The sequence below is a fragment of the Pseudophryne corroboree genome, unplaced genomic scaffold (assembly GCF_028390025.1).
Source record: "Pseudophryne corroboree isolate aPseCor3 unplaced genomic scaffold, aPseCor3.hap2 scaffold_775, whole genome shotgun sequence".
Taxonomy (NCBI): domain Eukaryota; kingdom Metazoa; phylum Chordata; class Amphibia; order Anura; family Myobatrachidae; genus Pseudophryne; species Pseudophryne corroboree.
In genome coordinates this window covers 123,588-267,766 of record NW_026970354.1, presented here as the reverse complement: position 1 = coordinate 267,766, position 144,179 = coordinate 123,588, and the positions used below count along the sequence as shown (strand labels likewise).

The 144,179-nt window shown below is 41.9% G+C and overlaps 10 non-coding genes across 10 annotated transcripts; 3 read left to right on the top strand and 7 right to left on the bottom strand.

Annotated features, from left to right (window-relative positions):
• Positions 1-48,054: 48,054 nt before the first annotated feature.
• On the bottom strand, positions 48,055-48,128 carry TRNAN-AUU (transfer RNA asparagine (anticodon AUU)). The gene has a single exon. It is a non-coding gene; the product is annotated as a tRNA-Asn (tRNA).
• A 3,434-nt stretch (positions 48,129-51,562) lies between these two features.
• TRNAN-AUU (transfer RNA asparagine (anticodon AUU)) lies at positions 51,563-51,636 on the bottom strand. Its single transcript has one exon. It is a non-coding gene; the product is annotated as a tRNA-Asn (tRNA).
• Positions 51,637-57,405: 5,769 nt separating this feature from the next.
• Positions 57,406-57,479, bottom strand: TRNAN-AUU (transfer RNA asparagine (anticodon AUU)). Its single transcript has one exon. It is a non-coding gene; the product is annotated as a tRNA-Asn (tRNA).
• A 2,265-nt stretch (positions 57,480-59,744) lies between these two features.
• Positions 59,745-59,818, bottom strand: TRNAN-AUU (transfer RNA asparagine (anticodon AUU)). The gene has a single exon. It is a non-coding gene; the product is annotated as a tRNA-Asn (tRNA).
• A 5,771-nt stretch (positions 59,819-65,589) lies between these two features.
• Positions 65,590-65,663, bottom strand: TRNAN-AUU (transfer RNA asparagine (anticodon AUU)). The gene has a single exon. It is a non-coding gene; the product is annotated as a tRNA-Asn (tRNA).
• An 8,109-nt stretch (positions 65,664-73,772) lies between these two features.
• Positions 73,773-73,846, bottom strand: TRNAN-AUU (transfer RNA asparagine (anticodon AUU)). The gene has a single exon. It is a non-coding gene; the product is annotated as a tRNA-Asn (tRNA).
• A 26,857-nt stretch (positions 73,847-100,703) lies between these two features.
• Positions 100,704-100,777, top strand: TRNAN-AUU (transfer RNA asparagine (anticodon AUU)). The gene has a single exon. It is a non-coding gene; the product is annotated as a tRNA-Asn (tRNA).
• A 3,425-nt stretch (positions 100,778-104,202) lies between these two features.
• TRNAN-AUU (transfer RNA asparagine (anticodon AUU)) lies at positions 104,203-104,276 on the top strand. The gene has a single exon. It is a non-coding gene; the product is annotated as a tRNA-Asn (tRNA).
• A 2,264-nt stretch (positions 104,277-106,540) lies between these two features.
• TRNAN-GUU (transfer RNA asparagine (anticodon GUU)) lies at positions 106,541-106,614 on the top strand. Its single transcript has one exon. It is a non-coding gene; the product is annotated as a tRNA-Asn (tRNA).
• A 28,496-nt stretch (positions 106,615-135,110) lies between these two features.
• On the bottom strand, positions 135,111-135,184 carry TRNAN-AUU (transfer RNA asparagine (anticodon AUU)). The gene has a single exon. It is a non-coding gene; the product is annotated as a tRNA-Asn (tRNA).
• Between the last annotated feature and the right edge of the window lie 8,995 nt (positions 135,185-144,179).

Sequence of the window (144,179 nt, the reverse complement as noted above, 5' to 3'; positions counted from 1 at the left end):
ATACATTCCCAACCTATCACCTTAATTAACAATATAATATTATACCAGCTCAGCTACAATAACTTGATTAAGATCTAGGCTAAATGATGTATGGTTATTTATGCATGACTCTACCCTAATATGGTGTTACTGTCTTGAATGGGCGGACAGCCCCCCCCCCCCCCTCCCTGACCTTTCATCCTCCCCCCCCACCCCCCTAACTGTATTTCCATATTCTCATACAGCATATTGTCGTTTGACTTGATATTCTTGTAATGTTCCATTTTTCAAGCGATCCTTTTGTTCTAGGGATTGTCACATTATGCTTAAGATGTTGATGTTTTATTGTCAAACGACTGTTTCATATAATTGGAAAACCTCAATAAAAATCAGTTTGATAAAAAAAAAAAAAAATCCCAGGAAATCTGCAATCTTCACGCTCTTTGATAGCCATGCTACATTGCTGTTTACTTGGATGGAGCAGAGAGCACAACATCAGGACATAGGAAATATTACAATGCATGATAAGAAAGGTGTGAGCTCTACAGCAAGGCCTCTAACCCTTTGCCAGTGCCAAATACATAGGGCTTAACTCAGATCTGATCACAGCAGCAAATTGATTAGCTAAAACCATGTACACTGCAGGGGGGGGGGTGTATAATATGTGCAGAGAGAGTTAGATTTTGGTGCGGTGTGTTCAAACTGAAATCTAAATTGCAGTGTAAAAACAAAACAGCCAGTATTTACCCTGCACACAAACAATATAACCCACCTAAATCTCTCTGCAAATGTTATATCTGCCCCCCCCCCCCCCCCCATCCCTGCAGTGCACATGGTTTTGCCCACTAGCTAACAAATTTGCTGCATCTGGGAATTACAGCAGCTTAATATTTCTTTTTACAGAAGGTTCAGCAAATTAAATTATTTAGTGAAATACTGTAATCATAACAGTTACAGGGATATTGTAGGTAGATTTATTGTCAGTGGATAAATGTAAAAATTAAACCCTTAGGCATAGTTCCAAAATGCTGTCATTGCAATCCAGATTTTAAGGATATCATGCTTGAGCACAGGTGACTTAATTAGAACTTCTGTCAATGTGAATTAACCATTGGACTCAACCATGGTTATCCTTAAAACCCAGGGGTCTATTTAAGATCGATCTTAATCGATGTTGGGCTTCCAGGTTGAAAAAAACACACACATTTACTAACATTTTAAAATTTATATAAAAAAAATAATCTGTTCGTAAATGCAGTGCACATGGTTTTGCCCAACTGCTAACAAAAATCCTGCTGCGATCAACTCAGAATTACCCCCCATGGCCCTCATTCCGAGTTGTTCGCTCGCAAGCTGCTTTTAGCAGCATTGCACACGCTAAGCTGCCGCCTACTGGGAGTGAATCTTAGCATCTTAAAATTGCGAACGAAAGATTTGCAATATTGCGATAAGACATCTCTGTGCAGTTTCTGAGTAGCTCGAGACTTACTCTGCCAGTGCGATCAGTTCAGTGCTTGTCGTTCCTGGTTTGACGTCACAAACACACCCAGCGTTCACCCAGACACTCCTCCGTTTCTCCAGCCACTCCCGCGTTTTTCCCAGAAACGGTAGCATTTTTTCCCACACGCCCCTAAAGCGGCCTGTTTCCGCCCAGAAACACCCACTTCCTGTCAATCACATTACGATCACCAGAACGATGAAAAAACCGTGAGTAATATTCCTAACTGCATAGCAAATTTACTTGGCGCAGTCGCAGTGTGAACATTGCGCATGCGCATTAAGCGGAAAATCGCTGCGATGCGAAGAAAATTACCGAGCGAACAACTCGGAATGACCACCTATGTGCACTGCAGGGAAGGCAGATTTAACATGTGCAGAGAGAGTTAGATTTGGGTGTGGTGTGTTCAATCTGCAATCTAATTTGCAGTGTAAAAATAAAGCAGTCAGTATTTACCCTGCACAGAAACAAAATAACTCACCCAAATCTAACTCTTTCTGCACATGTTATATCTGCCTCCCCTGCAGTACACATGGTTTTGCCCAACTGCTAACAAAATTCCTGCTGCGATCATCTTGGAATTACCCCCATCGATTGATGTTTTCACACTGCTCGTGTATATAAGACATATAGGGCCTAATTCAGTTTGGATCGTAATACGCGTTCCAACCGCAAAAACTATGAAGAGGATGGGGGCATATACGCAGGGTCCATCCTGTGCGTGTGCCTACATTTTCTCCGGGTGCCCTGCAGAAAATGCGAATGCCTCTGCCTGTCAATCAGTAGAGGGCGTACCTTCGCAGGTATATCGCGATCATGAGCCATGTCTCCCATTTTTGTCATTATAGGTGCTCTGTGAGCTGCTGGCCATGCCCCAGCCCCTCTGTCTCCCGTGAATAGACATTGAGGCTTATTCAGACCAGATCGCTTCAATTTATTTTCACCCAGCGGGCAATCTGGTCTGCACTGCACATGCGTATGCGCCACAATGCGTAAGTGCGACGGTCCGGAGATCACAAGAAGATTGACAAGAAGAGGGTGTTTGTGTGGGTGGCAACTGAATGTTTCTAGCGAGTGTCCGGAAAAACACTGGAGGGACCCGGCGTTTTGTGGGAGGATTTGTGACGTCACCTCAATGGCTGAGTAAGTGCTGAGCTGTGCAGCTCTTGTGCACATGTGATCACACACCTGCACAGCAAATTTTCCCTTCCGCTGTAGGCGGCAACTACCTGATTACAGGGATGCAAAAAACACACCCTAGCGATCAGGTCTGAATTACCCACAATGTGCATATTTGCAGAGCAACAAGCTACAGGGAGCCTTCCACCCTCCCCCCCCCCCTTCCCCATGGGAAGGGGGGGGGGGGGGTTGTTTGGGTTAGCTGGACATTTCCCAAAAAAGTGACTGTCCTGCAAAAATTGGGATAGTTGGGAGGTATGTTCAAATACATTTATTGTTTTGCATGCAGGGTAAATACTGGCTTCTTTGACATTTAGCCACAAATGCTGCACAGCTGAATTACAGTATTACACTGCAATTAACAGTTATGCTAGGACATTCCCCCTCCCAAATCTACCTCTCTCTGCATGTTACATCTGTCCCACAGTGGCGTGCGGTGAGGTCAGTGGCTAGTGAGGCACTACAGCCATAATGTCCGCCGAATCCTGCCGATGACCCTTAGCCAATGCCCGCTACTGCCTCTGAGCCGATACCCGCTGCCACCGCCAATGGCTTACAAACTCGCCCACAATCAACTGACCCAGCCCTCCACCACTAATTTCTATCTCAGTCCGATGCCGCCAATGCCCGCTGCCTGCCTGCTCATTGTTCTCGTTATATATTATAAATTTTTAAAGAAAAAAAAAATGAGTGTTTGGGACTGGGAAGGGTGAGGGAGGAGGACATGAATGCAATTTTGTTGTCCAGGGCTTCCATTAACTTAAAGGAGAAGGGTCTGAATGGGTTAAAAAAAATGCGTGAGGTCCCCCCTCCTTAGTATAAAAGAGGTCCCCCCTCCTTAGTATAACCAGCCTCGGGCTCTTTGAGCCGGTCCTGGTTATTTAAATACTGGGGGAAAAATTGGACAGGGGTTCCCCGTATTTAGACAACTAGCACCGGGCTCTTAGACCGGTCCAGGTTCCAAAAATACGTGGGACAATAGATGTAGGGGTCCCCCATATTTTTAAAACCAGCACCGGGCTCCACTAGCCAGAGAGATAATGCCACAGCCGGGGGACACTTTTATGTAGGTCCCTGCGGCCCTGGCATTACCCCTCCAACTAGTCACCCCTGGCCGGGGTTCCCTGGAGGAGTGGGGACCCCTTAAATCAAGAGGTTCCTCCCCTCGAGGCACCCAAGGGCCAGGGGTGAAGCCCGAGGCTGTCCCCAGCACCCCTGGGTGGTGGGTGCCGGGCTGATAGCCATGTGTGTAAAAAAAGAATATTGTTTTTTCGTTGTGGAACTACAAGGCCCAGCAAGCCTCCCCCGCTTGCTGGTACTTGGAGAACCTCAAGTACCAGCAGGCGGGGAAATAACGGGCTTGCTGGTACCTGTAGTTCTACAACAACAAAAAATACCCAAATAAAAACACAAACACACACAGCGTGACAGTAAAATTATTGAGACAGGCTGTAGCATGTGGGTGCATGTAACCCTATAAAAGTGATGGATTGGGTGACTATTACAATACCCACTGTTGCTGTCTGAAAAATGATGGATTTATAGATTGCTCTGCCGAGACATGTTTTTTTCTAAAATGCACCACAGGTATGGATGGATAGTATACTTGACGACACAGAGGTAGGTAGAGCAGTGGCCTACTGTACCGTAATGCTATATATTATATTATTTATTATTATTATTATTATCCTTTATTTATATGGCGCCACAAGGGTTCCGCAGTGCCCAATTACAGAGTACATAAACAAATAATCAAACAGGAAAACAGCAACTTACAGTTGACGACAATATAGGACAAGTACAGGGTAAATAAACATAGCTACATCAGCAGATGACACTGGAATAAGTATCAGGTGGCAGAAGACTGCTGGATTTGGTGCAGCGGAAGATTATTAAAGTAAGAAAAGAGTAAGCACATGAGGGAAGAGGGCCCTGCTCGTGAGAGCTTACATTCTAAAAGGGAGGGGTAGACAGACAGGGGTGAGACAGATGGGGTACATAGAGAGCATGGAACAGAGGTTTAGGATGAGATTTGGCTGGGTTTGGTGAAGAAGTGGGTCTTGAGAGCCCGTTTGAAGTTTTGTAGAGAGGTGGAGAGTCTGAGGGGGAGAGGTAGGGAATTCCAGAGAAGTGGTGCAGCACGTGAAAAATCTTGGAGGTAGGAGTGGGAGGAAGTAATCCGTAGGCAGGAGAGTCGGTGTGCATTAGCAGAGCGAAGAGGACGGGTGGGAGTGTAAAGCGAGGTAAGATCAGAGATGTAGATGGGAGAGGAGTGGGTGAGGGCTTTGTAAGCAAGTGTGAGAAGCTTGAAATGGATTCTGAAAGGGAAGGGGAGCCAGTGAAGGACTAGTAAGAGAGGAGAGGTGGACGTAGTGCGTTTGGTGAGGAAAATGAGCCGGGCAGCAGCATTGAGGATAGATTGGAGTGGAGAGAGGTATTTTTTCAGGAATGCCAGTCAGGAAGAGATTACAGCAGTCCAGTCTGGAGATGACCAGTGAGTGGATAAGAGTCTTAGTAGCATCCTGGGTCAGAAAAAGTCTGATCCTGGAAATATTTTTTAGATGAAAACGGCAGGTTTGTGAGAGGTGCTGAATGTGTGGTTTGAAGGAGAGGGAGGAGTCAAGGATTACTCCAAGACAGCGCGCTTGGGGGGTAGAGGAGATAGTAGTGCCATCAATAGATAATGAGATTGTAGGAGGTGAGATTATGCGGGAGGGAGGGAAGATGATCAGCTCGGTCTTAGACATGTTAAGTTTAAGAAAGCGCTGGGACATCCAGGAAGAGATAGCAGAGAGACAGTTGGAGATACGAGTGAGGAGAGTAGGGGAGAGGTCTGGAGAGGAAAGATAGATTTGAGTGTCATCAGCATAGAGATGATATTGGAAACCAAAAGAACTAATGAGCTTACCTAGTGAGGACGTATAGAGAGAGAAGAGAAGAGGACCAAGGACAGAACCTTGGGGTACCCCTACAGTTAGTGGAAGTGAGGGGGAGGTGGAGTCATGAGAGGAGACAGAGAATGAACGGTCAGAAAGGTAGGACGACAACCAAGAGAGGGCAGTGTTACGCAGACCAATGGAGTGAAGGATTTGCAGTAGGAGAGGATGGTCCACAGTGTCAAAAGCAGCAGAGAGATCAAGTAGAATAAGTAGAGAGTAGTGTCCCTTAGATTTAGCAGCATGGAGGTCATTGCATACTTTTGTAAGGGCAGTTTCAGTGGAGTGGAGAGGACGGAAGCCAGACTGGAATGGGTCAAGCAGTGAGTGTGAGGAAAGAAAGGAAGTAAGGCGGTTGTAGACAATACGCTCAAGGAGTTTGGAGGCAAAAGGGAGGAGAGAGATGGGTCGGTAGTTGGAGAGAGTGTTTGGATCAAGGGTAGGTTTTTTAAGAATAGGAGAGATGAGAGCGTGCTTGAAGGCAGAGGGGACAGTGCCTGATGAGAGGGAGAGATTGAGAAGGTGGGAAAGATGGGAACAAGCAGAAGAAGAGAGGTGGCAAAGGAGGCGGGAGGGGATAGGGTCAAGTGGGGAGGTGGTGAGGGGACAGGAACGAATGAGGGCCATGACTTCCTCTCCAGATGCATGGGAGAAAGATGACAGAGTTGGTGCGAGGGATGGGGAGGGTTGGTAAGGGATGGGAGAAGGCTGGTTACTGATAGTCTGGTGTGATGTGATGTCCTGACGTATGGAGTCAATTTTGGATGTGAAGTAAGTGGCAAAGTCAAGAGCAGAGAGTGAGGAAGGGAGACGAGGTGGAGGTGGGCAGAGGAGTGAGTTGAGAGTGGCAAAGAGGCGCCGGGGGTTGGAAGACTGGGAGGAGATGAGGTTCTTGAAGTATGACTGTTTAGCAAGAGAAAGGGCAGCACTGAAGGATGAGAGCATAAGTTTGAAATGGAGGAAGTCTGCCTTAGAGCGTGATTTCCTCCAGTGTCGCTCAGCAGTACATGAGCATTTTTGCAGATATCTGGTGCATTTGGTGTGCCAGGGTTGAGGTGTTAATTTGCAAGGGTGAATAGTGGTTGGTGGAGCAACAGAGTCAAGAGCAGAAGTAAGGGAAGCATTGTATGTGGAAGTGGCTTGTTCAGGGCATGAGAGAGAGAGAATAGGAGAGAGAAGTGAGTCAAACAGGGAGGAAAGGAATGTGGTGTCAATAGCTTCAATGTTACGCTTAGTGATGGTAGCCTTAGGAGGTAGAGATGGGGAAGTCGAGAGAGATAGGTTGAAGGAGAGCAGGTGGTGGTCAGAGAGGGGAAATGGGGAGTTGGAAAAATCAGAAATATCACAGCGGTGAGTGAAGACCAGATCCAGTGAGCTCCCATTCACATGGGAGGGTGAGGAGGTCCACTGGGAGAGACCAAGTGAAGAGGTGAGGTTAAGGAGTTTAGAGGCAGGGGATTGTGTGGGGATGTCAATAGGGATGTTGAAATCGCCTAGGATAATGGTGGGAATGTCAGAAGAGAGGAAGTGAGGAAGCCAGGAAGCAAAGTTGTCGATGAATTTGGAAGCAGTGCCAGGGGGGGCGGTAAATGACAGCTACTCTAAGATGGACTGGTTGGAAGAGGCATATGGCGTGGACCTCAAATGTAGAGAATATAAGGGATGGTTCTGGTGGTATGAGTTGGTAGGAGTAACTAGAAGGTAAAAGGACCCCAACACCACCCCCATGGCGACCCCCAGGTCGGGGTGTGTGTGTGAATGTAAGGCCCCCAGCAGAGAGAGCAGCAGCAGTAGTAGTGTCAGAGGGCGTAATCCAAGTTTCAGTAATGGCTAGTAGGTGTAGGGAGTTGGAAATGAAAAGGTCATGAGTGGGGACCAGTTTGTTACAAACAGATCTGGCATTCCAGAGGGCACAGGATAGGGGGTATGAGTTTGTGGGAGAGATGTGAATTAGATTTTCAGGGTTGCTGTAGCGATGAGGTGGGATTAACTTTGAGGGCAGGGATGATGAGAGAGTAGTGATGGTACGGGTGCCTGAGCTAGGAGGGGAAACTGCAGGAGGTGGGCAGGGAGGGAGGTCAGTGTGATGTGGATGGGGGTGTGGGGAGGTGACAGGGAAGGGAGAGAGGGAGCAGGGCTGAGTTGTGGGGTAGCAAGACCATGGGGCAGAGGTGAATGAAAGTGGGGTAACAGGAAAGGTGGGGGAAGGAAACAGAGGGATGGAGGGGAGACAGAGGAGGGGAGAGAGGAGGAGGTGGAGGAGACTAGAGGGGGAAGGATAAAGATACATTATTAGGTAGACACTGAGTGATGTGGGGAGTATAAGAAAACCTTGACATAGTGTTAAGTAGGTAAATAGGTTGAAGTAGTGGAAGTACTGTAGGAGAGGAGACTGTAAGGCAATCCGAGCAGAAGAATTGCAGAAATGCAGGTGAGAAAAGCAGTGTAGGCTTAAGGGGTGTAGATTTAGTATGAAATGAGTCAAAAGCGTAGATAAAGTGGGTGCAGAAATGTATTTGGAGTGTAAGAAATGAAAGGATTGTGAGAGGTTTAAGAAGCAATGGTAATTATGTTAGATGTTTTAAGTGTTTGCAGGTAAAATTGCATTGGTGCAGCTGTGCTTAAAAAACAAAATTACAATAATACAGATACAGGCATTTGTAGGTGAAATGGATGGTTTATGAAATGTCCAAGTAAGGTAGTTCTGTGATATGTAATCAGATGCAACAATCAGGAGGTGAGTGATCTGAGGAGTAAGTGACTCACATTTGTTATTAGTTCTTCAGTTTTCTTTGTTTTGTTAGATTGGTGTGCTTCTGTTTTCCTTCTTTTTCACTTCGATTGAACGCTGATTGAACACTGCTGTTATGTGTCAATTTTATCACGCTTTAATAAAAATGCACGCTTAGATCAATAAATGCACAGCCAAATGGCTTTGCACAGCCTACACCATTGGACTTAAGTAGAAGACTATTACAAGTGAAACCAATAATTGAAATCTGTAACCACACCCCACCCCCTCAAATGCCAGGCAATAAATTACCTTAAAAACAACAACCAGGCATTCCACAAAGATTAAACTGGGTCTATATCATTCAAAACTTTAAAAAAGTACTTCAAAATCGCATACTATGCAATAATGTTTCAATTTGCATTACCCAGCAGAATTAGCTTTGCATATATAGATATAGTGCAGCAGAATATATTGGTGGTTGTAGTCAATTGTAATTACCTGGAGGTGACAAGAAGAGAAGAAACGTCAATTCACAATCGATATCAGCTGAAGATAAATTAATGCTGATTGAACACTGCTGTTATGTGTCAATTTTATCACGCTTTGATAAAAATGCATGCTTAGATCAATAAATGCACAGCCAAACGGCTTTGCACAGCCTACACCATTGGACTTAAGTAGAAGACTATTACAAGTGAAACCAATAATTGAAATCTGTAACCACACCCCACCCCCTCAAATGCCAGGCAATAAATTACCTTAAAAACAACAACCAGGCATTCCACAAAGATTAAACTGGGTCTATATCATTCAAAACTTTAAAAAAGTACTTCAAAATCACATACTATGCAATAATGTTTCAATTTGCATTACCCAGCAGAATTAGCTTTGCATATATAGATATAGTGCAGCAGAATATATTGGTGGTTGCGTGAAAAATGATTTTAACACGCACGCACGCACACTGTCCCACACACACAAATAACACACACGCACACTGTCCCACACACAATTAACAAACACGCACTTTCCCACACACACACAATTAACACACTCACCCTGTCCCACACACACACACAATTAACACACACACACTGTCACACACACACACAATTAACAAACACGCACTGTCCCACACACACAATTAACACACTCACACTGTCACACACACACACAATTAACACACGCACACTGTCCCACACACACACACACGCAGTCACACACACACAATTTACACACACTCAAACTGTCCCACGCACACAATTAACACTCACACTGTCCCACACACAATGTCCCACACACAACACACACGCACACTGTCCGACACACACACACTTAACACACACACACACACAAAAAAATGTCCCGCACCCCCTTCCCGCTCACCTGCACGCCACTCACTGCTGTCAGGGCTGAGGGCAGGGGCCGCACGCACGCCCCCCCCCCCCCCCCGAGGTCGCGCACGCGCATGCGCGCACCTCCGCAGTCGCGATCGCGCACGCGATCGCGTACACACACAGTCACTTTGCAGGGGGGAGTAGGGGGAGGCTCCTGGCTGCCGCTGCCTGTCTATTGTGACAGGCACAGCAGCCGGGGAGACAGGGAAAGCGCCGCGGGTAGCGCCGGCGGAATCCCTGAAGCATGGGGCGAGTGGGCCGTGCAGGTGCCGGTGGCGCCCCCCTCTGTTGGGGCTGCCATGGCGCCCAGGGCACGTGCCCTGCTCGCCCCGTGCTAGATACGCCTCTGGTTATAGCACACTGTATGAGCCAATGTTACAGCACACTGTATGAGCCAAAATTCACTTTATAGCACACTGTATGAGCCAATGTTATAGCACACTGTATGAGCCGAAGTGCACATTATAGCTCACTGTATGAGCCAAAATTCACTTTATAGCACACTGTATGAGCCAATGTTATAGCACACTGTATGAGCCAATGTTATAGCACACTGTATGAGCCAATGTTATAGCACACTGTATGAGCCAATGTTATAGCACACTGTATAAGCCAATGTTATAGCACACTGTATGAGCCGAAGTGCACATTATAGCACACTGTATGAGCCAAAATTCACTTTATAGCACACTGTATGAGCCAATGTTATAGCACACTGTATGAGCCAATGTTATAGCACACTGTATGAGCCAATGTTATAGCACACTGTATGAGCCGAAGTGCACATTATAGCACGCTGAATGAGGCAACAGAATGCAGGGACCTAATGCCGGGAGAAGAGAGGAGGGGGGAGAAATGGGACACACACACACACACCTAATCATTGATGGAGGCCGGGTCCCGCCGCGATATTGGGAACGGGTGCCGAGCGGTGCAGCGAGGCGGAGGACGAAGACAGAGAGAGAGCGTCCTCCTGACGCGCGTACAGGAAGGAGGGGGCGTGCTCAGATCAGAGGTCACTGTACGCGCATCAGGACGCTCCTCTCTCTCCTCGTCCGCCGCCGCGCTGCACCGCTCTCCAACCCGTTCCCAATACCGCAGCGGGACCCGGCCTCCATCCCGCTGCCGGTGTATGTAGGGGGGGCGTTCGCCCTGATCGCCCCCCGCTAAATCCGCCACTGAGTGCAAGGTGATAAAGTACCAGCCAGTCAGCTCCTAACTGTCATTTTTCAAACCCAGCCTGTGACATGGCAATTAGGAGCTGATTGGCTGGTACTTTATCACCATGCAAATTATCATTTCACCAGGTTTAATAAATCGTCCGCTTATTCATTTATGTACGAGTAGTTAGAAGTAGAAGAACTCTAACAGAAACCACTAAGCTCATCTACAGCCACACCACACTGTATATGCCCAATATCACCTGATCTTAGGCCTGGTTTGTTCTTGGATGTGAGACCACCTGGGAATACCAGGTGCTGTAGGTAGTTTTATACTACCAACACCGTTCTCTTGATGCATTCTATTTTGAAACTTATTCATTGATGTAGAAGTTAGAAACAGCAAAAATCATCTACAGCCGCATCACACTGGATATGTCCAATCCAGTGGCGTAACTAGAAATTTTTCTCCCCCAAGCCAAAAAATTCTTCGGCGCCCCCCCCCCCCCTTCATGCTCCATAATTGGGAGCAAGAAAGGGATAAATATGCGCGCGCCTAAGGCGCGCGCGTAAAAAAAAGGGGCGTGGTTTTGTTGGAGTGGGCGTGGTTTCGCATAAAGGGGCGTGACATTGCAGGAAAAGACTACCTTATACCCCAGTTTTGCAACCTGCACGCCCATACGTTGGCCACCACAGGAAAGAAAAATAATCCTGATTCATGCCCCTTACATTATTTGTCATTTTTCCTCCTTATAGTAATGCCCAGTATACATTATGCCACATACTGCAATGGCCCTTAGACATTATGCCGCACACAATAATGCACGACACAATATGCACACACTGTAATGCCCCCGACACATTATGCCACACACCGTAATGTCTGTGACACATTATGCCACACACCGTAATGCCTGTGACACATTATGACAGGAATCGCAATGCCCGTTATACATTATGCTACACACTGCAATGCCCCTGATACATTATAGCACATACAATGTCTGTGACACATTATGACACACACCGCAATGTCCGTGATACATTATGCCACACACTGCAATGCCCGATACATTATAGCACATACAATGCCTGTGACACATTATGCCACACACTGCAATGACCTTGAGACATTATACCACAATGCCCGTGATATAGTATACCATACACCGTAATGCCTGTGACACATACCGCAATGCCCTGCCCGTTATACCCTATGCCACACATCGCAATGCCCGTTATGTATTATGCCACACTGCAATGACCCTGAGACATTATACCACATACCACAATGCCCGTGATATAGTATACCACACACCGTAATGCCTGACACATTATGACACACACCGCAATGTCCGTGATACATTATGCCACACACTGCAATGACCCTGAGACATTATACCACATATCACAATGCCCGCGATATAGTATACCATACACCGTAATGCCTGCGACACATTATGACACACACCGCAATGTCCGTGATACATTATGCCACACACCGTAATGCCCATTACACATTAAGTCCTACAGTAAGGCTTCTAATTACATTTCAATTACCTGCTCGTTGTCAGGGGTTTCATGCACTGGGTGTCATGCTCATTGCCAGGGGTTTCATGCTCTTGGTTCCATGCACGGTGCCAGGGGTTTTCATGCTCAGGGTGTCATGCTCGTTGCCAGGGGTTTCATGCACTGGGTGTCATGCTCGTTGCCAGGTGTTTCATGCACTGGGTGTCATGCTCGTTGCCAGATGTTTCATGCACTGGGTGTCATGCTCGTTGCTAGGAGGTAGTCCTTGTTGCTAGGGCTGTGCTCCCAGTGCCACATATGTCCCCAGTGCCAGATATTCCCCCACGGTGCCAGGTACTTACATGCCCCAGTGCCAAATATAGTCGTCCCCCCCCATGTGCCAGGTACACATATGCCCCCAGTGCCAGATATTCCCCCCCAGTGCCATATATGCCCCCAGTGCCAGATATTCCCCCCAGTGCCATATATGCCCCCCGTGCCATATATGCCCCCAGTGCCAGATACCCCCCCCAGTGCCATATATGCCCCCAGTGCCAGATATTCCCCCCCAGTGCCATATATGCCCCAGTGCCAGATATCCCCCCCAGTGCCAGATATGCCCCCAGTGCCAGATATTCCCCCCAGTGCCAGAAATGCCCCAGTGCCAGATATTCCTCCCTCACCCCCCGTGCCATATATGCCCCCAGTGCCAGATATTTACCCCCCCCCCCGCCGTCGCTTTTTGGAGGGACACGGAGGGCACAGCTCGTCTCTCCTGTGTCCCTCCTGCTGCATCATCTCCGGCGGCCGCGGGTCTAATAGGGGGAAGTGCCGGTTCGTGAGCAAATTAGAGCTCACGGACGGCACTTCCCCCTATTAGACCCGCGGCCGCCGGAGATGATGCAGCAGGAGGGACACAGGGAGGCGCGCTGTGTGCCCTCCGTGTCCCTCCAAAAAGCGGCTGAGGGAAGGAGACTGCAGACTGACAAGCGGACGCTCGTCCGCATGTCAGTCTGCTGTAAATCAGTGGCGCCCCCGCAGCCCCTCGCCCCCAAGCCACCGCGAGGACTGCGGGGGCAGTAGTTACGCCACTGGTCCAATCTCATCTGATGATGGAAGCTAAGCAGTGTTGTGCCTGGTTTGTTTTTGGATTTCAAGTCCTGCCTTCTGGTTTGGCCACGGCACCTCGGATATTCACCAAGGTCATGGCCGTGATGACGACCCTTCACCATCAGAGAATCAGGATCCTGACAAATCTGGACGACTTGCTGATCCTGGTGAACTCCCAAGAGGTTCTCCACAGTTATCTGGAACTGGCGGTCCAATTCCTAAAAGTCCACGGGTGGCTCATCAACTGAAAAAAGTCCTCGCTGGTCCCTGCTCGGGACATTGTGCACCTAGGGGCACTGCTGGACACACACAGCCAACAATTGTTTCTGTCTCCAGAGAAAGTCCTGAAAATTCAGGACAGTATCGTCCTCTCTCGCCCAAGAGTCTTGATACACACGGCGATGCAAGTACTAGACCTCATGGTGTCGGCTTTCGATATGGTAGAGTACGCTCAATTTCATTACCGCCCTCTGCAGAGGTTAATCCTCTCCAAGTGGGACGGCCTGCCTCATCGGATGATGTCTCAAATGATCTCCTTGACTCCGGAGGTTCGTCTGACACTGAGCTGGTGGCTACAGGACCAACAGTTGAGCAGGGGCCATCCCTTCTGGATCTCCAACTGTGTCCTCCTGACAATGGATGCCAGTCTTTTGGGCTGGGCCATGGTGTTGGAGCAACACTTTCTCCAGGGTCGGTGGACCAGGGAGGAATCTCTCCTCCTGATATACATTCTGGAATTGCAGGCAGTGTTCAATTAATTGACACTGGCCCTGCCTCTAGTACAGAACAGGCCTGTTCAAGTACAATCTGACAACGCCACCACGGTAGTGTACACAAATCATCAAGGCGGCACTCGAAACTGCATGGCAAAGCTGGAAGTATCAAAAATCCTCCGTTGGGTAGAAAGTCATCTGACAGCAATATCGGCAGTGTTCATTCCCGGAGTCCTCAACTAGGAAGCGGATTTCCTCAGTCGTCAGGACGTTCACGCTGGAGAGTGGAGAGGCCGCAGCAGAAATGTCTGCACTGGTGTCAGTAGGTGACTGAGGCAGGGATGACTGGGAGATAGTGGGTGACTGAAGCATGTATGAGTGGGAGATAGTGGGTGACTGAGGCCGGGGTGACTGGGAGATAGTGGGTGACAGGGAGATAGTGGGTTACTGAGGGAGGGGTGATAGGAAGGGGTTGGGTAAGTATGGGAAGAAAGTGGGTGACAGGTATAATAAATGACTAAGGCAGGGGTGATAGGGAGATAGTGGATGACTGTGGCAGGGGTGACAGGGACAGTAAGAGACTGAGGCAGGGGTGACAGGGATAGTGGCTGACTGAGGCAGGGGTGACTGGGAGATAGTGGGTGACTGAGGCAGGGTTGACAGGGATAGTGGGTGACTGAAGCAGGGGTGATAGGGTGACAGTGGGTGACTAAAGCAGGGGTGACTGGTATAGTGGGTGACTGAGGCAGGGATCGCAGATATAGTGGTTGACTGAGGCAGCGGTGACTGGGAGATAGTGGGTAACTGAGGCAGGGGTGACAGGGAAAGTGTGTGACTCAGGCAGGGGTGATAGGGAGATAGTGGGCTGCATATCTCTGCCTCACTGCAGCAGCACATTCCTGCTTCAATGACAGCAGCACATCCCTACCTCACTTATAGCAGCACATCCCTGCCTCGCTGACAGCAGCACATCCCTGCCTCGCTGACAGCAGCACATCCCTGCCTCGCTGACAGCAGCACATCCCTGCTTCGCTGACAGCAGCACATCCCTGCTTCGCTGACAGCAGCACATCCCTGCTTCGCTGACAGCAGCACATCCCTGCCTCGCTGACAGCAGCACATCCCTGTCTCGCTGACAGCAGCACAGCACTGCTTCGCTGACAGCAGCACATCACTGCTTCACTACCAGCAGCACATCCCTGCCTCACTGGCAGCAGCACATCCCTGTCTCGCTGACAGCAGCACATCCCTGTCTCGCTGACAGCAGCACAGCACTGCTTCGCTGACAGCAGCACATCACTGCTTCACTACCAGCAGCACATCCCTGCCTCACTGGCAGCAGCACATCCCTGCCTTACTGACAGCTGTATATAGGGCCTAATTCAGACCTGATCCCTGCTGTGCATATTCACACAACAGGAGATCAGGTCTGAAGTGCGTGTGTGCTGGTGCCGCAGTGCACCGGCACATGCCAGAGATGCGATCAGCATCTCTGCCCAGTGAGCGCCTCTGCCTGATTGACAGGAAGAGGCGGTCACTGGGCAGGAGGAGTCGGGCCAGCGGCGTTGTGCCGCCATTTTGGGGGCACAGTCAGGACAACGCAGACATGACCGGACCGTATGGGGGCGGGCCGTGACGGCTGCGTGACCCGGACAGCAACGGGCCTTATTTACTTAAATCTCAGATAAATTTTATGGCATTTATGTGCAGTCTAGTTTGCACAGTTGATAGAGTGTTGATCTTGCACTATCAATGTAAGCCTCACATAGGTTTGATACACATGTAAGTTTGTTTTTATTTTACTACATTGTGGTTTGTGGCTCTATACCATGTAATGCATGTCTTTTAACAGTAGTCAAGTCTTCCAATGTGCTTGTTAGTGAAACCCAATAAATAGCTTTATTTTATTTTGTTTCTTCAAATATTGTCTTATAATATATAAGTCTTATAAGTCTTATAACTTTTTTTTTTTTTCTATATACAGGTTGAGTATCTGTATATACATTTTTATTATAAGATTTTCAATGACACAAGTACATCCAAGTTGCAGATTATGGATTGTGAAGGACAAATCAACCATATAAACAATTTAAGCAATTTAAATTGCATGCAGGTAGTAGAATATCAAACTCCTTGGATGAGAGTTGGTCGTAATAAACTAGGATAGAAAAGAATAAAGTAGAAAATAAGATTTTAAACCTACCGGTAAATCTTTTTCTCGTAGTCCGTAGAGGATGCTGGGGACTCCGTAAGGACCATGGGGATAGACGGGCTCCACAGGAGACATGGGCACTTTAAGAAAGACTTTAGTTCTGGGTGTGCACTGGCTCCTCCCTCTATGCCACAGTTAGAGAAACTGTGCCCAGAGGAGACGGACAGTATGAGGAAAGGATTTTGTTAATCCAGGGCAAGATTCATACCAGCCACACCAATCACACCGTATAACTTGTGATAAACTACCCAGTTATCAGTATGAAAAAACAACATAGCATCAGTGCAGGACCGATGCAACTATAACATAACCCTTATTGAAGCAATAACTATATACAAGTATTGCAGAAGTAGTCCGCACTTGGGACGGGCGCCCAGCATCCTCTACGGACTACGAGAAAAAGATTTACCAGTAGGTTTAAAATCTTATTTTCTCTAACGTCCTAGAGGATGCTGGGGACTCCGTAAGGACCATGGGGATTATACCAATGCTCCAAAACGGGCGGGAGAGTGCGGATGACTCTGCAGCACCGATTGAGCAAACATGAGTTCCTCCTCAGCCAGGGTATCAAACTTATAGTATTTTGCAAAGGTGTGTGAACCCGACCAAGTAGCAGCTTGACACAGCTGTAGTGCCGAGACCCCTCGGGCAGCCGCCCAAGAAGAGCCCACTTTCCTCGTGGAATGGGCCTTGACCGATTTCAGTAACTGCAATCCAGCCATAGAATGCGCTTGCTGAATCGTGTTACAAATCCGGCGAGCAATAGCCTGCTTTGAAGCAGGGGCACCAATCTTGTTGGTTGCATACAGGATAAACAGCGCTTCAGTTTTCCTGACTCTAGCCGTCCTGGCCACGTAAATTTTCAAAGCCCTAACCACATCAAGTAACTCAGAATCCTCCAAGTCACGCGTAGCCACAGGCACCACAATAGGTTGGTTCATATGAAAAGATGAGACCACTTTTGGTAGGAATTGAGGACGGGTCTGCAATTCCGCTCTATCCACATGGAATACCAAATATGGGCTTTTATGTGACAAAGCCGCTAATTCCGACACTCGCCTAGCCGAAGCCAAGGCTAATAACATGACCACCTTCCATGTGAGATATTTTAACTCCACTGTTTTAAGTGGTTCAAACCAGTGTAATTTTAGAAAACTTAACACCACGTTAAGGTCCCAAGGTGCCACCGGAGGCACAAAAGGAGGCTGAATATGCAGCACTCCTTTTACAAAAGTCTGAACTTCTGGAAGAGAAGCCAATTCTTTTTGAAAGAAAATGGATAAGGCCGAAATCTGGACCTTAATAGAGCCTAATTTTAGGCCCAAATTCACTCCAGTTTGTAGGAAGTGAAGGAAACGGCCCAGATGGAATTCTTCCGTAGGAGCATTCCTGGCCTCACACCAAGAAACATAATTTCGCCATATACGGTGTAATGTTTTAACGTTACATCCTTCCTAGCCTTTATCAGCGTAGGGATGACCTCAACCGGAATGCTAGGATCCGGCATTCAACCGCCATGCCGTCAAACGCAGCCGCGGTAAGTCTTGGAACAGACAGGGCCCCTGATGCAACAGGTCCTGTCTTAGAGGGAGAGGCCACAGATCTTCTGTGAGCATTTCCTGCAGATCCGGATACCAGGTCCTCCGTGGCCAATCTGGAACAATGAGGATTGTTCTCACTCCTCTTTGTCTTATTATCCTCAACACCTTGGGTATGAGAGGAAGAGGAGGAAATACATAGACCGACTGGAACACCCACGGTGTCACTAGGGCGTCTACAGCTACTGCCTGAGGCTACTGCCTTGACCTTGCGCAATACCTCTGTAGCTTTTTGTTGAGCCAGGACGGCATCATGTCTATCTGTGGCAGTTCCCACCGACTTGTAATCTGTGCAAAGACTTCCTGATGAAGTCCCCACTCTCCCGGATGTAGGTCGTGTCTGCTGAGGATGTCTGCTTCCCAGTTGTCCACTCCCGGAATGAACACTGCTGACAGTGCGCTTCCGTGATTCTCCACCCAGCGAAGAATTCTGGTGGCTTGTGCCATCGCCACTCTGCTTCTTGTGCCGCCTTGGCGGTTTACATGAGCCACTGCGTGACGTTGTCTGACTGGATCAGAACCGGTTGGTCGCAAAGTAAGGTCTCCGCTTGACGTAGGGCATTGTATATGGCCCTTAGTTCCAGGATGTTGATGTGAAGACAAGTCTCTTGACTTGCCCAAAGACCTTGGAAATTTCTTCCCTGTGTGACTGCTCCCCAACCTTGGAGGCTTGCGTCTGTGGTCACCAGGATCCAGCCCTGAATGCTGAATCTGCGTCCCTCGAGAAGGTGAGCACTCTGCAGCCACCACAAGAGTGATACCCTGACCCTGGGGGACAGGGTGATCAACCAATGCATCTGTAAATGTGACCCGGACCACTTGTCCAGTAGGTCCCATTGGAAAGTCCTCGCATGGAACCTGCCGAATGGAATGGCCTCGTATGATGCCACCATCTTTCCCAGGACTCGAGTGCAGTGATGCACTGACACCTGTTTTGGTTTCAATAGGTTCCTGACAAGAGTCATGAGTTCCTGGGCCTTTTCTATCAGGAGATAAACCCTCTTCTGGTCTGTGTCCAGAATCATGCCCAAGAAAGACAGACGAGTAGTAGGAATCAACTGCGACTTCGGGATATTGAGAATCCAGCCGTGTTGCTGTAACACTTTCAGTGAAAGTGATACGCTGTTCAGCAACTGCTCTCTTGATCTCGCTTTTATGAGATCGCCCAAGTACGGGATAATTGTGACACCTTGCTTGCACAGGAGCACCATCATTTCCGCCATTACCTTGGTGAAAATTCTCAGGGCCATGGAGAGACCAAACAGCAACGTCTGAAATTGGCAATGACAGTCCTGTACCGCAAATCTGAGTTACGCCTGATGAGGTGGATAAATGGGGACATGAAGGTATGCATCCTGTACACAAATGCGGACAACAGGTGTCAAGCCGTGTGTTGCCTTTGTCAAGCTGTAATAAGTAGGGATAAGGACGTTAACCACCTCGGAACATCCTCCCTTATATGTCACCTGCAGCGCATTCATTATAAGTCAGTGACAAGTTCAAAAACTTTGGATGACAGCGGAAGCAGTCCACTAACCACTAAATCCCTTCCTCTTGTAACCAAGCTCCTGCAAACCACACCACCAACTCCCTCAGTGTCAATTTCCTCCTTAGACAGGAGAGCCAATAGTCCTGCAGGCCATGTCACTGGCAAGTCTGACGAGTCCTCTCCTGCCTGGGATTCCTCCGATGCATCCTTGAGTGTAACGCCTACTGCTGCTGGCGCTGCTGTTGTTGCTGCTGGGAGTCGATCGTCATCCCAGAGGGGAAGTCGGAAGACCACTTGTACTTCTTCCAGTAAGCAATTGACTGTCCAACAGTCCTTTGCGAGGAAGATGAAATATCACAGCAGTCATCCTGCTGCAAAGCGGATAACTCAGGTCTGGGTGGTGAGAAACGTGGTTCCGGTATCCATCGTTAATTTAGAGGCAACTAGAGACTTGATTGAGGTACTGTGTCCCCGGTACCAAATACCCTCTAGGTTCCATTTCTCTAGGCAGGCGATACCGAAAATGTACACAGACCTCAGAAAAAGAGTCACCAGTGTCCTAAAAAATGCAGTTGTACCCAATGTCCACTTGTCTGTGGTTAAGTGGAGCAGGGCAGACTCAGGACTATATGACTGTGACAGCCCACTGGGTAGATGTATTGCCTCCCGCAGCAAGAACAGCAGCGGCGGCACCAGTAGCAGCATCTCGCAATTGCCAACTCGTTCCTAGGCAGGCTACGCTTTGTATCACCGCTTTCCATAAGAGGCACACAGCTGACAACCTCTTACGGAAACTGAGGAACATCATCGCAGAATGGCTTACCCCAATTGAACTCTCCTGGGGATTTTTGACATCGGACAACGCCACCAATATTGTGCGTGCATTACATCTGGGCAAATTCCAGCACGTCCCATGTTTTGCACATACATTGAACTTGGTGGTGCAGAATTATTTAAAAAACGACAGGGGCGTGCAAGAGATGCTGTCGGTGGCCCGAAGAATTGCGGGCCACTTTCTGCCTTCAGCCACCGCATGCCGAAGACTGGAGCACCACCAAACATTCCTGAACCTGCCCTGCCATCATCTGAAGCAAGAGGTGGTAACGAGGTGGAATTCAACCCTCTATATGCTTCAGAGGATGGAGGAGCAGCAAAAGGCCATTCAAGCCTATACATCTGCCCACGATATAGGCAAAGGAGGGGGAATGCACCTGACTCAAGCGCAGTGGAGAATGATTTCAACGTTGTGCAAGGTTCTGCAACCCTTTGAACTTTCCACACGTGAAGTCAGTTCAGACACTGCCAGCCTGAGTCAGGTTATTCCCCTCATCAGGCTTTTGCAGAAGAAGCTGGAGACATTGAAGGAGGAGCTAAAACAGAGCGATTCCGCTAGGCATGTGGGACTTGTGGATGGAGCCCTTAATTCGCTTAACCAGGATTCAATCTGTTGAAATCAGAGCACTACATTTTGGCCGCCGTGCTCGATCCTAGATTTAAAACCTACATTGTATCTCTCTTTCCGGCAGGCACAAGTCTGCAGAGGTTCAAAGACCTGCTGGTGAGAAAATTGTCAAGTCAAGCGGAACGTGACCCGTCAACAGCTCCTCCTTCACATTCTCCCGCAACTGGGGGTGCGAGGAAAAGGCTAAGAATTCCGAGCCCACCCGCTGGCGGTGATGCAGGGCAGTCTGGAGTGAGTGCTGACATCTGGTCCAGACTGAAGGACCTGGCAACGATTACTGACATGTCGTCTACTGTCACTGCATATGATTCTGTCACCTTTGAAAGAATGGTGGAGAAAAAGAGGCAATTTGGAGGCCCTTGCACAAACTGGCTTTATTCTACCTAAGTTGCCCTCCCTCCAGTGTGTACTCCGAAAGAGTGTTTAGTGCGGCCGCTCACCTTGTCAGCAATCGGCGTACAAGGTTACTTCCAGAAAATGTGGAGAAGATGATGATCATCAAAATTAATTATAATCAATTCCTCCGTGGAGACATTCACCAGCAATTGCCTCCAGAAAGTACACAGGGATCTGAGATGGTGGATTCCAGTGGGGACGAATTAATAATCTGTGAGGAGGGGGATGTACACAGTGAAAGGGGTGAGGAATTGGAGGATGATGAGGTGGACATCTTGCCTCTGTAGAGCCAGTTTGTGCAAGGAGAGATTGATTGATTCTTTTTTGGTGGGGGCCCAAACCAACCAGTCATTTCAGTCAGTCGTGTGGCAGACCCTGTCGCTGAAATGATGGGTTCGTCAATGTTTTTCTTTTCAATCTAAGCCCCTGCAGTTTTCTGTAAGCATCTGCTTCGCTATGATGATCAACAAGTCACAAGGGAAAACACTCAGGGCTGGAGGCGTAGATCTTAGGACCAGCTGCTACAAGCATGGCAGAGGTGTCACTATCACTGGTGACACCCAGAGAGGCGGCGAGGGAGATTGTAATGCAGTGCACGCAGATAAGCAGCGCAATGGTAAAAAGGAGGCATGGTCTCATAGGTAGGGACGTGGCCTGAATCACCATTTTGTTGCTGCGGGTATCCCGGGGGTTGGGGGCTGTACCCGGGGACTAGTGTGTGAGTGGTGCTGGCTCCTGCACAGTGACAGAAACTGGGTGTTGCACGTAATGTCACAGTGAAACACCCATATTCTGTCACTGAAGAAGAGCCGGCACTTTGGTGTCACCCCACTTGGCGGGTGACACTCGGGTGTGTGCCGCAACCCCGTTGTGATGCCACTGACCCATGGGAAGCTTTACGTGGCTTACCCATGTGTTAGTAGCCCCAAGCATCTTTTGTGTTAGTCCCTGAAGAAAAACTTCAAATATTGTTTACAATTTTGTAATCAATGGCCTAATTCAGTAAGGATTGCAAATTCTGCTAAGTAACAGAATTTGCAATCCTTTGGTTCGCATGCTGGGGCCACCCATCACAGGGCATGACCACCCAGCATGCCGCCTCCCTTCTTGACCACGCTGAAATTGCAGTCTCAGTGCAGTTCAGCGTGATCATAAAAAATGGGTTAGCCTCCTGTTGGTGCAGACTGTACGTGTGCGCAGGAAGCCGCCACCATTTTTGTGATCGCAACGGCTGCATGTGATGTCATGCAGCCGCTCTGACCACGCCTCCTGTTTCTCCGTTGAAGCCCTGCCCCCGCACCGCTCCATCTCCGACTTTGAAATGGAGTGTTGCTGACCCCCCCCCCCCGCACCGATTGACAGTCACAGAAAATGCAGGCGCATGCGTATGCTCTTAGCAATTTTTGCAGTTGGATTGCTTATTGTGATTGCAATCCAACCTGAATCAGGCTCTATTACCTATCACAATGCACTGCAGGTAGTACAAAATGGGGTTAATATAGGAGAAAAACCCCCAGAGCTGTGCTCCTTAACTGTCCCTGGTGGCTAGTGGAGCGGCTGCCCAGTAATCAGTGTCCACGCCAGTGCGCACGCGGCCCGCCCCCTACTGCCACGCTGGATCACGGTATAGTGTGGGCACAGAAGCCCCTTACCTCCCTTTCATCAGCGGCCTCGTGATCCCGGAGGGCGGTGTGTGTGTGACTGACCTTAGGAAGAAACCGGAGCCTCCGCTGCAGTGACCCAGCAACCAGGGCACGGGAGTATACTGCGCCGCTGGGAGTGATGGAGCTGCAGTAAAGATGTCTATTAGACCTAGCCTGCTGCAGCCCTTGTACATTCTTATAAAAAAAGTTCTTCTTTTCTTGTCAAAATTAATAGCTAAGTATAGGCTGCCTGAGGCAGCCCCCTGTTAAGTGTCCTGCTACTGAAGGCACCAACTACAAACTGAGCTTCCTGTTCATGGAAGCGAGGTTATAGAGCAGGGGGCGCTGAGCATCTTGGGAACAGTCAAAAGCTTTGAGCCTGTTGGTGCCTCAGATCAAGATCCTACTCTACACCCCAATGTGAATCCTTGTGGAGTCCAGTGTACCCCACAGAAGAAATGAATGTGTCACACTCATTGGCAGCAACATTAGAATAGCTGCTGATGGGCACAATTGAGAAAGGAAGGGGGGAAAACATTTGAATCAAGCACATATATGTAATTTGAATATGTAATTTGTACCTTCCTACTTTAAAATGTAATGGATGAACCTCACCCTGTGAGAACTATCTTCATGATCAAGAGATCTCATATGCAAGATAAGTATGTGTTGGCAGAGGCGCTCACTGGGCAGAGATGCTGATCGCATCTCTGGCATGTGCCGGTGCACTGCGGCACCAGCACACACACACACACTTCAGACCTGATCTCCTGTTGTGTGAATATGCACAGCAGAGATCAGGTCTGAATTAGGCCCTATATACAGCTGTCAGTAAGGCAGGGATCTGCTGCTGCCAGTGAGGCAGGGATGTGCTGCTGTCAGTGAAGCAGTGATCTGCTGCTGCCAGTGAGGCAGGGATCTGCTGCTGCCAGTGAGGCAGGGATGTGCTGCTATAAGTGAGGCAGGTATGTGCTGCTGTCAATGAGGCAGGGATGTGCTGCTGTCAGTGAAGCAGGGATGTGCTGCTGTCAGTGAAGCAGGGATGTGCTGCTGTCAGCGAGGCAGTGATCTGCTGCCCACTATCTCCCTATCACCCCTGCCTGAGTCACACACTTTCCCTGTCACCCCTGCCCCAGTTACCCACTATCTCCCAGTCACCGCTGCCTCAGTTAACCACTATACCTGCGACCCCTGCCTCAGTCACCCACTATACCAGTCACCCCTGCTTTAGTCACCCACTATCTCTGTCACCCCTGCCTCAGTCAACCACTATCTCCATATCACCCCTACCTCAGTCACCCACTATCCCTGTCACCTCTGCCTCAGTCACCCACTGTCACCCTATCACCCCTGCCTCAGTCACCCACTATCCCTGTCACCCCTGCCTCAGTCTCCTACTGTCCCTGTCACCCCTGCCACAGTCATCCACTATATCCCTATCACCCCTGCCTTAGTCACTGACTATCTCCCAGTCACCCCGGCCTCAGTCACCCACTATCTCCCAGTCATACATGCTTCAGTCACCCACTATCTCCCAGTCATCCCTGCCTCAGTCACCTACTGACACCAGTGCAGACATTTCTGCTGCGGCCTCTCCACTCTCCAGCGTGAACGTACTGACGACTGAGGAAATCCGCTTCCCAGTTGAGGACTCCGGGAATGAACACTGCCGATATTGCTGGCAGATGACGTTCTACCCAACTGAGGATTTTTGATACTTCCAGCTTTGCCATGCAATTTCGAGTGCCGCCTTGATGATTTGTGTACACTACCGTGGTGTCGTTGTCCGATTGTACTTGAACAGGCCTGTTCTGTACTAGAGGCAGGGCCAGTGTCAATGAATTGAACACTGCCCGCAATTCCAGAATGTTTATCGGGAGGAGAGATTCCTCCCTGGTCCACCGATGGTGAAGGGTCGTCATCACGGCAATGACCTTGGTGAATTTCCGAGGTGCCGTGGCCAAACCAGAAGGCAGGACCTGAAATCCAAAAACTAACCAGGCACAACACTGCTTAGCTTCCAACATCAGATGAGATTGGACATATCCAGTGTGATGCGGCTGTAGATGATTTTTGCTGTTTCTAACTTCTACTTCTAACTACTGGTACATCAATGAATAAGTTTCAAAATATAATGCATCAAGAGAACGGTGTTGGTAGTATAAAACTACCTACAGCACCTGGTATTCCCAGGTGGTCTCACATCCAAGAACAAACCAGGCCTAAAATCAGGTGATATTGGGCATATACAGTGTGGTGTGGCTGTAGATGAGCTTAGTGGTTTCTGTTAGAGTTCTTCTACTTCTAACTACTCGTACATAAATGAGTAAGCAGCCGATTTATTAAACCTGGTGAAATGATAATTTGCATGGTGATAAAGTACCAGCCAATCAGCTCCTAATTGCCATGTCACAGGCTGGGTTTGAAAAATGACAGTTAGGAGCTGACTGGCTGGTACTTTATCACCTTGCACTTTATCAGTTCACCAGGCTTAATAGATCTGCCCCAATGTTTCAAAATGGAATGCATCAAGAGAACGGTGTTAGTATTGTAAAAATACACACAGCTCCTGGTATTTCCTTGTGGTCTCCCATCCAAGTACTAAAACCAGGACCAACACTGCTCAGCTTCCATGATCAGGAGAGATTGGGCAAATCCAGTGTGCTGTGGCTGTAGATGAGCTGGTGGTTTCTGTTACAGCTCTTCTACTTCTAACTTCTGGTACATAAAAGAATACATGTAAAAATTAAATGTACCAAGAAAATGGTGTTGGTAGTTTAAAAACACCTAAAGAATCTGATACTACCAAGCAGTCTCCCATCCATGTATTAACAAAGTCCAATACTGCTTTGCTTCAAAAATCAAATGAGATTGGGCATATCCAGTGTGGTGTGGCTTTAGATAAGCTTTGTGGTTTCTGTTAGAGCTCTTCTACTTCTAACTACTGGTACATTAATGAATATGTATAAGGTTGTAGTTTATCCAATATGCCTTTACTACCTTACCTTTCAACCCCCCCTCCCTCCCCTCTTCTCCTTATAGCTTCCTTAGTTCTCTCCTCCTCGTGTGTGCGTTATTTGTTTTCTCATACGTCCTAGAGGATGCTGGGGTCACATTAAGAACCATGGGGTATAGACGGGATCCGCAGGAGACATGGGCACTTTAAGACTTTCAAAGGGTGTGAACTGTCTCCTCCCTCTATGCCCCTCCTCCAGACTCCAGTTTTAGTATTGTGCGCAGTGATACTGGATGCACTACAGGGGAGCTCTACTGAGTTTCTCTGAAAAGACTTGTTAGTTTTTTTTATTTTCAGGGAGGCTGCTGGCAACAGTCTCCCTGCTTCGTGGGACTTAGGGGAGAGAAGTATGACCAACTTCTAGTGAGTTCAATGGCTCTGCTTCAGGCTGACAGGACACCATTAGCTCCTGAGGGTGCTGATCGCTGCGTACGCCTAGATGCACACTCCCGCAGCCTGCCGTCACCCCCTTACAGAGCCAGAAGACAGGTGAGTAGCAGAAGAACAGAAGACTTCTTCTTCAGTGACGGCATTCTGAGGTACCGAGCAGCGAGCGGAATGCAGCGCGCCATGCTCCCACACAAACACAGGCACTGCAGGGTGCAGGGCACGGGGGGGGGGGGCACCCTGGGCAGCATAAATTCCTCACAAAAGGCTGGAAAAAGTGGACATTAGTGCCTGGGCACTGTCCTTACCCCGCTAGCGTAATTAATTATTTCTGAGCGGGACAGATACGCGCCATTACAGCGGCGGGGCTTCTTCCTCACCTCACCAGAACATCTTTAGAGCATTACAAGTCTATCACTATAGAGTTTATTATTTCCCAGACTGTGTACTTTTGGTGCTGGATTGTGAGCTGAAAAATCCTCTGTGTCCCTCTGACAGATTTACTGACGGTCTGTCCCCCATAAGCCGGTGTGTCTGTGGGTACTTGGTATATGTGTGTCAACATGTCGGTGGCTGAATGTTTTTCCCAAGAGGAAACTATATTAGGAATGCAGACATATGATGGTGGCCCTGTTGGCACCACCAATAACTGACTGGGTAAATGTTTCAGTAATATCAGAGTAAGGTTGGATAAATCTGTGTCCCAGACACAGACGTAGAGAATAGATGTGATATTCATGGCTATGTTTCTTTTCCCTCAGGCCCCGCTGGGTCGCAAAAATGTTATTTTGCCCAGTTACTACACACTGATACTGACACGGATACTGATACTTATGTCGACCATAATGTTTCCTGATTAGATCCAATATTGGCAAGGAGCATTCAGTACATGATTGTGGATATTAAGGACATATTAAAATCACTGAAGACCCTGCTGTTCCTGACAAAGGGGTCTATATGTATGTATATATAGATATATAATGAAAGCTGATGTAACGTTCCTCCATCTCTGTTTGAGAAAGTCTGGGCCAGCTCGACAAGATGGTTTCAAATCCCCAAAAGGATTCTGGTTGTTTATTCATTTCCCGCCGCGGACAGAATAAAGTGGGAGTCACCCCCTGTTCTGCACGGGGCCCTGTCACAAATCCAGCGGATCGTATGCAGGAAGCTACATTATTTCTAGTTATGTAACCACGGGTACATTACTTAGACCTGCCATTACATGTGCATGGGTGAGTAGTAGTATTCAAGAATTGGTCGAATACCTTGTCATCCGATATAGATACCCTGGAGAGATGGGATACTCCTTACGTTGTATCATATCAAGGACACTGCAGCATACTTACGTGAGACTGCAAGGGATATAGGACTCTTGAGTTCACGGGCCAATTTCATGGCAGTGTCGGATAGGAGGGCATTGTGGATTCACCAAGAGAATGCTGATGCTGACTCCAAGAAGAAAGGGAGTCTCTTCCCTATGAAGGTGAAGCCTTGTTTGGTGACTGCCTAGTTAATTTGATCTCGGCAGCTCCCGCAGGTAAGTCAACCTTCTTGCCCTATGTTCCCTCCCAACGGATGAAGACGCATCATTATCTGATGCAGTCATTTCGGCCCAATAGATATGCAAGAAGTTAAGATTCCCCTTTCTTTGCAGGTAGAGGAAGGAGAAGAGAGAAGAGGTCTGCATCCTCTTCAAGATCGCAGGAGCAGAGATCATCCTCTGCTTCTGCCAAATCCACTGCATGACGCTGGGGCTCTCTTGCAGGAGCCCGCACCAGTGGGGGCACGTCTAAAACTCTTCAGTCAGTTCTGGATTCATTCGGACATGGACTCGTGTGTTTTACAAATAGTGTCCCAAGGGTACAAACTGGGGTTTCAAGATGTTCCCCCTCACCGATTGTTCAAACATTAAGTTACTGTGCTATTCCTGGGTTATATAGCGCTGGGGTATGTGCTGGCATACTCTCTCTCTGTCTCTCCAAAGGGCCTTGTGGGGGAAATGTCTTCAGTAAAAGTATTCCCTGTGTGTGTGGTGTGTCGGTACGCGTGTGTCGACATGTCTGAGGAAGAAGGCTATATTAGAGAGGAGCGGGAGCAAATGAACGTGGTGTCTCCGCCGACACCTGATTGGATGGATATGTGGAATGTTTTAAATGCTAGTTTACTCATTGCACAAAAGATTAGACAAGGCAGAAGCTTTGGGACAGTCAGGGTCTCAACCAATGCCTAATCCTATGTCGCAGGGACTGTCAGGGTCTCATAAGCGCCCACTATCCAGATTGTTGACACAGATACCGACACGGATTCTGACTCCAGTGTCGATTACGATGATGCAAAGTTACAGCCAAAATTGGCAAAATACATTTGATATATGATTATGGCAATAAAAGATGTTTTGCACATCACAGAGGAGCCCCCTATCCCTGACAAGAGGGTACATATGTACAAGGGAAAGAAGCCTGAGGTAACCTTTCCCCCCTCACACGAGCTGAATGAGTTATGTGAAAAAGCTTGGGAATCTCCTGCAGATTTCCAAAAGGATTCCCCTTTCCCATCAACGGATAGGTTACGATGGGAATCCTCCCCTTGGGTGGACAAAGCATTAACACGCTTATCCAAGAAGGTAGCCCTTCCGTCCCAGGATACGGCTACCCTCAAAGAGTCTGCTGACCGCAAACAGGAGATTACCCTGAAGTCCATTTATACACATTCATGTACCTTACTCAGACCGGCAATTGCGTCGGCCTGGGTGTGTAGTGCTGTAGCGGCATGGACGGATACCCTAGATAAGGCTACTATTTTATTGCCCCTGGGGCATATAAGAGATGCTGTCCTATATATGTGTGTATGCAAACTACAGGTGGTGCTGCAGGGCTCACACCCTTTTACTTGTCTTGTAGAGCAACTCTGGAGCTGTTACTGGGTCCAGCTGCTGCAAGAAATCAGCTTGAATGCTTCAGGGGCTTGGGCATGGCCAACATGAGCCCCACACTGATGGGGGTGTATAAAGCGATCTAGGGGTCATCCAAGCGCAACCCCACAAAGGCCGCCATGCCCTGCGTGACCATTTTCTCTTTTCATATGCAGACGAGGGTTGCAGCCAACTATGCCCATTGCTTGGATGACATCACCGTATGCAAATCCGTCTGCTGCAGACCTTTCCCCAGGAATGCTTGTACTAGTTGTTGCATATGGTTTGATGTTTGAGGGTGCTTCAGTATTAGGCAGCCTTCCGCCCTCTCATGTTCATCTGAAAATATGTGGTCTCCCTGCAGTTCCCTTGTGCTTCCTCAGTTGAATCTCCTTAACTTGACGGGTGTGTGCCCGAGCAGCCGCCCTCCACAGCCCTATCCCAGCACATGCTTTTCTTGCGTATGAGATCTCTTGATCATGAAGATAGTTCTCACAGGGTGAGGTTCATCCATTACATTTTAAAGTAGGAAGGTACAAATTACATATTCAAATTACATATATGTGCTGGATTCAAATGTTTTCCCCCCTTCCTTTCTCAATTGTGCCCATCAGCAGCTATTCTAATGTTGCTGCCAATGGGTGTGACACATTCATTTCTTCTGTGGGGTACACTGGACTCCACAAGGATTCACATTGGGGTGTAGAGTAGGATCTTGATCTGAGGCACCAACAGGCTCAAAGCTTTTGACTGTTCCCAAGATGCTCAGCGCCCCCTCCTCTATAACCTCGCTTCCATGAACAGGGAGCTCAGTTTGTAGTTGGTGCCTTCAGTAGCAGGCCACTTAAGAGGGGGCTGCCTCAGGCAGCCTATTCTTAGCTATTAATTTTGACAAGAAAAGAAGAACTTTTTTTTATAAGAATCTACAAGGGCTGCAGCAGGCTAGGTCTAATAGACATCTTTACTGCAGCTCCATCACTCCCAGCGGCGCAGTATACTCCCGCGCCCTGGTTGCTGGGTCACTGCAGCGGAGGCTCCGGTTTCTTCCTAAGGTCAGTCACACACACACCGCCCTCCGGGATCACGAGGCCGCTGATGAAAGGGAGGTAAGGGACTTCTGTGCCCACACTATACCGTGATCCAGCGTGGCTGTAGGGGGCGGGCCATGTGCGCACTGGCGTGGACACTGATTACTGGGCAGCTGCTCCACTAGCCACCAGGGACAGTTAAGGAGCACAGCTCTGGGGGGTTTTCTCTTATATTAACCCCATTTTGTACTACCCGCAGTGCATTGTGATAGGTAATAGAGCCTGATTCAGGTTGGATTGCAATCGCAATAAGCAGTCCAACTGCAAAAATTGCTAAGAGCATACGCATGCGCCTGCATTTTCTGCGGCACCCCGCAGTTAATGCGATCGCCTCTGACTGTCAATCGGTGCTGGGGGGGGGGGGGTGTCAGCAACACTCCATTTCCAAGTCGGAGATGGAGCGGTGCGTGGGCAGGGCTTCAAAATGGGGTCGGCAACGGAGAAACAGGAGGCGTGGTCAGAGCGGTTGCATGACATCACATGCAGCAGCTGCGATCACAAAAATGGTGGCGGCTTCCTGCGCACACATACAGTCTGCACCAACAGGAGGCTAACCCATTTTTTATGATCACGCTGAACTGCACTGCGACTGCAATTTCAGCGTGGTCAAGAAGGGAGGCGGCATGCTGGGTGGCCCCAGCATGCGAACCAAAGGATTGCAAATTCTGTTACTTAGCAGAATTTGCAATCCTTACTAAATTAGGCCCATTGATTACAAAATTTATTTGTAAATATTTGAAGTTTTTCTTCAGGGACTAACACAAAAGATGCTTGGGGCTACTAACACATGGGTAAGCCACGTAAAGCTTCCCATGGGTCAGTGGCATCACAACGGGGTTGCGGCCCACACCCGAGTGTCACCCGCCAAGGGGGGTGACACCAAAGTGCCGGCTCCTCTTCAGTGACAGAATATGGGTGTTTCACTGTGACATTACGTGCAACACCCAGTTTCTGTCACAATCACGTGCGTGTTAAAATCAATGCAAGGTCTAAGCGAGCCATCCTTTTTCTCCACAAAGAAGAAGCCTGCACTTAAAGGAGATTTTGATGGTCTAATAAATCCTTTCTCAAGGCTCTCCTTTACATAATCATTCATAGCCGCAGTTTCTGGCCCGGATAATGCATATAATCTTCCCTTTGGCAATGCGGCACCAGGAATTAACTCAATAGCACAATCATAAGGCCGATGGGGAGGCAGAATGTCCGCATTGCCTTTGGAGAAAACATCAGCAAACTCCTGGTATTCCACCGGAATGAGTTCTGGAATGATAGCTGCTACTCTGACTGGAAACGTGATACATTCCTTATCACAAAAAGTACCCCAATGTGAAATCTCCCCCGACCGCCAATCAATGGTGGGATTATGAAAGGCCAGCCAAGGGTGACCCAGAACAACTGGAACTGCTGGGCAATGTGTAAGAAAGAACTTGATTTTCTCGGAATGTAGAGCTCCTACTGTAAGTAGTACAGGGGGTGTACGGAGAGAAATAATCCCATTAGACAGCGGACTCCCATCTAAGCCATGCATGGTGACACACCTACCCAAAGGTAACTGAGGAATGCCTAAGGCCTTAGCCCAAGTTAAATCCATAAAGTTTCCTGCAGCTCCACTGTCAACAAAAGCCGACACCGAAGAACTGAGGCTGCCAAAGGAAACTTTAACTGGGACTAAAAGGGAGTTATTCGAGGAGATAAGCTGCAGACCTAGGTGAACCCCCTCACAATTCACCTGGTCAAAGCGTTTCCCGACTTGTTCGGACAATTACGAGCAAAATGTCCCTTACCCCCACAGTACAGACAAAGACCAGAATTTTGCCTTCTGGCTCTTTCTTCAGGAGACAGCCGGGAGAGACCCATCTGCATGGTCTCCTCTACGTCTTCAGGAATGGAATATACACACGGACTTGACCTTACAGGTGCTCCTTTTTCAGCCCTCCGCTCTCTGAGACGACGATCAATCTTAATAGAAAGCTCCATGAGTTTATCGAGAGTCTCAGGAGCGGGGTACTGAAGGAGACTGTCTTTTATAGACTCTGATAAGCCGAGGCGAAACTGACTGCGCAGGGCTGGGTCATTCCAGCCACAGTCGTTCTACCAACGGCGAAACTCCGTACAATAAACCTCTGCAGGATTTCTACCCTGTCTGAGAGCGCGCAACTGACTTTCAGCGGACGCCTCTCTATCAGGGTCATCATACAAGAGCCCTAAAGACTCAAAAAAAGCGTCAACTGACAACAATGCCGGATCCTCTGCTCTTAAACCAAATGCCCAGGTCTGAGGATCCCCCTGGAGCAAAGAAATAATAATCCCGACCCGCTGAGATTCAGTACCCGAGGAAGTCGGTCTTAAACGAAAATAAAGTTTACAGGATTCTTTAAAATTAAAAAACTCTTTTCTATCACCAGAAAAACGGTCAGGCAAATGCATCTTTGGTTCAGGGACTACCCTTGGGGAAGCTCGCAAAAGATCTTCCTGCGACTTCACCCAAAGAGAAAGATCCTGAACCATCTGAGTAAGTTCTTGAATCTGGCTGACTAAGAGCTGACCAGGATTTGGCCCTAAACCTGTTGGATTCATGAGGCCGATAAACTCTCACAAAACTGAATGAGAAAAAATTAAACCCCGTTTAATTTTAAGTTTTGGTATGGCCGGTAATAATGTTATGATTCCAGCACTCTGGTCAGAGAAGATCTTATGGCAAGGACTGGAGCACTGGAACGGAATGCTGGGGAAGGGAGCAGGACAGGAAAATAGCCCCTGGCGCCCTAACTCTGTTGTCTCACCCGTGTTGTCAGAAATCCCCTGCGAGACTATGGTTTCTTGAGCCCTTGGCAGCCGCGTTTGAAGGGCGGATTATGTCTGCCCAACTTTGATGCCCCCCGGTCTTAATGAGAGACAAAGGGAAACCCGAGACAGGGTGATAACAAGAGGCCCTCTAACTAAACAACCAGGCCAGGGGCTAAGCAAACTCAAAACTATAATATGTGCGGAGAAACCGCCAGGAAAAAGGACAACCAAAATATCCACTTGTCCAATTCTCCTACCCGGCACCGCCAAGTACCAGAGAGGACTTGTGGAAGCGGAACCCTCCGCAAATGCTCCAAACACAAAATATAAAAGGTAAAGCGGCTGAGCCGCAACACACGGCAGAGCCGCAACTCACGAACACCACTGGATATAAAACGGTGATCAGTCAGGACTCCAGGGAACCAAACGACCTCTTGGGATGAGATGACAACTCCCGAACACCGGACTTCTGCAGACTGGAATGACAATTACATCCCTGGGTGGGATTGAACCACCAACCTTTTGGTTAATAGCCGAACACACTAACCGATTGCGCCACAGAGACACTTTGCAAATAGGACATACTGACAAAGGCTAATAAGCATTCATCTAGAACGTTTCCTAGAAAAACTTTAAAAAGTCAATAATCTGGAGAGTTTTTGTAAGATGTTTCTTCCATCAACCAACAAAGAAACACATTGGTACTTTCCCATGATGAGTGAGTGCTTCAGGATCTCTTGCACTTACATGTGCAGCAGAGTACTGCAATGGAAGCATGCTGGGCCCATAACCCAGAGGTAGGCAGATTGAAACTATCCTTTGCTACATGCATTTTTTTTGTTAATTAAAGTAATCCAAAACTGGGATGGATATTTTTGCTCTTTTATTTTTACTTAAAGTACAATAACTTTTACCATTTTAATTTGTTTTAATAGTATATTGACAGTATTGTTTTCTTTCAAAAATCCACTTAATTTTCTTTACCCTATTATTAAAATGGTAATTGACAAAAACAAACTACATTGTCACCAGAAGAGCAATACAAAATGTACAAGTGATATATTAAAATCATCTTTCCAGGTTGAATTTCAATGATGCATTGGGGCAACGATTTTGTGAGAAACATCTTTACCCTTAAATAAAGATTTTCTTAATTCCTTACCTGTGTGCTAATTAGATATCACCTTGTTTTCACATTAAACAGACTTCCACATGAGAAAGCAGCAAGGATGCAGTGGCGTTAATGTTTCCTGGTGTCAACCTGTATTATTTCAGTAGACATTGAAATGAGGATGCATCTTGCTGCCTTTCCAATGAAGCAAGTTTAATTTAGCAATAGGTGAAAAACCATCCTTACAAAGGTGTTAATCAGAGACTTGGCTTTGTGGACACTTTTCAGAGAACAAATTTGTTAGCATAAAAATAAAGCCAGAAAATGAAGCGCTGTTTAATCACTCAATTGGATTTTTCTGCCAGCATATTTTTTTTCTCTGCAACCTACTGCTAAATTGTGCTTCCTAGCTGTTTTTATAAAATCACTGAATCAAATCTAACTCTGATTACATCAGGGAAGGCCAGGTACCCACACCATAACAGGGGGTTTGAAATTTTGACTTGTCTACTTAAATATCACCAAAATCCGATCACAAGGTCAATTACATCCCTGGGTGGGATTGAACCACCAACCTTTTGGTTAATAGCCGAACACACTAACCGATTGCGCCACAGAGACACTTTGCAAAAAGTACATACTGACAAAGGCTAATAAGCATTCATCTAGAACGTTTCCTAGAAAAACTTTAAAAAGTCAATAATCTGGAGAGTTTTTGTAAGATGTTTCTTCCATCAACCAACAAAGAAACACATTGGTACTTTCCCATGATGAGTGAGTGCTTCAGGATCTCTTGCACTTACATGTGCAGCAGAGTACTGCAATGGAAGCATGCTGGGCCCATAACCCAGAGGTAGGCAGATTGAAACTATCCTCTGCTATATGCATTTTTTTTTAATTAAAGTAATCCAAAATTGGGATGGATATTTTAGCTCTTTTATTTTTACTTAAAGTACAATAACTTTTACCATTTTAATTTGTTTAATAGTATATTGATAGTATTGTTTTCTTTCAAAAATCCACTTAATTTTCTTTACCCTATTATTAAAATGGTAATTGACAAAAACAAACTACATTGTCACCAGAAGAGCAATACAAAATGTACAAGTGATATATTAAAATCATCTTTCCAGCTTGAATTTCAATGATGCATTGGGGTAACGATTTTGTGAGAAACATCTTCACCCTTAAATAAAGATTTTCTTAATTCCTTACCTGTGTGCTAATTAGATATCACCTTGTTTTCACATTAAACAGACTTCCACATGAGAAAGCAGCAAGGATGCAGTGGCGTTAATGTTTCCTGGTGTCAACCTGTATTATTTCAGTAGATATTGAAATGACGATGCATCTTGCTGCCTTTCCAATGAAGCAAGTTTAATTTAGTAATAGGTGAAAAACCATCCCTACAAAGGTGTTAATCAGATACTTGGCTTTGTGGACACTTTTCAGAGAACAAATTTGTTAGCATAAAAATAAAGCCAGAAAATGAAGAGCTGTTTAATCACTCAATTGGATTTTTTTGCCAGCATATTGTTTTTCTCTGCAACCCACTGCTATATTCACCATGCAGTATATTGTGAGAATATAGAAGTGTTGGCTGTGTTATGTATTAGAGTAATTATTGCAGCTCCCAGCTAAAATTGCAACAATGTAATTTAGTGACAAGCTGCAGAGATTAACCCTTTCTGTGGCTGCTGCACATCATCTATTCATATCGCTGAATTCAATTAGGGAGATGTTCTCACCCCGCGAGCAAGCGCAGGTATATGCCACACTTAAATGTATGGGTATGGTCTCCATAAAATGAGCGTAGCCTTGCAGGCAAAGACTACCTTACACCCCAGTTCTTGACCCTGCACCAACAGACCTCGGCAACCACAGGGAAAAAAGTACAGTAATTTCCACCATGTTAAGCCCCACACATTAATGCCCTTTGGAACATATTATGTCACTCACCACAATATCTGTGATACACTATGCCCTACAGTAAAGCTTCTAATTACTTTTACAAAAACTGTTCAATGCCAAGAGTTTCACGTGCTGGGTGTCATGCTCATTGCCAGGGGTTTCACTCTCTGGGTGTCATGCTCATTGCCAGGGGGAACGCAGTAGGAGGTGTTATATAGTAAGCACCACTATGGCATAGTATATAGCATTATATATATTGTGAGCACTGGTGATGTTGAGTGCAGTAGAGCTGCTGCTGGGTAATTACAATTTACTACAACCACCAATATATTCTGCTGCACTATATATATGCAAAGCTAATTCTGCTGGGTAATTACAATTGACTACAACCACCAATATATTCTGCTGCACTATATCTATATTTGCAAAGCTAATTCTGCTGGGTAATTACAATTGACTACAACCACCAATATATTCTGCTGCACTATATCTATATATGAAAAGCTAATTCTGCTGAGTAATTACAATTGACTACAACCACCAATATATTCTGCTGCACTATATCTATATATGCAAAGCTAATTCTGCTGGGTAATGCAAATTGAAACAATATTGCATAGTATGTGATTTTTAAGTACTTTTTTAAAGTTTTGAATGATATAGACCCAGTTTAATCTTTGTGGAATGCCTGGTTGTTGTTTTTAAGGTAATTTATTGCCTGGCATTTGAGGGGGTGGGGTGTGGTTACAGATTTCAATTATTGGTTTCACTTGTAATAGTCTTCTACTTAAGTCCAATGGTGTAGGCTGTGCAAAGCCGTTTGGCTGTGCATTTATTGATCCAAGCGTGCATTTTTATCAAAGCGTGATAAAATTGACACATAACAGCAGCGTTCAATCAGCGTTAATTTATCTTCAGCTGATATCGATTGTGAATTGACGTTTCTTCTCTTCTTGTCACCTACAGGTAATTACAATTGACTACAACCACCAATATATTCTGCTGCACTATATCTATATATGCAAAGCTAATTCTGCTGGGTAATGCAAATTGAAACATTATTGCATAGTATGTGATTTTTAAGTACTTTTTTAAAGTTTTGAATGATATAGACCCAGTTTAATCTTTGTGGAATGCCTGGTTGTTGTTTTTAAGGTAATTTATTGCCTGGCATTTGAGGGGGTGGGGTGTGGTTACAGATTTCAATTATTGGTTTCACTTGTAATAGTCTTCTACTTAAGTCCAATGGTGTAGGCTGTGCAAAGCCGTTTGGCTGTGCATTTATTGATCCAAGCGTGCATTTTTATCAAAGCGTGATAAAATTGACACATAACAGCAGCGTTCAATCAGCGTTAATTTATCTTCAGCTGATATCGATTGTGAATTGACGTTTCTTCTCTTCTTGTCACCTACAGGTAATTACAATTGACTACAACCACCAATATATTCTGCTGCACTATATCTATATATGCAAAGCTAATTCTGCTGGGTTATGCAAATTGAAACATTATTGCATAGTATGTGATTTTGAAGTACTTTTTTAAAGTTTTGAATGATATAGACCCAGTTTAATCTTTGTGGAATGCCTGGTTGTTGTTTTTAAGGTAATTTATTGCCTGGCATTTGAGGGGGTGGGGTGTGGTTACAGATTTCAATTATTGGTTTCACTTGTAATATCTTCTACTTAAGTCCAATGGTGTAGGCTGTGCAAAGCCATTTGGCTGTGCATTTATTGATCTAAGCGTGCATTTTTATCAAAGCGTGATAAAATTGACACATAACAGCAGTGTTCAATCAGCGTTCAATCGAAGTGAAAAAGAAGGAAAACAGAAGCACACCAATCTAACAAAACAAAGAAAACTGAAGAACTAATAACAAATGTGAGTCACTTACTCCTCAGATCACTCACCTCCTGATTGTTGCATCTGATTACATAGCACAGAACTACCTTACTTGGACATTTCATAAACCATCCATTTCACCTACAAATGCCTGTATCTGTATTATTGTAATTTTGTTTTTTAAGCACAGCTGCACCAATGCAATTTTACCTGCAAACACTTAAAACATCTAACATAATTACCATTGCTTCTTAAACCTCTCACAATCCTTTCATTTCTTACACTCCAAATACATTTCTGCACCCACTTTATCTACGCTTTTGACTCATTTCATACTAAATCTACACCCCTTGAGCCTACACTGCTTTTCTCACCTGCATTTCTGCAATTCTTCTGCTCGGATTGACTTACAGTCTCCTCTCCTACTTCCACTACTTCAACCTATTTACCTACTTAACACTATGTCAAGGTTTTCTTATACTCCCCACATCACTCAGTGTCTACCTAATAATGTATCTTTATCCTTCCCCACTAGTCTCCTCCACCTCCTCCTCTCTCCCCTCCTCTGTCTCCCCTCCATCCCTCTGTTTCCTTCCCCCACCTTTCCTGTTACCCCACTTTCATTCACCTCTGCCCCATGGTCCTGCTACCCCACAACTCAGCCCTGCTCCCTCTCTCCCTTCCCTGTCACCTCCCCACACCCCCATCCACATCACACTGACCTCCCTCCCTGCCCACCTCCTGCAGTTTCCCCTCCTAGCTCAGGCACCCGTACCATCACTACTCTCTCATCATCCCTGCCCTCAAAGTTAATCCCACCTCATCGCTACAGCAACCCTGAAAATCTAATTCACATCTCTCCCACAAACTCATACCCCCTATCCTGTGCCCTCTGGAATGCCAGATCTGTTTGTAACAAACTGGTCCCCACTCATGACCTTTTCATTTCCAACTCCCTACACCTACTAGCCATTACTGAAACTTGGATTACGCCCTCTGACACTACTACTGCTGCTGCTCTCTCTGCTGGGGGCCTTACATTCACACACACACCCCGACCTGGGGGTCGCCATGGGGGTGGTGTTGGGGTCCTTTTACCTTCTAGTTACTCCTACCAACTCATACCACCAGAACCATCCCTTATATTCTCTACATTTGAGGTCCACGCCATATGCCTCTTCCAACCAGTCCATCTTAGAGTAGCTGTCATTTACCGCCCCCCCTGGCACTGCTTCCAAATTCATCGACAACTTTGCTTCCTGGCTTCCTCACTTCCTCTCTTCTGACATTCCCACCATTATCCTAGGCGATTTCAACATCCCTATTGACATCCCCACACAATCCCCTGACTCTAAACTCCTTAACCTCACCTCTTCACTTGGTCTCTCCCAGTGGACCTCCTCACCCTCCCATGTGAATGGGAGCTCACTGGATCTGGTCTTCACTCACCGCTGTGAGGTTATTTTCCTATTTACAGAATAACCGGGGAGAAGGCGGCCATATTGCGGCTCTCAAGAGAAGGCACTCTAGTACACCCCCTGCTGGCGGCCACTGCGCAGGCGCAACAAATTGAAATGCCCGATCTCTATAATGGGGCATATTTCTCTTAATTAAAAAAAACCTGTAACTTTCTGAAAAACCACAACCCCAAAAAGGCACTTCACAGGGACATGCTCTATCTAATAAAACAAACCCCAAGTCATATATATATATTATATATATATATAAAATAAGATTTTATACACTATGGCAAGTAATCTGAATACAAGGTCAATTACGTCCCTGGGTGGGATTGAACCACCAACCTTTTGGTTAATAGCCGTACACACTAACTGATTGCGCCACAGAGATACTTTCCAAAAGCACATACTGACAAATGCTAATAAGCATTCATCTAAAACGTTTCCTAGAAAAACTTAAAAAAGTCAATAATCTGGAGAGTTTTTGTAAGATGTTTCTTCTATCAACCAACGAAGAAACACATTGGTACTTTCCCATGATGAGTGAGTGCTTCAGGATCTCTTGCACTTATATGTGCAGCAGAGTACAGCAATGGAAGCATGCTGGGCCCATAACCCAGAGGTAGGCAGATTGAAACTATCCTCTGCTATATGCATTTTTTTGTTTGTTAATTAAAGTAATCCAAAACTGGGATTGATATTTTGGCTCTTTTATTTTTACTTAAAGTACAATAACTTTTACCATTTTAATTTGTTTTAATAGTATATTGACAGTATTGTTTTCTTTCAAATATCCACTTAATTTTCTTTACCCTATTATTAAAATGGTAATTGACAAAAACAAACTACATTGTCACCAGAAGAGCAATACAAAATGTACAAGTGATATATTAAAATCATATTTCCAGCTTGAATTTCAATGATGCATTGGGGCAACGATTTTGTGAGAAACATCTTCACCCTTAAATAAAGATTTTCTTAATTCCTTACCTGTGTGCTAATTAGATATCACCTTGTTTTCACATTAAACAGACTTCCACATGAGAAAGCAGCAAGGATGCAGTGGCATTAATGTTTCCTGGTGTCAACTTGCATTATTTCAGTAGACATTGAAATGAGGATGCATCTTGCTGCCTTTCCAATGAAGCAAGTTTAATTTAGTAATAGGTGAAAAACCATCCCTACAAAGGTGTTAATCAGAGACTTGGCTTTGTGGACACTTTTCAGAGAACAAATTTGTTAGCATAAAAATAAAGCCAGAAATGAAGAGCTGTTTAATCACTCAATTGGATTTTTAGAGCTACGCATTGGAAAATTCAGGGCTATACCGTGTAGATGAAGCACTAACAGGAGGTTTTCAAATTTTCATTCTAGTGTCCTTCGTTTGGGAGAAAAATGCAAAGGTACAAGACAGCTTTTCCTTGCCAATATCTCTCTTTTGCAAAGAGCTACGCATTGGAAAATTCAGGGCTAATACCGTGTAGATGAAGCACTAACAGGAGGCTTTAAAATTTTCATTCTAGTGTCCTTCGTTTGGGAGAAAAATGCAAAGGTACAAGACAGCTTTTCCTTGCCAATATCTCTCTTTTGCAAAGAGCTACGCATTGGAAAATTCAGGTCTATGTCGTGTAGATGATGGCCTAACAGGTGGCTTTAAAATTTTCTTTCTAGTGTCCTTCGTTTGGGAGAAAAATGCAAAGGTACAAGACAGCTTTTCCTTGCCAATATCTCTCTTTTGCAAAGAGCTGCGCATTGGAAAATTCAGGGCTATGTCGTGTAGATGATGGCCTAACAGGAGGCTTTAAAATTTTCTTTCTAGTGTCCTTCGTTTGGGAGAAAAATGCAAAGGTACAAGACAGCTTTTACTTGCCAATATCTCTCTTTTGCAAAGAGCTACGCATTGGAAAATTCAGGGCTTTGTCGTGTAGATGATGGCCTAACAGGAGGCTTTAAAATTTTCTTTCTAGTGACCTTCGTTTGGGAGAAAAATGCAAAGGTACAAGACAGCTTTTCCTTGCCAATATCTCTCTTTTGCAAAGAGCTGCGCATTGCAAAATTCAGGGCTATGTCGTGTAGATGATGGCCTAACAGGAGGCTTTAAAATTTTCTTTCTAGTGTCCTTCGTTTGGGAGAAAAATGCAAAGGTACAAGACAGCTTTTCCTTGCCAATATCTCTCTTTTGCAAAGAGCTGCGCATTGGAAAATTCAGGGCTATGTCGTGTAGATGATGGCCTAAGAGGAGGCTTTAAAATTTTCTTTCTAGTGTCCTTCGTTTGGGAGAAAAATGCAAAGGTACAAGACAGCTTTTCCTTGCCAATATCTCTCTTTTGCAAAGAGCTACGCATTGGAAAATTCAGGGCTATGTCGTGTAGATGAAGCACTAACAGGAGGCTTTAAAATTTTCTTTCTAGTGTCCTTCGTTTGGGAGAAAAATGCAAAGGTACAAGACAGCTTTTCCTTGCCAATATCTCTCTTTTGCAAAGAGCTGAGCATTGGAAAATTCAGGGCTATGTCGTGTAGATGATGGCCTAACAGGAGACTTTAAAATTTTCTTTCTAGTGTCCTTCGTTTGGGAGAAAAATGCAAAGGTACAAGACAGCTTTTCCTTGCCAATATCTCTCTTTTGCAAAGAGCTGCGCATTGGAAAATTCAGGGCTATGTCATGTAGATGATGGCCTAACAGGAGGCTTTAAAATTATCTTTCTAGTGTCCTTCGTTTGGGAGAAAAATGCAAAGGTACAAGACAGCTTTTCCTTGCCAATATCTCTCTTTTGCAAAGAGCTACGCATTGGAACATTCAGGGCTATGTCGTGTAGATGATGGCCTAACAGGAGGCTTTAAAATTTTCTTTCTAGTGACCTTCGTTTGGGAGAAAAATGCAAAGGTACAAGACAGCTTTTCCTTGCCAATATCTCTCTTTTGCAAAGAGCTGCGCATTGGAAAATTCAGGACTTTGTCGTGTAGATGATGACCTAACAGGAGGCTTTAAAATTTTCTTTCTAGTGTCCTTCGTTTGGGAGAAAAATGCAAAGGTACAAGACAGCTTTTCCTTGCCAATATCTCTCTTTTGCAAAGAGCTGCGCATTGGAAAATTCAGGGCTATGTCGTGTAGATGATGGCCTAACAGGAGGCTTTACAATTTTCTTTCTAGTGTCTTTCGTTTGGGAGAAAAATGCAAAGGTACAAGACAGCTTTTCCTTGCCAATATCTCTCTTTTGCAAAGAGCTACGCATTGGAAAATTCAGGGCTATGTCGTGTAGATGATGGCCTAACAGGAGGCTTTAAAATTTTCTTTCTAGTGACCTTCGTTTGGGAGAAAAATGCAAAGGTACAAGAAAGCTTTTCCTTGCCAATATCTCTCTTTTGCAAAGAGCTGCGCATTGGAAAATTCAGGGCTATGTCGTGTAGATGATGGCCTAACAGGAGGCTTTAAAATTTTCTTTCTAGTGTCCTTCGTTTGGGAGAAAAATGCAAAGGTACAAGACAGCTTTTCCTTGCCAATATCTCTCTTTTGCAAAGAGCTGCGCATTGGAAAATTCAGGGCTATGTCGTGTAGATGATGGCCTAACAGGAGGCTTTAAAATTATCTTTCTAGTGTCATTCGTTTGGGAGAAAAATGCAAAGGTACAAGACAGTTTTTCCTTGCCAATATCTCTCTTTTGCAAAGAGCTACGCATTGGAAAATTAAGGGCTATGTCGTGTAGATGATGGCCTAACAGGAGGCTTTAAAATTTTCATTCTAGTGTCCTTCGTTTGGGAGAAAAATGCAAAGGTACAAGACAGCTTTTCCTTGCCAATATCTCTCTTTTGCAAAGAGCTACGCATTGGAAAATTCAGGGCTATGTCGTGTAGATGATGGCCTAACAGGAGGCTTTAAAATTATCTTTCTAGTGTCCTTCGTTTGGAAGAAAAATGCAAAGGTACAAGACAGCTTTTCCTTGCCAATATCTCTCTTTTGCAAAGAGCTACGCTTTGGAAAATTCAGGGCTATGTCGTGTAGATGATGGCCTAACAGGAGGCTTTAAAATTTTCTTTTTAGTGACCTTCGTTTGGGAGAAACATGCAAAGGTACAAGACAGCTTTTCCTTGCCAATATCTCTCTTTTGCAAAGAGCTGCGCATTGGAAAATTCAGGGCTATGTCGTGTAGATGATGGCCTAACAGGAGGCTTTAAAATTTTCTTTCTAGTGTCCTTAGTTTGGGAGAAAAATGCAAAGGTACAAGACAGCTTTTCCTTGCCAGTATCTCTCTTTTGCAAAGAGCTGCGCATTGGAAAATTCAGGGCTATGTCGTGTAGATGATGGCCTAACAGGAGGCTTTAAAATTATCTTTCTAGTGTCCTTCGTTTGGGAGAAAAATGCAAAGGTACAAGACAGCTTTTCCTTGCCAATATCTCTCTTTTGCAAAGAGCTGCGCATTGGAAAATTCAGGGCTATGTCGTGTAGATGATGGCCTAACAGGAGGCTTTAAAATTTTCTTTCTAGTGACCTTCGTTTGGGAGAAAAATGCAAAGGTACAAAACAGCTTTTCCTTGCCAATATCTCTCTTTTTTGCAAAGAGCTGCGCATTGGAAAATTCAGGACTATGTCGTGTAGATGATGGCCTAACAGGAGGCTTTAAAATTTTCTTTCTAGTGTCCTTCGTTTGGGAGAAAAATGCAAAGGTACAAGACAGCTTTTCCTTGCCAATATCTCTCTTTTGCAAAGAGCTGCGCATTGGAAAATTCAGGACTATGCCGTGTAGATGATGGCCTAACAGGAGGCTCTAAAATTTTCTTTCTAGTGTCCTTCGTTTGGGAGAAAAATGCAAAGGTACAAGACAGCTTTTCCTTGCCAATATCTCTCTTTTGCAAAGAGCTACGCATTGGAAAATTCAGCTAGCTGTTTTTATAAAATCACTGAATCAAATCTAACTCTGATTACATCAGAGAAGGCCAGGTACCCTACACCATAACAGGGGGTTTGACATTTTGACTTGTCTACTTAAAGATCACCAAAATCTGATAACAAGGTCAATTAGGTCCCTGGGTGGGATTGAACCACCAACCTTTTGGTTAATAGCCGCACATACTAACTGATTGCGCCACAGAGACACTTTGCAAAAGTCCATACTGACAAAGGCTAATAAGCATTCATCTAAAACGTTTCCTAGAAAAACTTTAAAAAGTCAACAATCTGGAGAGTTTTTGTAAGATGTTTCTTCCATCAACCAACGAAGAAACACATTGGTACTTTCCCATGATGAGTGAGTGCTTCAGGATCTCTTGAACTTACATGTGCAGCAGAGTACTGCAATGGAAGCATGCTGGGCCCATAACCCAGAGGTAGGCAGATTGAAACTATCCTCTGCTATATGCATTTTTTTTTTGTTAATTAAAGTAATCCAAAACTGGGATTGATATTTTGTCTCTTTTATTTTTACTTAAAGTACAATAACTTTTACCATTTTAATTTGTTTTAATAGTATATTGACAGTATTGTTTTCTTTCAAAAATCCACTTCATTTTCTTTACCCTATTATTAAAATGGTAATTGACAAAAACAAACTACATTGTCACCAGAAGAGCAATACAAAATGTACAAGTGATATATTAAAATCATCTTTCCAGCTTGAATTTCAATGATGCATTGGGTCAACAATTTTGTGAGAAACATCTTCACCCTTAAATAAAGATTTTCTTAATTCCTTACCTGTGTGCTAATTAGATATCACCTTGTTTTCACATTAAACAGACTTCCACATGAGAAAGCAGCAAGGATGCAGTGGCGTTAATGTTTCCTGGTGTCAACCTGTATTCTTTCAGTAGACATTGAAATGAGGATACATCTTGCTGCCTTTCCAATGAAGCAAGTTTAATTTAGTAATAGGTGAAAAACCATCCCTACAAAGGTGTTAATCAGAGACTTGGCTTTGTGGACACTTTTCAGAGAACAAATTTGTTAGCATAAAAATAAAGCCAGAAAATGAAGAGCTGTTTAATCACGCAATTTGATTTTTTTGCCAGCATATTTCTTTTTCTCTGCAACCCACTGCTAAATTGTGCTTCCTAGATGTTTTTATAAAATCACTGAATCAAATCTAACTCTGATTACATCAGAGAAGGCCAGGTACCCTACACCATAACAGGGGGTATGAAATTTGACTTGTCTACTTAAAGATCACCAAAATCTGATAACAAGGTCAATTACGTCCCTGGGTGGGATTGAACCACCAACCTTTTGGTTAATAGCCGTACACACTAACTGATTGCGCCACAGAGACACTTTGCAAAACTCCATACTGACAAATGCTAATAAGCATTCATCTAAAACGTTTCCTAGAAAAACTTTAAAAAGTCAATAATCTGGAGAGTTTTTGTAAGATGTTTCTTCTATCAACCAACGAAGAAACACATTGGTACTTTCCCATGATGAGTGAGTGCTTCAGGATCTCTTGCACTTACATGTGCAGCAGAGTACAGCAATGGAAGCATGCTGGGCCCATAACCCAGAGGTAGGCAGATTGAAACTATCCTCTGCTATATGCATTTTTTTGTTTGTTAATTAAAGTAATCCAAAACTGGGATTGATATTTTGTCTCTTTTATTTTTACTTAAAGTACAATAACTTTTACCATTTTAATTTGTTTTAATAGTATATTGACAGTATTGTTTTCTTTCAAAAATCCACTTCATTTTCTTTACCCTATTATTAAAATGGTAATTGACAAAAACAAACTACATTGTCACCAGAAGAGCAATACAAAATGTACAAGTGATATATTAAAATCATCTTTCCAGCTTGAATTTCAATGATGCATTGGGGCAACGATTTTGTGAGAAACATCTTCACCCTTAAATAAAGATTTTCTTAATTCCTTACCTGTGTGCTAATTAGATATCACCTTGTTTTCACATTAAACAGACTTCCACATGAGAAAGCAGCAAGGATGCAGTGGCGTTAATGTTACCTGGTGTCAACCTGTATTATTTCAGTAGACATTGAAATGAGGATGCATCTTGCTGCCTTTCCAATGAAGCAAGTTTAATTTAGTAATAGGTGAAAAACCATCCTTACAAAGGTGTTAATCAGAGACTTGGCTTTGTGGACACTTTTCAGAGAACAAATTTGTTAGCATAAAAATAAAGCCAGAAAATAAAGAGCTGTTTAATCACTCAATTGGAATTTTCTGCCAGCATATTTTTTTTCTCTGCAACCCACTGCTAAATTGTGCTTCCTAGCTGTTTTTATAAAATCACTGAATCAAATCTAACTCTGATTACATCAGAGAAGGCCAGGTACCCTACACCATAACAGGGGGTTTGAAATTTTGACTTGTCTACTTAAAGATCACCAAAATCTGATAACAAGGTCAATTAGGTCCCTGGGTGGGATTGAACCACCAACCTTTTGGTTAATAGCCGTACACACTAACTGATTGCGCCACAGAGACACTTTGCAAAAAGTCCATACTGACAAAGGCTAATAAGCATTCATCTAAAACGTTTCCTAGAAAGACTTTAAAAAGTCAATAATCTGGAGAGTTTTTGTAAGATGTTTCTTCCATCAACCAACGAAGAAACACATTGGTACTTTCCCATGATGAGTGAGTGCTTCAGGATCTCTTGAACTTACATGTGCAGCAGAGTACTGCAATGGAAGCATGCTGGGCTCATAACCGAGAGGTAGGCAGATTGAAACTATCCTCTGCTATATGCATTTTTTTTTTGTTAATTAAAGTAATCCAAAACTGGGATTGATATTTTGTCTCTTTTATTTTTACTTAAAGTACAATAACTTTTACCATTTTAATTTGTTTTAATAGTATATTGACAGTATTGTTTTCTTTCAAAAATCCACTTCATTTTCTTTACCCTATTATTAAAATGGTAATTGACAAAAACAAACTACATTGTCACCAGAAGAGCAATACAAAATGTACAAGTGATATATTAAAATCATCTTTCCAGCTTGAATTTCAATGTTGCATTGGGTCAACAATTTTGTGAGAAACATCTTCACCCTTAAATAAAGATTTTCTTAATTCCTTACCTGTGTGCTAATTAGATATCACCTTGTTTTCACATTAAACAGACTTCCACATGAGAAAGCAGCAAGGATGCAGTGGCGTTAATGTTTCCTGGTGTCAACTTGTATTATTTCAGTAGACATTGAAATGAGGATGCATCTTGCTGCCTTTCCAATGAAGCAAGTTTAATTTAGTAATAGGTGATAAACCATCCTTACAAAGGTGTTAATCAGAGACTTGGCTTTGTGGACACTTTTCAGAGAACAAATTTGTTAGCATAAAAATAAAGCCAGAAAATGAAGAGCTGTTTAATCACTCGATTGGATTTTTCTGCCAGCATATTTTTTTTCTCTGCAACCCACTGCTAAATTGTGCTTCCTAGCTGTTTTTTATAAAATCACTGAATCAAATCTAACTCTGATTACATCAGAGAAGGCCATGTACCCTACACCATAAGAGGAGGTTTGAAATTTTGACTTGTCTCCTTAAATATCACCAAAATCTGATCACAAGGTTAATTACGTCCCTGGGTGGGATTGAACCACCAACATTTTGGTTAATAGCCAAACACACTAACCGATTGCGCCACAGAGACACTTTGCAAAAGTCCATACTGACAAAGGCTAATAAGCATTCATCTAAAACGTTTCCTAGAAAAACTTTAAAAAGTCAATAATCTGGAGAGTTTTTGTAAGATGTTTCTTCCATCAACCAACGAAGAAACACATTGGTACTTTCCCATGATGAGTGAGTGCTTCAGGATCTCTTGCACTTACATGTGCAGCAGAGTACTGCAATGGAAGCATGCTGGGCCCATAACCCAGAGGTAGGCAGATTGAAACTATCCTCTGCTATATGCATTTTTTTTGTTAATTAAAGTAATCCAAAACTGGGATTGATATTTTGTCTCTTTTATTTTTACTTAAAGTACAATAACTTTTACCATTTTAATTTGTTTTAATAGTATATTGACAGTATTGTTTTCTTTCAAAAATCCACTTCATTTTCTTTACCCTATTATTAAAATGGTAATTGACAAAAACAAACTACATTGTCACCAGAAGAGCAATACAAAATGTACAAGTGATATATTAAAATCATCTTTCCAGCTTGAATTTCAATGATGCATTGGGTCAACAATTTTGTGAGAAACATCTTCACCCTTAAATAAAGATTTTCTTAATTCCTTACCTGTGTGCTAATTAGATATCACCTTGTTTTCACATTAAACAGACTTCCACATGAGAAAGCAGCAAGGATGCAGTGGCGTTAATGTTTCCTGGTGTCAACCTGTATTATTTCAGTAGACATTGAAATGAGGATACATCTTGCTGCCTTTCCAATGAAGCAAGTTTAATTTAGTAATAGGTGAAAAACCATCCCTACAAAGGTGTTAATCAGAGACTTGGCTTTGTGGACACTTTTCAGAGAACAAATTTGTTAGCATAAAAATAAAGCCAGAAAATGAAGAGCTGTTTAATCACGCAATTTGATTTTTTTGCCAGCATATTTCTTTTTCTCTGCAACCCACTGCTAAATTGTGCTTCCTAGATGTTTTTATAAAATCACTGAATCAAATCTAACTCTGATTACATCAGAGAAGGCCAGGTACCCTACACTATAACAGGGGGTATGAAATTTGACTTGTCTACTTAAAGATCACCAAAATCTGATAACAAGGTCAATTACGTCCCTGGGTGGGATTGAACCACCAACCTTTTGGTTAATAGCCGTACACACTAACTGATTGCGCCACAGAGACACTTTGCAAAACTACATACTGACAAATGCTAATAAGCATTCATCTAAAACGTTTCCTAGAAAAACTTTAAAAAGTCAATAATCTGGAGAGTTTTTGTAAGATGTTTCTTCTATCAACCAACGAAGAAACACATTGGTACTTTCCCATGATGAGTGAGTGCTTCAGGATCTCTTGCACTTACATGTGCAGCAGAGTACAGCAATGGAAGCATGCTGGGCCCATAACCCAGAGGTAGGCAGATTGAAACTATCCTCTGCTATATGCATTTTTTTGTTTGTTAATTAAAGTAATCCAAAACTGGGATTGATATTTTGGCTCTTTTATTTTTACTTAAAGTACAATAACTTTTACCATTTTAATTTGTTTTAATAGTATATTGACAGTATTGTTTTCTTTCAAAAATCCACTTAATTTTCTTTACCCTATTATTAAAATGGTAATTGACAAAAACAAACTACATTGTCACCAGAAGAGCAATACAAAATGTACAAGTGATATATTAAAATCATCTTTCCAGCTTGAATTTCAATGATGCATTGGGGCAACGATTTTGTGAGAAACATCTTCACCCTTAAATAAAGATTTTCTTAATTCCTTACCTGTGTGCTAATTAGATATCACCTTGTTTTCACATTAAACAGACTTCCACATGAGAAAGCAGCAAGGATGCAGTGGCGTTAATGTTTCCTGGTGTCAACCTGTATTATTTCAGTAGACATTGAAATGAGGATGCATCTTGCTGCCTTTCCAATGAAGCAAGTTTAATTTAGTAATAGGTGAAAAACCATCCTTACAAAGGTGTTAATCAGAGACTTGGCTTTGTGGACACTTTTCAGAGAACAAATTTGTTAGCATAAAAATAAAGCCAGAAAATAAAGAGCTGTTTAATCACTCAATTGGATTTTTCTGCCTGCATATTTTTTTTCTCTGCAACCCACTGCTAAATTGTGCTTCCTAGCTGTTTTTATAAAATCACTGAATCAAATCTAACTCTGATTACATCAGAGAAGGCCAGGTACCCTACACCATAACAGGGGGTTTGAAATTTTGACTTGTCTACTTAAAGATCACCAAAATCTGATAACAAGGTCAATTAGGTCCCTGGGTGGGATTGAACCACCAACCTTTTGGTTAATAGCCGTACACACTAACTGATTGCGCCACAGAGACACTTTGCAAAAAGTCCATACTGACAAAGGCTAATAAGCATTCATCTAAAACGTTTCCTAGAAAAACTTTAAAAAGTCAATAATCTGGAGAGTTTTTGTAAGATGTTTCTTCCATCAACCAACGAAGAAACACATTGGTACTTTCCCATGATGAGTGAGTGCTTCAGGATCTCTTGAACTTACATGTGCAGCAGAGTACTGCAATGGAAGCATGCTGGGCTCATAACCGAGAGGTAGGCAGATTGAAACTATCCTCTGCTATATGCATTTTTTTTTTGTTAATTAAAGTAATCCAAAACTGGGATTGATATTTTGTCTCTTTTATTTTTACTTAAAGTACAATAACTTTTACCATTTTAATTTGTTTTAATAGTATATTGACAGTATTGTTTTCTTTCAAAAATCCACTTCATTTTCTTTACCCTATTATTAAAATGGTAATTGACAAAAACAAACTACATTGTCACCAGAAGAGCAATACAAAATGTACAAGTGATATATTAAAATCATCTTTCCAGCTTGAATTTCAATGTTGCATTGGGTCAACAATTTTGTGAGAAACATCTTCACCCTTAAATAAAGATTTTCTTAATTCCTTACCTGTGTGCTAATTAGATATCACCTTGTTTTCACATTAAACAGACTTCCACATGAGAAAGCAGCAAGGATGCAGTGGCGTTAATGTTTCCTGGTGTCAACTTGTATTATTTCAGTAGACATTGAAATGAGGATGCATCTTGCTGCCTTTCCAATGAAGCAAGTTTAATTTAGTAATAGGTGATAAACCATCCTTACAAAGGTGTTAATCAGAGACTTGGCTTTGTGGACACTTTTCAGAGAACAAATTTGTTAGCATAAAAATAAAGCCAGAAAATGAAGAGCTGTTTAATCACTCGATTGGATTTTTCTGCCAGCATATTTTTTTTCTCTGCAACCCACTGCTAAATTGTGCTTCCTAGCTGTTTTTTATAAAATCACTGAATCAAATCTAACTCTGATTACATCAGAGAAGGCCATGTACCCTACACCATAAGAGGAGGTTTGAAATTTTGACTTGTCTCCTTAAATATCACCAAAATCTGATCACAAGGTTAATTACGTCCCTGGGTGGGATTGAACCACCAACATTTTGGTTAATAGCCAAACACACTAACCGATTGCGCCACAGAGACACTTTGCAAAAGTCCATACTGACAAAGGCTAATAAGCATTCATCTAAAACGTTTCCTAGAAAAACTTTAAAAAGTCAATAATCTGGAGAGTTTTTGTAAGATGTTTCTTCCATCAACCAACGAAGAAACACATTGGTACTTTCCCATGATGAGTGAGTGCTTCAGGATCTCTTGCACTTACATGTGCAGCAGAGTACTGCAATGGAAGCATGCTGGGCCCATAACCCAGAGGTAGGCAGATTGAAACTATCCTCTGCTATATGCATTTTTTTTGTTAATTAAAGTAATCCAAAACTGGGATTGATATTTTGTCTCTTTTATTTTTACTTAAAGTACAATAACTTTTACCATTTTAATTTGTTTTAATAGTATATTGACAGTATTGTTTTCTTTCAAAAATCCACTTCATTTTCTTTACCCTATTATTAAAATGGTAATTGACAAAAACAAACTACATTGTCACCAGAAGAGCAATACAAAATGTACAAGTGATATATTAAAATCATCTTTCCAGCTTGAATTTCAATGATGCATTGGGTCAACAATTTTGTGAGAAACATCTTCACCCTTAAATAAAGATTTTCTTAATTCCTTACCTGTGTGCTAATTAGATATCACCTTGTTTTCACATTAAACAGACTTCCACATGAGAAAGCAGCAAGGATGCAGTGGCGTTAATGTTTCCTGGTGTCAACCTGTATTATTTCAGTAGACATTGAAATGAGGATACATCTTGCTGCCTTTCCAATGAAGCAAGTTTAATTTAGTAATAGGTGAAAAACCATCCCTACAAAGGTGTTAATCAGAGACTTGGCTTTGTGGACACTTTTCAGAGAACAAATTTGTTAGCATAAAAATAAAGCCAGAAAATGAAGAGCTGTTTAATCACGCAATTTGATTTTTTTGCCAGCATATTTCTTTTTCTCTGCAACCCACTGCTAAATTGTGCTTCCTAGATGTTTTTTATAAAATCACTGAATCAAATCTAACTCTGATTACATCAGAGAAGGCCAGGTACCCTACACCATAACAGGGGGTTTGAAATTTTGACTTGTCTACTTAAAGATCACCAAAATCTGATAACAAGGTCAATTAGGTCCCTGGATGGGATTGAACCACCAACCTTATGGTTAATAGCCGTACATACTAACTGATTGCGCCACAGAGACACTTTGCAAAAGTCCATACTGACAAAGGCTAATAAGCATTCATCTAAAACGTTTCCTAGAAAAACTTTAAAAAGTCAATAATCTGGAGAGTTTTTGTAAGATGTTTCTTCCATCAACCAACGAAGAAACACATTGGTACTTTCCCATGATGAGTGAGTGCTTCAGGATCTCTTGCATTTACATGTGCAGCAGAGTACTGCAATGGAAGCATGCTGGGCCCATAACCCAGAGGTAGGCAGATTGAAACTATCCTCTGCTATATGCATTTTTTTTGTTAATTAAAGTAATCCAAAACTGGGATTGATATTTTGTCTCTTTTATTTTTACTTAAAGTACAATAACTTTTACCATTTTAATTTGTTTTAATAGTATATTGACAGTATTGTTTTCTTTCAAAAATCCACTTCATTTTCTTTACCCTATTATTAAAATGGTAATTGACAAAAACAAACTACATTGTCACCAGAAGAGCAATACAAAATGTACAAGTGATATATTAAAATCATATTTCCAGCTTGAATTTCAATGATGCATTGGGGCAACGATTTTGTGAGAAACATCTTCACCCTTAAATAAAGATTTTCTTAATTCCTTACCTGTGTGCTAATTAGATATCACCTTGTTTTCATATTAAACAGACTTCCACATGAGAAAGCAGCAAGGATGCAGTGGCATTAATGTTTCCTGGTGTCAACTTGTATTATTTCAGTAGACATTGAAATGAGGATGCATCTTGCTGCCTTTCCAATGAAGCAAGTTTAATTTAGTAATAGGTGAAAAACCATCCTTACAAAGGTGTTAATCAGAGACTTGGCTTTGTGGACACTTTTCAGAGAACAAATTTGTTAGCATAAAAATAAAGCCAGAAAATGAAGAGCTGTTTAATCACTCAATTGGATTTTTCTGCCAGCATATTTTTTTTCTCTGCAACCCACTGCTAAATTGTGCTTCCTAGCTGTTTTTATAAAATCACTGAATCAAATCTAACTCTGATTACATCAGAGAAGGCCAGGTACCCTACACCATAACAGGGGGTTTGAAATTTTGACTTGTCTACTTAAAGATCACCAAAATCTGATAACAAGGTCAATTAGGTCCCTGGGTGGGATTGAACCACCAACCTTATGGTTAATAGCCATACATACTAACTGATTGCGCCACAGAAACACTTTGCAAAAGTCCATACTGACAAAGGCTAATAAGCATTCATCTAAAACGTTTCCTAGAAAAACTTTAAAAAGTCAATAATCTGGAGAGTTTTTGTAAGATGTTTCTTCCATCAACCAACGAAGAAACACATTGGTACTTTCCCATGATGAGTGAGTGCTTCAGGATCTCTTGCACTTACATGTGCAGCAGAGTACTGCAATGGAAGCATGCTGGGCCCATAACCCAGAGGTAGGCAGATTGAAACTATCCTCTGCTATATGCATTTTTTTGTTTGTTAATTAAAGTAATCCAAAACTGGGATTGATATTTTGTCTCTTTTATTTTTACTTTAAGTACAATAACTTTTACCATTTTAATTTGTTTTAATAGTATATTGACAGTATTGTTTTCTTTCAAAAATCCACTTCATTTTCTTTACCCTATTATTAAAATGGTAATTGACAAAAACAAACTACATTGTCACCAGAAGAGCAATACAAAATGTACAAGTGATATATTAAAATCATCTTTCCAGCTTGAATTTCAATGATGCATTGGGGCAACGATTTTGTGAGAAACATCTTCACCCTTAAATAAAGATTTTCTTAATTCCTTACCTGTGTGCTAATTAGATATCACCTTGTTTTCACATTAAACAGACTTCCACATGAGAAAGCAGCAAGGATGCAGTGGCGTTAATGTTTCCTGGTGTCAACCTGTATTATTTCAGTAGACATTGAAATGAGGATACATCTTGCTGCCTTTCCAATGAAGCAAGTTTAATTTAGTAATAGGTGAAAAACCATCCCTACAAAGGTGTTAATCAGAGACTTGGCTTTGTGGACACTTTTCAGAGAACAAATTTGTTAGCATAAAAATAAAGCCAGAAAATGAAGAGCTGTTTAATCACGCAATTTGGTTTTTTTGCCAGCATATTTCTTTTTCCCTGCAACCCACTCCTAAATTGTGCTTCCTAGATGTTTTTATAAAATCACTGAATCAAATCTAACTCTGATTACATCAGAGAAGGCCAGGTACCCTACACCATAACAGGGGGTATGAAATTTGACTTGTCTACTTAAAGATCACCAAAATCTGATAACAATGTCAATTACGTCCCTGGGTGGGATTGAACCACCAACCTTTTGGTTAATAGCCGTACACACTAACTGATTGCGCCACAGAGACACTTTGCAAAAAGTCCTTACTGACAAATGCTAATAAGCATTCATCTAAAACGTTTCCTAGAAAAACTTAAAAAAGTCAATAATCTGGAGAGTTTTTGTAAGATGTTTCTTCTATCAACCAACGAAGAAACACATTGGTACTTTCCCATGATGAGTGAGTGCTTCAGAATCTCTTGCACTTACATGTGCAGCAGAGTACAGCAATGGAAGCATGCTGGGCCCATAACCCAGAGGTAGGCAGATTGAAACTATCCTCTGCTATATGCATTTTTTTGTTTGTTAATTAAAGTAATCCAAAACTGGGATTGATATTTTGGCTCTTTTATTTTTACTTAAAGTACAATAACTTTTACCATTTTAATTTGTTTTAATAGTATATTGACAGTATTGTTTTCTTTCAAAAATCCACTTAATTTTCTTTACCCTATTATTAAAATGGTAATTGACAAAAACAAACTACATTGTCACCAGAAGAGCAATACAAAATGTACAAGTGATATATTAAAATCATCTTTCCAGCTTGAATTTCAATGATGCATTGGGGCAACGATTTTGTGAGAAACATCTTCACCCTTAAATAAAGATTTTCTTAATTCCTTACCTGTGTGCTAATTAGATATCACCTTGTTTTCACATTAAACAGACTTCCACATGAGAAAGCAGCAAGGATGCAGTGGCGTTAATGTTTCCTGGTGTCAACCTGTATTATTTCAGTAGACATTGAAATGAGGATGCATCTTGCTGCCTTTCCAATGAAGCAAGTTTAATTTAGTAATAGGTGAAAAACCATCCTTACAAAGGTGTTAATCAGAGACTTGGCTTTGTGGACACTTTTCAGAGAACAAATTTGTTAGCATAAAAATAAAGCCAGAAAATAAAGAGCTGTTTAATCACTCAATTGGATTTTTCTGCCAGCATATTTTTTTTCTCTGCAACCCACTGCTAAATTGTGCTTCCTAGCTGTTTTTATAAAATCACTGAATCAAATCTAACTCTGATTACATCAGAGAAGGCCAGGTACCCTACACCATAACAAGGGGTTTGAAATTATGACTTGTCTACTTAAAGATCACCAAAATCTGATAACAAGGTCAATTAGGTGGGATTGAACCACCAACCTTTTGGTTAATAGCCGTACACACTAACTGATTGCGCCACAGAGACACTTGCAAAAAGTCCATACTGACAAAGGCTAATAAGCATTCATCTAAAACGTTTCCTAGAAAAACTTTAAAAAGTCAATAATCTGGAGAGTTTTTGTAAGATGTTTCTTCCATCAACCAACGAAGAAACACATTGGTACTTTCCCATGATGAGTGAGTGCTTCAGGATCTCTTGAACTTACATGTGCAGCAGAGTACTGCAATGGAAGCATGCTGGGCTCATAACCGAGAGGTAGGCAGATTGAAACTATCCTCTGCTATATGCATTTTTTTTTTTTTGTTAATTAAAGTAATCCAAAACTGGGATTGATATTTTGTCTCTTTTATTTTTACTTAAAGTACAATAACTTTTACCATTTTAATTTGTTTTAATAGTGTATTGACAGTATTGTTTTCTTTCAAAAATCCACTTCATTTTCTTTACCCTATTATTAAAATGGTAATTGACAAAAACAAACTACATTGTCACCAGAAGAGCAATACAAAATGTACAAGTGATATATTAAAATCATCTTTCCAGCTTGAATTTCAATGTTGCATTGGGTCAACAATTTTGTGAGAAACATCTTCACCCTTAAATAAAGATTTTCTTAATTCCTTACCTGTGTGCTAATTAGATATCACCTTGTTTTCACATTAAACAGACTTCCACATGAGAAAGCAGCAAGGATGCAGTGGCGTTAATGTTTCCTGGTGTCAACTTGTATTATTTCAGTAGACATTGAAATGAGGATGCATCTTGCTGCCTTTCCAATGAAGCAAGTTTAATTTAGTAATAGGTGATAAACCATCCTTACAAAGGTGTTAATCAGAGACTTGACTTTGTGGACACTTTTCAGAGAACAAATTTGTTAGCATAAAAATAAAGCCAGAAAATGAAGAGCTGTTTAATCACTCGATTGGATTTTTCTGCCAGCATATTTTTTTTCTCTGCAACCCACTGCTAAATTGTGCTTCCTAGCTGTTTTTTTATAAAATCACTGAATCAAATCTAACTCTGATTACATCAGAGAAGGCCATGTACCCTACACCATAAGAGGAGGTTTGAAATTTTGACTTGTCTACTTAAATATCACCAAAATCTGATCACAAGGTTAATTACGTCCCTGGGTGGGATTGAACCACCAACCTTTTGGTTAATAGCCAAACACACTAACCGATTGCGCCACAGAGACACTTTGCAAAAGTCCATACTGACAAAGGCTAATAAGCATTCATCTAAAACGTTTCCTAGAAAAACTTTAAAAAGTCAATAATCTGGAGAGTTTTTGTAAGATGTTTCTTCCATCAACCAACGAAGAAACACATTGGTACTTTCCCATGATGAGTGAGTGCTTCATGATCTCTTGCACTTACATGTGCAGCAGAGTACAGCAATGGAAGCATGCTGGGCCCATAACCCAGAGGTAGGCAGATTGAAACTATCCTCTGCTATATGCATTTTTTTGTTTGTTAATTAAAGTAATCCAAAACTGGGATTGATATTTTGGCTCTTTTATTTTTACTTAAAGTACAATAACTTTTACCATTTTAATTTGTTTTAATAGTATATTGACAGTATTGTTTTCTTTCAAAAATCCACTTAATTTTCTTTACCCTATTATTAAAATGGTAATTGACAAAAACAAACTACATTGTCACCAGAAGAGCAATACAAAATGTACAAGTGATATATTAAAATCATCTTTCCAGCTTGAATTTCAATGATGCATTGGGGCAACGATTTTGTGAGAAACATCTTCACCCTTAAATAAAGATTTTCTTAATTCCTTACCTGTGTGCTAATTAGATATCACCTTGTTTTCACATTAAACAGACTTCCACATGAGAAAGCAGCAAGGATGCAGTGGCGTTAATGTTTCCTGGTGTCAACCTGTATTATTTCAGTAGACATTGAAATGAGGATGCATCTTGCTGCCTTTCCAATGAAGCAAGTTTAATTTAGTAATAGGTGAAAAACCATCCTTACAAAGGTGTTAATCAGAGACTTGGCTTTGTGGACACTTTTCAGAGAACAAATTTGTTAGCATAAAAATAAAGCCAGAAAATAAAGAGCTGTTTAATCACTCAATTGGATTTTTCTGCCAGCATATTTTTTTTCTCTGCAACCCACTGCTAAATTGTGCTTCCTAGCTGTTTTTATAAAATCACTGAATCAAATCTAACTCTGATTACATCAGAGAAGGCCAGGTACCCTACACCATAACAGGGGGTTTGAAATTATGACTTGTCTACTTAAAGATCACCAAAATCTGATAACAAGGTCAATTAGGTCCCTATGTGGGATTGAACCACCAACCTTTTGGTTAATAGCCGTACACACTAACTGATTGCGCCACAGAGACACTTTGCAAAAAGTCTATACTGACAAAGGCTAATAAGCATTCATCTAAAACGTTTCCTAGAAAAACTTTAAAAAGTCAATAATCTGGAGAGTTTTTGTAAGATGTTTCTTCCATCAACCAACGAAGAAACACATTGGTACTTTCCCATGATGAGTGAGTGCTTCAGGATCTCTTGAACTTACATGTGCAGCAGAGTACTGCAATGGAAGCATGCTGGGCTCATAACCGAGAGGTAGGCAGATTGAAACTATCCTCTGCTATATGCATTTTTTTTTTGTTAATTAAAGTAATCCAAAACTGGGATTGATATTTTGTCTCTTTTATTTTTACTTAAAGTACAATAACTTTTACCATTTTAATTTGTTTTAATAGTGTATTGACAGTATTGTTTTCTTTCAAAAATCCACTTCATTTTCTTTACCCTATTATTAAAATGGTAATTGACAAAAACAAACTACATTGTCACCAGAAGAGCAATACAAAATGTACAAGTGATATATTAAAATCATCTTTCCAGCTTGAATTTCAATGTTGCATTGGGTCAACAATTTTGTGAGAAACATCTTCACCCTTAAATAAAGATTTTCTTAATTCCTTACCTGTGTGCTAATTAGATATCACCTTGTTTTCACATTAAACAGACTTCCACATGAGAAAGCAGCAAGGATGCAGTGGCGTTAATGTTTCCTGGTGTCAACTTGTATTATTTCAGTAGACATTGAAATGAGGATGCATCTTGCTGCCTTTCCAATGAAGCAAGTTTAATTTAGTAATAGGTGATAAACCATCCTTACAAAGGTGTTAATCAGAGACTTGGCTTTGTGGACACTTTTCAGAGAACAAATTTGTTAGCATAAAAATAAAGCCAGAAAATGAAGAGCTGTTTAATCACTCGATTGGATTTTTCTGCCAGCATATTTTTTTTCTCTGCAACCCACTGCTAAATTGTGCTTCCTAGCTGTTTTTTATAAAATCACTGAATCAAATCTAACTGATTACATCAGAGAAGGCCATGTACCCTACACCATAAGAGGAGGTTTGAAATTTTGACTTGTCTACTTAAATATCACCAAAATCTGATCACAAGGTTAATTACGTCCCTGGGTGGGATTGAACCACCAACCTTTTGGTTAATAGCCAAACACACTAACCGATTGCGCCACAGAGACACTTTGCGAAAGTCCATACTGACAAAGGCTAATAAGCATTCATCTAAAACGTTTCCTAGAAAAACTTTAAAAAGTCAATAATCTGGAGAGTTTTTGTAAGATGTTTCTTCCATCAACCAACGAAGAAACACATTGGTACTTTCCCATGATGAGTGAGTGCTTCATGATCTCTTGCACTTACATGTGCAGGAGAGTACTGCAATGGAAGCATGCTGGGCTCATAACCCAGAGGTAGGCAGATTGAAACTATCCTCTGCTATATGCATTTTTTTTGTTAATTAAAGTAATCCAAAACTGGGATTGATATTTTGTCTCTTTTATTTTTACTTAAAGTACAATAACTTTTACCATTTTAATTTGTGTTAATAGTATATTGACAGTATTGTTTTCTTTCAAAAATCCACTTCATTTTCTTTACCCTATTATTAAAATGGTAATTGACAAAAACAAACTACATTGTCACCAGAAGAGCAATACAAAATGTACAAGTGATATATTAAAATCATCTTTCCAGCTTGAATTTCAATGATGCATTGGGGCAACGATTTTGTGAGAAACATCTTCACCCTTAAATAAAGATTTTCTTGATTCCTTACCTGTGTGCTAATTAGATATCACCTTGTTTTCACATTTAACAGACTTCCACATGAGAAAGCAGCAAGGATGCAGTGGCGTTAATGTTTCCTGGTGTCAACCTGTATTATTTCAGTAGACATTGAAATGAGGATGCATCTTGCTGCCTTTCCAATGAAGCAAGTTTAATTTAGTAATAGGTGAAAAACCATCCTTACAAAGGTGTTAATCAGAGACTTGGCTTTGTGGACACTTTTCAGAGAACAAATTTGTTAGCATAAAAATAAAGCCAGAAAATAAAGAGCTGTTTAATCACTCAATTGGATTTTTCTGCCAGCATATTTTTTTTCTCTGCAACCCACTGCTAAATTGTGCTTCCTAGCTGTTTTTATAAAATCACTGAATCAAATCTAACTCTGATTACATCAGAGAAGGCCAGGTACCCTACACCATAACAGGGGGTTTGAAATTTTGACTTGTCTACTTAAAGATCACCAAAATCTGATAACAAGGTCAATTAGGTCCCTGGGTGGGATTGAACCACCAACCTTTTGGTTAATAGCCGTACATACTAACTGATTGCGCCATAGAGACACTTTGCAAAAGTCCATACTGACAAAGGCTAATAAGCATTCATCTAAAACGTTTCCTAGAAAAACTTTAAAAAGTCAATAATCTGGAGAGTTTTTGTAAGATGTTTCTTCCATCAACCAACGAAGAAACACATTGGTACTTTCCCATGATGAGTGAGTGCTTCAGGATCTCTTGAACTTACATGTGCAGCAGAGTACTGCAATGGAAGCATGCTGGGCTCATAACCGAGAGGTAGGCAGATTGAAACTATCCTCTGCTATATGCATTTTTTTTTGTTAATTAAAGTAATCCAAAACTGGGATTGATATTTTGTCTCTTTTATTTTTACTTAAAGTACAATAACTTTTACCATTTTAATTTGTTTTAATAGTATATTGACAGTATTGTTTTCTTTCAAAAATCCACTTCATTTTCTTTACCCTATTATTAAAATGGTAATTGACAAAAACAAACTACATTGTCACCAGAAGAGCAATACAAAATGTACAAGTGATATATTAAAATCATCTTTCCAGCTTGAATTTCAATGTTGCATTGGGTCAACAATTTTGTGAGAAACATCTTCACCCTTAAATAAAGATTTTCTTAATTCCTTACCTGTGTGCTAATTAGATATCACCTTGTTTTCACATTAAACAGACTTCCACATGAGAAAGCAGCAAGGATGCAGTGGCGTTAATGTTTCCTGGTGTCAACTTGTATTATTTCAGTAGACATTGAAATGAGGATGCATCTTGCTGCCTTTCCAATGAAGCAAGTTTAATTTAGTAATAGGTGAAAAACCATCCTTACAAAGGTGTTAATCAGAGACTTGGCTTTGTGGACACTTTTCAGAGAACAAATTTGTTAGCATAAAAATAAAGCCAGAAAATGAAGAGCTGTTTAATCACTCGATTGGATTTTTCTGCCAGCATATTTTTTTTCTCTGCAACCCACTGCTAAATTGTGCTTCCTAGCTGTTTTTTATAAAATCACTGAATCAAATCTAACTCTGATTACATCAGAGAAGGCCAGGTACCCTACACCATAAGAGGAGGTTTGAAATTTTGACTTGTCTACTTAAATATCACCAAAATTTGATCACAAGGTTAATTACATACCTGGGTGAGATTGAACCACCAACCTTTTGGTTAATAGCCAAACACACTAACCGATTGCGCCACAGAGACACTTTGCAAAAGTCCATACTGACAAAGGCTAATAAGCATTCATCTAAAACGTTTCCTAGAAAAACTTTAAAAAGTCAATAATCTGGAGAGTTTTTGTAAGATGTTTCTTCCATCAACCAACGAAGAAACACATTGGTACTTTCCCATGATGAGTGAGTGCTTCAGGATCTCTTGCACTTACATGTGCAGCAGAGTACTGCAATGGAAGCATGCTGGGCCCATAACCCAGAGGTAGGCAGATTGAAACTATCCTCTGCTATATGCATTTTTTTTGTTAATTAAAGTAATCCAAAACTGGGATTGATATTTTGTCTCTTTTATTTTTACTTAAAGTACAATAACTTTTACCATTTTAATTTGTTTTAATAGTATATTGACAGTATTGTTTTCTTTCAAAAATCCACTTCATTTTCTTTACCCTATTATTAAAATGGTAATTGACAAAAACAAACTACATTGTCACCAGAAGAGCAATACAAAATGTACAAGTGATATATTAAAATCATATTTCCAGCTTGAATTTCAATGATGCATTGGGGCAACGATTTTGTGAGAAACATCTTAACCCTTAAATAAAGATTTTCTTAATTCCTTACCTGTGTGCTAATTAGATATCACCTTGTTTTCATATTAAACAGACTTCCACATGAGAAAGCAGCAAGGATGCAGTGGCGTTAATGTTTCCTGGTGTCAACTTGTATTATTTCAGTAGACATTGAAATGAGGATGCATCTTGCTGCCTTTCCAATGAAGCAAGTTTAATTTAGTAATAGGTGAAAAACCATCCTTACAAAGGTGTTAATCAGAGACTTGGCTTTGTGGACACTTTTCAGAGAACAAATTTGTTAGCATAAAAATAAAGCCAGAAAATGAAGAGCTGTTTAATCACTCAATTGGATTTTTCTGCCAGCATATTTTTTTTCTCTGCAACCCACTGCTAAATTGTGCTTCCTAGCTGTTTTTATAAAATCACTGAATCAAATCTAACTCTGATTACATCAGAGAAGGCCAGGTACCCTACACCATAACAGGGGGTTTGAAATTTTGACTTGTCTACTTAAAGATCACCAAAATCTGATAACAAGGTCAATTAGGTCCCTGGGTGGGATTGAACCACCAACCTTATGGTTAATAGCCGTACATACTAACTGATTGCGCCACAGAAACACTTTGCAAAAGTCCATACTGACAAAGGCTAATAAGCATTCATCTAAAACGTTTCCTAGAAAAACTTTAAAAAGTCAATAATCTGGAGAGTTTTTGTAAGATGTTTCTTCCATCAACCAACGAAGAAACACATTGGTACTTTCCCATGATGAGTGAGTGCTTCAGGATCTCTTGCACTTACATGTGCAGCAGAGTACTGTAATGGAAGCATGCTGGGTCCATAACCCAGAGGTAGGCAGATTGAAACTATCCTCTGCTATATGCATTTTTTTGTTTGTTAATTAAAGTAATCCAAAACTGGGATTGATATTTTGTCTCTTTTATTTTTACTTTAAGTACAATAACTTTTACCATTTTAATTTGTTTTAATAGTATATTGACAGTATTGTTTTCTTTCAAAAATCCACTTCATTTTCTTTACCCTATTATTAAAATGGTAATTGACAAAAACAAACTACATTGTCACCAGAAGAGCAATACAAAATGTACAAGTGATATATTAAAATCATCTTTCCAGCTTGAATTTCAATGATGCATTGGGGCAACGATTTTGTGAGAAACATCTTCACCCTTAAATAAAGATTTTCTTAATTCCTTACCTGTGTGCTAATTAGATATCACCTTGTTTTCACATTAAACAGACTTCCACATGAGAAAGCAGCAAGGATGCAGTGGCGTTAATGTTTCCTGGTGTCAACCTGTATTATTTCAGTAGACATTGAAATGAGGATACATCTTGCTGCCTTTCCAATGAAGCAAGTTTAATTTAGTAATAGGTGAAAAACCATCCCTACAAAGGTGTTAATCAGAGACTTGGCTTTGTGGACACTTTTCAGAGAACAAATTTGTTAGCATAAAAATAAAGCCAGAAAATGAAGAGCTGTTTAATCACGCAATTTGGTTTTTTTGCCAGCATATTTCTTTTTCCCTGCAACCCACTCCTAAATTGTGCTTCCTAGATGTTTTTATAAAATCACTGAATCAAATCTAACTCTGATTACATCAGAGAAGGCCAGGTACCCTACACCATAACAGGGGGTATGAAATTTGACTTGTCTACTTAAAGATCACCAAAATCTGATAACAATGTCAATTACGTCCCTGGGTGGGATTGAACCACCAACCTTTTGGTTAATAGCCGTACACACTAACTGATTGCGCCACAGAGACACTTTGCAAAAAGTACTTACTGACAAATGCTAATAAGCATTCATCTAAAACGTTTCCTAGAAAAACTTAAAAAAGTCAATAATCTGGAGAGTTTTTGTAAGATGTTTCTTCTATCAACCAACGAAGAAACACATTGGTACTTTCCCATGATGAGTGAGTGCTTCAGGATCTCTTGAACTTACATGTGCAGCAGAGTACAGCAATGGAAGCATGCTGGGCCCATAACCGAGAGGTAGGCAGATTGAAACTATCATCTGCTATATGCATTTTTTTTTTTGTTAATTAAAGTAATCCAAAACTGGGATTGATATTTTGTCTCTTTTATTTTTACTTAAAGTACAATAACTTTTACCATTTTAATTTGTTTTAATAGTATATTGACAGTATTGTTTTCTTTCAAAAATCCACTTCATTTTCTTTACCCTATTATTAAAATGGTAATTGACAAAAACAAACTACATTGTCACCAGAAGAGCAATACAAAATGTACAAGTGATATATTAAAATCATCTTTCCAGCTTGAATTTCAATGTTGCATTGGGTCAACAATTTTGTGAGAAACATCTTCACCCTTAAATAAAGATTTTCTTAATTCCTTACCTGTGTGCTAATTAGATATCACCTTGTTTTCACATTAAACAGACTTCCACATGAGAAAGCAGCAAGGATGCAGTGGCGTTAATGTTTCCTGGTGTCAACTTGTATTATTTCAGTAGACATTGAAATGAGGATGCATCTTGCTGCCTTTCCAATGAAGCAAGTTTAATTTAGTAATAGGTGATAAACCATCCTTACAAAGGTGTTAATCAGAGACTTGGCTTTGTGGACACTTTTCAGAGAACAAATTTGTTAGCATAAAAATAAAGCCAGAAAATGAAGAGCTGTTTAATCACTCGATTGGATTTTTCTGCCAGCATATTTTTTTTCTCTGCAACCCACTGCTAAATTGTGCTTCCTAGCTGTTTTTTATAAAATCACTGAATCAAATCTAACTCTGATTACATCAGAGAAGGCCATGTACCCTACACCATAAGAGGAGGTTTGAAATTTTGACTTGTCTACTTAAATATCACCAAAATCTGATCACAAGGTTAATTACGTCCCTGGGTGGGATTGAACCACCAACCTTTTGGTTAATAGCCAAACACACTAACCGATTGCGCCACAGAGACACTTTGCAAAAGTCCATACTGACAAAGGCTAATAAGCATTCATCTAAAACGTTTCCTAGAAAAACTTTAAAAAGTCAATAATCTGGAGAGTTTTTGTAAGATGTTTCTTCCATCAACCAACGAAGAAACACATTGGTACTTTCCCATGATGAGTGAGTGCTTCATGATCTCTTGCACTTACATGTGCAGGAGAGTACTGCAATGGAAGCATGCTGGGCTCATAACCCAGAGGTAGGCAGATTGAAACTATCCTCTGCTATATGCATTTTTTTTGTTAATTAAAGTAATCCAAAACTGGGATTGATATTTTGTCTCTTTTATTTTTACTTAAAGTACAATAACTTTTACCATTTTAATTTGTGTTAATAGTATATTGACAGTAATGTTTTCTTTCAAAAATCCACTTCATTTTCTTTACCCTATTATTAAAATGGTAATTGACAAAAACAAACTACATTGTCACCAGAAGAGCAATACAAAATGTACAAGTGATATATTAAAATCATCTTTCCAGCTTGAATTTCAATGATGCATTGGGTCAACAATTTTGTGAGAAACATCTTCACCCTTAAATAAAGATTTTCTTAATATCTTACCTGTGTGCTAATTAGATATCACCTTGTTTTCACATTAAAAAGACTTCCACATGAGAAAGCAGCAAGGATGCAGTGGCGTTAATGTTTCCTGGTGTCAACCTGTATTATTTCTGTAGACATTGAAATGAGGATGCATCTTGCTGCCTTTCCAATGAAGCAAGTTTAATTTAGTAATAGGTGAAAAACCATCCTTACAAAGGTGTTAATCAGAGACTTGGCTTTGTGGACACTTTTCAGAGAACAAATTTGTTAGCATAAAAATAAAGCCAGAAAATAAAGGGCTGTTTAATCACTCAATTGGATTTTTCTGCCAGCATATTTTTTTTCTCTGCAACCCACTGCTAAATTGTGCTTCCTAGCTGTTTTTATAAAATCACTGAATCAAATCTAACTCTGATTACATCAGAGAAGGCCAGGTACCCTACACCATAACAGGGGGTTTGAAATTTTGACTTGTCTACTTAAAGATCACCAAAATCTGATAACAAGGTCAATTAGGTCCCTGGGTGGGATTGAACCACCAACCTTTTGGTTAATAGCCGTACATACTAACTGATTGCGCCACAGAGACACTTTGCAAAAGTCCATACTGACAAAGGCTAATAAGCATTCATCTAAAACGTTTCCTAGAAAAACTTTAAAAAGTCAATAATCTGGAGAGTTTTTGTAAGATGTTTCTTCCATCAACCAACGAAGAAACACATTGGTACTTTCCCATGATGAGTGAGTGCTTCAGGATCTCTTGAACTTACATGTGCAGCAGAGTACTGCAATGGAAGCATGCTGGGCTCATAACCGAGAGGTAGGCAGATTGAAACTATCCTCTGCTATATGCATTTTTTTTTTTGTTAATTAAAGTAATCCAAAACTGGGATTGATATTTTGGCTCTTTTATTTTTACTTAAAGTACAATAACTTTTACCATTTTAATTTGTTTTAATAGTATATTGACAGTATTGTTTTCTTTCAAAAATCCACTTCATTTTCTTTACCCTATTATTAAAATGGTAATTGACAAAAACAAACTACATTGTCACCAGAAGAGCAATACAAAATGTACAAGTGATATATTAAAATCATCTTTCCAGCTTGAATTTCAATGTTGCATTGGGTCAACAATTTTGTGAGAAACATCTTCACCCTTAAATAAAGATTTTCTTAATTCCTTACCTGTGTGCTAATTAGATATCACCTTGTTTTCACATTAAACAGACTTCCACATGAGAAAGCAGCAAGGATGCAGTGGCGTTAATGTTTCCTGGTGTCAACTTGTATTATTTCAGTAGACATTGAAATGAGGATGCATCTTGCTACCTTTCCAATGAAGCAAGTTTAATTTAGTAATAGGTGAAAAACCATCCTTACAAAGGTGTTAATCAGAGACTTGGCTTTGTGGACACTTTTCAGAGAACAAATTTGTTAGCATAAAAATAAAGCCAGAAAATGAAGAGCTGTTTAATCACTCGATTGGATTTTTCTGCCAGCATATTTTTTTTCTCTGCAACCCACTGCTAAATTGTGCTTCCTAGCTGTTTTTTATAAAATCACTGAATCAAATCTAACTCTGATTACATCAGAGAAGGCCAGGTACCCTACACCATAAGAGGAGGTTTGAAATTTTGACTTGTCTACTTAAATATCGCCAAAATCTGATCACAAGGTTAATTACGTCCCTTGATGGGATTGAACCACCAACCTTTTGGTTAATAGCCAAACACACTAACCGATTGCGCCACAGAGACACTTTGCAAAAGTCCATACTGACAAAGGCTAATAAGCATTCATCTAAAACGTTTCCTAGAAAAACTTTAAAAAGTCAATAATCTGGAGAGTTTTTGTAAGATGTTTCTTCCATCAACCAACGAAGAAACACATTGGTACTTTCCCATGATGAGTGAGTGCTTCAGGATCTCTTGCACTTACATGTGCAGCAGAATACTGCAATGGAAGCATGCTGGGCCCATAACCCAGAGGTAGGCAGATTGAAACTATCCTCTGCTATATGCATTTTTTTTGTTAATTAAAGTAATCCAAAACTGGGATTGATATTTTGTCTCTTTTATTTTTACTTAAAGTACAATAACTTTTACCATTTTAATTTGTTTTAATAGTATATTGACAGTATTGTTTTCTTTCAAAAATCCACTTCATTTTCTTTACCCTATTATTAAAATGGTAATTGACAAAAACAAACTACATTGTCACCAGAAGAGCAATACAAAATGTACAAGTGATATATTAAAATCATCTTTCCAGCTTGAATTTCAATGTTGCATTGGGTCAACAATTTTGTGAGAAACATCTTCACCCTTAAATAAAGATTTTCTTAATTCCTTACCTGTGTGCTAATTAGATATCACCTTGTTTTCACATTAAACAGACTTCCACATGAGAAAGCAGCAAGGATGCAGTGGCGTTAATGTTTCCTGGTGTCAACTTGTATTATTTCAGTAGACATTGAAATGAGGACGCATCTTGCTGCCTTTCCAATGAAGCAAGTTTAATTTAGTAATAGGTGAAAAACCATCCTTACAAAGGTGTTAATCAGAGACTTGGCTTTGTGGACACTTTTCAGAGAACAAATTTGTTAGCATAAAAATAAAGCCAGAAAATGAAGAGCTGTTTAATCACTCGATTGGATTTTTTTGCCAGCATATTTTTTTTCTCTGCAACCCACTGCTAAATTGTGCTTCCTAGCTGTTTTTTATAAAATCACTGAATCAAATCTAACTCTGATTACATCAGAGAAGGCCAGGTACCCTACACCATAAGAGGAGGTTTGAAATTTTGACTTGTCTACTTAAATATCACCAAAATCTGATCACAAGGTTAATTACGTCCCTTGGTGGGATTGAACCACCAACCTTTTGGTTAATAACCAAACACACTAACCGATTGCGCCACAGAGACACTTTGCAAAAGTCCATACTGACAAAGGCTAATAAGCATTCATCTAAAACGTTTCCTAGAAAAACTTTAAAAAGTCAATAATCTGGAGAGTTTTTGTAAGATGTTTCTTCCATCAACCAACGAAGAAACACATTGGTACTTTCCCATGATGAGTGAGTGCTTCAGGATCTCTTGCACTTACATGTGCAGCAGAATACTGCAATGGAAGCATGCTGGGCCCATAACCCAGAGGTAGGCAGATTGAAACTATCCTCTGCTATATGCATTTTTTTTGTTAATTAAAGTAATCCAAAACTGGGATTGATATTTTGTCTCTTTTATTTTTACTTAAAGTACAATAACTTTTACCATTTTAATTTGTTTTAATAGTATATTGACAGTATTGTTTTCTTTCAAAAATCCACTTCATTTTCTTTACCCTATTATTAAAATGGTAATTGACAAAAACAAACTACATTGTCACCAGAAGAGCAATACAAAATGTACAAGTGATATATTAAAATCATCTTTCCAGCTTGAATTTCAATGATGCATTGGGTCAACAATTTTGTGAGAAACATCTTCACCCTTAAATAAAGATTTTCTTAATTCCTTACCTGTGTGCTAATTAGATATCACCTTGTTTTCACATTAAACAGACTTCCATATGAGAAAGCAGCAAGGATGCAGTGGCGTTAATGTTTCCTGGTGTCAACCTGTATTATTTCAGTAGACATTGAAATGAGGATACATCTTGCTGCCTTTCCAATGAAGCAAGTTTAATTTAGTAATAGGTGAAAAACCATCCCTACAAAGGTGTTAATCAGAGACTTGGCTTTGTGGACACTTTTCAGAGAACAAATTTGTTAGCATAAAAATAAAGCCAGAAAATGAAGAGCTGTTTAATCACGCAATTTGATTTTTTTGCCAGCATATTTCTTTTTCTCTGCAACCCACTGCTAAATTGTGCTTCCTAGATGTTTTTATAAAATCACTGAATCAAATCTAACTCTGATTACATCAGAGAAGGCCAGGTACCCTACACCATAACAGGGGGTATGAAATTTGACTTGTCTACTTAAAGATCACCAAAATCTGATAACAAGGTCAATTACGTCCCTGGGTGGGATTGAACCACCAACCTTTTGGTTAATAGCCGTACACACTAACTGATTGCGCCACAGAGACACTTTGCAAAAGTACATACTGACAAATGCTAATAAGCATTCATCTAAAACGTTTCCTAGAAAAACTTAAAAAAATCAATAATCTGGAGAGTTTTTGTAAGATGTTTCTTCTATCAACCAACGAAGAAACACATTGGTACTTTCCCATGATGAGTGAGTGCTTCAGGATCTCTTGCACTTACATGTGCAGCAGAGTACAGCAATGGAAGCATGCTGGGCCCATAACCCAGAGGTAGGCAGATTGAAACTATCCTCTGCTATATGCATTTTTTTGTTTGTTAATTAAAGTAATCCAAAACTGGGATTGATATTTTGGCTCTTTTATTTTTACTTAAAGTACAATAACTTTTACCATTTTAATTTGTTTTAATAGTATATTGACAGTATTGTTTTCTTTCAAAAATCCACTTAATTTTCTTTACCCTATTATTAAAATGGTAATTGACAAAAACAAACTACATTGTCACCAGAAGAGCAATACAAAATGTACAAGTGATATATTAAAATCATCTTTCCAGCTTGAATTTCAATGATGCATTGGGGCAACGATTTTGTAAGAAACATCTTCACCCTTAAATAAAGATTTTCTTAATTCCTTACCTGTGTGCTAATTAGATATCACCTTGTTTTCACATTAAACAGACTTCCACATGAGAAAGCAGCAAGGATGCAGTGGCGTTAATGTTTCCTGGTGTCAACCTGTATTATTTCAGTAGACATTGAAATGAGGATGCATCTTGCTGCCTTTCCAATGAGGCAAGTTTAATTTAGTAATAGGTGAAAAACCATCCTTACAAAGGTGTTAATCAGAGACTTGGCTTTGTGGACACTTTTCAGAGAACAAATTTGTTAGCATAAAAATAAAGCCAGAAAATAAAGAGCTGTTTAATCACTCTATTGGATTTTTCTGGCAGCATATTTTTTTTTCTGCAACCCACTGCTAAATTGTGCTTCCTAGCTGTTTTTATAAAATCACTGAATCAAATCTAACTCTGATTACATCAGAGAAGGCCAGGTACCCTACACCATAACAGGGGGTTTGAAATTTTGACTTGTCTACTTAAAGATCACCAAAATCTGATAACAAGGTCAATTAGGTCCCTCGGTGGGATTGAACCACCAACCTTTTGGTTAATAGCCGTACATACTAACTGATTGCGCCACAGAGACACTTTGCAAAAGTCCATACTGACAAAGGCTAATAAGCATTCATCTAAAACGTTTCCTAGAAAAACTTTAAAAAGTCAATAATCTGGAGAGTTTTTGTAAGATGTTTCTTCCATCAACCAACGAAGAAACACATTGGTACTTTCCCATGATGAGTGAGTGCTTCAGGATCTCTTGAACTTACATGTGCAGCAGAGTACTGCAATGGAAGCATGCTGGGCCCATAACCCAGAGGTAGGCAGATTGAAACTATCCTCTGCTATATGCATTTTTTTTTTGTTAATTAAAGTAATCCAAAACTGGGATTGATATTTTGTCTCTTTTATTTTTACTTAAAGTACAATAACTTTTACAATTTTAATTTGTTTTAATAGTATATTGACAGTATTGTTTTCTTTCAAAAATCCACTTCATTTTCTTTACCCTATTATTAAAATGGTAATTGACAAAAACAAACTACATTGTCACCAGAAGAGCAATACAAAATGTACAAGTGATATATTAAAATCATCTTTCCAGCTTGAATTTCAATGATGCATTGGGTCAACAATTTTGTGAGAAACATCTTCACCCTTAAATAAAGATTTTCTTAATTCCTTACCTGTGTGCTAATTATATATCACCTTGTTTTCACATTAAACAGACTTCCACATGAGAAAGCAGCAAGGATGCAGTGGCGTTAATGTTTCCTGGTGTCAACTTGTATTATTTCAGTAGACATTGAAATGAGGATGCATCTTGCTGCCTTTCCAATGAAGCAAGTTTAATTTAGTAGTAGGTGAAAAACCATCCTTACAAAGGTGTTAATCAGAGACTTGGCTTTGTGGACACTTTTCAGAGAACAAATTTGTTAGCATAAAAATAAAGCCAGAAAATAAAGAGCTGTTTAATCACTCAATTGGATTTTTCTGCCAGCATATTTTTTTTCTCTGCAACCCACTGCTAAATTGTGCTTCCTAGCTGTTTTTATAAAATCACTGAATCAAATCTAACTCTGATTACATCAGAGAAGGCCAGGTACCCTACACCATAACAGGGGGTTTGAAATTTTGACTTGTCTACTTAAAGATCACCAAAATCTGATAACAAGGTCAATTAGGTCCCTGGGTGGGATTGAACCACCAACCTTTTGGTTAATAGCTGTACATACTAACTGATTGCGCCACAGAGACACTTTGCAAAAAGTACATACTGACAAATGCTAATAAGCATTCATCTAAAACGTTTCCTAGAAAAACTTAAAAAAGTCAATAATCTGGAGAGTTTTTGTAAGATGTTTCTTCTATCAACCAACGAAGGAACACATTGGTACTTTCCCATGATGAGTGAGTGCTTCAGGATCTCTTGCACTTACATGTGCAGCAGAGTACAGCAATGGAAGCATGCTGGGCCCATAACCCAGAGGTAGGCAGATTAAAACTATCCTCTGCTATATGCATTTTTTTGTTTGTTAATTAAAGTAATCCAAAACTGGGATTGATATTTTGGCTCTTTTATTTTTACTTAAAGTACAATAACTTTTACCATTTTAATTTGTTTTAATAGTATATTGACAGTATTGTTTTCTTTCAAAAATCCACTTAATTTTCTTTACCCTATTATTAAAATGGTAATTGACAAAAACAAACTACATTGTCACCAGAAGAGCAATACAAAATGTACAAGTGATATATTAAAATCATCTTTCCAGCTTGAATTTCAATGATGCATTGGGGCAACGATTTTGTGAGAAACATCTTCACCCTTAAATAAAGATTTTCTTAATTCCTTACCTGTGTGCTAATTAGATATCACCTTGTTTTCACATTAAACAGACTTCCACATGAGAAAGCAGCAAGGATGCAGTGGCGTTAATGTTTCCTGGTGTCAACCTGTATTATTTCAGTAGACATTGAAATGAGGATGCATCTTGCTGCCTTTCCAATGAAGCAAGTTTAATTTAGTAATAGGTGAAAAACCATCCTTACAAAGGTGTTAATCAGAGACTTGGCTTTGTGGACACTTTTCAGAGAACAAATTTGTTAGCATAAAAATAAAGCCAGAAAATGAAGAGCTGTTTAATCACTCGATTGGATTTCTCTGCCAGCATATTTTTTTTCTCTGCAACCCACTGCTAAATTGTGCTTCCTAGCTGTTTTTTATAAAATCACTGAATCAAATCTAACTCTGATTACATCAGAGAAGGCCATGTACCCTACACCATAAGAGGAGGTTTGAAATTTTGACTTGTCTACTTAAATATCACCAAAATCTGATCACAAGGTTAATTACGTCCCTGGGTGGGATTGAACCACCAACCTTTTGGTTAATAGCCAAACACACTAACCGATTGCGCCACAGAGACACTTTGCAAAAGTCCATACTGACAAAGGCTAATAAGCATTCATCTAAAACGTTTCCTAGAAAAACTTTAAAAAGTCAATAATCTGGAGAGTTTTTGTAAGATGTTTCTTCCATCAACCAACGAAGAAACACATTGGTACTTTCCCATGATGAGTGAGTGCTTCAGGATCTCTTGCACTTACATGTGCAGCAGAGTACTGCAATGGAAGCATGCTGGGCCCATAACCCAGAGGTAGGCAGATTGAAACTATCCTCTGCTATATGCATTTTTTTTGTTAATTAAAGTAATCCAAAACTGGGATTGATATTTTGTCTCTTTTATTTTTACTTAAAGTACAATAACTTTTACCATTTTAATTTATTTTAATAGTATATTGACAGTATTGTTTTCTTTCAAAAATCCACTTCATTTTCTTTACCCTATTATTAAAATGGTAATTGACAAAAACAAACTACATTGTCACCAGAAGAGCAATACAAAATGTACAAGTGATATATTAAAATCATCTTTCCAGCTTGAATTTCAATGATGCATTGGGTCAACAATTTTGTGAGAAACATCTTCACCCTTAAATAAAGATTTTCTTAATTCCTTACCTGTGTGCTAATTAGATATCACCTTGTTTTCACATTAAACAGACTTCCACATGAGAAAGCAGCAAGGATGCAGTGGCGTTAATGTTTCCTGGTGTCAACCTGTATTATTTCAGTAGACATTGAAATGAGGATACATCTTGCTGCCTTTCCAATGAAGCAAGTTTAATTTAGTAATAGGTGAAAAACCATCCCTACAAAGGTGTTAATCAGAGACTTGGCTTTGTGGACACTTTTCAGAGAACAAATTTGTTAGCATAAAAATAAAGCCAGAAAATGAAGAGCTGTTTAATCACGCAATTTGATTTTTTTGCCAGCATATTTCTTTTTCTCTGCAACCCACTGCTAAATTGTGCTTCCTAGATGTTTTTATAAAATCACTGAATCAAATCTAACTCTGATTACATCAGAGAAGGCCAGGTACCCTACACCATAACAGGGGGTATGAAATTTGACTTGTCTACTTAAAGATCACCAAAATCTGATAACAAGGTCAATTACGTCCCTGGGTGGGATTGAACCACCAACCTTTTGGTTAATAGCCGTACACACTAACTGATTGCGCCACAGAGACACTTTGCAAAAGTACATACTGACAAATGCTAATAAGCATTCATCTAAAACGTTTCCTAGAAAAACTTTAAAAAATCAATAATCTGGAGAGTTTTTGTAAGATGTTTCTTCTATCAACCAACGAAGAAACACATTGGTACTTTCCCATGATGAGTGAGTGCTTCAGGATCTCTTGCACTTACATGTGCAGCAGAGTACAGCAATGGAAGCATGCTGGGCCCATAACCCAGAGGTAGGCAGATTGAAACTATCCTCTGCTATATGCATTTTTTTGTTTGTTAATTAAAGTAATCCAAAACTGGGATTGATATTTTGGCTCTTTTATTTTTACTTAAAGTACAATAACTTTTACCATTTTAATTTGTTTTAATAGTATATTGACAGTATTGTTTTCTTTCAAAAATCCATGGAAAACGGCCTTCAGTACTCAGTCGGGTTACTACGAATACCTGGTGATGCCGTTCGGCCTGTCCAATGCTCCGGCAGTTTTTCAAGACCTCATTAACGATGTGCTCCGTGACTTCCTAGGGAAATTCGTGGTCGTTTACTTAGACGACATCCTGATTTTTTCTAAATCAATGGAACAACATGTTACCCAGGTGCGTCTGGTTCTTCAAAAGTTATGTGAGAATAATTTATATGCCAAGCTGGAGAAGTGTGAGTTTCATGTCACGGAAGTATCTTTTTTAGGGTACATAATTTCCCCTCAGGGATTTTCCATGGAACCAAAGAAACTCCAGGCCATCCTTAGTTGGGCGCAACCCACCAATTTAAAAGCAATTAAGCGTTTTTTAGGGTTTGCGAATTATTATAGGAGGTTCATTCATTCTTTTTCTGACCTGGTTGCTCCCATTGTAGCTCTGACAAAGAAAGGAGCGGATCCCACCAACTGGTCGCGTGAAGCTGAGTTGTCCTTCCGGGCCTTGAAACAAGCCTTTGTCTCGGCTCCAGTCCTCAGACATCCTAATCCGGAATTGCCCTTTGTGGTGGAGGTTGATGCCTCGGAGGTTGGAGTGGGGGCTATCCTTTCTCAAAAGGATCCGGAGTCTCTGGAGTTACATCCTTGTGCCTTTATGTCCAGGAAATTCTCCTCCGCTGAATACAACTATGACGTTGGTAATCGGGAGTTACTGGCGGTAAAATGGGCTTTCGAGGAGTGGAGGCATTGGCAGGAGGGAGCAAAACATACTATTTCGGTATTGACTGACCATAAGAACCTGCAATACATTGAATCGGCTAAGCGGCTTAATGCCCGGCAGGCACGTTGGGCATTATTTTTTACGCGTTTCAAATTTATAATCACTTTCAGGCCTGGTTCCAAGAATACTAAGGCTGATGCCCTGTCACATAGCTTTCTTCCGGTTCACAATAACAATCCTGTTACCCCCATACTTCCATCTTCGGTCATCTGGGCGGGCCTCACACAAGATTTATTTACCCAGTTAAAACAGCTTCAACACCAAGCTCCTAGAATTACTCCTGCTGGTCGTCTTTACGTCCCTGAGTTTTTGAGAGTTACTGTTTTAACGGAATTCCATGATAACAAAGTTTCAGGGCATCCAGGAGTCTCTAAGACATTGGAGTTAGTCTCTCGCTCAGTATGGTGGCCTGGTCTTTCTAAAGACGTCAAGGAATTTGTTTATTCATGTCAGGTTTGTGCACAGCATAAGGTTCCCCGTTCCTTGCCCATCGGGCAACTTATGCCATTAAATGTTCCTCTCAGGCCGTGGTCTCATATTTCCATGGATTTTGTGGTTGACCTTCCCCTTTCAGCCGGATTCCGAGTCATATGGGTGGTAGTGGACCGTTTTAGTAAAATGGCTCATTGTATTGCTCTTCCCCGATTGCCTTCTGCCCAAGGGTTGGCAGTTTTGTTTCTCCGCCATGTATTCAGGCTTCATGGGTTGCCTACTGATATTGTTTCTGATCGGGGTCCACAATTCATCGCACAATTCTGGAAATGTTTTTGTGCCTCATTGAAGATGAAATTGTCGTTAACATCCGGTTACCACCCACAATCCAACGGGCAAACCGAACGAGTTAACCAATCATTGAAACAATATTTGCGCTTGTATTCAGCCAAACTCCAGAATGATTGGTCCGAGTTTCTTCCGTTGGCTGAATTTGCTTACAATAATTCTTGTCATTCCTCCACTAAAGAGTCTCCATTCTTTTCAGTTTTTGGTTTTCACCCCAGAGCTAATTCTTTTTTTCATCATTCCTCAGTCTCCTCGCTTACCTTAACCTCCCATCTCAGAGCCATTTGGAAAAAGGTGCACCTTGCTCTCAGAAAAGCGGCCTTTCGAGAGAAGAAATTTTCTGACAGGCTCCGACGTCCTTGCACTTTTAAGGTGGGAGATAGGGTGTGGTTGTCGACTCGCAACATCAGGCTTCGACAATCCTCAGCTAGACTGGGACCCAAATTTATTGGGCCATTTCTTATTATTAAAAGAGTCAACCCAGTTGCCTTTCGGTTACGTTTACCAAGATCTCTCAGGATTGGAAATACGTTTCATTGTTCCCTGTTGAAACAATATGTTTCTTCCAGTAGATTTCCTCGGAAGATCTCTCAGGGTAGATCTCCAGTGGATGTACAGGGACAACAGGAGTTCTTGGTAGAGAAGGTTCTCGATTCCAAATTGTCCCGGGATCGGCTGTATTTTCTGGTTCACTGGAAAGGCTATGGTCCGGAGGAAAGGTCTTGGGTCCTGGATAAGGATCTTCATGCCCCGAGGCTCAAGAGGGCATTTTTTCGGGAATTTCCTCAGAAACCTGGCTTTAGGGGTTCCTTGACCCCTCCTCAAGGGGGGGGTACTGTTAAGCGCCGGGGTCCGCTTGATGGTCTGCGCGGCCCGGCGCCTAGCAACTAGAGATGCCGTGCACGTACAGCCGCCGGCTCCCTAGCAACGCTAGACGCCGGGCGCGCTGAGCCGCACGGACCCTAGCAATGGGGACGCCACTGGCGGACCGCGTTCCCCGTTGCTAGGCTTTAGGAAATTAAGATATTCACCTGCTCTCTGGCCGTGCAGCAAGGCAGCTGCACGGCATTTATTCTAATCAGCCATTAGCAGCTGATTGGAGGACTCCTTGTTAAATACACTCCCAGGGCTTCTCACAGATGCCGGTAATAGCTTCCTGCATGCTGCCTTTGTTTGCTGAGAGTCTGTTTCCAGTCCTGCTGTATCCGGTCATTCCAGTCCGCAGAAGTCCGGTATTCGGGAGTTGTCATCTCATCCCAAGAGGTCGTTTGGTTCCCTGGAGTCCTGACTGATCACCGTTTTATATCCAGTGGTGTTCGTGAGTTGCGGCTCTGCCGTGTGTTGCGGCTCAGCTGCTTTACCTTTTATATTTTGTGTTTGGAGCATTTGCGGAGGGTTCCGCTTCCACAAGTCCTCTCTGGTACTCGGCGGTGCCGGGTAGGAGAATTGGACAAGTGGATATTTTGGTTGTCCTTTTTCCTGGCGGTTTCTCCGCACATATTATAGTTTTGAGTTTGCTTATCCCCTGGCCTGGTTGTTTAGTTAGAGGGCCCCTTGTTATCACCCTGTCTCGGGTTTCCCTTTGTCTCTCATTAAGACCGGGGGGCATCGAAGTTGGGCAGACATAATCCGCCCTTCAAACGCGGCTGCCAAGGGCTCAAGAAACCATAGTCTCGCAGGGGATTTCTGACAACACGGGTGAGACAACAGAGTTAGGGCGCCAGGGGCTATTTTCCTGTCCTGCTCCCTTCCCCAGCATTCCGTTCCAGTGCTCCGGTCCTTGCCATAAGATCTTCTCTGACCAGAGTGCTGGAATCATAACACATACTGGACACAGAAGAGGTTTTCTTCCAGTGGAAAGGCTATGGAGATCCAGAGTCTGGTCAAACAAATTCTGAAACCAGCAAGAGTGTTAATCCATCAATGCATTCAGTTGCTGGGGAAGATGGTTGTGGCCTACAAGGCCATTCAGTTTGGCAGGTTCCATGCCAGAGTGTTCCAGTGGGACCTGTTGGACAATTGGTCCGGATCCCACCTACACATGCACCGGAGGATAATCCTGTCTTCCAAGACCAGAATCTCACTCCATTGGTGGCTGCACAGTTCTCACCTCCTAGAGGGGCGATGGTTCGGGATCCAGGACTGGATCCTAGGGACCACAGATGCAACCCTCCGAGGCTGGGGAGCAGTCACACAGGGGGAAAACGTCCAAGGAAGATGGTCAAGTCAGGAAAGTTGTCTCCACATAAATGTTCTGGAGTTAAGGGCCATTTAATAACTGCAGACACAGTACACACTGGGACGGGTGCCCAGCATCCTCAACAGACTAAGAGAAAAGGATTTAACGGTAGGTATTAAATCCTAGTTTCTCTAACGTCCTAGAGGATGCTGGGGACTCCGTAAGGACCATGGGGATAGACGGGATCCACAGAGTTCATGATCTTCACTGAGGTAGCGTACAGCACTGCAGCTGTGCGCCATTGCTCCCATACACCTCACATACTCCGGTCACTGTAAGGGTGCAGGGCGCAGGGGGGGCGCCCTGGGCAGCAATATAAACCTCTTTTTGGCAAAAATATAACATATATACAGCTGGGCACTGTATATATGTATGAGCCCCCACCAATTTTACAGTTTAAGCGGGACAGAAGCCCGCCGCCGAGGGGGCGGGGCTTCTCCCTCAGCACTCACCAGCGACATTTTTTCTCCACAGCACCGCTGAGAGGAAGCTCCCCGGACTCTCCCCTGCTTATACCACGGTAGAGAAGAGGGTTGAAAAGAGAGGGGGGGCACATAATTCGGCGCAAATTACATACAGCAGCGCTACTGGACAAACATTAAGTTACTGTGTTATTCCTTGGTTATATAGCGCTGGGGAGTGTGCTGGCATACTCTCTCTCTGTCTCTCCAAAGGGCCTTGTGGGGAAACTGTCTTCAGAAAAAGTATTCCCTGTGTGTGTGGTGTGTCGGTACACGTGTGTCGACATGTCTGAGGAAGAAGGCTATATTAGAGAGGAGCGGGAGCAAATGAATGTGGTGTCTCCGCTGACACCTGATTGGATGGATATGTGGAATGTTTTAAATGCTAGTGTAAACTCATTGTACAAAAGATTAGACAAGGCTGAAGCTTTGGGACAGTCAGGGACTCAACCCATGCCTGATCCTATGTTGCAGGGACTGTCAGGGTCTCATAAGCGCCCACTATCCCAGATTGTTGACACAGATACCGACACGGATTCTGACTCCAGTGTCGATTACGATGATGCAAAGTTACAGCCAAAATTGGCAAAATCCATTCGATATATGATTATGGCAATAAAAGATGTTTTGCACATCACAGAGGAACCCCCTGTCCCTGACAAGAGGGTACATATGTACAAGGGAAAGAAGCCTGAGGTAACCTTTGAGGGGGTCACACGAGCTGAACGAGTTATGTGAAAAAGCTTGGGAATCTCCAGATAAAAGACTGCAGATTTCCAAAAGGATTCTTATGGCGTATCCTATTCCATCAACGGATAGGTTACGATGGAAATCCTCCCGTAGGATGGACAAAGCATTAACACGCACAGCTACAGTTGGAAAATCAAATTTTTTACCTTATGTTCCCTCACAGCATAAGAAAGCTCCGCATTATCAAATGCAGTCCTTTCGGTCACAAAGAAACAAGAAAGTGCGAGGTGCGTCCTTTCTTGCCAGAGGTAGGGGCAGAGGAATAAAGCTGCACAACACAGCTAGTTCCCAGGAACAGAAGTCCTCCCCGGCCTCTACAAAATCTACCTCATGACGCTGGGGCTCCACTGGCAGAGTCCGGCCCATGTGATGTCATGCAGCTGCTCTGACCACGCCTCCTGTTTCTCCGTTGCCGACCCAATTTTGAAACCGTGCCCCCGCACCGCTCCATCTCCGACTTGGAAATGGAGTGTTGTTGACCCCCCCCCCCTTCACCGATTCACAGGCAGAGGTGATCGCATTATCTGCGGGGTGCCGCAGAAAATGTAGGCGTATGCTCTTCGCAGTTTTTGCAGTTGGATTGCGATCCAACCTGAATCATGCCCCATTACCTATCACAATGCACTGCGGGTAGTACAAAATGGGGTTAATATAGGAGAAAAAACCCCAGAGCTGTGCTCCTTAACTGTCCCTGGTGGCTAGTGGAGCGGCTGCCCAGTAATCAGTGTCCACGCCAGTGCGCACATGGCCCGCCCCCATCAGCGGCCTCGTGATCCCGGAGGGCGGTGTGTGTGTGTGACTGACCTTAGGAAGAAACCGGAGCCTCCGCTGCAGTGACCCAGCAACCGGGGCACGGGAGTATACTGCGCCACTGGGAGTGATGGAGCTGCAGTAAAGAGGTCTATTAGACCTAGCCTGCTGCAGCCCTTGTAGATTCTTATAAAAAAAAGTTCTTCTTTTCTTGCCAAAATTAATAGCTAAGAATAGGCTGCCTGAGGCAGCCCCCTGTTAAGTGGCCTGCTACTGAAGGCACCAACTACAAACTGAGCTCCCTGTTCATGGAAGCGAGGTTATAGAGGAGGGGGCGCTGAGCATCTTGGGAACAGTCAAAAGCTTTGAGCCTGTTGGTGCCTCAGATCAAGATCCTACTCTGGTGTACATATACAATGTGAATCCTTGTGGAGTCCAGTGTACCCCACAGAAGAAATGAATGCGTCACACCCATTGGCAGCAACATTAGAATAGCTGCTGATGGGCACAATTGAGAAAGGAAGGGGGGAAACATTTGAATCCAGCACATATATGTAATTTGAATATGTAATTTGTACCTTCCTACTTTAAAATGTAATGGATGAACCTCACCCTGTGAGAACTATCTTCATGATCAAGAGATCTCATATGCAAGATAAGTATGTGTTGGGATAGGGCTGTGGAGGGCGGCTGCACGGGCACACCCCTGTCAAGTTAAGGAGATTCAACTGAGGAAGCACAAGGGAACTCTCATCTGGGAACAACAACTGCAAGGAGAACACATTTTCAGACGAATGTGGGAGGGCAGAAGGCTGCCTAATACTGAAGCACCCCCAAACAACAAACCAAATGCAACAACTACTGCAAGCATTCCTGGGGGAAGGCCTGCAGCAGATGGATTTGCATATAGTGATGTCATCCAAGCAGTGGGCATAGTTGGCTGCAACCCTCGTCTGCATATGAAAAGAGAAAAGGGTCACGCAGGGCATGGCGGCCTTTGTGGGGTTGCGCTTGGATGACCCCTAAATCGCTTTATACACCCCCACCCCCCATCAGTGTGGGCTCATGTTGGCCATGCCCCAGCCCCTGAAGCATTCAAGCTGATTTCTTGCAGCAGCTGGACCCAGAAACAGCTCCAGAGTTGCTTTACAAGACAAGTAAAAGGGTGTGAGCCCTGCAGCACCACCTGTAGTTTGCATACACACATATATAGGACAGCATCTCTTATATGCCCCAGGGTCAATAAAATAGTATCCTTATCTAGGGTATCCATCCCCTCAGATAAGGTATCCGTCCATGCCGCTACAGCACTACACACCCAGGCCGACGCAATTGCCGGTCTGAGTAAGGTACCTGAATGTGTATAAATGGACTTCAGGGTAATCTCCTGTTTGCGGTCAGCAGACTCTTTGAGGGTAGCCGTATACTGGGACGGGAGGGCTACCTTCTTGGATAAGCGTGTTAATGCTTTGTCCACCCTAGGGGAGGATTCCCATCGTAACCTATCCATTGATGGGAAAAGATACGCCATAAGAATCCTTTTGGAAATCTGCAGTATTTTATCTGGAGATTCCCAAGCTTTTTCACATATCTCGTTCAGCTCGTGTGACCCCCTCAAAGGTTTCCTCAGGCTTTTTCACCTTGTACATATGGGGGACAGGGGGTTCCTCTCTGATGTGCAAAACATCTTTTATTGCCATAATCATATATCGAATGGATTTTGCCAATTTTGGCTGTAACTTTGCATCATCGTAATCGACACTGGAGTCAGAATCCGTGTCTGTATCTGTGTCAACAATCTGGGATAGTGGGCGCTTATGAGACCCTGACAGTCCCTGCAACATAGGATCAGGCATGGGTTGAGACCCTGACTGTCCCAAAGCTTCAGCCTTGTCTAATCTTTTGTGCAATGAGTTTACACTAGCATTTAAAACATTCCACATATCCATCCAATCAGCTGTCGGCGGAGACACCACATTCATTTGCTCCTGCTCCTCTCTAATATAGCCTTCTTCCTCAGACATGTCGACACACGTGTACGGACACACCACACACACAGGGAATGCTTTTTCTGAAGACAGTTTCCCCACAAGGCCCTTTGGAGAGACAGAGAGAGAGTATGCCAGCACACACCCCAGCGCTATATAACCCAGGAATACACAGTAACTTAATGTTTGCCCAGTAGTACTGCTGTATGTAATTTGCGCCAAATTATGTGCCCCCCCCCTCTTTTCAACTCTCTTGTCTACCGTGGTATAAGCAGGGGAGAGTCCGGGGAGCTTCCTCTCAGCGGTGCTGTGGAGAAAAAATGGCGCTGGTGAGTGCTGAGGGAGAAGCCCCGCACCCTCGGCGGCAGGCTTCTGTCCCGCTTAAACTGTAAAATTGGCGGGGGCTCATACATATATACAGTGCCCCGCTGTATATGTGTTATATTTTTGCCAAAAAAAGGTTTATATTGCTGCCCAGGGTGCCCCCCCCCCCCCCCTGCGCCCTGCACCCTTACAGTGACCGGAGTGTGTGAGGTGTATGGGAGCAATGGCGCACAGCTGCAGTGTTGTGCGTTACTTCAGTGAAGATCATGAAGTCTTCTGCCGCCTCTGAAGTCTTCTTTTCTTCTCATACTCACCCGGCTTCTATCTTCCGGCTCTGCAAGGGGGACGGAGGCGCGGCTCTGGGACGGACGGCGAGGGTGAGATCCTGCGTACCAATCCCTCTGGAGCTAATGGTGTCCAGTAGCCTAAGAAGCTGGACCTTGCAACTCAGAGAGTAGGGCTGCTTCTCTCCCCTCAGTCCCTCGATGAGGGAGTCTGTTGCCAGCAGTGCTCCCTGAAAATTAAAAACCTAACAAAATACTTTCTGTCAGAAAGCTCAGGAGAGCTCCTGAAAAGCACCCAGTCTCCACTGGGCACAGTATCAAACTGAGGTCTGGAGGAGGGGCATAGAGGGAGGAGCCAGTGCACACCCAGAACTAAAGTCTTTCTTAAAGTACCCATGTCTCCTGCGGAGCCTATCTATCCCCATGGTCCTTACGGAGTCCCCAGCATCCTCTAGGACGTTAGAGAAAATAGGATTTTAATACCTACCGGTAAATCCTTTTCTCTTAGTCCGTAGAGGATGCTGGGCACCCGTCCCAGTGCGTACTGTGTCTGCAGTTATTAAATGGCCCTTAACTCCAGAACATTTATGTGGAGAAAACTTTCCTGACTTGACCATCTTCCTTGGATGTTTTCCCCCTGTGTGACTGCTCCCCAGCCTCGGAGGGTTGCATCCATGGTCCCTAGGATCCAGTCCTGGATCCCGAACCATCGCCCCTCTAGGAGGTGAGAACTGTGCAGCCACCAATGGAGTAAGATTCTGGTCTTGGAAGACAGGATTATCCTCCGGTGCATGTGTAGGTGGGATCCGGACCACTTGTCCAACAGGTCCCACTGGAACACTCTGGCATGGAACCTGCCAAACTGAATGGCCTCGTAGGCCGCAACCATCTTCCCCAGCAACAGAATGCATTGATGGATTAACACTCTTGCTGGTTTCAGAATTTGTTTGACCAGACTCTGGAACTCCATAGCCTTTCCACTGGAAGAAAGCCTCTTCTGTGTCCAGTATGACTCCCAGAAACAACAACCGCGTCATTGGGACCAACTGCGATTTTGGCAAGTTTAGGAGCCAACCATGTTGTTGAAGAACTGTCAGGGAGAGTAGATGTTTTGCACCAACTGGTCCCTGGATCTCGCCTTTATCAGGAGATCATCCAAGTACGGCATAATTGTGACTCCTTGCTTGCGAAGGAGAACCATCATTTCCACCATCACCCTGGTGAAAATCCTCGGAGCCGTGGACAGACCAAACGGCAACGTCTGAAATTGGTAATGACAATCCTGAATTGCAAACCTCAGGTAGCTTGATGCAGTGGCTAAACGGGAACATGTAATTAGGCATCCTTATGTCTACCAAAACCATGAAATCTCCTTCCTCCGGACTGGAGATCCCTACCCTGAGAGATTCCATCTTGAAATTGAATTTCTTTAGGTAGAAATTGAGGGATTTCAGATTTAAGATTGGTCTGACTGAGCCGTCCGGCTTCGGGAGCACGAAGAGGCTTGAATAAAAACCTTCTCCCTGCTGACTAAGGCCGATTTGAACAATCGGTGAGGGGGAACGTCTTGAAACCCCAGTTTGTACCCTTGTGACACTATTTGTAAAACCCACGAGTCCAGGTCCAAATTAATCCAGAACTGACTGAAGTGTTTTAGACGTGCCCCCACTGGTGTGGGCTCCTGCAAGAGAGCCCCAGCGTCATGCAGTGGATTTGGCAGAAGCAGAGGACGATCTCTGCTCCTGCGATCTTGAAGAGGCTACAGACCTCTTCCCTCTTCTCCTTCCTCTACCTGCAAAGAAAGGGGAATCTTAACTTCTTGCATATCTATTGGGACAAAATGACTGCGTTAGACAATGATGCGTCTTCATCCGTTGAGAGGGAACATAGGGCAAGAAGGTTGACTTACCTGCGGGAGCTGCCGAGATCAAATTAACTAGGCCGTTGCCAAACAAGGCTTCACCTTCATAGGGAAGAGACTCCCTTTCTTCTTGGAGTCAGCATCAGCATTCCCTTGGTGAATCCACAATGCCCTCCTATCCGAGACTGCCATGAAATTGGCCCGTGAACTCAAGAGTCCTATATCCCTTGCAGTCGTAAGTATGCTGCAGTGTCCTTGATATGATCCAACGTAAGGAGTATCCCATCTCTCCAAGATATCTATATCGGAAGACAAGGTATTCGACCAATTCTTGAATACTACTACTCACCCATGCGCATGTAATGGCAGGTCTAAGTAATGTACCCGTGGTTACATAACTAGAAATAATGTAGCTTCCTGCATACGATCCGCTGGATTTGTGACAGGGCCCCGTGCAGAACAGGGGGTGACTCCCACTTTATTCTGTCCGCAGCAGGAAATGAATAAACAATCGGAAACCTTTTGGGGATTTGAAACCATCTTGTCGAGCTGGCCAAGACTTTCTCAAACAGAGATGGAGGAACGTTACATCAGCTTTCATTATATATCTATATATACATACATATAGACCCCTTTGTCAGGAACAGCAGGGTCCTCAGTGATGTTAATATGTCCTTAATATCCACAATCATGTACTGAATGCTCCTTGCCAATATTGGATCTAATCAGGAAATATTATGGTCGACATAGGAATCAGTATCCGAGTCAGTATCAGTGTGTAGTAACATTTTTGCGGGCCTGAGGGAAAAGAAGCATAGCCATGAACATCACATCTATTCTCTACGTCTGTGTCTGGCACACAGATTTATCCAACCTCACTCTGATATTATTGAAACTTTCACCCAGTCAGTTATTGGTGGTGCCAACAGGGCCACCATCATATGTCTGCATTCCTAATATAGTTTCCTCTTGGGAAAAACATTCAGCCACCGACATGTTGACACACATGTACCAAGTACCCACAGACACATCGGCTTATGGGGGATAGACCTACAGTAAATCTGTCAGAGAGACAGAGAGGATTTTTTAGCTCACAACCCAGCGCCAAAAGTACACAGTCTGGGAAATAATAAACTCTATAGTGATAGACTTGTAACGCTCTATAGATGTGCTGGTGAGGTGAGGAAGAAGCCCCGCCGCTGTAATGGCACGCTTCTGTCCCGCTCAGAAACAAATAATTAATTACGCTGGCGGGGTAAGGACAGTGCCCAGGCACTAATGTCCACTTTTGCCAGCCTTTTGTGAGGAATTTATGCTGCCCAGGGTGCCCCCCCACCCACCCACCCACATGCCCTGCACCCTGCAGTGCCTGTGTTTGTGTGGAAGCATGGCGCACAGCATTCCGCTCGCTGCGTGGTACCTCAGAATGCCGTCACTGGAGAAGAAGTCTTCTGTTCTTCTGCTACTCGCCTGTCTTCTGACTTCTGGCTCTGTAAGGGGGTGATGGCAGGCTACGGGAGTGGGCATCTAGGCGTACCCAGCGATCAGCACCCTCAGGAGCTAATGGTGTCCTGTCAGCCAGAAGCAGAGCCATTGAACTCACTAGAAGTTGGTCATACTTCTCTCCCCTAAGTTCCACGAAGCAGGGAGACTGTTGCCAGCAGCCTCCCTGAAAATAAGAAAAACTAACATAAGTCTTTTCAGAGAAACTCAGTAGAGCTCCCCTGTAGTGCATCCAGTCTCACTGGGCACAATTCTAAAACTGGAGTCTGGAGGAGGGGCATAGAGGGAGGAGACAGTTCACACCCTTTGAAAGTCTTAAAGTGCCCATGTCTCCTGCGGATCCCGTCTATACCCCATGGTTCTTAATGTGATCCCAGCATCCTCTAGGACGTATGAGAAAACAAATAACGCACACACGAGGAGGAGAGAACAAAGGAAGCTATAAGGAGGGGAGGGGAGGGGGGGGGGAGGTAAGGTATTAAAGGGATATTGGATAAACTACAACCTTATACATATTCATTAATGTACCAGTAGTTAGAAGTAGAAGAGCTCTAACAGAAACCACAAAGCTTATCTAAAGCCACACCACACTGGATATGCCCAATCTCATTTGATCTTTGAAGCAAAGCAGTATTGGACTTTGTTACTACCAAGCAGTCTCCCATCCATGTATTATCAGATTCTTTAGGTGTTTTTAAACTACCAACACCCTTTTCTTGGTACTGTACATTTAATTTTTACACATATTCTTTTATGTACCAGAAGTTAGAAGTAGAAGAGCTCTAACAGAAACCACGAGCTCATCTACAGCCACAGCACACTGGATTTGCCCAATCTCTCCTGATCATGGAAGCTGAGCAGTGTTGGTCCTGGTTTTAGTACTTGGATGGGAGACCACCAGGAAATACCAGGAGCTGTGTGTATTTTTACAATACCAACACCGTTCTCTTGATGCATTCCATTTTGAAACATTGGGGCAGATCTATTAAGCCTGGTGAACTGATAAAGTGCAAGCAGTGGCGGATCTAGACTTAACTTTTAGGGGGGGCGGTTTAAGAATTATGACTCCTCCCCCTAATCATAGCCCCTCCCACTTAGTAATGCCCTTCCCGTTCGCTTCTAAAATTTCCTATTGTTGCCATTACTAATAAAATGTTGCCAGTTAGTGGAGAGAACCCTGCGCACTGGTGATACAGACTGCCAAATCGCCATTCCTTCCATCAGGGGTGGTAGAGGATAAGACAGTAGGGCAATTTAAACATGCATGGGATAGACACAAGGATATTCTTACAAAGAAATTCAACATTGAAGCACACTGTATGAGCTGAAATTCACATTATAGCACACTGTATGAGCCAACGTTATAGCACACTGTATGAGCCAAAATTCACTTTACACAACACTGTATGAGCCAAAATTCACTTTATAGCACACTGTATGAGCCAAAATTCACTTTATAGCACACTGTATGAGCCAACGTTATAGCACACTGTATGAGCCAATGTTATAGCACACTGTATGAGCCGAAGTGCACATTATAGCACACTGTATGAGCCAAAATTCACTTTATAGCACACTGTGTGAGCCAAAATTCACTTTATAGCACACTGTATGAGCCAAAATTCACTTTATAGCACACTGTATGAGCCAACGTTATAGCACACTGTATGAGCCAACGTTATAGCACACTGTATGAGCCAACGTTATAGCACACTGTATGAGCCAACGTTATAGCCAGAGGCGTAACTAGGGTTTTTGGAGCCCAGGGCAAGATCAATAATGGCGCCCCCCCCCCCCCCAAAAAAAAAAATTTTTTTTCTTAATAAAAATAATAAATTAATAAAATGATAATAAAAAAAAAAATACAAAAGGAAAGTATGTGCAGACGCCACCGGTGTCACTGCATATAAAGATGTCAGGGTGTGTGTGTGTATGTATGTGTATGTAGGTGCGGTGGTCGAAGTTGAATTTTTGAAGGTGGAATGAAAGAGTGCAGACAGCAATTATGCGCGCGCCTAAGGCGCGCGCGCTCCGGAAAAGGGGTGTGGTCACTCAAAAGGGGCGTGTCATTCAGTGTAGTAGGACCCCTTATACTATCTAGTACTGGTGCCCCTTTCACATTATAGCACACGGTATGAGCCGAAATTCACATTATAGCACACAGTATGAGCCGAAATTCACATTGCCCCACACGGCATGAGCCGAAATTCACATTATAGCACACAGTATGAGCCGAAATTCACATTACCCCACATGGTATGAGCCAAAATTCACATTATAGCACACGGTATGAGCCGAAATTCACATTATAGCACACGGTATGAGCCAAAATTCACATTACTCCACATGGTATGAGCCAAAATTCACATTTCCCCACATGGTATGAGCAGAAATTCACATTACAGCACACGGTATGAGCCGAAATTCACATTACAGCACACGGAATGAGCCAAAATTCACATTACCCCACATAGTATGAGCCGAAATTCACATTATAGCACACGGTATTAGCCAAAATTCACGTTACAGCACATGATATGAGCCAAAATTCCCATTATAGAGTTAGGGGATCCTACCCCCCAGAATTAACATGGCCTGTGGGGCACTATGATGAGGGGAGCCCACCCCCTTAATAGACTAATTGCAGAGTTTAGCAGCGGAAGGGCTGCAGCGGTTTCTCACCCCAAGCTGTGGCGCTTCTGCCACCTCCGACACTCCACATCTTCGGCACCACCCGGGATGCAGAGCACCGCACCGGGTATGCACCCTTTTCAGTGTGGCCTGCTGCGCTCCGAAGGGGTTCTTGTTTCATGCTGCAGGATCCCGATGTGCGCCTTCCTCCCCGCTGTTACTGTCACGGTAAGCATTAGTATCGTTTACCGCAGAGGCCATTTTCTGAGGCATATGTGTTAAACCTCAGGAACTGAGATGCCCTTCTCACCATACAGCTGTGTGGCCGAGCCGGGCGGGGGGACAGCCAGCAGCAGCATGCCGGATATCAGCAGCAGAGGGTGCGGGCTGTACATACTTGAGGCAGCTGGATATTCAACAGTGCTGAAAGCCTCCGGAGCCCGCACCCCCGGAGCTGCAGTACACCGGCAGAGGACACCCATCCCCCGAACCCTGCGTAGCCCAAAGCCGGAGATCAGCAGCATGTTGAACGCGGAAGCAGAAGCTGCTTATTGCCGGTCAGCATGCTGCTGATCTCCGGCTTTGGGCTCCGCATGTGCATTACAGCCCCCACCCTCGGCTGCTGATATCCGGCATGCTGCCCCTGCTGCTGGCTTTCCACCCGCCCGGCTCGCCCACCCAGCTGGATGGTGAGTGAGAAGGGCATCTCAGTGCCCGTGGTTTAATACATATCTCTCTTCGGTAAATGGCCATTAGTACATCCCACACACACTGATTACACACACACAGACTGGCCACCCCCAAATCCTACACACACCCACTCAGACTACACACACACACACATTCTCATACTTTCCTCTCCCCCACACACACACTGGACTGCAAAAATTTACACACACTGACACTGTTCCACACACACACAATTAACACACACTCACACTGTCCCACACACACAATTAACACACACGCACACTGTCCCACACACCAGTGGCGTGCGGTGAGGTCAGTGGCATGCGGCGAGGCACTACAGCCATAATGTCCACCGAATCCTGTCGATGAACCCTACCGCCACCGAGCCAATGCCCACCACTGCCTCTGAGCCGATGCCCGCTGCCACCACCAATGGCTTACAAACTCGCCCACCATCAACTGACCCAGCCCTCCGCCACTAATTTGCAACTCAGTCCAAAGTCGCCAATGCCCGCTGCATGCCTGCTCATCATACTTATGATATATTGTACATTTTTATAGAAAAAAATAATAATCAGTGTTTGGGACTGGGAAGGGAGCGGGAGGAGGACATGAATGCAATTTTGTTGTCCAGGGTTTCCATTAACTTAATGGAGAAGGGTCTGAATGGGTTAAAAATGTTAAAAAAAACTGCGTGAGGTCCCCCTCCTAAGTATAACCAGCCTCGGGCTCTTTGAGCCGGTCCTGGTTGTTTAAATACTGGGAAAAAATTGGACAGGGGTTCCCCGTATTTAGACAACCAGCATCGGGCTCTTAGTCCAGTCCTGGTTCCAAAAATACGGGGGACAAAAGATGTAGGGGTCCCCCCGTATTTTTAAAACCAGCACCGGGCTCCACTAGCCAGGGACATAATGCCACAGCCAGGGGACACATTTATGTAGGTCCCTGCGGCCGTGGCATTACCCCCCCAACTAGTCACCACTGGCCGGGGTTCCCTGGAGGAGTGGGGACCCCTTAAATCAAGGGGTCACCCCCCCTCCAGGCACCCAAGGGCCAGGGGTGAAGCCCGAGGCTGTCCCCCCCATCCGTGGGCTGTGGATGGGAGGCTGATAGTCATGTAAGTAAAAAAAGAATATTGTTTTTTGTTGTGGAACTACAAGGCTCAGAAAGCCTCCCCGCTTGCTGGTACTTGGAGAACCTCAAGTACCAACATGCAGGGAAATAACGGGCCCGCCGGTACCTGTAGTTCTACAACAGAAAAAATACCCAAATAAAAACACAACTCACACACCGTGACAGTAAAAATTTATTAAAGCACACTGACACACTCACACATACTTACCTATATCCCACGCCGGTCACGTCCACTTGTCCAGTAGAATCCAATAGGGGTACCTGTAAAAATGAGAGACAGATTACTTACCTACATCCCACGCCGGTCACGTCCACTTGTCCAGTAGAATCCAATAGCGTTACCTGTAAAAATGAGAGACAGATTACTTACCTACATCCCACGCCGGTCACGTCCACTTGTCCAGTAGAATCCAGTAGGGGTACCTGTAAAAATGAGAGACAGATTACTTACCTACATCCCACGCTGGTCACGTCCACTTGTCCAGTAGAATTTAATAGGGGTACCTCTAAAAATGAGAGACAGATTACTTACCTACATCCCACGCCGGTCACGTCCACTTGTCCAGTAGAATCCAATAGGGGTACCTGTGAAAATGAGAGAGAGATTACTTACCTACATCCCACGCCGATCACGTCCACTTGTCCAGTAGAATCCAATAGGGGTACCTGTAAAAATGAGAGACAGATTACTTACCTATATCCCACGCTGGTAATGTCCACTTGTCCAGTAGAATCCAGTAGGGGAATCTGTAAAAATGAGAGACAGATTACTTACCTACATCCCACGCCGGTCACGTCCACTTGTCCAGTAGAATCCAATAGGGGTACCTGTGAAAATGAGAGAGAGATTACTTACCTACATCCCATGCAGATCACGTCCACTTGTCCAGTAGAATCCAATAGGGGTACCTGTAAAAATGAGAGACAGATTACTTACCTACATCCCACGCCGGTCACGTCCACTTGTCCAGTAGAATCCAATAGCGTTACCTGTAAAAATGAGAGACAGATTACTTACCTACATCCCACGCCGGTCACGTCCACTTGTCCAGTAGAATCCAGTAGGGGTACCTGTAAAAATGAGAGACAGATTACTTACCTACATCCCACGCCGGTCACGTCCACTTGTCCAGTAGAATCCAATAGGGGTACCTGTAAAAATGAGAGACAGATTACTTACCTACATCCCACGCCGGTCACGTCCACTTGTCCAGTAGAATCCAATAGCGTTACCTGTAAAAATGAGAGACAGATTACTTACCTACATCCCACGCCGGTCACGTCCACTTGTCCAGTAGAATCCAGAAGGGGTACCTGTAAAAATGAGAGACAGATTACTTACCTACATCCCACGCCGGTCACGTCCACTTGTCCAGTAGAATCCAATAGGGGTACCTGTAAAAATGAGAGACAGATTACTTACCTACATCCCACGCCGGTCACGTCCACTTGTCCAGTAGAATCCAATAGCGTTACCTGTAAAAATGAGAGACAGATTACTTACCTACATCCCACGCCGGTTACGTCCACTTGTCCAGTAGAATCCAATAGGGGTACCTGTGAAAATGAGAGAGAGATTACTTACCTACATCCCACGCCGGTCACGTCCACTTGTCCAGTAGAATCCAATAGGGGTACCTGTGAAAATGAGAGAGAGATTACTTACCTACATCCCACGCCGATCACATCCACTTGTCCAGTAGAATCCAATAGGGGTACCTGTAAAAATGAGAGACAGATTACTTACCTATATCCCACGCTGGTAATGTCCACTTGTCCAGTAGAATCCAGTAGGGGAATCTGTAAAAATGAGAGACAGATTACTTACCTACATCCCACGCCGGTCACGTCCACTTGTCCAGTAGAATCCAATAGGGGTACCTGTGAAAATGAGAGAGAGATTACTTACCTACATCCCACGCAGATCACGTCCACTTGTCCAGTAGAATCCAATAGGGGTACCTGTAAAAATGAGAGACAGATTACTTACCTACATCCCACGCCGGTCACGTCCACTTGTCCAGTAGAATCCAATAGCGTTACCTGTAAAAATGAGAGACAGATTACTTACCTACATCCCACGCCGGTCACGTCCACTTGTCCAGTAGAATCCAGTAGGGGTACCTGTAAAAATGAGAGACAGATTACTTACCTACATCCCACGCTGGTCACGTCCACTTGTCCAGTAGAATTTAATAGGGGTACCTGTAAAAATGAGAGACAGATTACTTACCTACATCCCACGCCGGTCACGTCCACTTGTCCAGTAGAATCCAATAGGGGTACCTGTGAAAATGAGAGAGAGATTACTTACCTACATCCCACGCCGATCACGTCCACTTGTCCAGTAGAATCCAATAGGGGTACCTGTAAAAATGAGAGACAGATTACTTACCTATATCCCACGCTGGTCACGTCCACTTGTCCAGTAGAATCCAGTAGGGGAATCTGTAAAAATGAGAGACAGATTACTTACCTACATCCCACGCCGGTCAAGTCCACTTGTCCAGTAGAATCCAATAGGGGTACCTGTGAAAATGAGAGAGAGATTACTTACCTACATCCCACGCCGATCACGTCCACTTGTCCAGTAGAATCCAATAGGGGTACCTGTAAAAATAAGAGACAGATTACTTACCTACATCCCACGCCGATCACGTCCACTTGTCCAGTAGAATTCAATAGGGGTACCTGTAAAAATTAAAATGATACTTACAAACTGCAATCCACAGGAGGAGAGAGAGAGAGAGAGAGAGAGAGAGAGAGAGAGAGAGAGATAGAGAGGGGGGGGGAGAGACTAACCTGCTGCTGCTGCTGGGGAGACCGGCACACACTGCAGGGCCACGACGGGAGGACGGAGCCGGCGGAGGAGGGGGAGAGCCGCACACCGCCGCTCCTGTCAGCGGCAGCGGAGGAGGATGGGGCGCACACTACAGACGCCAATAACCGCCGGGACAATTAACACACACACAATTAAAACACGCACACTGTCCCACACAAAAACTCTCCAGATTATTGACTTGTTAAAGTTTTTCTAGGAAACGTTTTAGATGAATGCTTATTAGCCTTTGTCAGTATGGACTTTTGCAAAGTGTCTCTGTGGCGCAATCGGTTAGTATGTACGGCTATTAACCATAAGGTTGGTGGTTCAATCCCACCCAGGGACCTAATTGACATTGTTATCAGATTTTGGTGATCTTTAAGTAGACAAGTCAAAATTTCAAACCCCCTGTTATGGTGTAGGGTACCTGGCCTTCTCTGATGTAATCAGAGTTAGATTTGATTCAGTGATTTTATAAAAACAGCTAGGAAGCACAATTTAGCAGTGGGTTGCAGAAAAAAAAATATGCTGGCAGAAAAATCCAATTGAGTGATTAAACAGCTCTTCATTTTCTGGCTTTATTTTTATGCTAACAAATTTGTTCTCTGAAAAGTGTCCACAAAGCCAAGTCTCTGATTAACACCTTTGTAAGGATGGTTTTTCACCTATTACTAAATTAAACTTGCTTCATTGGAAAGGCAGCAAGATGCATCCTCATTTCAATGTCTACTAAAATAATACAAGTTGACACCAGGAAACATTAACGCCACTGCATCCTTGCTGCTTTCTCATGTGGAAGTCTGTTTAATATGAAAACAAGGTGATATCTAATTAGCACACAGGTAAGGAATTAAGAAAATCTTTATTTAAGGGTGAAGATGTTTCTCACAAAATCGTTGCCCCAATGCATCATTGAAATTCAAGCTGGAAATATGATTTTAATATATCACTTGTACATTTTGTATTGCTCTTCTGGTGACAATGTAGTTTGTTTTTGTCAATTACCATTTTAATAATAGGGTAAAGAAAATGAAGTGGATTTTTGAAAGAAAACAATACTGTCAATATACTATTAAAACAAATTAAAATGGTAAAAGTTATTGTACTTTAAGTAAAAATAAAAGAGACAAAATATCAATCCCAGTTTTGGATTACTTTAATTAACAAAAAAAAAATGCATATAGCAGAGGATAGTTTCAATCTGCCTACCTCTGGGTTATGGGCCCAGCATGCTTCCATTGCAGTACTCTGCTGCACATGTAAGTTCAAGAGATCCTGAAGCACTCACTCATCATGGGAAAGTACCAATGTGTTTCTTCGTTGGTTGATGGAAGAAACATCTTACAAAAACTCTCCAGATTATTGACTTTTTAAAGTTTTTCTAGGAAACGTTTTAGTTAAATGCTTATTAGCCTTTGTCAGTATGGACTTTTGTAAAGTGTCTCTGTGGCGCAATCAGTTAGTATGTACGGCTATTAACCAAAGGGTTGGTGGTTCAATCCCACCCAGGGACCTAATTGACCTTGTTATCAGATTTTGGTGATCTTTAAGTAGACAAGTCAAAATTTCAAACCCCCTGTTATGGTGTAGGGCAGGCCTGTCCAACCTGCGGCCCTCCAGCTGTTGAGAAACTACACATCCCAGCATGCCCTGACACAGTTTTAGCATTCTCTAACAGCAAAACTGTGTCAGGGCATGCTGGGATATGTAGTTTCACAACAGCTGGAGGGCCGCAGGTTGGACATGCCTGGTGTAGGGTACCTGGCCTTCTCTGATGTAATCAGAGTTAGATTTGATTCAGTGATTTTATAAAAACAGCTAGGAAGCACAATTTAGCAGTGGGTTGCAGAGAAAAAAAATATGCTGGCAGAAAAATCCAATTGAGTGATTAAACAGCTCTTTATTTTCTGGCTTTATTTTTATGCTAACAAATTTGTTCTCTGAAAAGTGTCCACAAAGCCAAGTCTCTGATTAACACCTTTGTAAGGATGGTTTTTCACCTATTACTAAATTAAACTTGCTTCATTGGAAAGGCAGCAAGATGCATCCTCATTTCAATGTCTACTGAAATAATACAAGTTGACACCAGGAAACATTAATGCCACTGCATCCTTGCTGCTTTCTCATGTGGAAGTCTGTTTAATGTGAAAACAAGGTGATATCTAATTAGCACACAGGTAAGGAATTAAGAAAATCTTTATTTAAGGGAGAAGATGTTTCTCACAAAATTGTTGACCCAATGCATCATTGAAATTCAAGCTGGAAAGATGATTTTAATATATCACTTGTACATTTTGTATTGCTCTTCTGGTGACAATGTAGTTTGTTTTTGTCAATTACCATTTTAATAATAGGGTAAAGAAAATGAAGTGGATTTTTGAAAGAAAACAATACTGTCAATATACTATTAAAACAAATTAAAATGGTAAAAGTTATTGTACTTTAAGTAAAAATAAAAGAGACAAAATATCAATCCCAGTTTTGGATTACTTTAATTAACAAAAAAAATGCATATAGCAGAGGATAGTTTCAATCTGCCTACCTCTGGGTTATGGGCCCAGCATGCTTCCATTGCAGTACTCTGCTGCACATGTAAGTTCAAGAGATCCTGAAGCACTCACTCATCATGGGAAAGTACCAATGTGTTTCTTCGTTGGTTAATGGAAGAAACATCTTACAAAAACTCTCCAGATTATTGACTTTTTAAAGTTTTTCTAGGAAATGTTTTAGATGAATGCTTATTAGCCTTTGTCAGTATGGACTTTTACAAAGTGTCTCTGTGGCGCAATCAGTTAGTATGTACGGCTATTAACCAAAAGGTTGGTGGTTCAATCGCACCCAGGGACCTAATTGACCTTGTTATCAGATTTTGGTGATCTTTAAGTAGACAAGTCAAAATGTCAAACCCCCTGTTATGGTGTAGGGTACCTGGCCTTCTCTGATGTAATCAGAGTTAGATTTGATTCAGTGATTTTATAAAAACAGCTAGGAAGCACAATTTAGCAGTGGGTTGCAGAGAAAAAAAATATGCTGGCAGAAAAATCCAATTGAGTGATTAAACAGCTCTTTATTTTCTGGCTTTATTTTTATGCTAACAAATTTGTTCTCTGAAAAGTGTCCACAAAGCCAAGTCTCTGATTAACACCTTTGTAAGGATGGTTTTTCACCTATTACTAAATTAAACTTGCTTCATTGGAAAGGCAGCAAGATGCATCCTCATTTCAATGTCTACTGAAATAATACAGGTTGACACCAGGAAACATTAACGCCACTGCATCCTTGCTGCTTTCTCATGTGGAAGTCTGTTTAATGTGAAAACAAGGTGATATCTAATTAGCACACAGGTAAGGAATTAAGAAAATCTTTATTTAAGGGTGAAGATGTTTCTCACAAAATCGTTGCCCCAATGCATCATTGAAATTCAAGCTGGAAAGATGATTTTAATATATCACTTGTACATTTTGTATTGCTCTTCTGGTGACAATGTAGTTTGTTTTTGTCAATTACCATTTTAATAATAGGGTAAAGAAAATGAAGTGGATTTTTGAAAGAAACAATACTGTCAATATACTATTAAAACAAATTAAAATGGTAAAAGTTATTGTACTTTAAGTAAAAATAAAAGAGCCAAAATATCAATCCCAGTTTTGGATTACTTTAATTAACAAACAAAAAAATGCATATAGCAGAGGATAGTTTCAATCTGCCTACCTCTGGGTTATGGGCCCAGCATGCTTCCATTGCTGTACTCTGCTGCACATGTAAGTGCAAGAGATCCTGAAGCACTCACTCATCATGGGAAAGTACCAATGTGTTTCTTCGTTGGTTGATAGAAGAAACATCTTACAAAAACTCTCCAGATTATTGACTTTTTTAAGTTTTTCTAGGAAACGTTTTAGATGAATGCTTATTAGCATTTGTCAGTATGTACTTTTGCAAAGTGTCTCTGTGGCGCAATCAGTTAGTGTGTACGGCTATTAACCAAAAGGTTGGTGGTTCAATCCCACCCAGGGACGTAATTGACCTTGTTATCAGATTTTGGTGATCTTTAAGTAGACAAGTCAAATTTCATACCCCCTGTTATGGTGTAGGGTACCTGGCCTTCTCTGATGTAATCAGAGTTAGATTTGATTCAGTGATTTTATAAAAACATCTAGGAAGCACAATTTAGCATTGGGTTGCAGAGAAAAAGAAATATGCTGGCAAAAAAATCAAATTGCGTGATTAAACAGCTCTTCATTTTCTGGCTTTATTTTTATGCTAACAAATTTGTTCTCTGAAAAGTGTCCACAAAGCCAAGTCTCTGATTAACACCTTTGTAGGGATGGTTTTTCACCTATTACTAAATTAAACTTGCTTCATTGGAAAGGCAGCAAGATGTATCCTCATTTCAATGTCTACTGAAATAATACAGGTTGACACCAGGAAACATTAACGCCACTGCATCCTTGCTGCTTTCTCATGTGGAAGTCTGTTTAATGTGAAAACAAGGTGATATCTAATTAGCACACAGGTAAGGAATTAAGAAAATCTTTATTTAAGGGTGAAGATGTTTCTCACAAAATTGTTGACCCAATGCATCATTGAAATTCAAGCTGGAAAGATGATTTTAATATATCACTTGTACATTTTGTATTGCTCTTCTGGTGACAATGTAGTTTGTATTTGTCAATTACCATTTTAATAATAGGGTAAAGAAAATGAAGTGGATTTTTGAAAGAAAACAATACTGTCAATATACTATTAAAACAAATTAAAATGGTAAAAGTTATTGTACTTTAAGTAAAAATAAAAGAGACAAAATATCAATCCCAGTTTTGGATTACTTTAATTAACAAAAAAAATGCATATAGCAGAGGATAGTTTCAATCTGCCTACCTCTGGGTTATGGGCCCAGCATGCTTCCATTGCAGTACTCTGCTGCACATGTAAGTGCAAGAGATCCTGAAGCACTCACTCATCATGGGAAAGTACCAATGTGTTTCTTCGTTGGTTGATGGAAGAAACATCTTACAAAAACTCTCCAGATTATTGACTTTTTAAAGTTTTTCTAGGAAACGTTTTAGATGAATGCTTATTAGCCTTTGTCAGTATGGACTTTTGCAAAGTGTCTCTGTGGCGCAATCGGTTAGTGTGTTTGGCTATTAACCAAAAGGTTGGTGGTTCAATCGCACCCAGGGAACTAATTGACCTTGTTATCAGATTTTGGTGATCTTTAAGTAGACAAGTCAAAATGTCAAACCCCCTGTTATGGTGTAGGGTACCTGGCCTTCTCTGATGTAATCAGAGTTAGATTTGATTCAGTGATTTTATAAAAACAGCTAGGAAGCACAATTTAGCAGTGGGTTGCAGAGAAAAAAAATATGCTGGCAGAAAAATCCAATTGAGTGATTAAACAGCTCTTTATTTTCTGGCTTTATTTTTATGCTAACAAATTTGTTCTCTGAAAAGTGTCCACAAAGCCAAGTCTCTGATTAACACCTTTGTAAGGATGGTTTTTCACCTATTACTAAATTAAACTTGCTTCATTGGAAAGGCAGCAAGATGCATCCTCATTTCAATGTCTACTGAAATAATACAGGTTGACACCAGGAAACATTAACGCCACTGCATCCTTGCTGCTTTCTCATGTGGAAGTCTGTTTAATGTGAAAACAAGGTGATATCTAATTAGCACACAGGTAAGGAATTAAGAAAATCTTTATTTAAGGGTGAAGATGTTTCTCACAAAATCGTTGCCCCAATGCATCATTGAAATTCAAGCTGGAAAGATGATTTTAATATATCACTTGTACATTTTGTATTGCTCTTCTGGTGACAATGTAGTTTGTTTTTGTCAATTACCATTTTAATAATAGGGTAAAGAAAATGAAGTGGATTTTTGAAAGAAAACAATACTGTCAATATACTATTAAAACAAATTAAAATGGTAAAAGTTATTGTACTTTAAGTAAAAATAAAAGAGACAAAATATCAATCCCAGTTTTGGATTACTTTAATTAACAAAAAAAATGCATATAGCAGAGGATAGTTTCAATCTGCCTACCTCTGGGTTATGGGCCCAGCATGCTTCCATTGCAGTACTCTGCTGCACATGTAAGTGCAAGAGATCCTGAAGCACTCACTCATCATGGGAAAGTACCAATGTGTTTCTTCGTTGGTTGATGGAAGAAACATCTTACAAAAACTCTCCAGATTATTGACTTTTTAAAGTTTTTCTAGGAAACGTTTTAGATGAATGCTTATTAGCCTTTGTCAGTATGGACTTTTGCAAAGTGTCTCTGTGGCGCAATCGGTTAGTGTGTTTGGCTATTAACCAAAAGGTTGGTGGTTCAATCCCACCCAGGGACGTAATTAACCTTGTGATCAGATTTTGGTGATATTTAAGTAGACAAGTCAAAATTTCAAACCTCCTCTTATGGTGTAGGGTACATGGCCTTCTTTGATGTAATCAGAGTTAGATTTGATTCAGTGATTTTATAAAAAACAGCTAGGAAGCACAATTTAGCAGTGGGTTGCAGAGAAAAAGAAATATGCTGGCAAAAAAATCCAATTGAGTGATTAAACAGCTCTTCATTTTCTGGCTTTATTTTTATGCTAACAAATTTGTTCTCTGAAAAGTGTCCACAAAGCCAAGTCTCTGATTAACACCTTTGTAAGGATGGTTTTTCACCTATTACTAAATTAAACTTGCTTCATTGGAAAGGCAGCAAGATGCATCCTCATTTCAATGTGTACTGAAATAATACAAGTTGACACCAGGAAACATTAACGCCACTGCATCCTTGCTGCTTTCTCATGTGGAAGTCTGTTTAATGTGAAAACAAGGTGATATCTAATTAGCACACAGGTAAGGAATTAAGAAAATCTTTATTTAAGGGTGAAGATGTTTCTCACAAAATTGTTGACCCAATGCAACATTGAAATTCAAGCTGGAAAGATGATTTTAATATATCACTTGTACATTTTGTATTGCTCTTCTGGTGACAATGTAGTTTGTTTTTGTCAATTACCATTTTAATAATAGGGTAAAGAAAATGAAGTGGATTTTTGAAAGAAAACAATACTGTCAATATACTATTAAAACAAATTAAAATGGTAAAAGTTATTGTACTTTAAGTAAAAATAAAAGAGACAAAATATCAATCCCAGTTTTGGATTACTTTCATTAACAAAAAAAAAATGCATATAGCAGAGGATAGTTTCAATCTGCCTACCTCTCGGTTATGAGCCCAGCATGCTTCCATTGCAGTACTCTGCTGCACATGTAAGTTCAAGAGATCCTGAAGCACTCACTCATCATGGGAAAGTACCAATGTGTTTCTTCGTTGGTTGATGGAAGAAACATCTTACAAAAACTCTCCAGATTATTGACTTTTTAAAGTTTTTCTAGGAAACGTTTTAGATGAATGCTTATTAGCCTTTGTCAGTATGGACTTTTGCAAAGTGTCTCTGTGGTGCAATCAGTTAGTATGTACGGCTATTAACCAAAAGGTTGGTGGTTCAATCCCACCCAGGGACCTAATTGACCTTGTTATCAGATTTTGGTGATCTTTAAGTAGACAAGTCAAATTTCATACCCCCTGTTATGGTGTAGGGTACCTGGCCTTCTCTGATGTAATCAGAGTTAGATTTGATTCAGTGATTTTATAAAAACATCTAGGAAGCACAATTTAGCATTGGGTTGCAGAGAAAAAGAAATATGCTGGCAAAAAAATCAAATTGCGTGATTAAACAGCTCTTCATTTTCTGGTTTTATTTTTATGCTAACAAATTTGTTCTCTGAAAAGTGTCCACAAAGCCAAGTCTCTGATTAACACCTTTGTAGGGATGGTTTTTCACCTATTACTAAATTAAACTTGCTTCATTGGAAAGGCAGCAAGATGTATCCTCATTTCAATGTCTACTGAAATAATACAGGTTGACACCAGGAAACATTAACGCCACTGCATCCTTGCTGCTTTCTCATGTGGAAGTCTGTTTAATGTGAAAACAAGGTGATATCTAATTAGCACACAGGTAAGGAATTAAGAAAATCTTTATTTAAGGGTGAAGATGTTTCTCACAAAATTGTTGACCCAATGCATCATTGAAATTCAAGCTGGAAAGATGATTTTAATATATCACTTGTACATTTTGTATTGCTCTTCTGGTGACAATGTAGTTTGTTTTTGTCAATTACCATTTTAATAATAGGGTAAAGAAAATGAAGTGGATTTTTGAAAGAAAACAATACTGTCAATATACTATTAAAACAAATTAAAATGGTAAAAGTTATTGTACTTTAAGTAAAAATAAAAGAGACAAAATATCAATCCCAGTTTTGGATTACTTTAATTAACAAAAAAAATGCATATAGCAGAGGATAGTTTCAATCTGCCTACCTCTGGGTTATGGGCCCAGCATGCTTCCATTGCAGTACTCTGCTGCACATGTAAGTGCAAGAGATCCTGAAGCACTCACTCATCATGGGAAAGTACCAATGTGTTTCTTCGTTGGTTGATGGAAGAAACATCTTACAAAAACTCTCCAGATTATTGACTTTTTAAAGTTTTTCTAGGAAACGTTTTAGATGAATGCTTATTAGCCTTTGTCAGTATGGACTTTTGCAAAGTGTCTCTGTGGCGCAATCGGTTAGTGTGTTTGGCTATTAACCAAAAGGTTGGTGGTTCAATCGCACCCAGGGAACTAATTGACCTTGTTATCAGATTTTGGTGATCTTTAAGTAGACAAGTCAAAATGTCAAACCCCCTGTTATGGTGTAGGGTACCTGGCCTTCTCTGATGTAATTAGATTTGATTCAGTGATTTTATAAAAACAGCTAGGAAGCACAATTTAGCAGTGGGTTGCAGAGAAAAAAAATATGCTGGCAGAAAAATCCAATTGAGTGATTAAACAGCTCTTTATTTTCTGGCTTTATTTTTATGCTAACAAATTTGTTCTCTGAAAAGTGTCCACAAAGCCAAGTCTCTGATTAACACCTTTGTAAGGATGGTTTTTCACCTATTACTAAATTAAACTTGCTTCATTGGAAAGGCAGCAAGATGCATCCTCATTTCAATGTCTACTGAAATAATACAGGTTGACACCAGGAAACATTAACGCCACTGCATCCTTGCTGCTTTCTCATGTGGAAGTCTGTTTAATGTGAAAACAAGGTGATATCTAATTAGCACACAGGTAAGGAATTAAGAAAATCTTTATTTAAGGGTGAAGATGTTTCTCACAAAATCGTTGCCCCAATGCATCATTGAAATTCAAGCTGGAAAGATGATTTTAATATATCACTTGTACATTTTGTATTGCTCTTCTGGTGACAATGTAGTTTGTTTTTGTCAATTACCATTTTAATAATAGGGTAAAGAAAATGAAGTGGATTTTTGAAAGAAAACAATACTGTCAATATACTATTAAAACAAATTAAAATGGTAAAAGTTATTGTACTTTAAGTAAAAATAAAAGAGACAAAATATCAATCCCAGTTTTGGATTACTTTAATTAACAAAAAAAATGCATATAGCAGAGGATAGTTTCAATCTGCCTACCTCTGGGTTATGGGCCCAGCATGCTTCCATTGCAGTACTCTGCTGCACATGTAAGTGCAAGAGATCCTGAAGCACTCACTCATCATGGGAAAGTACCAATGTGTTTCTTCGTTGGTTGATGGAAGAAACATCTTACAAAAACTCTCCAGATTATTGACTTTTTAAAGTTTTTCTAGGAAACGTTTTAGATGAATGCTTATTAGCCTTTGTCAGTATGGACTTTTGCAAAGTGTCTCTGTGGCGCAATCGGTTAGTGTGTTTGGCTATTAACCAAAAGGTTGGTGGTTCAATCCCACCCAGGGACGTAATTAACCTTGTGATCAGATTTTGGTGATATTTAAGTAGACAAGTCAAAATTTCAAACCTCCTCTTATGGTGTAGGGTACATGGCCTTCTTTGATGTAATCAGAGTTAGATTTGATTCAGTGATTTTATAAAAAACAGCTAGGAAGCACAATTTAGCAGTGGGTTGCAGAGAAAAAGAAATATGCTGGCAAAAAAATCCAATTGAGTGATTAAACAGCTCTTCATTTTCTGGCTTTATTTTTATGCTAACAAATTTGTTCTCTGAAAAGTGTCCACAAAGCCAAGTCTCTGATTAACACCTTTGTAAGGATGGTTTTTCACCTATTACTAAATTAAACTTGCTTCATTGGAAAGGCAGCAAGATGCATCCTCATTTCAATGTGTACTGAAATAATACAAGTTGACACCAGGAAACATTAACGCCACTGCATCCTTGCTGCTTTCTCATGTGGAAGTCTGTTTAATGTGAAAACAAGGTGATATCTAATTAGCACACAGGTAAGGAATTAAGAAAATCTTTATTTAAGGGTGAAGATGTTTCTCACAAAATTGTTGACCCAATGCAACATTGAAATTCAAGCTGGAAAGATGATTTTAATATATCACTTGTACATTTTGTATTGCTCTTCTGGTGACAATGTAGTTTGTTTTTGTCAATTACCATTTTAATAATAGGGTAAAGAAAATGAAGTGGATTTTTGAAAGAAAACAATACTGTCAATATACTATTAAAACAAATTAAAATGGTAAAAGTTATTGTACTTTAAGTAAAAATAAAAGAGACAAAATATCAATCCCAGTTTTGGATTACTTTCATTAACAAACAAAAAATGCATATAGCAGAGGATAGTTTCAATCTGCCTACCTCTCGGTTATGAGCCCAGCATGCTTCCATTGCAGTACTCTGCTGCACATGTAAGTTCAAGAGATCCTGAAGCACTCACTCATCATGGGAAAGTACCAATGTGTTTCTTCGTTGGTTGATGGAAGAAACATCTTACAAAAACTCTCCAGATTATTGACTTTTTAAAGTTTTTCTAGGAAACGTTTTAGATGAATGCTTATTAGCCTTTGTCAGTATGGACTTTTGCAAAGTGTCTCTGTGGTGCAATCAGTTAGTATGTACGGCTATTAACCAAAAGGTTGGTGGTTCAATCCCACCCAGGGACCTAATTGACCTTGTTATCAGATTTTGGTGATTTTTAAGTAGACAAGTCAAATTTCATACCCCCTGTTATGGTGTAGGGTACCTGGCCTTCTCTGATGTAATCAGAGTTAGATTTGATTCAGTGATTTTATAAAAACATCTAGGAAGCACAATTTAGCATTGGGTTGCAGAGAAAAAGAAATATGCTGGCAAAAAAATCAAATTGCGTGATTAAACAGCTCTTCATTTTCTGGTTTTATTTTTATGCTAACAAGTTTGTTCTCTGAAAAGTGTCCACAAAGCCAAGTCTCTGATTAACACCTTTGTAGGGATGGTTTTTCACCTATTACTAAATTAAACTTGCTTCATTGGAAAGGCAGCAAGATGTATCCTCATTTCAATGTCTACTGAAATAATACAGGTTGACACCAGGAAACATTAACGCCACTGCATCCTTGCTGCTTTCTCATGTGGAAGTCTGTTTAATGTGAAAACAAGGTGATATCTAATTAGCACACAGGTAAGGAATTAAGAAAATCTTTATTTAAGGGTGAAGATGTTTCTCACAAAATTGTTGACCCAATGCATCATTGAAATTCAAGCTGGAAAGATGATTTTAATATATCACTTGTACATTTTGTATTGCTCTTCTGGTGACAATGTAGTTTGTTTTTGTCAATTACCATTTTAATAATAGGGTAAAGAAAATGAAGTGGATTTTTGAAAGAAAACAATACTGTCAATATACTATTAAAACAAATTAAAATGGTAAAAGTTATTGTACTTTAAGTAAAAATAAAAGAGACAAAATATCAATCCCAGTTTTGGATTACTTTAATTAACAAAAAAAATGCATATAGCAGAGGATAGTTTCAATCTGCCTACCTCTGGGTTATGGGCCCAGCATGCTTCCATTGCAGTACTCTGCTGCACATGTAAGTGCAAGAGATCCTGAAGCACTCACTCATCATGGGAAAGTACCAATGTGTTTCTTCGTTGGTTGATGGAAGAAACATCTTACAAAAACTCTCCAGATTATTGACTTTTTAAAGTTTTTCTAGGAAACGTTTTAGATGAATGCTTATTAGCCTTTGTCAGTATGGACTTTTGCAAAGTGTCTCTGTGGCGCAATCGGTTAGTGTGTTTGGCTGTTAACCAAAAGGTTGGTGGTTCAATCCCACCCAGGGACGTAATTAACCTTGTGATCAGATTTTGGTGATATTTAAGTAGACAAGTCAAAATTTCAAACCTCCTCTTATGGTGTAGGGTACATGGCCTTCTTTGATGTAATCAGAGTTAGATTTGATTCAGTGATTTTATAAAAAACAGCTAGGAAGCACAATTTAGCAGTGGGTTGCAGAGAAAAAGAAATATGCTGGCAAAAAAATCCAATTGAGTGATTAAACAGCTCTTCATTTTCTGGCTTTATTTTTATGCTAACAAATTTGTTCTCTGAAAAGTGTCCACAAAGCCAAGTCTCTGATTAACACCTTTGTAAGGATGGTTTTTCACCTATTACTAAATTAAACTTGCTTCATTGGAAAGGCAGCAAGATGCATCCTCATTTCAATGTGTACTGAAATAATACAAGTTGACACCAGGAAACATTAACGCCACTGCATCCTTGCTGCTTTCTCATGTGGAAGTCTGTTTAATGTGAAAACAAGGTGATATCTAATTAGCACACAGGTAAGGAATTAAGAAAATCTTTATTTAAGGGTGAAGATGTTTCTCACAAAATTGTTGACCCAATGCAACATTGAAATTCAAGCTGGAAAGATGATTTTAATATATCACTTGTACATTTTGTATTGCTCTTCTGGTGACAATGTAGTTTGTTTTTGTCAATTACCATTTTAATAATAGGGTAAAGAAAATGAAGTGGATTTTTGAAAGAAAACAATACTGTCAATATACTATTAAAACAAATTAAAATGGTAAAAGTTATTGTACTTTAAGTAAAAATAAAAGAGACAAAATATCAATCCCAGTTTTGGATTACTTTAATTAACAAAAAAAAAATGCATATAGCAGAGGATAGTTTCAATCTGCCTACCTCTCGGTTATGAGCCCAGCATGCTTCCATTGCAGTACTCTGCTGCACATGTAAGTTCAAGAGATCCTGAAGCACTCACTCATCATGGGAAAGTACCAATGTGTTTCTTCGTTGGTTGATGGAAGAAACATCTTACAAAAACTCTCCAGATTATTGACTTTTTAAAGTTTTTCTAGGAAACGTTTTAGATGAATGCTTATTAGCCTTTGTCAGTATGGACTTTTGCAAAGTGTCTCTGTGGTGCAATCAGTTAGTATGTACGGCTATTAACCAAAAGGTTGGTGGTTCAATCCCACCCAGGGACCTAACTGACCTTGTTATCAGATTTTGGTGATCTTTAAGTAGACAAGTCAAAATTTCAAACCCCCTGTTATGGTGTAGGGTACCTGGCCTTCTCTGATGTAATCAGAGTTAGATTTGATTCAGTGATTTTATAAAAACAGCTAGGAAGCACAATTTAGCAGTGGGTTGCAGAGAAAAAAAATATGCTGGCAGAAAAATCCAATTGAGTGATTAAACAGCTCTTTATTTTCTGGCTTTATTTTTATGCTAACAAATTTGTTCTCTGAAAAGTGTCCACAAAGCCAAGTCTCTGATTAACACCTTTGTAAGGATGGTTTTTCACCTATTACTAAATTAAACTTGCTTCATTGGAAAGGCAGCAAGATGCATCCTCATTTCAATGTCTACTGAAATAATACAGGTTGACACCTGGAAACATTAACGCCACTGCATCCTTGCTGCTTTCTCATGTGGAAGTCTGTTTAATGTGAAAACAAGGTGATATCTAATTAGCACACAGGTAAGGAATTAAGAAAATCTTTATTTAAGGGTGAAGATGTTTCTCACAAAATCGTTGCCCCAATGCATCATTGAAATTCAAGCTGGAAAGATGATTTTAATATATCACTTGTACATTTTGTATTGCTCTTCTGGTGACAATGTAGTTTGTTTTTGTCAATTACCATTTTAATAATAGGGTAAAGAAAATGAAGTGGATTTTTGAAAGAAAACAATACTGTCAATATACTATTAAAACAAATTAAAATGGTAAAAGTTATTGTACTTTAAGTAAAAATAAAAGAGACAAAATATCAATCCCAGTTTTGGATTACTTTAATTAACAAAAAAAAATGCATATAGCAGAGGATAGTTTCAATCTGCCTACCTCTGGGTTATGGGCCCAGCATGCTTCCATTGCAGTACTCTGCTGCACATGTAAGTGCAAGAGATCCTGAAGCACTCACTCATCATGGGAAAGTACCAATGTGTTTCTTCGTTGGTTGATGGAAGAAACATCTTACAAAAACTCTCCAGATTATTGACTTTTTAAAGTTTTTCTAGGAAACGTTTTAGATGAATGCTTATTAGCCTTTGTCAGTATGGACTTTTGCAAAGTGTCTCTGTGGCGCAATCAGTTAGTATGTACGGCTATTAACCATACGGTTGGTGGTTCAATCCCACCCAGGGACCTAATTGACCTTGTTATCAGATTTTGGTGATCTTTAAGTAGACAAGTCAAAATTTCAAACCCCCTGTTATGGGGGTTGAGGAGCCAGCACCACTCACACACTAGTCCCCGGGTGCAGCACTCAACCCCCGGGATACCCGGAGCAACAAAATGGAGATTCAGGCCACAGGCCACACCCCTACCTATGAGACCATGCCTCCATTTTACCATTGCGCTGCTTATCTGCGCGCACTGCATTACAATCTCCCTCGCTGCCTCTCTGGGTGTCACCAATGATAGTGACACCTTTGCCATGCTTGTAGCAGCTGGTCCTAAGATCTACGCCTCCAGCCCTGAGTGTTTGCCCTTGTGACTTGTTGATCATCATAGCGAAGCAGATTCTTACAGAAAACTGCAGGGGCTTAGATTGAAAAGAAAAACATTGACGAACCCATCATTTCAGCAACAGGGTCTGCCACACGGCTGACTGAAATGACTGGTTGGTTTGGACCCCCACCAAAAAAGAAGCAATCAATCTCTCCTTGCACAAACTGGCTCTACAGAGGCAAGATGTCCACCTCATCATCCTCCGATTCCTCACCCCTTTCACTGTGTACATCGCCCTCCTCACAGATTATTAATTCGTCCCCACTGGAATCCACCATCTCAGATCCCTGTGTACTTTCTGGAGGCAATTGCTGGTGAATGTCTCCACGGAGGAATTGATTATAATTCATTTTGATGATCATCATCTTCTCCACATTTTCTGGAAGTAACCTCGTACGCCGATTGCTGACAAGGTGAGTGGCTGCACTAAACACTCTTTTGGAGTACACACTGGAGGGAGGGCAACTTAGGTAGAATAAAGCCAGTTTGTGCAAGGGCCTCCAAATTGCCTCTTTTTCCTGCCAGTATACATACGGACTGTCTGACGTGCCTACCTGGATGCGGTCACTCATATAATCCTCCACCATTCTTTCAAAGGTGACAGAATCATATGCAGTGACAGTAGACAACATGTCAGTAATCGTTGCCAGGTCTTCAGTCCGGACCAGATGTCAGCACTCACTCCAGACTGCCCTGCATCACCGCCAGCGGGTGGGCTCGGAATTCTTAGCCTTTTCCTCGCACCCCCAGTTGCGGGAGAATGTGAAGGAGGAGCTGTTGACGGGTCACGTTCGACTTGACAATTTTCTCACCAGCAGGTCTTTGAACCTCTGCAGACTTGTGTCTGCAGGAAAGAGAGATACAATGTAGGTTTTAAATCTAGGATCGAGCACGGTGGCCAAAATTTATTGCTCTGATTTCAACAGATTGAATCCTGGTTAAGCGAATTAAGGGCTCCATCCACAAGTCCCACATGCCTAGCGGAATCGCTCTGTTTTAGCTCCTCCTTCAATGTCTCCAGCTTCTTCTGCAAAAGCCTGATGAGGGGAATGACCTGACTCAGGCTGGCAGTGTCTGAACTGACTTCACGTGTGGCAAGTTCAAAGGATTGCAGAACCTTGCACAACGTTGAAATCATTCTCCACTGCGCTTGAGTCAGGTGCATTCCCCCTCCTTTGCCTATATCGTGGGTAGATGTATAGGCTTGAATGGCCTTTTGCTGCTCCTCCATCCTCTGAAGCATATAGAGGGTTGAATTCCACCTTGTTACCACCTCTTGCGTCAGAGGATGGCAGGGCAGGTTCAGGAATGTTTGGTGGTGCTTCAGTCTTCGGCACGCGGTGGCTGAATGCAGAAAGTGGCCCGCAATTCTTCGGGCCACCGACAGCATCTCTTGCACGCCCCTGTCGTTTTTTAAATAATTCTGCACCACCAAATTCAATGTATGTGCAAAACATGGGACGTGCTGGAATTTGCCCAGATGTAATGCACGCACAATATTGGTGGCGTTGTCCGATGTCACAAATCCCCAGGAGAGTCAAATTGGGGTAAGCCATTCTGCGATGATGTTCCTCAGTTTCCGTAAGAGGTTGTCAGCTGTGTGCCTCTTATGGAAAGCGGTGATACAAAGCGTAGCCTGCCTAGGAACGAGTTGGCATTTGCGAGATGCTGCTACTGGTGCCGCCGCTGCTGTTCTTGCTGCGGGAGGCAATACATCTACCCAGTGGGCTGTCACAGTCATATAGTCCTGAGTCTGCCCTGCTCCACTTAACCACGGACATGTGGACTAGTGGACATTGGGTACAACTGCATTTTTTAGGACACTGGTGACTCTTTTTCTGAGGTCTGTGTACATTTTCGGTATCGCCTGCCTAGAGAAATGGAACCTAGATGGCATTTGGTACCGGGGACACAGTACCTCAATCAAGTCTCTAGTTGCCTCTGAATTAACGATGGATACCGGAACCACGTTTCTCACCACCCAGGCTGACAAGACCTGAGTTATCCGCTTTGCAGCAGGATGACTGCTGTGATATTTCATCTTCCTCGCAAAGGACTGTTGGACAGTCAATTGCCTACTGGAAGTAGTACAAGTGGTCTTCCGACTTCCCCTCTGGGATGACGATCGACTCCCAGCAGCAACAACAGCAGCGCCAGCAGCAGTAGGCGTTACACTCAAGGATGCATCGGAGGAATCCCAGGCAGGAGAGGACTCGTCAGACTTGCCAGTGACATGGCCTGCAGGACTATTGGCTCTCCTGTCTAAGGAGGAAATTGACACTGAGGGAGTTGGTGGTGTGGTTTGCAGGAGCTTGGTTACAAAAGGAAGGGATTTAGTGGTCAGTGGACTGCTTCCGCTGTCATCCAAAGTTTTTGAACTTGTCACTGACTTATGATTAATGCGCTGCAGGTGACGTATAAGGGAGGATGTTCTGAGGTGGTTAACGTCCTTACCCCTACTTATTACAGCTTGACAAAGGCAACACACGGCTTGACACCTGTTGTCCGCATTTGTGTACAGGATGCATACCTTCATGTCCAAATTTATCCATCTCATCAGTCGTACCTCAGATTTGCGGTACAGGACTGTCATTGCCAATTTCAGACGTTGCTGTTTGGTCTCTCCACGGCCCAGAGAATTTTCACCAAGGTAATGGTGGAAATGATGGTTCTCCTGCGCAAGCAATGTGTCACAATTATCCCGTACTTGAGCGATCTCATAAAAGCGAGATCAAGAGAGCAGTTGCTGAACAGCGTATCACTTTCACTGAAAGTGTTACAGCAACACGGCTGGATTTTCAATATCCCAAAGTCGCAGTTGGTTCCTACGACTCGTCTGTCTTTATTGGGCATGATTCTGGACACAGACCAGAAGAGGGTTTATCTCCCGATAGAAAAGGCCCAGGAACTCATGACTCTTGTCAGTAACCTATTGAAACCAAAACTTGTGTCAGTGCATCACTGCACTCGAGTCCTGGGAAAGATGGTGGCATCATACAAAGCCATTCCATTCGGCAGGTTCCATGCGAGGACTTTCCAATGGGACCTACTGGACAAGTGGTCTGGGTCACATTTACAGATGCATTGGTTGATCACCCTGTCCCCCAGGGTCAGGGTATCACTCCTGTGGTGGCTGCAGAGTGCTCACCTTCTCGAGTGACGCAGATTCGGCATTCAGGACTGGATCCTGGTGACCACAGATGCAAGCCTCCAAGGTTGGGGAGCAGTCACACAGGGAAGAAATTTCCAAGGTCTTTGGTCAAGTCAAGAGACTTGTCTTCACATCAACATCCTGAAACTAGGGGCCATATACAATGCCCTACGTCAAGCGGAGACCTTACTTTGCGACCAACCGGTTCTGATCCAGTCAGACAACGTCACCGCAGTGGCTCATGTAAACCGCCAAGGCGGCACAAGGAGCAGAGTGGCGATGGCACAAGCTACCTTTGCATTTTTCTCCCAAACGAAGGACACTAGAATGAAAATTTTAAAGCCTCCTGTTAGTGCTTTATCTACACGGCATAGCCCTGAATTTTCCAATGCGTAGCTCTTTGCAAAAGAGAGATATTGGCAAGGAAAAGCTGTCTTGTACCTTTGCATTTTTCTCCCAAACGAAGGACACTAGAAAGAAAATGTTAAAGCCTCCTGTTAGGCCATCATCTACACGGCATAGCCCTGAATTTTCCAATGTGCAGCTCTTTGCAAAAGAGAGATATTGGCAAGGAAAAGCTGTCTTGTACCTTTGCATTTTTCTCCCAAACGAAGGAAACTAGAATGAAAATTTTAAAGCCTCCTGTTAGTGCTTCATCTACACGGTATAGCCCTGAATTTTCCAATGCGTAGCTCTTTGCAAAAGAGAGATATTGGCAAGGAAAAGCTGTCTTTCAACTCTTCCACAACTGAAAAACAGATAGTGTTCCCAAGCCTTCCATCCTGTAATATCTTCAGTCTCTCGTCAATGAAGAAAACAATCCCTCCAGCAGACTCTTCAACCACGATACAAGATCACAGCCAAAAGGGCGAGAAGCAACTACACTTGCGTTTAACCAAAATGGCTAAAATTTAGTGGAGGAAAGTGCAGTGCACCAAAACATAAGCTGACACAATCATGGAGAATGCGCCAGCATATATGCTCTTCTATCTATATTTTGCAAACCTGCTCTTGTCCCCTCCAGCTGCTCCATGTAGATTTGACGCCTGGCAAGGTGCATAACCCACTGACAAGCAGGCACACTCCTGCATGAGTTTTCACTCTCACTAGCAGGATGATACACATTCATTTGCATGTGCTCCACCTCTGACACACCGCCCACCCAACCACCCAGTCACCAGAGCCACCCACAAGCCAACTGGCTCCGTGATTTAATTTGCACAGTGCAGTCATCCAGGCAGCATGTCCTTCTCAATGGAATAATCTCTGGTTCCATGGAATCTTCCGCATTGGAATGCTGCGGAACAAAAAGGATTTAAACATTCAGCTTGCTAGCATTCAATGTACCTGCGGCTTGGCTCTAGCACATGGGTCTTCATCCTGTGGCCCTCCAGCTGCTGTGAAACTACACATCCCAGCATGCCCTGCCACAGTTTTGCTATTAAGGTATGCTAAAACTGAGGCAGGGCATGCTGGTATATGTAGTTCCACAGCAGCTGGAGGGTCGCAGGTTGAAGACCCATATTCTAGCATGCCTGTTCTATGATGCATGTTCCGTGATGTCACAATCAGCTTGGAATGGGGTGTCTAGCATGCATTTGCTGACAGCCACTTGAGGGAGACACACATCAGGAGATGCAGCATATCGGAGGTCTTCGATGCCTTTCCAGCAAATGCACACCACCAGCTGCTGGTCTGGACACAAAACAATACCCACAATTGAAGGCTCAAAATGCCCAACTACAGGATTAATGTAAGTAGTGAATTTAGGAATGAATTTAGAAGTAGGAAATTAAGTTAGTTCACAAGTACATTCAAATTCCGATCTAAAGTCTAGGTAGGCCTCACGTCCTGGCAGCCCCCAGCATTTAAAAATGCCTTGATTAGAGGTAGGGAATTAAATGTAGATAAGAAGTAGACACAAAATAACACTCCACAGAGCAATTATCAGGTGTCTTTATCAATTGTTGCATTTAAAAAATCAAGCAATTAGGGAACACAATGTTGCGACAATGTAACCCTATTTGCAAAATAGTACTAAATAAGTTTGTCGATGTAAGACATTTGCAAAGGCGCAAACAAAACACGCTGGAAAATGCAACTGAATCTGTTTTTGGAGGTTAGAATAGATGCAGGATCAAGTAGCTCAATGGGTAGGGTGTTTGATTAGAATTCAACAGGTTATAGATTTGAATCCTGGGTATGATAGTTTGAGGTGTTATTTAATAAAGTATGTTTATATATTAGTCACACATGGCTTACTTTTACAAATGGCATGTCACCAGTTAGTGCTGACTGCTGATATGCCATTTGCACAAACACCCCATGTGTGACTGTATATGCATTTAAGGAGGGCACCCCGGCAATACCACAAACCATTGAGTGTCAAGTATACTAGATATATCTTCATATCTCATGTGCTTTCTCTGAGACCAATCTTGTTATGCCCCTTCCCCACAAGGCATGCGCCTTTTGTCCATATTGCAAAAATGGGGAGGGGAGGGGGGGGGGCATATAATTCTCTGTCACAGGGCACCAAAAAGTCTAGTTATGGCTCTGGTATGCATTATGTAATCTGGCAGACCATATCTCCAACACTGGCTGGTTGGAATAGAAATCCGGTTATCTATGTGAGCAAATGACCATCAACGATTTACTCTCAAACACTAGAAAATGGACAAACATGGTCCCCTAAACAAATTGGTTAAATTTTGGGTTTAACCAATTTGTGTAATGACCATTTTTGACCACTTTTCTAGTGTTTGGGAGCAAATGGTTAATTGACATTTGCTACTATACATTACCAGATTTTCATTCCACCCATCCAGACTGGATAGATAGCCTGACAGATAATTGTGTAGTGTATGCCCAGGATAACTGTGTCAGTTGTGCTTTCTTTTATGACGGCACATAAATGGGTGGGCAGATCCAGAGCAAGCACTGCCCACTCATGCATAGTTGTCAACTGATGTGAAGTTCCAGGGGGCAATCTCAGTTATAAAGAAAAGTATCTGGAAATTGTCCCTAGTTTAAAAAAAAATAAAAAAAAAATTGATCAACTCCATTTATTTAGTATGATATCCCAGCAGTCAGAACAACATACTTTATTAAATAACACATCTCAAACTACCATACCCAGGATTCAAACCTATAACCTGTTGAATTCTAATCAAACACCCTACCTATTGAGCTATTTGATCCTGCATAAAAATTGTGAACATTATATGAAGCTATTGGTACTTTGCAAAAAAAAGTATCAGCATTACAACGCAGCAGATCCATGCAGTTTGCAGTCACACACTACATGTATCTGCTCAGCCACAATGCTGATTATTTCTTCACAAAGTACAAGGTGAGCTCCAAACAGAATTCTCTAGCTTAGAATTATACCTTTCTATGCCAAACCTAGAAGTCGGGCCCCCCACCCTGGGATCCCCCAGAGGGAGGCCTGCACCGTCATGCGGCAGGCTTGTCCGTTTTGGAAGCAGGCTGATGGGCAGCCCAGGCTTGCTTCAGTCTGGGCTTGGCAGGTCTGGAAGCATGAGCTTGCTTTGGGTATGCCTGACCTTGGGTACGCTTTACCTGAGGGATGAAAGGGCCAAGGGAAAGTACTTTTAACCTTCTGCGTGGTAGGAGTCATACGAGGTAGGCAAGCTGTTTTAGCAGTAGCCAGATCAGCTACAATCTTATTGAGGTCTTCTCCAAAGAGAGTGTCTCCCTTGAAAGGAAGCACCTCCAGGGTTTTCTTGGAATCCATATCCACCGACCAGGATCTCAACCAGCTGTATAAAGTATTACCTTGGAACTGGCTCTCCACTCCCCATTATCTGGTTATCATGGCTTCCTCCGCCAGTGTCCAGACTCGCTTGCTGAAGCTCGGCCACTTCTTCCTAGCAGCAGGCTCCTGGATCACTGGGCAGCAGAGGTGCTTGGGAGCCGGAAGGGGGCGGAGCAATCAGGCAGGCAGTTGCAGTGCTGCCCAGCTATCTGTGGTGTGAGAAGAAGCAGGGGCACCCCACCGCTGGCAGTGCTGCAGCTAGCGGTGGTGGCAGCGGCGAGGCTGCTGGGCTGGGTCTTGAAAAAGGTGGAAAGAAGGGTTTTACGGCATGGAATGTACAAACTGCGAGACCCTGCTGGTAGCGCCTTTGTCTATTTAGTAGGAAGGGCACGTAACAGCCGGGGGGCAATGGAGGAAGCCCCTTTAGGGCTGGAGCCCCTTCAGGGCTGGAGCCCGGCGGCAACTGACTCCGTTGTCTCTGGCAGTTCTGCCCCTGGACTAGAGGAATGGTCAAGAACATGGCAACATTTAATGCCAAAAAATGCAAAATCATACACGTCTCAAAAATGCAAAGGCTAACTATAATATTAAGGGCATTATAATGGCAAGAGGAAAGCTATCTAAGTATTACTATTTCAGGTGAGCAATGTAACAAAGCAATAGGAAAGGCAAGTCAGATGCTTGTTTGCATAGGTTAAAGAACCAGTAGCAGAAAAAAGTAATACAGGTTGAGTATCCCATATGCAAATATTCCGAAATACGGAATATTCCGAAATACGGACTTTTTTGAGTGAGACTGAGATAGTGAAACCTTTGTTTTTTGATGGCTCAGTGTACACAAACTTTGTTTAATACTCAAAGTTATTAAAAATATTGTATTAAATGAACTTCAGACTGTGTGTATAAGGTGTATATGACACATGAATGAATTCTGTGAATGTACACACACTTTGTTTAATGCACAAAGTTATAAAAAATATTGGCTAAAATGACCTTCAGGCTGTGTGTATAAGGTGTATATGAAACATAAATGCATTCTGTGCTTAGATTTAGGTCCCATCACCATAATATCTCGTTATGGTATGCAATTATTCCAAAATACAGAAAAATCCGATATCCAAAATTCCTCTGGTCCCAAGCATTTTGGATAAGGGATACTCAACCTGTAATGCCACTGTATAGGTCCTTGGTACAGCCACATTTAGAATCCTGTGTTCAGTTCCAGAAGCCATATCTCCAGAAGGCTGTAAATACATTAGGGCAACTAAAATTGTGCATGGCCTACATCACAAAACTTACCTGGAAATACTAAAAAATGTTGATGTGTATAGTTTGGAGAAGGGAAGAGGGAACATACAGTAATAGAAACATTTAAATATATAGGGAGGAATGTAATAGGGTGTGAGAATCAGAAAGTGAGAGATTTTGTGTTTTTTCCTGTTGTTTTTTTTTTTTATTGTTTGTTTTTTAAAGTGGCAATCCTTTACATGGCAAAACCAGGTTGATATTTGCCATGTAAAGGATTGCCACCGTGGGCATGTGTAGAAGGGGCACTGCTACTGTTGGCATTATGTGTGTAAGCTGCACTGATATGGTGGTTATGTGTATAAAGGGCACTGCGACTGTGGGTATTATTATTATTATTATTATTATTATTACATGCGGTGTAATGACAATAAGATAGTGCTACTGTGTGGCATATTTTGATTTGGGGTGCTATTGTGTGGCCATGCCCCTTCCTTGTGATACCACACCTTCTTTTTTTAAGGAGCGCACTGTCCCTTTATTAAGTATTGGAGAGAGGGCCCAAATTAATAGTTTGCAGGGAGGCGCCAAACACCCTAGCACTGGCCCTTTGGTAGGGGACAGGATTTGCTTCTGCTTGTGCACATATGTTATGATTGCCAGCCAACAGCACTGGTTTTGCCTATAACACTAACTATAAATATTTTGAATTGGTCCTGGACCACCAATCCAAGGCACCCCTGCAAGTGTCCTGAGGCACCCCAGGGTGCAGTTTGAGAACCACTGGTCTAGTGAGTACCCAGGATAATTATTGTAGCTGGTCTGCGGGTAACAGCTCTCAGATCCACTTCTAGAAAAAATGCAGCAATGTAATTTGAGTGACAAACTGCAGAGATGGACCCTTTCTGTGACTGCTGCACAGGGATCACACAAACTCTATTCATAGGGCTGACTTCACTTAGGGGAGATGTTCTCACCCCGCAAAGAAGTGCGAGTATATACCGCACTTACGGTACCATTGGATTTACAGATATTTTCTTGCAATACACTATGGGGGTCATTCTGAGTTGATTGCTCGCTAGCAGTTTTTAGCAGCCATGCAAACGCATTGTCGCTGCCCACTGGAGAGTGTATATTCACTTTGGAGAAGTGCGAACACTTGAGCAGCCGAGCGCCTGCAAAATCGTTTCAAAATAAGACCAGCACTGTAGTTACACTTCGTGTGCGTTGATTCTAACAACCGAGGGACGGCTTTTGATGTCACACACCCATCCAGCGAATGCCCAGCCACGTCTGCATTTCTTCTGCCACGCCTGCATTTTTCCAAGCACTCCCTGAAAACGGTCAGTTGACACCCAGAAACGCCCTCTTTCTGTCAATCTCCTTGTGGCCTGTTCTGTGATTGGAATAATCGCTAGAACTAGTGCAAAACCACAATGGACTTTGTACCCGTACGATGCGCATGCACATTACGGAGCATGCGCATGCACAGATTAGCCATTTTTTTTCAACTGATTGCTACGCAGCGAACAACGGCAGCAAGCGATCAACTCTGAATGACCCCCTATATACATAGAAACATGGATTTTTACTGCAGGAATTATGGTTAGTTTAGGGGTATCGGTTAGGGTCAACAGAGGTGTAGCTAGGGGTCCAAGCGCCCCTGGCAAAGTAAGGGACTGGCGCCCCCCCTTTCGATAAAGCATTGCAGTCCATTGGCGGTTACCATGTTGGAGCCACAGCAACTGACCCCCTCCCCCACACGCTGCCCTACATCATCGGCTGGGATTCACTGTTGGTGTGAAGCCACTGGGAACATTCTGGTAGCATTAGCAGCAGTCTGTGTCATAGATAGGGAAGGCAGAAGGTTAACTAGCTAATAGCAGTCTGTTGGCAGCAGAGGCTGAGCGGGGGGCTGAGAATGAGCCAACGCTGATCAGTGTCCAGTCTGCTCAGACAAAAATATTTTGTGATCAGGGCTGGTTCTAGACCAAAGGAGCCAATGGCAAAAATTTCCTTTGGCACCCCCCCCCCCACACACACACACACATACACACACACACACACACACACACCAAAAAAGAACATATCCCAGTTTAACATAACGCTATGTGGTGCAAGGTGTGGAGCTGGTCACTTGTATCAGACCTCTGACATTTGCCTTTTCACCCATATTGCATACTTTTTCTTGCAGGTTGTGTCTTAATTCAAGAAGTGTTCTAAGTACTTCAGCTTAGTATCTTTACTGACCCCTCTTTACCCCACACTACATAACTGACCCCTCTATACCCTACACTACATCACTGACCTTTCTACAACCATCACTGCATTACTGACCCCTCTATACAGTACACTGACCTCTATATACCTGCTAGTACATCCCTGATGCCTATATTCCCTAAGCTAAATCCCTGACGCCTCTATTCCCTACGCTACATCCCTGACGCCTATATTCCCTATGCTACATCCCTGACGCCTCTATACCCTACGCTACATCCCTGATGCCTCTATTCCCTACGCTACATTCCTGATGCCTCTATAACCTACGCTACATCCCTGACGCCTCTATACCCTACGCTACATCCCTGACGCCTCTATACAGTACAATGCATTACTGATCCCTCTAGACCATACATCCTCATTACATCAGAGAGATAGTGAAACACTGGAAAAAATAAGGATAAAGTGGACTACAGAAACTGATGCTCTAAACAAAGGAGAGAGAGAGAAAAGCACAAGGGAAAGTGGGCAATCGGAACACCATAGAGAGAGGAGAGATAGAAATGCCTGAAAAAGTAAAGGGGGTTGGGTATGGCATCCGGCGCTCGGGATTCCAGCAGTCACATGATACCTAATCCTAATCCTAACCCTCGGGGGGGGGGGGGGGAGCGGATAGGGCTAACCCTCAGGGGGTGGCAGCTAGGACTAACCCCCCCCCTCCTAGTGCCTTCCCTAACACCCCCTCCCCCGGTCCTAACCCTCCCTCCAATACTCGCCTTCGGGATGTTGGCTGTCTGTGTGCCGGCACCAGTCTCCCAAGTGGTGTCAGGATTCCAACATCGGTCAAATGACCGCCGGTATACCGTCTGCCGGGATGGTAAATGTATCCTGAGGACAGGTAGTGAGTGTGGAGGGATAGGTGGTTCAGTAAAATGTAACAGCTCAAACTGCGATCATTCACTGATAAATTGATTTATAGCTCTCCCTTTTTAACCATTGCAGTCATAAAAGCAATGTTTTTTAAACTTTTAAATAAAGCTTGTTAGCATCCCCAGCACACTGTATATGCTGGGAGATGTAGTTCTCAATATGAAAACATTTAATTACTGTATGAACTCTAATTCCCCAACTGAAACCTCTCACAAACACACACTCCTAAATCTAGTACACACACACACACACATTTCCCCAGTACTGACAACTCTCATCACTTCCACACACTGACAACTCCCTCCTGCTCCTCTCCCCACTGACACTGACAGCTCCCTCACAGTCACACACATCCTCCACCCCCCCACCCCCCCCCCCCACACACACACTGATAGCACACATGCACAAATCCCCCCCTCCTCGACACTAACTGTCACGGACTGCTTGGGCAGCAGGGGGCAGGCTCTGACTTGAAGTGCTGAAATTCAACAGCTCTCTCGAACTTGCAAGGCATGGCTGTGCAGCTGTCTCCAGCCATCTCCTTGCCCACTGTGTAATTTGTGGCGTTCTCTGATGTTCCCCGCTCTGCCTCTACAACCGGCACATAATGTACAGCAGTGGTGACTCCTGAGTATGGGCCTGGAGAACTCCGCCTACCGGGGGGTAGGGATTAATAATTTCAAAGGGGCAGAGCTAGGAGTGAAGCAGTGGACAGCAGTTGAGGGGCGTTTCAAACTGTAACAGGGTTGGGACAATTTCAGTATCCTTCCCTCACCGTCTAATTGGTCAGTCCCACGCTGATTGCCATAGCGCCCTTTTGAGACTGCAGAACTCTATCCCTTAGCCACGGTTGGCACAGCTGGATGGTGCCCCTGGCAAGTGCCATCCTGGCCAAGGGGTAGATACGCCCCTGAGGGTCAGGGCCAGAAACAGAAATCTCGGGGCCCAGTACACTGATATCTCTGGGGCCCCCTCAACCCCCCCTTAACTTGGCAGAGGGATCTTTAAAAAAAAATGGAGCCTTTGACTCGGACCGTCAGTGAGGCCGGCAGGTGGTTTTCATACTGGGCTATCCAGCTCTTCGGTGGCAGTGGCAGGGACATTCAGAAAAGGGCCAGCACAGCAACATGCATAATAATGGCAATACAGTATGGACCACAGGGACTGGACAAAGTGATGGGGTAAAAGGAGGGGGGAGGGTTTAGTTGGCCTGTTAATTGTTTTCCTGCTTAAATTGAGCAGTTGGTGGATACACTTTAAAAAGCAATATTGGCACTGTGGCCCCATTATTTCTGTTCTTAATACTTGGAGCCCTGAACAAGTGTCCCCTTTGTCCCCCCTGTCACCGGGCCTGTTCAGGCGTTACCTATGGAGAAGCTGCGACATGACATCCTAGGACACGATACTGCACCATGCATCACCATTATATTTCAGTGTGCCTTGTCAATATTTAAATCTTGTTCTGTGTGACGTGAGTTGTAAATGGTTGAAAATCTCTGTGCTACAGTATCGTCACCATGTAGTTATAACAACACCGCAAAACCACCAAAAGACGTGTTTTGGTAGAGGGACTGCTGGAGGGGCCCATTGGGGCCCCCAGTTTGCTACCCCACCCCAGTATACCTGTGCTGTAGCCAGTGGAAGGGGCACTATCTTCCCGGTGATCTCTTCGGGAAGATGGTGCCGCACATAGAAAGCAAAGACTCTGGCTGCACTCTCCTGCCCTCGCTCTAAGCAAGGTGATCGGGCCACAAAAGGACCCCTGTCGGACCCCTGCCGGACCCCGGCCTGTGGGCCACAAAAGGATGCATTGGGGGCGGCATGCGGCCCATGGGTTTGACACCCCTGCCCTAGAGTATCAAAATTTGTTTCACGGCACCCCTAGGCCAAAGTTTTTTTTATTGAGAAATTCAGAAAAAAATATAAAATTAAGTAAATTGTGTTTATAGCATGTCATCCTCAGGTTCAGTTATGTTGTGAGGGAATGGTTTTGCCAATTTAATAAAGTATAAATAATTTTAATTGGTCCTGGACCACCAAACTATGCTACCAGTGCAAGAACCCCAGTTTGGAAACTACTGCCATAAAATAAACCTTTTTTGTTTTTTTTAAACTACATGTAATACACCTTAGAGCTCAGTTCCTAAAAGGTTTTAAACCCTTGCATACAGTAAACTACACATATTTAAAAATCCTACACTGGGCACAAGTGCTCACGGGCCAATTTCATGGCAGTCTCGGATAGGAGGGCATTGTGGATTCACCAAGGGAATGCTGATGCTGACTCCAAGAAGAAAGGGAGTCTCTTCCCTATGAAGGTGAAGCCTTGTTTGGCGACGGCCTAGTTAATTTGATCTCGGCAGCTCCCGCAGGTAAGTCATCCTTCTTGCCCTATGTTCCCTCTCAACAGATGAAGACGCATCATTATCTGACGCAGTCATTTCGGCCCAATAGATATGCAAGAAGTTAAGATTCCCCTTTCTTTGCAGGTAGAGGAAGGAAAAGAGGGAAGAGGTCTGTAGCCTCTTCAAGATCGCAGGAGCAGAGATCGTCCTCTGCTTCTGCCAAATCCACTGCATGACGCTGGGGCTCTCTTGCAGGAGCCCGCACCAGTGGGGGGCACGTCTAAAACTCTTCAGTCAGTTCTGGATTCATTCGGACCTGGACTCGTGGGTTTTACAAATAGTGTCCCAAGGGTACAAACTGGGGTTTCAAGACGTTCCCCCTCACCGATTGTTCAAATCAGCCTTAGTCAGCAGGGAGAAGGTTTTTATTCAAGCCTCTTCGTGGTCCCGAAGCCGGACGGCTCAGTCAGACCAATCTTAAATCTGAAATCCCTTAATTTCTACCTAAAGAAATTCAATTTCAAGATGGAATCTCTCAGGGTAGTGATCTCCAGTCCGGGGGATAAAGGAGATTTCATGGTTTTGGTAGACATAAAGGATGCCTACTTATATGTTCCCATTTAGCCACTGCATCAAGCTACCTGAGGTTTGCAATTCAGGATTGTCATTACCAATTTCAGACGTTGCCGTTTGGTCTGTCCACGGCTCCGAGGATTTTCACCAGGGTGATGGCGGAAATGATGGTTCTCCTTCGCAAGCAAGGAGTCACAATTATCCCGTACTTGGATGATCTCCTGATAAAGGCGAGATCCAGGGACTAGTTGGTGCAAAACATCTACTCTCCCTGACAGTTCTTCAACAACATGGTTGGCTCCTAAACTTGCCAAAATCGCAGTTGGTCCCAATGACGCGGTTGTTGTTTTTGGGAGTGATACTGGACACAGAAGAGGTTTTCTTCTAGTGGAAAGGCTCTGGAGATCCAGAGTCTGGTCAAACAAATTCTGAAACCAGCAAGAGTGTTAATCCATCAATGCATTCAGTTGCTGGGGAAGATGGTTGCGGCCTACGAGGCCATTCAGTTTGGCAGGTTCCATGCCAGAGTGTTCCAGTGGGACCTGTTGGACAAGTGGTCCGGATCCCACCTACACATGCACCGGAGGATAATCCTGTCTTCCAAGACCAGAATCTCACTCCATTGGTGGCTGCACAGTTCTCACCACCTAGAGGGGCGATGGTTCGGGATCCAGGACGGGATCCTAGGGACCACGGATGCAACCCTCCGAGGCTGGAGAGCAGTCACACAGGGGGAAAACATCCAAGGAAGATGGTCAAGTCTTCCTTGGATGTTTTCATCTCCACATAAATGTTCTGGAGTTAAGGGCCATTTAATAACTGCAGACACAGTACGCACTGGGACGGGTGCCCAGCATCCTCTACGGACTAAGAGAAAAGGATTTACCGGTAGGTATTAAAATCCTATTTTCTCTAACGTCCTAGAGGATGCTGTGGACTCCGTAAGGACCATGGGGATAGACGGGCTCCGCAGGAGACATGGGCACTTTAAGAAAGACTTTAGTTCTGGGTGTGCACTGGCTCCTCCCTCTATGCCCCTCCTCCAGAACTCAGTTTGATACTGTACCCAGTGGAGACTGGGTGCTTTTCAGGAGCTCTCCTGAGCTTTCTGACAGAAAGTATTTTGTTAGGTTTTTAATTTTCAGGGAGCACTGCTGGCAACAGACTCCCTCATCGAGGGACTGAGGGGAGAGAAGCAGCCCTACTCTCTGAGTTGCAAGGTCCTGCTTCTTAGGCTACTGGACACCATTAGCTCCAGTGGGATTGGTACGCAGGATCTCACCCTCGCCGTCCGTCCCAGAGCCGCGCCGCCGTCCCCCTCGCAGAGCCGGAAGATAGAAGCCGGGTGAGTATGAGAAGAAAAGAAGACTTCAGAGGCGGCAGAAGACTTCATGATCTTCACTGAGGTAACGCACAGCACTGCAGCTGTGCGCCTTTGCTCCCATACACCTCACATACTCCGGTCACTGTAAGGGTGCAGGGCGCAGGGGGGGCGCCCTGGGCAGCAATATAAACCTCTTTTGCAAAAATATAACATATATACAGCTGGGCACTTTATATATGTATAAGCCCCCACCAATTTTACAGTTTAAGCGGGACAGACGCCCGCCTCCGAGGGGGCGGGGCTTCTCCCTCAGCACTCACCAGCGCCATTTTTTCTCCACAGCACCGCTGAGAGGAAGCTCCCCGGACTCTACCCTGCTTATACCACGTTAGACAAGAGGGTTGAAAAGAGGGGTGGGGGGGGCACATAATTCGCAAATTACATACAGCAGCACTACTGGGCAAACATTAAGTTACTGTTTTATTCCTGGGTTATATAGCGCTGGGGGGTGTGCTGGCATACTCTCTCTCTGTCTCTCCAAAGGGCCTTGTGGGGAAACTGTCTTCAGAAAAAGCATTCCCTGTGTGTGAAGTGTGTCGGTACACGTGTGTCGACATGTCTGAGGAAGAAGGCTATATTAGAGAGGAGCGGGAGCAAATGAATGTGGTGTCTCCGCCGACAGCTGATTGGATGGATATGTGGAATGTTTTAAATGCTAGTGTAAACTCATTGCACAAAAGATTAGACAAGGCAGAAGCTTTGGGACAGTCAGGGTTTCAACCCATGCCTGATCCTATGTTGCAGGGACTGTCAGGGTCTCATAAGCGCCCACTATCCCAGATTGTTGACACAGATACCGACACGGATTCTGACTCCAGTGTCGATTACGATGATGCAAAGTTACAGCCAAAATTGGCAAAATCCATTCGATTTATGATTATGGCAATAAAAGATGTTTTGCACATCACAGAGGAACCCCCTGTCGCTGACAAGAGGGTACATATGTACAAGGGAAAGAAGCCTGAGGTAACCTTTCCCCCCTCACACGAGCTGAACGAGTTATGTGAAAAAGCTTGGGAATCTCCAGATAAAAGACTGCAGATTTCCAAAAGGATTCTTATGGCGTATCCTTTCCCATCAACGGATAGGTTACGATGGGAATCCTCCCCTAGGGTGGACAAAGCATTAACACGCTTATCCAAGAAGGTAGCCCTCCCGTCCCAGGATACGGCTACCCTCAAAGAGTGTGCTGACCGCAAACAGGAGATTACCCTGAAGTCCATTTATACACATTCAGGTACCTTACTCAGACCGGCAATTGCGTCGGCCTGGGTGTGTAGTGCTGTAGCGGCATGGACAAATACCTTATCTGAGGGGATGGATAGCCTAGACAAGGATACTATTTTATTGACCCTGGGGCATATAAGAGATGCTGTCCTATATATGTGTGTATGCAAACTACAGGTGGTGCTGCAGGGCCCACACCCTTTTACTTGTCTTGTAGAGCAGCTCTGAAGCTGTTACAGTGCCCAGCTGCTGCAAGAAATCAGCTTGAATGCTTCAGGGGCTTGGGCATGGCCAACATGAGCCCCACACCGAAGGAGGGTGGGGGTGTTTAATGCAAACTTGGGGTTATCCAAGCGCCGCAAAAGGCCGCCATGCCCTGCATGCCCCTTTTCTCTTTTCATATACAGATGAGGGTTCCAGCCAACTTTGGCCCACTGCTTGGATGACATCACCGTATGCAAATCCGTCTGCTGCAGACCTTCCCCCAGGAATGCTTGCAATAGTTGTTGCATATGGTTTAATGTCTGAGGGTGCTTCAGTATTAGGCAGCCTTCCGCCCTCCCATGTTCATCTGAAAAGATGTGGTCTCCCTGCAGTTGTTGTCCCCAGACGAGAGTTCCCTTGTGCTTCCTCAGTTAAATCTCCTTAACTTGACGGGGGGGTGCCCGAGCAGCCGCCCTCCCCAGCCCTATCCCAACACATACTTATCTTGCATATGAGATCTCTTGATCGTGAAGATAGTTCTCACAGGTTGAGGTTCATCCTGGCCCCGCTCCCCGCTGGAGAGCGCTGATGGGGACAGCAGCTGGGCTTCAGCAGAAGGGTGAGTATGTGTGGCCAGAGACCTCCCTTCCCATGTGCAGGCCTGCAGAGTCTGCCACGCAGGATGGGGCATGTGGCACTCTCCCTCCCAGGGGCTCTTCCAGATGTAGCTCCTCAGCAGTATTTTTCCCGGGCTGCGCGGCGCTCTCCCCGACTGGCATCCGCCCTGGAACACTGCCTTCCTCAACGCAACATCAGCAGGGGGCCCTGGCCTCATCACCATCCCAGGTCTTTCTCATGTATGTATCATGTATGTGTGTGTGATATATGTATGAATCATATATGTTTGTGATATATATATATATATATATATGTATCTATCTATCTATCTATCTATCTATCTATCTATCTATCTATCTATCGTATGTGTGTGTATATATATGTATCTATCATGTATGTATGTATGTATCTATCTTGTATGTATGTATGTGTTCTATCTATCTATCTATCTATCTATCTATCGTGTGTGTGATATATGTATGTATCTATCATGTATGTGTTATATGTATGTATCACACCTTCCTCTATACATATACATACATACATACATACATACATACATACATACATACACACACCTATATCTGTACGTACACTGACATACACACACCAACATCTATACATAAACACGCTGACCCCTAAACGTACACCAACGTACCCACACCTGCATCTATACCTACACATGCTGACACGTGGACGTACACCGGCTTACCCACATGTGAATCTATACATACATGTGCTGACACCTGGACATACACTGATGTACCCACACCTAACATCTATACATACACATGCTAACACCTGGACGTATACAGACGTACCCACATTTGCATCCATGCATATATAGATGTAGGTGTGTGTACGTCAGTGTACGTCCAGGTGTCAACGTGTGTATGTATAGATGCAGGTGTGGGTACGTCTGTGTATGTCCAGGTGTCAGAATGTGTATGTATAGATGCAGGTGTGGGAACGTCAGTGTAGGTTCAGGTGTCAGCGCGTGTATGTATAGATGCAGGTGCTTGTATGTCCAGATGTCAGTGCATGTATGTATAGATGCAAGTGTGGGTACGTCGGTGTATGTCCATTTGTCAGCGCGTGTATATATAGATGCAGGTGCTTGTATGTTGGTGTATGTCCAGGTGTCAGCATGTGTATGTATAGATGCAGGTGTGGGAATGTTGGTGTATGTCCAGGTGTCAGGGCGTGTATGTATGGATATTAGGTGTGGGTACATCAGTGTATGTCCAGGTGTTAGCGCATGTATGTATAGATGCAGGATAATAATCACACAGCGTGCCCCCCACCAACCACAAACCTCCCCCACCCCCCTGTATGACATAAACACCGCTAATTCCACTTACACACAATAATTTCAGTTTGCGACCAGGAGCCGGCAATGTATGTGCACCCAAATGAAGCCACTGTACATGCCCTGCAGGCTGCTATGTACTGCACAGGTGCAACAAATGTAAATGCCCTATCTTTAAAATGGGGCATATTTTACTAAATTAAAAAAACCTGTAACTTTCTGTAAAACCTTAACCCCAAAAGGCACTACACTAACATCGGGGTGTAGAGTTGGATCTTGATCCAAGGCACCAACAGGCTAAAGCTTTGACTGTTCCCAGGATGCCTTGCACCGCCTCCTCTATAACCCTGCCCAGTGGCGTAACTAGACCTTTGTGGGCCCCATAGCAAAATTCTGAATGGGCCCACCAGCACTCAACAAGAATGAGTGGCGTTTGGGGTCAGAAAAGTAGAGGGGAAGGGGTCTGACAGAGTAGGGGGCAGGACATGAATGAATAGAAACTGAGGTGTCCATTATATAAAGAAATACAGTATGTGTGTCTGTGTGTATATCACACACACACACACACACACACATATAAGGGAAATTCAAATGCCCTCAATTATTGCGCCCATTACACTCTGGTTTAGGTGCACAAAGCACCTAAACCTGAATAAAGTAATGGGCGCGATCATGAAAAGACACCGTTTGGTTGCCCAAATGGGTCTCTTTGCACACATTTCAGCTTGTTTCCCCTGGGGGTAGCGAGCTGAAATAAACATGTCGCACCCGTTGGCAGCAACATTAGAATAGCTGCTGACGGGCACGATTGAGGGAGGAAAGGGACATTTGAATCCAGCCCATAGATGCAATGTGAATATGTAATTTGTACCTTCCTATCTTAAAATGTATATAGTAGTGTTTACACTAGAGGTCTTTCCGAACCCCCTAATCCTAACATTGTAATTTGCTTTAGGGCGCACCTCCAATTAGTCTAGTGTTTCGTATTTTCACATTAAATACTTTCTTGCATTGGTTGGTTAAAGATTAGATCGTATATTTTTCTAGATATAGCTGTGCATAGTCTACAAGGCTACATGCTTCTCCCCTAACTAGAGTTGTGCAGCGGGCATTTTTCGTGTTTCATGTTTTGGTTTTGGTTTCGGATCCGCAGTTGTGTTTTGGATACGGACGCGTTTTGGCAAAACCACCCTTTCGGGTTTTGTATTCGGGTGATTTTTTTTTAAAACCTCAAACAGCTAAAATCATAGAATTTGGGGGTAATTTTGATCCTATAGTATTAAGCTCAATAACCATAATTTCTACTCCTTTCCAGTCTATTCTGAACACCTCACACCTCCCAATATTATTTTTAGTCCTAAAATTTGCACCAAGGTCCCTGGATGACTAAGCTAAGCGACCCAAGTGGGCAGCACAAACACCTGGCCCATCTAGGAGTGGCACTGCAGTGTCAGACAGGATGGCACTTAAAAAAATAGCCCCAAACAGCACATGATGCAAAGATAAATAAAAAAAGAGGCGCAAGATGAAATTGTAGTGTGTCTCTCCTGCTCAGTGTCAGTTCTCAGTAGTATCCTCATCAGTGCTCAGTATCACTGCTCATTGTCTTGTGCTGCAATGTGGTGCTCAGTATACTAGAGTACATTACTAATAGTCCAGTGCTGCATCTTGCTGCTCAGTGTCAGTTCTAGTATCCTCATCAGTGCTCAGTATCACTGCTCATTGTCTTGTGCTGCATTGTGGTGCTCAGTATACTACAGAACATTACTAATAGTCCAGTGCTGCATCTGGCTGCTCAGTGTCAGTTCTAGTAATCTCATCAGTGCTCCGTATCACTGCTCATTGTCTTGTGGTGCTCAGTATACTACAGTACATTACTAATACTCCAGTGTCTTGTGCCGCATATGGCTGCTGTAGGGTGCTGTGGTAGTGTCCTGTCACTGTGCATATGTCATCATTCCAGTCACAGTGATATCTGGTATCTATCTAGTGGTATCTAATTCCAGACATTACCACCGTCTAATTCCAGATATATTACTGGCATATAATTCCACACATTAAAAAATGGAGAACAAAAAGGTGGAGGGTAAAATAGGGAAAGATCAAGATCCACTTCCACCTAGTGCTGAAGCTGCTGCCACTAGTCAAGGCAGAGACAATTCAATGCCATCAACATTATGTAATGATTATACGATACATTATATATCATATCATTGTATGGTTGTAAAATACAACTTAAAAACTTTAATGAATAAATACATAAAGTAGCTTTTATGTAACCTTTTTAAACCTATTAGCATAGACCGAATCTCATCGTGTGTATAGGCCTTTAGTTCAACAACAGCATGGGACCAGTTAGTGTGTTTTGACCACTGCACAGCACCTGGTGTTATATAGTAAGCACCACTATGGCATAGTATACAGCATTATGGGCCTGATATGAGTGTGACCAGCGGTGATGTGGAATGCAGTAGGAGGTGCTGTTTAGCAAGCACCACTTCTATATTAACCATGCAGTATATTGTGTGAATATAGAAGTGTTGGCTGTGTTATGTATTAGAGTAATTATTGCAGCTCCCAGCTAAAATTGCAACAATGTAATTTAGTGACAAGCTGCAGAGATTAACCCTTTCTGTCGCTGCTGCACAACCTCTATTCATATCGCTGAATTCAATTAGGGAGATGTTCTCACCCCGCGAGCAAGCGCAGGTATATGCCACACTTAAATGTATGGGTATGGTCTCCATAAAATGAGCGTAGCCTTGCAGGCAAAGACTACCTTACACCCTAGTTCTTGACCCTGCACCAACAGACCTCGGCCACCACAGGGAAAAAAGTACAGTAATTTCCACCATGTTAAGCCCCACACATTAATGCCCTTTGGAACATATTATGTCACTCACCACAATATCTGTGATACACTATGCCCTACAGTAAAGCTTCTAATTACTTTTACAAAAACTGCTCAACGCCAAGAGTTTCACGTGCTGGGTGTCATGCTCATTGCCAGGGGTTTCACTCTCTGGGTGTCATGCTCATTGCCAGGGGGAACACAGTAGGAGGTGTTATATAGTAAGCACCACTATGGCATAGTATATAGCATTATATATATTGTGAGCACTGGTGATGTTGAGTGCAGTAGAGCTGCTGCTGGGTAATTACAATTTACTACAACCACCAATATATTCTGCTGCACTATATATATGCAAAGCTAATTCTGCTGGGTAATTACAATTGACTACAACCACCAATATATTCTGCTGCACTATATCTATATTTGCAAAGCTAATTCTGCTGGGTAATTACAATTGACTACAACCACCAATATATTCTGCTGCACTATATCTATATATGCAAAGCTAATTCTGCTGAGTAATTACAATTGACTACAACCACCAATATATTCTGCTGCACTATATCTATATATGCAAAGCTAATTCTGCTGGGTAATGCAAATTGAAACATTATTGCATAGTATGTGATTTTTAAGTACTTTTTTAAAGTTTTGAATGATATAGACCCAGTTTAATCTTTGTGGAATGCCTGGTTGTTGTTTTTAAGGTAATTTATTGCCTGGCATTTGAGGTGGGGGGGGTTTGGTTACAGATTTCAATTATTGGTTTTACTTGTAATAGTCTTCTACTTAAGTCCAATGGTGTAGGCTGTGCAAAGCCGTTTGGCTGCGCATTTATTGATCCAAGCGTGCATTTTTATCAAAGCGTCATAAAATTGACACATAACAGCAGCGTTCAATCAGCGTTAATTTATCTTCAGCTGATATCGATTGTGAATTGACGTTTCTTCTCTTCTTGTCACCTACAGTTAATTACAATTGACTACAACCACCAATATATTCTGCTGCACTATATCTATATATGCAAAGCTAATTCTGCTGGGTTATGCAAATTGAAACATTATTGCATAGTATGTGATTTTGAAGTACTTTTTTAAAGTTTTGAATGATATAGACCCAGTTTAATCTTTGTGGAATGCCTGGTTGTTGTTTTTAAGGTAATTTATTGCCTGGCATTTGAGGGGGTGGGGTGTGGTTACAGATTTCAATTATTGGTTTCACTTGTAATAGTCTTCTACTTAAGTCCAATGGTGTAGGCTGTGCAAAGCCGTTTGGCTGTGCATTAATTGATCTAAGCGTGCATTTTTATCAAAGCGTGATAAAATTGACACATAACAGCAGTGTTCAATCAGCATTAATTTATCTTCAACTGATATCAATTGTGAATTGACGTTTCTTCTCTTCTTGTCACCTACAGGTAATTACAATTTGCCAGCATATTTCTTTTTCTCTGCAACCCACTGCTAAATTGTGCTTCCTAGATGTTTTTATAAAATCACTGAATCAAATCTAACTCTGATTACATCAGAGAAGGCCAGGTACCCTACACCATAACAGGGGGTATGAAATTTGACTTGTCTACTTAAAGATCACCAAAATCTGATAACAAGGTCAATTACGTCCCTGGGTGGGATTGAACCACCAACCTTTTGGTTAATAGCCGTACACACTAACTGATTGCGCCACAGAGACACTTTGCAAAAAGTACATACTGACAAATGCTAATAAGCATTCATCTAAAACGTTTCCTAGAAAAACTTAAAAAAGTCAATAATCTGGAGAGTTTTTGTAAGATGTTTCTTCTATCAACCAACGAAGAAACACATTGGTACTTTCCCATGATGAGTGAGTGCTTCAGGATCTCTTGCACTTACATGTGCAGCAGAGTACAGCAATGGAAGCATGCTGGGCCCATAACCCAGAGGTAGGCAGATTGAAACTATCCTCTGCTATATGCATTTTTTTGTTTGTTAATTAAAGTAATCCAAAACTGGGATTGATATTTTGGCTCTTTTATTTTTACTTAAAGTACAATAACTTTTACCATTTTAATTTGTTTTAATAGTATATTGACAGTATTGTTTTCTTTCAAATATCCACTTCATTTTCTTTACCCTATTATTAAAATGGTAATTGACAAAAACAAACTACATTGTCACCAGAAGAGCAAAACAAAATGTACAAGTGATATATTAAAATCATCTTTCCAGCTTGAATTTCAATGATGCATTGGGGCAACGATTTTGTGAGAAACATCTTCACCCTTAAATAAAGATTTTCTTAATTCCTTACCTGTGTGCTAATTAGATATCACCTTGTTTTCACATTTAACAGACTTCCACATGAGAAAGCAGCAAGGATGCAGTGGCGTTAATGTTTCCTGGTGTCAACCTGTATTATTTCAGTAGACATTGAAATGAGGATGCATCTTGCTGCCTTTCCAATGAAGCAAGTTTAATTTAGTAATAGGTGAAAAACCATCCTTACAAAGGTGTTAATCAGAGACTTGGCTTTGTGGACACTTTTCAGAGAACAAATTTGTTAGCATAAAAATAAAGCCAGAAAATAAAGAGCTGTTTAATCACGCAATTGGATTTTTCTGCCAGCATATTTTTTTTCTCTGCAACCCACTGCTAAATTGTGCTTCCTAGCTGTTTTTATAAAATCACTGAATCAAATCTAACTCTGATTACATCAGAGAAGGCCAGGTACCCTACACCATAACAGGGGGTTTGAAATTTTGACTTGTCTACTTAAAGATCACCAAAATCTGATAACAAGGTCAATTAGGTCCCTGGGTGGGATTGAACCACCAACCTTTTGGTTAATAGCCGTACATACTAACTGATTGCGCCACAGAGACACTTTGCAAAAGTCCATACTGACAAAGGCTAATAAGCATTCATCTAAAACGTTTCCTAGAAAAACTTTAAAAAGTCAATAATCTGGAGAGTTTTTGTAAGATGTTTCTTCCATCAACCAACGAAGAAACACATTGGTACTTTCCCATGATGAGTGAGTGCTTCAGGATCTCTTGAACTTACATGTGCAGCAGAGTACTGCAATGGAAGCATGCTGGGCTCATAACCGAGAGGTAGGCAGATTGAAACTATCCTCTGCTATATGCATTTTTTTTTTGTTAAAGTAATCCAAAACTGGGATTGATATTTTGTCTCTTTTATTTTTACTTAAAGTACAATAACGTTTACCATTTTAATTTGTTTTAATAGTATATTGACAGTATTGTTTTCTTTCAAAAATCCACTTCATTTTCTTTACCCTATTATTAAAATGGTAATTGACAAAAACAAACTACATTGTCACCAGAAGAGCAATACAAAATGTACAAGTGATATATTAAAATCATCTTTCCAGTTTGAATTTCAATGTTGCATTGGGTCAACAATTTTGTGAGAAACATCTTCACCCTTAAATAAAGATTTTCTTAATTCCTTACCTGTGTGCTAATTAGATATCACCTTGTTTTCACATTAAACAGACTTCCACATGAGAAAGCAGCAAGGATGCAGTGGCGTTAATGTTTCCTGGTGTCAACTTGTATTATTTCAGTAGACATTGAAATGAGGATGCATCTTGCTGCCTTTCCAATGAAGCAAGTTTAATTTAGTAATAGGTGAAAAACCATCCTTACAAAGGTGTTAATCAGAGACTTGGCTTTGTGGACACTTTTCAGAGAACAAATTTGTTAGCATAAAAATAAAGCCAGAAAATGAAGAGCTGTTTAATCACTCGATTGGATTTTTCTGCCAGCATATTTTTTTTCTCTGCAACCCACTGCTAAATTGTGCTTCCTAGCTGTTTTTTATAAAATCACTGAATCAAATCTAACTCTGATTACATCAGAGAAGGCCATGTACCCTACACCATAAGAGGAGGTTTGAAATTTTGACTTGTCTCCTTAAATATCACCAAAATCTGATCACAAGGTTAATTACATCCCTGGGTGGGATTGAACCACCAACCTTTTGGTTAATAGCCAAACACACTAACCGATTGCGCCACAGAGACACTTTGCAAAAGTCCATACTGACAAAGGCTAATAAGCATTCATCTAAAACGTTTCCTAGAAAAACTTTAAAAAGTCAATAATCTGGAGAGTTTTTGTAAGATGTTTCTTCCATCAACCAACGAAGAAACACATTGGTACTTTCCCATGATGAGTGAGTGCTTCAGGATCTCTTGCACTTACATGTGCAGCAGAGTACTGCAATGGAAGCATGCTGGGCCCATAACCCAGAGGTAGGCAGATTGAAACTATCCTCTGCTATATGCATTTTTTTTTGTTAATTAAAGTAATCCAAAACTGGGATTGATATTGTGTCTCTTTTATTTTTACTTAAAGTACAATAACTTTTACCATTTTAATTTGTTTTAATAGTATATTGACAGTATTGTTTTCTTTCAAAAATCCACTTCATTTTCTTTACCCTATTATTAAAATGGTAATTGACAAAAACAAACTACATTGTCACCAGAAGAGCAATACAAAATGTACAAGAGATATATTAAAATCATCTTTCCAGCTTGAATTTCAATGTTGCATTGGGTCAACAATTTTGTGAGAAACATCTTCACCCTTAAATAAAGATTTTCTTAATTCCTTACCTGTGTGCTAATTAGATATCACCTTGTTTTCACATTAAACAGACTTCCACATGAGAAAGCAGCAAGGATGCAGTGGCGTTAATGTTTCCTGGTGTCAACTTGTATTATTTCAGTAGACATTGAAATGAGGATGCATCTTGCTGCCTTTCCAATGAATCAAGTTTAATTTAGTAATAGGTGAAAAACCATCCTTACAAAGGTGTTAATCAGAGACTTGGCTTTGTGGACACTTTTCAGAGAACAAATTTGTTAGCATAAAAATAAAGCCAGAAAATGAAGAGCTGTTTAATCACTCGATTGGATTTTTCTGCCAGCATATTTTTTTTCTCTGCAACCCACTGCTAAATTGTGCTTCCTAGCTGTTTTTTATAAAATCACTGAATCAAATCTAACTCTGATTACATCAGAGAAGGCCATGTACCCTACACCATAAGAGGAGGTTTGAAATTTTGACTTGTCTCCTTAAATATCACCAAAATCTGATCACAAGGTTAATTACATCCCAGGGTGGGATTGAACCACCAACCTTTTGGTTAATAGCCAAACACACTAACCGATTGCGCCACAGAGACACTTTGCAAAAGTCCATACTGACAAAGGCTAATAAGCATTCATCTAAAACGTTTCCTAGAAAAACTTTAAAAAGTCAATAATCTGGAGAGTTTTTGTAAGATGTTTCTTCCATCAACCAACGAAGAAACACATTGGTACTTTCCCATGATGAGTGAGTGCTTCAGGATCTCTTGCACTTACATGTGCAGCAGAGTACTGCAATGGAAGCATGCTGGGCCCATAACCCAGAGGTAGGCAGATTGAAACTATCCTCTGCTATATGCATTTTTTTTGTTAATTAAAGTAATCCAAAACTGGGATTGATATTGTGTCTCTTTTATTTTTACTTAAAGTACAATAACTTTTACCATTTTAATTTGTTTTAATAGTATATTGACAGTATTGTTTTCTTTCAAAAATCCACTTCATTTTCTTTACCCTATTATTAAAATGGTAATTGACAAAAACAAACTACATTGTCACCAGAAGAGCAATACAAAATGTACAAGTGATATATTAAAATCATCTTTCCAGCTTGAATTTCAATGATGCATTGGGTCAACAATTTTGTGAGAAACATCTTCACCCTTAAATAAAGATTTTCTTAATTCCTTACCTGTGTGCTAATTAGATATCACCTTGTTTTCACATTAAACAGACTTCCACATGAGAAAGTAGCAAGGATGCAGTGGCGTTAATGTTTCCTGGTGTCAACCTGTATTATTTCAGTAGACATTGAAATGAGGATACATCTTGCTGCCTTTCCAATGAAGCAAGTTTAATTTAGTAATAGGTGAAAAACCATCCCTACAAAGGTGTTAATCAGAGACTTGGCTTTGTGGACACTTTTCAGAGAACAAATTTGTTAGCATAAAAATAAAGCCAGAAAATGAAGAGCTGTTTAATCACGCAATTTGATTTTTTTGCCAGCATATTTCTTTTTCTCTGCAACCCACTGCTAAATTGTGCTTCCTAGATGTTTTTATAAAATCACTGAATCAAATCTAACTCTGATTACATCAGAGAAGGCCAGGTACCCTACACCATAACAGGGGGTATGAAATTTGACTTGTCTACTTAAAGATCACCAAAATCTGATAACAAGGTCAATTACGTCCCTGGGTGGGATTGAACCACCAACCTTTTGGTTAATAGCCGTACACGCTAACTGATTGCGCCACAGAGACACTTTGCAAAAGTACATACTGACAAATGCTAATAAGCATTCATCTAAAACGTTTCCTAGAAAAACTTAAAAAAATCAATAATCTGGAGAGTTTTTGTAAGATGTTTCTTCTATCAACCAACGAAGAAACACATTGGTACTTTCCCATGATGAGTGAGTGCTTCAGGATCTCTTGCACTTACATGTGCAGAAGAGTACAGCAATGGAAGCATGCTGGGCCCATAACCCAGAGGTAGGCAGATTGAAACTATCCTCTGCTATATGCATTTTTTTTTGTTAATTAAAGTAATCCAAAACTGGGATTGATATTTTGTCTCTTTTATTTTTACTTAAAGTACAATAACTTTTACCATTTTAATTTGTTTTAATAGTATATTGACAGTATTGTTTTCTTTCAAAAATCCACTTAATTTTCTTTACCCTATTATTAAAATGGTAATTGACAAAAACAAACTACATTGTCACCAGAAGAGCAATACAAAATGTACAAGTGATATATTAAAATCATCTTTCCAGCTTGAATTTCAATGATGCATTGGGGCAACGATTTTGTGAGAAACATCTTCACCCTTAAATAAAGATTTTCTTAATTCCTTACCTGTGTGCTAATTAGATATCACCTTGTTTTCACATTAAACAGACTTCCACATGAGAAAGCAGCAAGGATGCAGTGGCGTTAATGTTTCCTGGTGTCAACCTGTATTATTTCAGTAGACATTGAAATGAGGATGCATCTTGCTGCCTTTCCAATGAAGCAAGTTTAATTTAGTAATAGGTGAAAAACCATCCTTACAAAGGTGTTAATCAGAGACTTGGCTTTGTGGACACTTTTCAGAGAACAAATTTGTTAGCATAAAAATAAAGCCAGAAAATAAAGAGCTGTTTAATCACTCAATTGGATTTTTCTGCCAGCATATTTTTTTTTTCTGCAACCCACTGCTAAATTGTGCTTCCTAGCTGTTTTTATAAAATCACTGAATCAAATCTAACTCTGATTACATCAGAGAAGGCCAGGTACCCTACACCATAACAGGGGGTTTGAAATTTTGACTTGTCTACTTAAAGATCACCAAAATCTGATAACAAGGTCAATTAGGTCCCTGGGTGGGATTGAACCACCAACCTTTTGGTTAATAGCCATACATACTAACTGATTGCGCCACAGAGACACTTTGCAAAAGTCCATACTGACAAAGGCTAATAAGCATTCATCTAAAACGTTTCCTAGAAAAACTTTAAAAAGTCAATAATCTGGAGAGTTTTTGTAAGATGTTTCTTCCATCAACCAATGAAGAAACACATTGGTACTTTCCCATGATGAGTGAGTGCTTCAGGATCTCTTGAACTTACATGTGCAGCAGAGTACTGCAATGGAAGCATACTGGGCCCATAACCCAGAGGTAGGCAGATTGAAACTATCCTCTGCTATATGCATTTTTTTTTGTTAATTAAAGTAATCCAAAACTGGGATTGATATTTTGTCTCTTTTATTTTTACTTAAAGTACAATAACTTTTACCATTTTAATTTGTTTTAGTAGTATATTGACAGTATTGTTTTCTTTCAAAAATCCACTTCATTTTCTTTACCCTATTATTAAAATGGTAATTGACAAAAACAAACTACATTGTCACCAGAAGAGCAATACAAAATGTACAAGTGATATATTAAAATCATATTTCCAGCTTGAATTTCAATGATGCATTGGGGCAACGATTTTGTGAGAAACATCTTCACCCTTAAATAAAGATTTTCTTAATTCCTTACCTGTGTGCTAATTAGATATCACCTTGTTTTCATATTAAACAGACTTCCACATGAGAAAGCAGCAAGGATGCAGTGGCGTTAATGTTTCCTGGTGTCAACTTGTATTATTTCAGTAGACATTGAAATGAGGATGCATCTTGCTGCCTTTCCAATGAAGCAAGTTTAATTTAGTAATAGGTGAAAAACCATCCTTACAAAGGTGTTAATCAGAGACTTGGCTTTGTGGACACTTTTCAGAGAACAAATTTGTTAGCATAAAAATAAAGCCAGAAAATGAAGAGCTGTTTAATCACTCAATTGGATTTTTCTGCCAGCATATTTTTTTTCTCTGCAACCCACTGCTAAATTGTGCTTCCTAGCTGTTTTTATAAAATCACTGAATCAAATCTAACTCTGATTACATCAGAGAAGGCCAGGTACCCTACACCATAACAGGGGGTTTGAAATTTTGACTTGTCTACTTAAAGATCACCAAAATCTGATAACAAGGTCAATTAGGTCCCTGGGTGGGATTGAACCACCAACCTTTTGGTTAATAGCCGTACATACTAACTGATTGCGCCACAGAGACACTTTGCAAAAGTCCATACTGACAAAGGCTAATAAGCATTCATCTAAAACGTTTCCTAGAAAAACTTTAAAAAGTCAATAATCTGGAGAGTTTTTGTAAGATGTTTCTTCCATCAACCAATGAAGAAACACATTGGTACTTTCCCATGATGAGTGAGTGCTTCAGGATCTCTTGAACTTACATGTGCAGCAGAGTACTGCAATGGAAGCATACTGGGCCCATAACCCAGAGGTAGGCAGATTGAAACTATCCTCTGCTATATGCATTTTTTTTTTGTTAATTAAAGTAATCCAAAACTGGGATTGATATTTTGTCTCTTTTATTTTTACTTAAAGTACAATAACTTTTACCATTTTAATTTGTTTTAATAGTATATTGACAGTATTGTTTTCTTTCAAAAATCCACTTCATTTTCTTTACCCTATTATTAAAATGGTAATTGACAAAAACAAACTACATTGTCACCAGAAGAGCAATACAAAATGTACAAGTGATATATTAAAATCATCTTTCCAGCTTGAATTTCAATGATGCATTGGGTCAACAATTTTGTGAGAAACATCTTCACCCTTAAATAAAGATTTTCTTAATTCCTTACCTGTGTGCTAATTATATATCACCTTGTTTTCACATTAAACAGACTTCCACATGAGAAAGCAGCAAGGATGCAGTGGCGTTAATGTTTCCTGGTGTCAACTTGTATTATTTCAGTAGACATTGAAATGAGGATGCATCTTGCTGCCTTTCCAATGAAGCAAGTTTAATTTAGTAATAGGTGAAAAACCATCCTTACAAAGGTGTTAATCAGAGTCTTGGCTTTGTGGACACTTTTCAGAGAACAAATTTGTTAGCATAAAAATAAAGCCAGAAAATGAAGAGCTGTTTAATCACTCAATTTGATTTTTCTGCCAGCATATTTTTTTTCTCTGCAACCCACTGCTAAATTGTGCTTCCTAGCTGTTTTTATAAAATCACTGAATCAAATCTAACTCTGATTACATCAGAGAAGGCCAGGTACCCTACACCATAACAGGGGGTTTGAAATTTTGACTTGTCTACTTAAAGATCACCAAAATCTGATAACAAGGTCAATTAGGTCCCTGGGTGGGATTGAACCACCAACCTTTTGGTTAATAGCCGTACATACTAACTGATTGCGCCACAGAGACACTTTGCAAAAGTCTATACTGACAAAGGCTAATAAGCATTCATCTAAAACGTTTCCTAGAAAAACTTTAAAAAGTTTATAATCTGGAGAGTTTTTGTAAGATGTTTCTTCCATCAACCAACGAAGAAACACATTGGTACTTTCCCATGATGAGTGAGTGCTTCAGGATCTCTTGCACTTACATGTGCAGCAGAGTACTGCAATGGAAGCATGCTGGGCCCATAACCCAGAGGTAGGCAGATTGAAACTATCCTCTGCTATATGCATTTTTTTTTTGTTAATTAAAGTAATCCAAAACTGGGATTGATATTTTGTCTCTTTTATTTTTACTTAAAGTACAATAACTTTTACCATTTTAATTTGTTTTAATAGTATATTGACAGTATTGTTTTCTTTCAAAAATCCACTTCATTTTCTTTACCCTATTATTAAAATGGTAATTGACAAAAACAAACTACATTGTCACCAGAAGAGCAATACAAAATGTACAAGTGATATATTAAAATCATATTTCCAGCTTGAATTTCAATGATGCATTGGGGCAACGATTTTGTGAGAAACATCTTCACCCTTAAATAAAGATTTTCTTAATTCCTTACCTGTGTGCTAATTAGATATCACCTTGTTTTCACATTAAACAGACTTCCACATGAGAAAGCAGCAAGGATGCAGTGGCGTTAATGTTTCCTGGTGTCAACCTGTATTATTTCAGTAGACATTGAAATGAGGATGCATCTTGCTGCCTTTCCAATGAAGCAAGTTTAATTTAGTAATAGGTGAAAAACCATCCTTACAAAGGTGTTAATCAGAGATTTGGCTTTGTGGACACTTTTCAGAGAACAAATTTGTTAGCATAAAAAAAAAGCCAGAAAATAAAGAGCTGTTTAATCACTCAATTGGATTTTTCTGCCAGCATATTTTTTTTCTCTGCAACCCACTGCTAAATTGTGCTTCCTAGCTGTTTTTATAAAATCACTGAATCAAATCTAACTCTGATTACATCAGAGAAGGCCAGGTACCCTACACCATAACAGGGGGTTTGAAATTTTGACTTGTCTACTTAAAGATCACCAAAATCTGATAACAAGGTCAATTAGGTCCCTGGGTGGGATTGAACCACCAACCTTTTGGTTAATAGCCGTACATACTAACTGATTGCGCCACAGAGACACTTTGCAAAAGTCCATAATGACAAAGGCTAATAAGCATTCATCTAAAACGTTTCCTAGAAAAACTTTAAAAAGTCAATAATCTGGAGAGTTTTTGTAAGATGTTTCTTCCATCAACCAACGAAGAAACACATTGGTACTTTCCCATGATGAGTGAGTGCTTCAGGATCTCTTGAACTTACATGTGCAGCAGAGTACTGAAATGGAAGCATGCTGGGCCCATAACCCAGAGGTAGGCAGATTGAAACTATCCTCTGCTATATGCATTTTTTTTTGTTAATTAAAGTAATCCAAAACTGGGATTGATATTTTGTCTCTTTTATTTTTACTTAAAGTACAATAACTTTTACCATTTTAATTTGTTTTAATAGTATATTGACAGTATTGTTTTCTTTCAAAAATCCACTTCATTTTCTTTACCCTATTATTAAAATGGTAATTGACAAAAACAAACTACATTGTCACCAGAAGAGCAATACAAAATGTACAAGTGATATATTAAAATCATCTTTCCAGCTTGAATTTCAATGATGCATTGGGGCAACGATTTTGTGAGAAACATCTTCACCCTTAAATAAAGATTTTCTTAATTCCTTACCTGTGTGCTAATTAGATATCACCTTGTTTTCACATTAAACAGACTTCCACATGAGAAAGCAGCAAGGATGCAGTGGCGTTAATGTTTCCTGGTGTCAACCTGTATTATTTCAGTAGACATTGAAATGAGGATGCATCTTGCTGCCTTTCCAATGAAGCAAGTTTAATTTAGTAATAGGTGAAAAACCATCCTTACAAAGGTGTTAATCAGAGATTTGGCTTTGTGGACACTTTTCAGAGAACAAATTTGTTAGCATAAAAAAAAAGCCAGAAAATAAAGAGCTGTTTAATCACTCAATTGGATTTTTCTGCCAGCATATTTTTTTTCTCTGCAACCCACTGCTAAATTGTGCTTCCTAGCTGTTTTTATAAAATCACTGAATCAAATCTAACTCTGATTACATCAGAGAAGGCCAGGTACCCTACACCATAACAGGGGGTTTGAAATTTTGACTTGTCTACTTAAAGATCACCAAAATCTGATAACAAGGTCAATTAGGTCCCTGGGTGGGATTGAACCACCAACCTTTTGGTTAATAGCCGTACATACTAACTGATTGCGCCACAGAGACACTTTGCAAAAGTCCATAATGACAAAGGCTAATAAGCATTCATCTAAAACGTTTCCTAGAAAAACTTTAAAAAGTCAATAATCTGGAGAGTTTTTGTAAGATGTTTCTTCCATCAACCAACGAAGAAACACATTGGTACTTTCCCATGATGAGTGAGTGCTTCAGGATCTCTTGAACTTACATGTGCAGCAGAGTACTGAAATGGAAGCATGCTGGGCCCATAACCCAGAGGTAGGCAGATTGAAACTATCCTCTGCTATATGCATTTTTTTTGTTAATTAAAGTAATCCAAAACTGGGATTGATATTTTGTCTCTTTTATTTTTACTTAAAGTACAATAACTTTTACCATTTTAATTTGTTTTAATAGTATATTGACAGTATTGTTTTCTTTCAAAAATCCACTTCATTTTCTTTACCCTATTATTAAAATGGTAATTGACAAAAACAAACTACATTGTCACCAGAAGAGCAATACAAAATGTACAAGTGATATATTAAAATCATCTTTCCAGCTTGAATTTCAATGATGCATTGGGTCAACGATTTTGTGAGAAACATCTTCACCCTTAAATAAAGATTTTCTTAATTCCTTACCTGTGTGCTAATTAGATATCACCTTGTTTTCACATTAAACAGACTTCCACATGAGAAAGCAGCAAGGATGCAGTGGCGTTAATGTTTCCTGGTGTCAACCTGTATTATTTCAGTAGACATTGAAATGAGGATGCATCTTGCTGCCTTTCCAATGAAGCAAGTTTAATTTAGTAATAGGTGAAAAACCATCCCTACAAAGGTGTTAATCAGAGACTTGGCTT